The following is a 130730-nucleotide window of genomic DNA, read 5'->3' as shown; positions in this document are numbered from 1 at the left end:
TCTGCTATTTCTTCATCACTTGTGCCAGTTTCTTTGCTTTGCATTCGCTGACGAATAAAGACTGTTGTGGTTTCCGGTGCATGAAATAATTCTTCATGGGCAATACTTTTCCTGCTGCAACATTAATTTTCTTTCGCCTGATGGTTTTGTTTGCACCTACAGATTCTTCTCTAGTTGCTTTAAGAACATTTAAAAATGCTGAATTAACAGCATTTTCACAGACGTTCCTTTGAGAGATACGATCAAGGAGTGGCTGAACTCTTCAGTACTCGTGAATACTGGTTTTTTCCTCGGCTTGTTTGTATGTTTTGTTTTCAATTTATTAGCAATGGTTATGTAAGTAATTGCATACTTGACATAAGCTTTTCTCCATGATAGATCTCCATTTTTTATTGAATTTAAGCATGCCTGAAGCTGTTCCGGTGAGTAATCTGCATATCGCCTACTTCCAACCTTTCTTTTATATACTCTGCCCATAACTAAAAATATTTTTTTAAATAAATAACTCAAATATGTAATGTTTACCTTGAAAAAATAAGAAATGGGGTAACTTTGCATCTGATGCAATCTAACCCCCAATTCGTTGAAAATGAGATGACTTCAAAAAATAAATCAGTAAAAATATTTTTTGGTAAATTTAGTAAGAAATACTGGTATTATCAAATACATGACCAAATTCAACATACGAAACCACTTTACTCACCTTAGAATGATATACACTGTTGAAGATGTGATAAGAATTACCTATAGAAATTATTCATAAAAACTGCACAACCTACCCAAACCGCTGATCACTCAGTACAAAAGTACAACATTGAATGGAAAATAACCTTAGGTAAGAGTGAAAAGTGACATCCATTGAATATTTGGAGAAACAATGAGTTATAGTTAGTAGCAATGACAACAGGTGTCTCTAAAAACTTTTTTTTTTTGATGCAATGTTACCCTTGATGGTGCAATTTAACCCCGTTTTACGGTAACATAAGTATTTTAGTTGTTTGGCGTGTAAAAGGGATGTGTTTGAGAGGAAGGAAAAATATGAATGGCAGTGAAAAGTGAAGATATATTACGTTAACTTGAATACCTAGCTATTATGGTTTTTACTTCTTTAAAAGGATTATGTTTAATGAAAATCTATTTTTCCATATATAAGAAAATCCGCTTATTTGTGACGTGAAGTCATGATAGTGTACTTACAAACCTACATTTTATTTAATTCTCTAATTTTACATCGTACAGAAACTTTTTGTTTCAGGTTCCGACTATATATTCCGTTATAATTTCTCATGTTAAGGCATAACCTTTTTTGTTACATGGATGATGGTTTAGCAATTAAAATTAATATTCATAATAATAAAAGTTGAAGCATAAATATACATTTCTGAATATACCAATATTATGATATAAATTACAACATACTTTTTTTGACAATATTTTGAGTTTGTCCAAATTTTTGTAGACAAGGACTGGATTCAACTCCCTGGGGAGCTGTTTATGTTAACATATTACAACAGAGATGAAGGACATTTAAGAGAAGGTAATATAGAAGTCTAGGCATCTACAGGGCTTATGACCTGTCAATGGCTGGTTTAAGTGGCCACTTTACACACTCTGTAACATTCACCATTCCGCCCATATTTGAACATCTACATTCCTTCAATTCTTTCATCTGTTGATGTTTGTGAAGTTAAAGAGCTGAAGCCTTTATTTATGCGGGTGAGATTCATCTAATTGAATTATTTCACCTACATACTAGGCAACGCCTGAAAATATTATTTTTACTTTTTTTAAAGAGATTTATATATTTTTTTTCATAGTCTTTATTCAATAAAATAAAGACATTATAACAATATTATTACATTATAAAGAAAACAAAGTATTAAAATATATTTTGTCCCGATAAACTATTCAATAATAGTTGGTCATCGGGTGCTCAGACATTAGTTTTAATTAATAATCAAATAAAAAGAGTACAGATTTAATACTGCATACGTATAAAATAATTAACATAAAATAAATTAAAATAATGAACGGGTAAAAATAGTTTAAAGAAATATATATTTTTTTAAAGTAAGAAAATAGAGTAAAATAATACAATTAAAATTAAAGAATAGCAATTTACTGAAATATATTTTAAATATAAGAAAAAAATGAAACACACGTATAAATAGTGTGTGCTCATAAATGTAGTCAAAACAAGATAAAAAATAAAACACACTAAATCGAAAATTTCAATTCGTATGTACAGAAAAAAAAAATAAAAGTACCTATTAAAATTAAGATCTAAAAAAATTAAATAAAATAAGAAAGAAATAAAAGAAAAGGTAAACTTAAGAAAATAACAAAAATGTATTCAATGAGAGATAAAAAAATGTTTTACATAAATAATAAATCAATATAGGAACGCTCTGTCTACTAACCACTCATGTAATAAAAACTTAATTTTATTTTTACCATGACATGTTTTCATGTCAAGTGGCAACATATTAAATATTTTAGTAACAATATAATCTAACGTACGTTGTCCATATTTATTTTTTAATTTTGGTACAACTAGGCCATCAACAGATGTAAATCTTGTTAGATCGCTGTGTTTTAATTTATTTTTATAGATCGAGCTGAACATCTGTTGGATAATAATTTTGCTCCATTAAATACCCTTAACTGGTAAAACATTTCATTCATTATACTTAAATGGAGTATCATTTCTCTGATTGTATACATAATTGGGTGCAATCAATTTGACAAGTGCATTTTGAACATTTTGTACATATTTAATGTTTGTTGCCTAAGAATGTCCCCAAGTGGTGATCCCGTATCTTATTATGGATTCTCCCAGATACAAATATACGAATCTAAGTGTGGAGAGAGGAACTAAAAACTTTAATTTGTGCAGTTGACTAACTACGGATCTTAACCGTTTGCATGTTTTCATAACATGAATATTCCACTTAAAAAAGCAATCAATAGTTATACCTAAATAAACGTATTCGTCCACAATGTCTAATTTATCGCATAAGCAAACTCTATCAAAGGTAGAGTTATGAAGACATTCAAAATTACAAGTTTTTACAATAGGTAACATATTTATTTTAGCGTGTGGCGATCTAACATGCATTAATTGTCTTTTTTGGGCATTAATTAAAAGGCCCGCATCATGACACCAAATTTGTAAGATATTAAAGCCACCCTGCAACATTTCAGTATATTTATTAATATCACTATGCGAAACAACTAGAGCAGTATCGTCTGCATATACAAAGTGTTTAACATGTGAGAAAAATATTTTTAATGAATGAAATATATATTATATATAATATGGGTCCTAATATGGAACCCTGGAATCAAAATTAAAATAGACAAAACATTACGTCAAAGAAACAATTCACAGTTTTCTTTTTGTTCACCTGCTCACCATTTTCATTTATGCATTGTAACTGACAGTCAGGGTCCAACATGTTAAAAAACCAGGAGCCCAATACTGTGAATTGCCTCTGAAAAGGGAAATTCTACTTTGAGGTTTGCCTGAAGTTAACGCTCGTTGCACATCGTATTATTATATTTTTTTGGGTTCTATTATTGTATCAAAACCAGTAGTTAGTTAAAACATACTAAAAAACCTTACATAATAAATATGCTGAATCGGGTTGTGGTCCCGTGGCTAGCGATGCGGACTCACGAATCAGTGGTCCGTGGTTCGAATCCCACTCCATCCCAATTCGATTCTTATTTTATAATTGTGAGTTATTTCCAACTCGTTGAAAATGACTCCAAAATTTAAATATTTGGGTTGATTATAAGAACGCGCAAGTATATAAAACAACCATAAAAAATTAGTAAAATATAGTTTTGATTTAACAATATAAACACTAAATTATCACACTTAATAACTTTCTTTACATCGTATCACTTCAGTAACCTTCAGTAACAAAAACTCATCTAATAATTCGAAGTTATATTTTCATTTTCCACATTATTGCGCGATGGCAGGTTATACACAATTATCATTTATTCCATACCTTTGGCAATAATTTAGGGGCACAAGTGAATGTGAATTTTCCTAACAAGTTATTGTAAGGGAAAACTTTTACAAGGACCCGATGAAACGATGATAAAATATACACAAATCGTGTTTTTGTTAACCTTTGTCAAAGTTATATTGGACGCCCTTTATGATAATGCTGGAATCCTTCGGGCGAATGGAAACTTTTAAAATCAATTCAAAAACGAGAAAAATGCCAACTTTGGGTTATTTGTTTTTGTAATTGAATCACGGCTTTGCATGATTGATAAAAAAAAAAAAATTGATAAAATCAGTTTGAAAAGCAATTATCATGAATGTTTATTTTAAAGTCCAGAGCCTTTTTAATGGATTTACGGTGGCGAAATACGGATTAGTATTACAATTTACGTTATATAAGTCTAGTCCGTGGCAGTCTTTAATATTATAACTAACTATTTTAATATTATAACTTTTCATTGATATTGAAATCTTCTAATTTTATTATTTTTGGTATTTGTCGTTTTTCAATAAGCGCTTGTTTTATTTTGATTATCTAAGAAAAATATACACAAAATTGATGAAAATATTATTTTTTGCGGATGTAGCCACTCCAATAAGCACGTTCCGGAATTTCAGCTGTATTTTTTTTGTACCTAACACTCACCTTTCTTGTCTAGTCTCTTTAGCTATCCATTTATGGTCTAGCGTTTTAAAATCATCGTTATCCATTTTGCTTAAAAAGGTCTTGTCTTAGAAGTTTAGGTGTCAGAAAATTGTAGCATCTCCGTCCGTAATTCGACTTTGTTTTTAGTAGCAGAGGAACTGTTAGGTATATGTTATGCAAAAGTACTTATTATTGTAGTTAAGAATAAATAACATCACCTAAATCCATTTTTGCAATCTGCATGCTGACCAACTTAATCCCTAATTAATTATGGCATAACGTTCTATATTCCTCTGTTAACGCTTGGCTTGGGTTTCGTAATTATTTGTTATGCTCGGCAGCACTACTCTGTTTACGGACACAAGAAGTTAGCAGTGTTAGGTGACATGTAAACACTAAACTGTTTGCCGAGAAAACAGAATGCTATGAAATGCAGCCAGAAACAATTGATCGCGTGTATGAGGCGATAGAAAAGCGTACAAAGGAATTTTAATCCAGCAATAACTTTTGCAAACAAAGAAAATATACAGGTAGGAAGAAATTAAGTTTGTTGATCGAATCAGATATTTTAGAAGCGTATTTACTGAATTAAAAAAGAAAAGTGCACTTTCGTTGTGCGTTATACGTTTTTTTTTTTCATTGAAGATAGATAATCTGTTTTGACAAACAATAGCAATTAATTCAGACAAAGCCCGCTTTTAGATCAGAAAACTGAACAAGAAATTGGACAAACATATATTGATAAAGAGCACGGTCTCCGTCGTATAATGAATAAGACAGAGTTATTTGTGAGTTTTGTGCTGTAAAACCTCACTCTACGAGTAATATGAAAATAAAACCTTACTGTGGAAAATACTTTCGACAACCAGGTACATCTTAAGTTTTAAGAATGTCAGGAATCAAACCCGAGACCTCATGTATTGTAACTGAAAGCGCTTACACCACGAGGCGGACTTAAAATCACAGTTTAATAAAAACAAACGTAAATAAATAAGTATACAATTATTAAGATGGCCACAGAACCAAAAAAATCAGGATTGTCAATGCGTGCTGCATAAATCCATATAATCTATCAATGCAAACAAACAAAAGCTATTTGTTTTATAAATAACTAAGTACCTAGTACTCACACAAACCATAGAACAACACCGAATTCAATTTCACAGGTTAATTTTTCATGTTGTCTACCAGTCTTAATAATTTTGTATGTACCGTGAATAAATTAGGTAATAAATTTTTTTAATGGATATTTGGTTTGTGTAAAATCACTCAAATAAATTAAGCTATAATACAAAACTTATAGATTGATTGTATTTTAAAGAAACTTAAACAAAAAACATGGATAACTACTATATTTATACTTTCGTCCTGTAAAATTATAAGAAAAGAACCTTATGAAATGAGAAAAAAATTATATGTTGATAATTTTAACATTTTAACATTTTTTTTTTTTTTTGTACCACAACAGGCCAGGTGGCCTAGTTACAGTGGTGAATAACATCACAGAGCACCCAGGCTTGAGAAAAATCACATTTAAATTTTTGTGTTCTCACCGGGAATCGAACCCGGAACCTTCCGTGCGTGAGTCAAGCGTCTTGACCACTACACCACGGAGGCCGCCAATTTGTTAGCTAATAACATTTCTTGTTCTCTTCTAACTAATAACGGACCCTCATTCTACACTAATAATAGTAAAAATACACTTTTAATAAATAATACAGATACAGTAGATTAACTAAACAAGCTGGAATTTATTATCTAAAGTGCAAATCGTGCCCCAGCTTTCATATCGGTAAAACAAGTAAATAAATATTTACTAGAACAATTAAACACACAAGCTGTTTAAGTAATAGGATAAAAACTTTTGTGAATTCTGTAATCCCTCAATTGAAAATAATCATTTAAAAAAAATGTACATACATATTTTCCTGAAGTTAGATAATTATGAAAAATTCGAAATTCAATCAGTCCTCATCAGTCCTTTGCTGAAAAGGTTTAATCTTTGAAAATATCGTTTAATCCGATACCTGCTACCTACTCTTTAATTATTTTCTAAGACTCTGTGGACTTTGAGCATACGAGCGGATAATGTATTTTGGGTACTAGTAATTTTAAATAGATTTAACATATTTAGTGTAAGTTTATTTCTTCAAAAGGGTAAAAGCTTGTGGAAAAATAATGGAATCTAGTGAAATAATATAGCAAATTTGATAAAATAGCTTTTTTTTAATTCGTCTTAAAATAAGATTTAAAATACTCCCTGACAAAAAAAAAGTTTGATGACACACAAACTCTTGATTGCTGCTCTAACTGGCTCCTTCTCATTGGATTGTATTGGACTGTGTCCGTTAATAAATACATAAATATGGTAAATTAAAGTTTCTTGCAAAAACTATCCTGATATCCACAAGGTAAATTACCATGAACTGATAAGCGTTAAAAATTGTAAGGCTTATCAGTTCATGGTTATAGCGTTAAAATTTTTAACGCTTATCAGTTCATGGTTTACCTCTTCGTTATAATTCTCAAAGCACGCTTTTAATTCCCATCCACAATAGGGTATTTTCATAAACTGGGGATATGATTTTTAATGTATTCAGTATTTAAAGAATATTTTTACGATTGGAACCATATTACTATCAAAATCTGAAACGAATGTTTTCATTTATAATTTCCTATTTAAAGTTTGAAATAAATAAAACGGCCCGTAACTGGCCAAAAGGGTTGATGACGTCACGCGTGACTTATATATCCTACGTTCACTCAAATCCTATACTGAGATACTCCGACGCGAGCGGCTTGTGGCTTTTTATTTGTTTTTTATAGTTAAATTTCATCTTTTCCTTTGTTTTTTTTTTGTTTTCACTTATAAACATCCATAGTATTATGGCTTTTTTACAAGGAAAATCCGATAACTTGCCCAAAATATATATAATCATGATAGGTATTTTTTTCTCATCCAATACAAACTTTTTAAGTTCCGAGTATAGAAATGGAAAAGCCGTAAGGTAAGCAAATATATAATGTTTGCTTCCAGAATGTATTCATTTAAATAGTTGTATTATTTGCATGTACTATAAATATATTGTTTCGCGTACATTTAATGCAAAAGGGAAGTAACGTGACTTTGACACAACATAATCCATAATATACCATTGCTTGTAAACATCTCTGTTGCTCGAGTGCGTGTTAATGCCTTTTTTTATTAAATGTGATTTACTTATTAATATATCAACTAGGGTAAATTACGGAGACAATGCCATAGATTACATTCAAGTAAAACGGACGGGTGATATTTGAATGGTAAAAGGTCGAGTCACCCCAGCAGAACATAAAGTTAGAACCAAATCGTACTTGGTGACGTTGATTTGCGATGAAGTCTAGGAAATAATAGATTCCTGCAAGTGTGAAGACTGTCCAGCATCTCAAGGTCAGTTGCCATTTTGTAAATGCAATAAATTTCACAAATAAATAAGGTAGGTTTTCATACAGCAATTTTTTAGTAATTTTATTTTTTATTCATATAGAAAACCAACAGATCCACAAATTAAACTAAGTAACATAAGCACAGAAATATAATATAACAATAACGTTCAAAGAATAAACTATTTTAGTATTGTAGTACCTGTCAAGCTTTATAAGTGCTAATTTCAGTACCTAATGTTAGTAAATGTTTATAGTCTACAGTCTACATCATAAAATATAGTATTTTGTACTGAGCAAGACCTACGGAAAAAAGAATAGTGGTTTGTTTTCTTCATCATCTCGTTTCATAACGTTCAAATGCGTTCAACCATTTTTTCTGCATTTTTTAATTAGGTACTAGGAATGGCCAAAAAAGCTTTATTTTGCGTCTTCACCGTAGTGTTTGTGCACATCGGAACTAAACAGTACTTGTATCTTATAACTAAAGACATTTTATGCGCGTTAATTAGTTAAAACAGTGTAAAACAACCGATTACAACAAAAACAACACGTAGGCTATACAAATTCGTATGAATTTGTTTGAACGGTCAGTCAAATTCGTAACGCGTGACGTCACAAGCCCATACGGCATCCGAATGTTCGTTTTGGCGCCAATTCAAAGTATACGTTTTTAAACCGCCCTGAAAAATTAACGCGTGAACATAAAAAAATAAAAACCGCACAGTTACCATCGTAATTTTTTTCCCTATTTTTTTGCAAAATAAAAAAAAAACGTGAAAATACCCTATTCTTTAACTTTTCTAACTCATACAGTGTCCATCCATGCGGCTCGGCTGTGGAATCATATCCCACTAAATATCAAAGATGCCTCTACAGTACCTCTATGTCTTTCTTAATCTATCTTCCTTTTTATTCATTTTTCCTATTGAATACTACCATTGATTTATACACAAATATTGTTATTTCTATGTTTGTGTAAGTATCTTAAGTTATCAAAAAAAAATATTTTCTAATGAAAACGCTTTGAAACTTAAATGATACTTGTATTTTATTGGTCGGTTGGAAGAAATTGCCGTTTAGCAATAAGCTCGGCAACGTACAATTTAAATTTAAACCTTGACAAAGTAACAATCATGTTTTAAAACCGATGGGCTTATTAAATTTATTTTAGTAATTTTAGATCAATTAAATATGTAACATGGAAAATTACGAAGCTATTGCATCGAATATCAATTTTAATAAATAATCCACCTTGTAACTCATTAATTATTAACGTCTCTCGTTAAGGGATGACGCATGGTAATTCCGTGACACATTTGAATTTACGGCAGAAATATGCACTCATCCCTGTGTATACGCATCACTTTAATTATGTATGGAGTTATCACGGAAATACGCTTCAAGAGGGGCATGATTTTAGGAATAATGCGAGTAATTAAGTCCCATATTAAAATACATACTATACTGTCTGCTAGATATAATTATACCTACGTGTATTAATGTTTTGTCTTCTTGTAAGATTGTCGTCGGTAGACATATATACGATGTTATTACGAATTACCGTCTTAATCTTAAAGAGGTTTAAGTCGATTAAGAACTTAAGTATATTCTCATTACAAAGTTATCTAGTCAGGAAGTTTTCGTCTAGGCATTGAAATTTCTCAGCAGACTGTGTTATCTTTACTTCTACTTAAATTGGATGGTCAGAAACTAATTTTTTTTTTGTTTTATTAAATTTCTTAATTTCTTTGTACATATTATATTACGTTAATGCAATTATGTACGTATGTACGTAGGAAAATTCTGCGTGTTTTGGATGTTATAAAAATTTACAACTCTTAAACGGCTCATACATTTTGCGGGTCGTATTTCGCCCGGAAAATTAATATGAATCCCCAATCTACCGAGGTTGTAAAATATTTAGAAAATTCTGAGCGTGAAGCCAGCAAAATGATGAGGCTTATTACAGGTTTACCCTGATTAAAAAACGGAAAAGTAAAATACATTTTCTGAGGTCGAACAATAATAATATTTAAACAATCAAATTATATTTTAAACGAATTCCGTAATTTGCGTTTCAACAAAAATATACAAGTAAATAATGAATTGTATATGCCATACAATCGAAAATAACGATTCACTATTAGTTATAATACCAATTGCAGATATAAAAATAAGCAGTATTGTAATTTACTAATTAATTTCAAATAAATGTTTAAAACACTTTCTTATCACTGATGTTTGCAAAAAAAACTTGTAAAATGAATTCCTATGAACAGGATTTACCATAGAGGAATATATTATATAACAAAATTATGTCAATACATTTACATATCGATAAAAAACTTAATATATAATAAAAATATAAGTTATTTTGTCAAATTCAAAATGTGAAATAATAGCTGAGTGAAAATACTTTTATCGCCAAATAAAAGTACCGTCCTAGTGGACAATGAGAAAAGCATGGAGTCGAAGAAAACATGAAAATAACGCGAATCTCTTGGGCGAATCTGGTGTAAATTTAAAATTTGCAGGTAGGTACCTACACTACACAGGTGTAAATCTATGCAACAAGCAAGGCAGAGACAAAATTACGAACTGAGTGATGCGATGGATTTGTGGAGAGAATGGACGATGAAATTACAACTGAATAGATTCACAGTGGCAGTGTAAATCGTTTTTATTGATGCAAAAGTCGAGAAGATCTCAAAAGAAATTGTTCCATTAAGTCTTACAAGATCTTGAGAGTGTAAATGTGGATAGTAAACATAATAATATTATGAAAATCGTAAATACCCAGTATTTTGCGCGTATGGACCTAAAGAAAACTAATTCTGTATGTACTAACTACTACTACTAACAAGGAGATAAGGTGTTCTATACTCTTTTCTCAGGTCAGTCAGTAAGTTAAAAATAAATAACACTATGGTTGATGCTGAATTATCGATTATCGAATAAACGGATAATCTTTCTGAAAAAACATTGATGCTCCATTTCAATGTAAAATACCCACAGGGGTGAAGAATGATGAAGTTTTATTTTAATTTTTAGGTTTTTTAGGTTTTATTTTATTTTTTATTTGTTCAGACTATTAAACTAAAGCTTTTTTTTTAATATCGGTTTTTTGTATCGTATTATCAGCACTATGATTTTTCAATGTTTTATGATTTTGAAATTTCTCTGCCTGTGACGTCTGAAGTTCCCTACGGTGAGTTGTCCTGATTGGTGGGCTAACTTCCCGGTAGCCGGAAATGTATCACAACACTCTATCATTTGTTGACTTTGGAGGACTCGTCTTTCAAAGTAGTTAGTTTTTATCATGATCAATTTTATTGTTTTTTTGTACATTTTCGAGAAACTTCGCGGTACAATTAAATGCTTTAATTTTTACCGCGCGTTGGAAAACATTTTTTATAACTAATTTCCTGTTGTACTGAACTTCCTCGTTCGGTGGATAGGTGTAGGTATTTTATTTTATTTTATTTGGGAAACATTTATAGTAAACAAACAGATATAGTGTATAAACTCAGAACCAATAACAGATTTCCACAAATTGTACAAAGTTAGTAAAGAAAATATATTACATATTATATAAATACATACAAGTTTATACATATAAAAATGTTATTCTCGTATATGTAATTGAGTTGAAAATTTATACCTGGTCCTATTTAATGGACCATTTTAAAATCAAATATGTACGAAGATTCGATCAAAATAAAAATATTGCTCACACTTGGATACATCAAAACATGAAATTTCTGAAAATCATAAAAAACCAAGGTTCAATGGATCATTAGTAAATAAATATGCATACGAGTACATACATTTTATAATAACAATTACTTATTCGTGTGAAATTTACGCATTATGTTTTTGGAAGAAGTTTGTCTTTATCGCTTGATTATTACAAGAAAATAATTACAAAAACCTGTATTTTCTTTGCAAACCACCCAGAAAAAAGGAAATATTCCACGTGTTTAATTTTATTTCCTTTATTAAAATACATTTCCTTTCATTTAACACCTAAGGCAAATGTAAAAATAGGCACTGGGGTACAGATAAAACTTACAAATATAATCATTATCATCATCATTCCCTTTCCGAACCTAATGGTGCATAGAGTACTGCATTGGAACCCAAATTGCAGCGTGTCTTGGTCATTGTTGTTGCATGAAGGTAAGATTATCAGCCTTAGGCTTCAGATGCCAGTACAGAGACTATGAAATCTGTGGCTTGGATCTAAAATGGTCAATGTTGGATTTTTTTATTTCTAACATTTCGTAGTGGATCGATGTCAATTAAAATATATGCATATGTAACTATTTTATATTCACATACATATGTGGTAATGTTTTTTATTCATATTCGTTATCAAACAGTTCATTATAACGCCACGAAATCCCCTTGAAATAACTGTCCTGTAATACTGTGATTTTCGACATCGACCCTTTTAGATGCAAGCCACAGAAATATCTTGTGGAAAAAAACTTCGGCCTGGTGATGTAGTATGTTGTGCGTTTGTCTACCATGCAAAAGGTTTTGGGTTGGATGCCCGACATGGTCGACGTGAAATATTTATTTTAATAATATGCTTTTACACCAGAATAGTTCATAGTCCCTGGACTGGCACCTGAAGATTAAGACTGATCATCTTGCCTACATGAAACAAAAATTATAAAGATACGCTGCGATTAGTGTACCGTTAGGCGTGGAAAAGGAAAAATAAAGAAAAACACATTTTTAAATAAATAGTTAATATCAATCGGGTTGTGGTCCCGTGGCTAGTGTTGCGGATTCACGGGCCAGAGATCCGAGGTTCGAACCCCACTCTACCCCAACTTGATTTCCATTTTCTATTAGTGAGTTATTTACAACTCGTTGAAAATGGCCACAACAATTTTAATATTTGTGTAAATTATAAGAGCGCTAATATTTCTTTCTTAAAAAAAAACCATATCTAGAATTGAACCCGAGATCTCTTGCATGGTAGGCAATCGCCCCGAGTTTACTGTCCCACTTTTAGTGTATTTCACTCAGAATAGAGAAATGTCAGAATCCTTTAAAAATTAAAAATTATAATTATTATTTTCCGTTAATTCGATTTCATAAATTGAGATTGGTGATATGGTGAGACAGCTAAAAAATGAACTTAAGTATTTCGAACAGAGAAAATAACATATTATTTTTTTTAAAAAAACCTTATAAAAGTATGTTATTTTTATACGATTGCAAAAAACATTGGTAATTAAAAATACGTATTAAATTAAACAAGGTTTATCAACCCTTATTTGCTCCTTTATGATATTAAAAAAAAATAAATTATAATAATAATTTCTAGATTATTTATCTAAATACGTATAAATAAAATGAGTACTGTTCAGAACACGATAGGAATCTCTGTGATGAATAGGTACCTACTGTTATAATTATTTTTCCATTTTATTTAAAGCCCTTCCATTGGTTAACTTATACGATTTCTAAGATGGATAAAATATGCAAGTACATACCTAACGCATTATCAAAATAATTTATTTGGTTAGGTACTATAAGATTAAATATTTGCATTCCGTGGGGCATTTATCAACATTATCAAAATACCAATTTAAACAAAGAAATATAATATATTCACAATTTTTACATCAAAAAGTTAGTTTAAACTACCCACGAACTATTGTTCACTTTTTACTGGCACGAAAAAAGTTTTCAACGCAATAATGAAGAACAAGAGCGATATATTAATATTAAATTAAGCATGCATATTTCTTTTTTTAAATGAATGAAAAGTATTTATTTTTTACCTTTGAAAATGCCGCACGATTTTTCTTTAATCTTTGAAGCACTTGCAAGTAGGCAACACCTTTCACAATCCTTTGAAACCACACTCGCGTAAGTACAGAATATTTTCATGCAAAGAACACTCACGAAAGGTAGCGTCGTCCACAGAGTAAGAACTGGAGTGAAGTAAACCGCAGACCCCTAGCGACATTTCCCATACAAACGTTCAGGAAATTTGCGCATGTGCAACGTTTCCAACAAAGAAAAGTCTCTGAAACTTGTTCCAATTTGCCGGCCCGTGATTGGTCCGTTTAAATTTATATCGATTCCGCATACCAACCAGAGACATTATTTTTATTGCAAAACGAATTTTAGAGGGAAACTAGTGTTTTTTTATCCTGTCAAGTCAAGCACTAAAAAGTTTTCCTCGAGTTTGTGGTGGGTCGACATTTTGATTGCGTCTGTTTATTTCAAATCGCTCGGTTCTTATTAAACTCTCGAAATGATGATGTCTAATCGCGTAAATTCTGCCAACACCGTTGATGCATTGAAGAAAATGTTATTATCTCGTAACACTGCAGAGCAATTAGAAGCTGTGACATTCATAAAAAAGTCATTACTACTGTTTGAAATTCAAAGTATGAATTATACACTAGTGGTTGAGCATTTTATTGCTAATGATATTAGTAATTTCTTGTGCGAAGCTTCAGCCACATTACATGTGGAACTTTTAAGGTAAGATATTATGTTTTAAAAAGTTTTTAACTCGTGGCTGTTGGAGTAAGTTGAAAACATCCGCCATTTTTCCGTTTTGCCAATTTTAAATTTTTTTAATGTTTATGTTTTAGGAATATTCTCGTGTGTTTAAAAATACTATCCACTTCACCATATTTTTACAAAAAGTCGTACTCTCCACCGGTAGTGACATCAATTATAAGAACTATTCTATTTATTTCCAAAGAAAATGGGTCTGAAAGTATAATAAATAATGCTCTACATTTTTTATCACAAGTATTTTTTGGGTAAGCAAAACTTATTTATTTAATAACATGTATTTTTTTAATTATTACAAAACCTATCCTCTGTACTCTATACTATTGTCACATTTTACCGTCTGCAATCACGCTACTTTTTTTGTTGTTTTTTGTTCATATTATTATATTATATTTGATTTTATGGCGTCATATTTACTATAATCCTCCATCCTCATCGTAACGATTCATTACATTAATATAAATTATTGAATATCACTTTTTTCCATTTCTTTTTTTTCCAAATTATTTTATTCATTTATTTGTACACTTTATGTGTACACATATACAATTTATATACATAAAAAGGCGGGTATATTGTCTGAAGGTAGGATTACATTGTTATGTCGTGTTGTGGAGTTGTGTGTTATTAAATTATTTATTTTTTTCATTTATTTATTAGCTTTTTTCCCCACCACAACAGGCCTTGACGCTCAATTACAGTGGTGAATTACAGCACAGTACACCCAGGCTTGAGATAAGTCGCATTTAATTTTTGTGTTCTCACCGGGAATCGAACCCAGAACCTTAAGTTAGAATTACATTGCTCTAGTGTGGTTATGTCTTGGTGCCGTGATATTATATTTAATGCAATTTATTCCTACCTACCTAAATCGTTTAATTTGAAAAAATGTATTGTCGACGAAAATCCATCACCGCGTAAATCAAATTTGATCGTTTAGAGGAGAGTGACTAAAACGTATTTTTTAATAAATGTTCATTAAAGTTATGGATTTTATAAAATATGTTTAAATCTGACGTAATCGTGATGTAATATACGCAGTGATGGATTGCTGTCGACGATATTGTATTATAAAATTATTTTATTTTATTTTTACGAAGAGATATATAATGATAATAAAAAAAACCAAATGATATAATAAAATTTTTAAAATTATGGAAAAATCTTTCATTACTTTATTATGAACCGAAAAAGTGGGAAGGAAAGAAAGAGGGGAAGAAAAAAACTCAAATATTCAAATAGTGATATAAATGTGAACAACCGAGGGTAGATATAGGGTTATAGGGTAGATTATTCCATAATTGAGCGGCTACTGCTGTGAAAGAGGAGTCAAACAATTAGAGCGATGAATGGGTATTAAAAGGGTTTTCTCATTACTAGAACGAAGCGGATAGCCCATGTCGTGATGAAGGTTGGATGAGCTCTCTTCTGGATTATTCCAAATATTGTGAAAATATAAAAATAAATATCAATTTTAAAAGAATTATTTATTGTATTTGCAAAAAGTCTATTCTAAACATTGAAATTCTAAAACTGCTATTTGTTTTTTTTTTTAAATCAAGCTAAACTAAAATTGCAAATGAATTTCTCTGCATGGGGTTTCCTAATGAGATATATAATGTTCATGAAATTTTATAATGTATTCTGGTGAAGTATTAAATAAATAAATATATTTTTTAAGCAATTAAGAACATATGAAAATTGTAGTTTGAAAATTGTAAATTTTGGTTCATTTAAATTTTATAAATGAAAAAAACCTATATTTCTAGGGTGGATGAGCATAAAATGCCCTCAGTTGTATCCCAAGAGAGTATGTACAACATTCTTCAATTATTTGAAATGCTGACCACTATTTTGGATAAGACAAGTTATGAAACTGAGACAAAACTAAACACTGGGTTAGTTATACACTCGGTTGTCTTTAAACAGGACCAAGAATTCGCAGTCACATTGAAAACATTCACCAGCGCAACAACAACAATCAAGAAATGTTTAGAAGTCCTTTTACAAGTATTAATAGAGAGCCAATATAGATTCACTTCTGAAAATAAGTTGGACTGCGTGTTTGGCATGATCTGTCACATATGTATCGATTCACTTAACTTGTTAAGAAACATTAAACTTTTAAAGGTTCCCAATAAACGAAGCCTTGCATCAGATAATTTTGACGATGAATCTGCAATGAATAGAGAAGTTATAGAAGACATTGTCTTTGGAACACTTAACAACATTATAAAACAAATTAAGGTAAGACATTTAACATAATTAAAGTTTGATTTATTGGTTTTTTTTATCATTTAACAAGTAAAATGTGGATCATTAATTTTTTTTATTTTGAAATTTATTTTCGTACCTAAGCATTTCAAGGTATTGTTATATTTTTTAATCCTGCTAATGATACTCAATTTAGCAAACATAGATTCAACTAAAATAACATGTAAATGAGGTACCTAATTAATAACCAGGTAACCAGATAAGTAATAACTTTGAACTAGATTGTGCTTCCATTACAAGTGTTGCAGACTCACAGATCAGAGGTCTGGGATTCGAATCCCCCTGCACCACCAATTGATTCCCATTTTCTAACAGTGAGTTATTTACAACTCATTAAAAATGGCCCCCACATTCAAAATATTAGGGTAATTCATGAGAACGCAAATATTTCTTTATAAAAAATATATTTTTAAAAATGCGTATTTAGGGTTAAAAAGTTGTTTGGGATTTTTTGCATATTCCATGTAAAATAATTGTTTGACTTCTTAGTACGTATTAAGTACAATCAATTTTTGTTAAATTGCTTTGTTTATGTGCACGTAAGGGAAAGTTTTCAAATAAAATATTTTAAATATGCGTCCTAATACAAATAAAAATAGTATGTTTACTTGGTTTACCAACAGGCAGTTACACTTTCATACAGGCTTTTATACATTCACATCCGCTGTACATTGGTATTGTTAACTAATTTTTCATGGATTTAGCCATTCCAATCGACTACTGTTATAATATGTATATTCTGGAGAGTGCAAACTACATATATACTAACTCTTCTTTAAATTAACCCCTAAAACCATCATTACTATTATTGTAATTGAATCGTGGAGATGGTTTAAGAGGTTTCATTTTAAATTTACGGTATGTAATTGATTTGATTGACAAAAACATTTATTTCTAAAACTCAACGAATTATAGGACTTATTCCCATCTTCTAACTATGCGTTGTCAGGTCCCCCGATGTTACCGATCACTGCAGCAAAAACATCTCTGTCCAGGGCTACTTTTATATTCTGCAGCCAGGACAACTGCTTATGGATGTACTCCCCATGGTGATTCCTGGGAAAAGATGACCAGAGTGGTTTCCCATTGCCTTCTCTGGTGGATTTTTCTCTCAAAATTGCCTTCCCTTAATGGTACTGGTTTGGAGACGCCAGGAACTTGACTTTCATCCTTTCGCTATCTGCTGTGATCACACCATTATGAGTGTGGTCCCATTGCCCAGGGTTCGCGACATGGAGGCTAACATGTTGAACTAGTCAGTAGTGTTGCTGGTGGAATGCAACTGGGCATTAGAAGCATTTTATAGAATCACACCCTCTAGCAAGATGTGACTCACTACGACCCTACCGACAGTTTGAATTCCCATTGGTTATAATAAACATGTACTTGATATTGAAATTTAACAAATTTTGTAATGTTTGGTGAAAAAGTTTTTTTTGCACCACAACAAGCCACAAGGTGAATTATAGGACACCCAGGCTTGACAAAAATCACATAAAAAATTATGTGTTCTCACCGGTAATCGAATCTGGAACCTTTCATGAGTGAGTCAAGAGTCTTAGCCATTACACCACAGAAGCTGCCTTAAAATTATAAAAATGAAAATCTAAATAATGGCTAAAAATATGTAAAGTGATCGGCGTTGCCAACCTCCATCAAGCTGAAATCGATAGATTCAGAAAAATAGATCGGTAGGTTTCGGTAGATTCGTTATCAGCTAGAGCAGTTTTACAAAAATTGATTAAACTGTTACTTTTGATGAGCCACGCTGCCAAAAACTGTCATTTGAGAAACAGTTTTACGTAGTTTCATTTGGAGGGGGTGGCTACAATTTTCCGCCTCGCTCTAAAAACTAATTTTACTGTTTTGTTAGAAAACAGTTCAAAAATCGTAGTGAGCTGTTTTGTTCTAAAATAGCCAATTGTTAAAGATGTTTTAAAATCGGTAGATTTAGCAAAGCTGAAGGCAATCAGCCTTACGCTTCAGGTGCCAGTCCCTGAAAATGATGTATGCAGAGAGAAACACCTTTTCATTTAATATTTTAAGTTGACTATCCCATCAATCTAATCCGGGACCTCAAGCACAGTAGACTAACCACTACACTACAGGGCGGACTTATTTCCACTCAATTTTCTTATTCGGGATTTTTACCTGAAAATAGCCATCTAGTTGAAAGCACTCGTCTAGGAATCTGGTTCTATTTTACACACAGAACTGTTTACTTAATCCACCCGGACACAGGGAACCAATAATTATATAGTGTTATAATTACAGTAGAGCTTCGCTAATCCGGACCCCCGCTTATCCGATGATTGCGGTAATGCGGACGGGTGGGGCGGAGGCTTTCTTAGGGGAGGCATGAGACATTTTACCTGCACCAAGATCCGTACTAAGCAGTCTGTTATCAATCATTGACCTGCGTTGTATTTTTTTTGTTTCATTTCAAATGTGTAGTCTTCCTATGAGTTTACTATGCACTATTGTTAATATTGTCAAGGTGATAATAAAGTAAATTTCTAAAGTGAAATACTTATGTTTTATATCTATTGAAGTATTGCAGAATACAATCCAGACACCTTGGTTATCCGCCAAGGTCCTGTTTTTTGCCTGTCCGGATTGTCAAAGCCCTTTTGTACTTACAAATTATTTTGGTTACCAATCTGAAAAAGCGGTCCCGTCAACAATTATCAATAAAAAAAACTCACTTTTATATAAACCAATAATGCAGTTAAACTTTTTTCAATTCTAGAATTACGAGCCCTTGATACTGGAGCCAAACTATGATGTCTTTCTAGATCTTCTCAACGTGTTTCTTCAGAAACAAATGCCTCAGGATATTAAACAAAACTTTGCCCAACAGCTTGCTTCATATGGATTCCTCCCATTTCTGGGGAAATTGATTCCAACAAGGTAACATCAAAGTTTTGTAGTTACTTTGTTGCAAAATTATGCCAACGAAGATGGGAACAATATCTTAAGAGAGTCGATAGAATTATTTGGTAAGGGAACATGGAAGTCTAGTCTGGAAGTCATTGGCTAGTTTAAATTATCACTTTACACACCCTTTAACATTCATCACATTCCCAATATTAATTTATTAATCTTGCACATATTTTTTATGCGTCTACACTAAATTTTATATCCAAAATGCCCAATCATACATTTTGAACACCATCTGTTGATCTTTGTGTAAACTAGCTGTATAAGTGCAAGCAGCAAATTTTTGAATAATATTTTGAGTATGTCCAGTTGTTTGCAGATCTATTGGGTTTTACCCTCTGGATTTTTACATCAATTACTAATATTGGTATTAGTATGTATTATTCTTAGCTCTTTTCATTATTTCATCAGCACCCAGTGGTGCATAAAGCACAGCATTAGCACTCCATTTGTAGTATCTGGATGATTTTGTTTACATAGAAGATAAGGTGATCAGTCTTATGCTTTCGGTGCCAGTCTAAGAACAGTGAAATATTGCAGTGTTGAACCACCTTCAAAACATATATTTCAAAAACCAGGAATCGAACCCGGGACACGAGCATAGTAGGTAATGTGCCAACCACTACACTACAAGGTGGATTTATCCTCATTCGATTATCTTTTTCTAGATTTTTACCGGAGTGCGTAGCTATCAAGTCGAAAACATTCGCCCAGAGTTCTGGTTCTATCCCACACTCAGAACTATATTCTTCATTCGTCTGGACACAGACAAAAGCTTAGCTCTTTTACTTCATAAAAATCAACAGACTGAAGAATCAAAATGATCAGTGTGTATGTGATTAATTAAACCAACCAATGACAGGTCACAATGCCTGGACATTCACATTCTCTTCTTTAAAATATTATTTTTCTCTGGTATATATATGTCATCTTCCTTCATCTGTTTAGATATAATATGTACATGAATATAATTCTGATGAAATTTACTGTTCATTCTTTGTATACAAAAACATTGTTTAAATTGATAAATTGATATGATAAAATATACGAATTATAATTTTAGCCCAAAAACAAGAAGGCTCTGTCTTTCGAATCTGGCTGAACTTTTAAGTATTATATCAGTTAAAACATTCGATTTGTCCAACTGGGTTGACGGGGAACGTGGTTTCAGGAAGCATATATTTGTAAGTTTCCTAACTTTATTAAAACTATCATTGATTTCATTTCAGTATATTCGACGCTCATACATAAACACTTTAATAAATGTTTCAGGAAGGACTATTTGAAAGCGACAATAATTTTAATAGATGGCCTCTTAGACTAAATGATATTTATGCATCGGATGCTACTATCAATGCGCTTATTGTTTACATATATTTTAATTTTTTAAATTCACCAAAGTAAGTACCAACAATATTTGTGATAAAGTGAAAATATCCAAAGGATTCTAATAAATTTCACAAGAAAAAAAAATTATGCTCAAAATAAAATGCAATGATCCATAAATACTGAAACATTAAAAACAGTGTTACATATTTTTTTTATTTATTAGTTTGAAGAAATTTCAATTTAAAAATGAGCCTGCCTATGTAAAATAGTTAAATAAATAAATAAGACATGTTTTTTATAAAAAAATATTGAAAATTCCAGCCCACAAAATATTGCGGCCTCATTGCTTCCTTATTTAGTTGAATACATATTGAATTTGCACTCTAATATTCAAATTTCGGATCCAATAATCAAATGTCTATGGCTAACTTTTGCAGTAAGTATACTTCTTATTGTATTGATAGTAATCAATACATATTAAATTCGCATAACAAATATTATGTATGCAACTATGTATATTAAGTTCAATGAATTTTTTTAGATGGCTCATTTATACAACACAGGATATTCAAGAATTGAGGGAGGTGTATTGAACCTTCAGAAAGCAGTTAGTATAATGGCGAAGTTAGTTCTATTTCGAGTTAGAGAAGTATACACGCACCACCCGGCTATAGTTCTGTGGGTTTTCTCTTCACATCGCATTCACAACACTATTCAACAACAAGTTGTGAGTAAAATTTTCAACAATTTGGACAATTTGTAAATCTAGACAAATTTTTATTTCATCTGTATTATTAAAACTATTTTATTTAGTGAAAGCATTATGTATTCATAGCTTTCGCTTTGGCTTCGAGTAGAAACTACTGTACCCGAAGATTTAGCACCTGTTCCCGAGCTATGGTACTCGCTACTTGAGATAATTACCCAAAGTAAGACAGAGAAGCTAATAAGAGTATCAACCCAAATCATGAGACACTGTGTGGAGAATTACAGCCAACAAGAAGACAGCATCAAACTTATTTTGTGGGAGACTCTACCAGTAGCTATGGTTTCTCTTGCTGAAGGAAGTCAATTTACGTCTCGTGAGTGATTGCATATAATTTATATTAATCAACAAAATACTCAAAGTTTTTTCATCCACAAGAGAATATGATTCTTCCTCGTTTTCTTAATTTTATCTGATCATTAAACTCTTCAGCCACTTACCTTTTAAATAACCCATTGAAATGTTATCCATTCTTATTGGTGATAATTTTTTGGGACCTTAAATATTCATTAAAAAAAAACACTTTTGTAAATTTATCTTCTGATTTTAAGTACATTTTAAGTCAAATATATTTTGTACATTGTATTATTTTTGCACCACAATAGAACAGGAGGCCCAATTGTAGTCGTAAATTATCCCCGGGCTTGAGAAAAATTACATTTTGGGGTTTTGATTTCACTGGGAATCAAACCTGGAACCCTGCGTGCGTGAACCATCTGGGCCGGTACACCATAGGGGCCGTAATGTACATTAAAAAAATAGAATTTATTCAGTAAAAAAGGACCTTATACAATAACATATAAAGTAACCGACTAAGATTCGGTTTCGGCCAATAAAACGAGTTTCGGCCGCGGTTTTGGTTTTAACCGAAAATTGGCCGAAACTTCGGCTGAGACAAAACTCGCGGTTGGAATGTGTCAGATAATGTTTGACTGTACCCAAGTGCATCTAATAGCTTGTTACTCGGCCGCGTTACCTTTCATCTTTGTATTTTTGTAATTCCTTTATAGTCAATGAGTTAAAGTTCCCATAGCGCATATTGAAGAACTGTAACATATAAATTATATTATGCATAACATAACAACAAACCAAAAAGCGCGAAAAATAATCCAATTTGTTCATTAAATTTATGCCTTTTTATTTCATTATGAATTTCACTCAATACTTATTTTAATGAACTCGTAAGGTTTAACAAAAAAAAGGTCTAATTTTGGGCCTTTTTATTGTGTTAAGTGACTTTAAACTTATTTAAATAATGTTTTGAGTTTGTCCAATTTTTTTTAGACAAGGACTGGATTTAACCTCCTAGGAAGCTGTTAATATTAACAGAGATGAAGAACTTTTTAGAGAAGGGAATAAAGAAGTCTAGGCAAGAATAGAAGGAATATAGATGTTCAAATATAGGTAGAATGGTGAATGTTACACAGTGTGTAAAGTGGCCACTTAAACTAGCCAACGACAGGTCATAAACCCTGTGGATGCCTAGACTTCTATATTCCCTTCTCTAAAACGTTCTTCATCTCTGTTGTAAAATGTTAATTATTTAAATAAGTTTTGGTTTTGGTATCGACCTAAACTAGAACAGAAGCCGAAATTCAGTTTTGGATTTTGCTGAAAATCTTGTTCCGGTCGGTCACTAAAGCTCATTTAATTATTTTAATATATTTGAACATTTCCTATTATGTAAAGGGAAAAAACATTCTTGTGTAATATAATGGGGAGTGATGTCTTATAACGTCCTTATTTATAAATGTTGTATAATTCTATTGATATCTTTCCGTCTCATTGTATATGAACGTAAGAAGAGTCAATAAACCGTCTCGCAAGTAACTAATATCTTGAGCATTGAACTTATCATGATTGGTTTATTCTACGTTTAATGAGCTGAAGGGTAAATCGTTTTAGTTTAAATTTTCTTTTCAACTGAGATAGGCTTACTTTTTTACTTTTAGGTGAATCTGTTTTATGTCTAATTGAGTTATGCAGCACCTGTGTTCCTGCTTCCCCATCGCTCTCCTCAATACAAAGAGCCGCATCACAATTACCATCCATGCTTAATATTTTTAAAAATAACACAACCAGTTTACAATATCAATTCATAACAATAGCATACTGTCTGCTCGTCGCTGCCTTGAAACAAGAAGATAAACAAGGTTTATTTAACTCTTTTCAATTTTTTAAAAATATATTTATTATTCAATTTTACACATATGGACAAATTTTTATGATGATAACAAATGCAATGGACATCTCTGATAACATTTAAAGTACATGAATTTTGATAATTGTTTATCAACATACTTTTATTGTGTGAAAACTTTGTAGTTACTATCACATAAAAATGTAAGCGAAAAATATGGCTATTATAATATGTCTATGCCATCTATGCCTGCGCTCATGAAAATTTGAGCAGACAATACAAAAACAAAAGAATTTATATTCTCTCAGACAGTCAGGCTGCTCTAAAAGCACTGAACTCTGTTGAGATCAATTCTAAATTATCCTTGGAGTGCCTAAGGGTGCTTACTTGTGTTGGTGAGTGTAACAGTGAGACATTAGTTTGGGTACCTGGATACTCAAACATCGACGGTAACGAAGCAGCTGATGACCTGGAAGGCTGGGAGCTGAGAAAGCCCCAATAGGCCTTGAACCCTACTGTGGGTTGCCTAAATGTGCTCCTCAGGAAGCAGAGTGTAATGCCCTGGCAAAAAGTACCCGGTCAGCACCATACGAAGGAACTGATAAAAGGGTACTCGCAATATTTTGTCTTTGATCTAATAAAGCTCAGCTGAAGTCAAGTGAGGCTTATCACTGCGAATTGAATAAACACCTTGCTAGAATGAACCTTTCCGAAACATCTAGATGTAGGTTTTGCAGTGCAGATGAGGAAACACCTATACACATTCTATGTGAATGTGATGCTTTAAATCATAAAAGGAGTCTTATCCTCGGGGGACCACTGGTTAAACCTGAGAATGTTAAAGAGCTCACTCCCTACCTAATAGCCCGATACTTAACGGATCTGGGCTTGGAGGGGAAGATTTAGCAAAATGCAAACTCTCGCCTTCCACACAGCAGCCAGGCTCTTTAAACGCCTGGGCTTGGAGGGCGAGAACTATTCACGGAGGCCCGTCACAATAGATCTTCACAGGTTGCAGTGACGTCAGGAGCTAGCATTGCACTGACCCCCATCAATAAGAATAAGAAGTGAAAAATATATTAAATTGAACTCTCCGAGTGTACTCAGTCGCGGGCTCCTGATAATCTGACAGAATTGGCACTGAAAAGATGTCTGATGATCAAGTTAATTTTCTGAGCTGTATAAGACACAAAACTGCCTTTATTCTGCATACTGCACAATAATATATTGTACTGTACAGTACATACAGTACTGTGAAGCAGTTTCAAATATAATAGCAGGAGTACAAACACAGACATATTAAATCCCAGTACAAAACAATAAAGTATACATTAAAAAAAATCGCTTTATTATTATACCAGTACTTTATTTATAAAACAAAAGCATGAATTATAGTAGGTTCTACAAAGTCTACTGTGAGTTTACTGTACTGGACTTGCCTAGTGTCAAATTTTTATATAATCTTTCAAATTTTAATCAAATTGATGGGCATGGTTGCTTCATGTCATGCAAAAATAGTACTAATTTATTTAAGAAAAAATTCTCCTTAGTAGGAAACTAACAATAACATTAGTGGATTATTTAGTATAATCCGCTTACTATGATCACTATGGGACGTGTATTTTTTTTTAACGAATAAGGAAAAAACAATAATATAAATTTTTGTTTTCACACAAACATATCCAAATTTATTTTTTAAATTCTTTGTTGGATGTTTTCCTTTTTTTGGAGTTAATCAGCTCTGGAACTAAGTCGTCTTTTGTAGAAAGTTTTGAACAATACTATCATGTAGAAATTTCTAAAAATTGACTCTTTTTTGACTGATTATGATAACAAAGGCCGATTGAAGACATTATCTGCAATCCTAATTTTCAGATTCCATTGTATTTTAGTTTGCCCATTACAATATCAACAAGCAATAATGCCCCAATCCTTTGTATTATCCTTTCTTCCAGTTCTATCACTATTCGTAAATAATTCCCAATTATTACAATATACATATGATGCTATAGAAAGCCAGAATCCAATACTGTCCAAAACAGCTCTTCAAATTCTGTCGCTGACAACATTTTACCGTGCCAAGTATAGTATTACTGTGAGTCATTCTATCATACAAATTAATAAATTACAACAAATCATTGCATAAAAATAAGATTAAGATTTGTGTGCACATAAACTTTTCATTAACTACTCATTAATATATTTTCTGATATTAAGTAGTCAGTGGAAAAAAAAATTGTAACTAAAGTACCTTGTATACTTCATTCCCTAAAGTACATTCTTGTAGAAAAAATAGCGTTGTATTATATGATTTATATTTTAATAAATCCATTGAGTTTTGGAGTGAAACATACCAAAAATATATCTTAAAAATGGTGAGTATTTTTTTATAAACTACATTTAACACTTTGTATCCGGGAGCCGTGTAAATACGTGATTATAGAACCATGCGTTGTGTCCCGGTACCGTGTTTTCACGTGGTTTACCAGCTGTCTAAAAAAGTGCATTTTATTGACATTTACTGACTTTTATTAGTACTTTTTTTCTGCTGGTAAACCACGTGAAAACACGGGACCGGGACACAACGCATGGTTATTATAATCACGTGTTTACACAGCTCCGGGATACAAAGCACAGAAAATGGAGTGAGGCCCTGTATATGTGCGAACATTGCAATGCGCAATGTGGCTCTCCATAAAGGCCAATGTTGGCAAAACTATCGAACAAAAAATACTCATTTAATTATTTCAAATAAACCTGAGAAGTTTCAATTGATTTAACCCAGAATTTTTTTAATTCTGACACTTTTCAGAAACCCTTCACAAAGCATGAAATTTCACAAAATGGGCCGGGCACAGGGTAAATTCTATGTGTATTCGGCCGGTGCTCAAAGTGTTAAAACAAATTAACCTGTAACAGTTGTGAATTTATATTTATGTATTACTTACCCATTTTTATTACCATAAAATTTTGATTGTTCACATAATGGAATGTGTGTTTTAAAAAATACTCTTTACTGTGTTATTTTTTATAGAACACAGTTTTTTTTTTGTATATATGTTATTGTAAACGGAAAAGGCCTTGTTATAACAAGGCCTTTTCCGTTTATAGGAGTATACTCCTAATTACTAAATTTATCTTCTTTGCAAGGGCTGTAGTTTTCACCAATATATTATTTTTCTAACATTAAAAACAAACTATTACATATTTGTATAGGTATTGTATTTATTTATTAAATGCATATTCTTTTTCAGAGCAAGAATTTTGTGAAATTAAATGCAAAGTCATTGGTGATTTCATTACGCGATGAAAAGGAAAACCACAAAACTTTAGCTATACTCCAATTGCTCTACACAATGTTCTCCCTAGAAGTGAAGGGTATGAAATCCTATGTGGTGCTATCTACAGTCTATCCAGCTGAAAAATACATCCAAACATGCCAAACTATTTTTTTTAGACTACAAATGGTGTGTTGTAAGGTAATAATTTTTAAATAAATCCCCCTAGGGATTTGATTATTCAATTCCTAAATTGAATAATCAAATATCATATTCACACTTACAACTCGAAAGTTGTTTGATACTTTACAGTAATACTATTGAATTAAAATCTAGGAAAATAACCTACACGCATTATTTTAACTTTAAATATAAAGAAGTCGTTCACAATGTTAGTACCATTGAATACATGTTGATTGTGTTCTAAAGAATGGGCAGTCATTGCCTTTAATAATAATAATTATGAACAATAAATATAGTGTCGTTCTTATAATACATCTTGAGAGCTCTTTATGAGATCCCACTATATGCAATCCATTTAACAATGCGTAAAATATTATTTCATAAAATTTATTGCATTTCAAAGTAATGCTCTACTTATGTATTTTTCTAAATATCAGTGGTGAAATATTTGGAAACTCTTACATTATATTTGTCAATACGAGTGTCATCTAGTATCAAACCCTGCCAGATCTATTTTGGAATAATCGTGTTTTTTTACTTGTAATAACAACATAACAACATGTATCAGGTGCGTTCCGTCCATACATACTGTGGATGAGCCGCATTCCTTGGAAATTTGATAAAAATAATATGTGTTTTTTACTTTAAAACATTATAAATATGAAATAAAATCAAGAAATATTCCTAAAATTCTCACTGAGAATGTTCAGGAGCACGTGACGCGATTCAAAGGATGTTTTCAGTAAACATACTATTTATATTTTCGGCATTTTCTATATCGCATATGTACTGAATAACGAGTTGCGTCCGCTTCCCATAGCAAATGCCCAAATTTTCTCGCACGTCAATTAGGTTCATAACGTTTTAGATTTTTCATACGAGACTCTGAGAGATAAGAGCATCCAATTTGTATAATGCGAAGAAAAAACTACTGTAATAATATTTAGTATAAAGTTTTAAGTAATAATAATAATATTTGGCTGATTTATATGGCGCCATTTTTGTAAAAAATCCCCTCAAGGGCGCTTTACAATTGTATATCTAAACTTACATTCTAACTAAACTTAAGTGATACATTATATTTCCAGATTTAAAATTGAGGGTATGTTAGTTTAAAGAAGTGGGATTTTAGTTGGGATCTGAACTAACTGGGACTGTTTATGATTCGTAAGTTTGAAGGCAATTGGTTCCAGGCAGAGGGACCGGCGGCGGCAAAAGTACGATCTCTAAATCTAGTGTTTAGGGAGCGCCGGATTTCGACAAGTTTTCCTCTTCCTGAATCAAATGCTGACCTTAGAGTAGATTTTCTTTGACATGTATTTTAACTAATACAAAGGTCCGATAGGTATTTTGGAGCCATTTCATGAAGGAGCTTATTATTGACATTTGGCCCAAATTTAACCTAGCCGGATCAAAGCAGGGGATGCAAATCCCCCAGAAAAAACATTTACTTTAATAACTTGAGTATTAGAGGAGCGAATTATTTCAAATATTTTGAATTTTTTTGGTATTTTCAATTTAATTTTAAACGAGCTGAACCCGGCAATGCTTTGCTTTTGCTAGATTTGAATTCATGCTAAATAGATTAAATGAACACAATCGAAAGTTTGATACCAATTATTGTGTTTAGTCCAAATTAGATATGTACGTACATAATTATTTTTGTGTTTCGGTTTAAATAAATTGTGAGGACAGATTATTTTCATAAATAGGTGTCCGAACATAAAGACAACTGCATGTCAGACCTTTGTAAGAATAGACAAATTGACGTTCCGCTCTACAATTTTCCTCACCTCAAAACTAAACCGATTTTGTTATTTTTTAGACAAAATATCAGAATAAAATGTTCTGTATCGGTATGTTTTGCGTTTTTCAAAAATAGTTATATAATAGTTTATGTTTTTCTAAAGTTAATAAATGTAACTTGTTTTTGGCCGATGTTATCAAGTTTTGGTAGTAAGCCCTAATAAAGAAAAAAAAAAAGTACTTGTTTAGGTTTGAATTCCAAAACATAAAATAATCTATTATTTTCGAATAAAGAATTCTTATAGCAAATGTCAAACTCTGCTCAGGGATGCACTTTAGTCAGGAATGCGATTTTCAAAAATGTATAGAATGTCAGTTGATATTATTTTAGTATAACCAAAAATCCAGTAAAAAGAAATAAATGGTTAGAAATTATATGGAATTCAATGAAATAATCTGATTGGGATCCATAAAAAAACGAATTCTGTCTGTAAACATTTGAAAACAAACTTTTTTTATACACGAAAAAATTACATCCATCAATTTTTTTTGTAGACGCATTTTCAGCTAATGCAACCCTGGTGATGGTAAAATATTAAAAAAACGATTTACACTCCTAACTTTTTTTGTATATAATAAATTTTATGAGCTGTAAACCTTCTCGCGGCAAAGATGTACATCTGAAAACCGCATGTAAATCGGTCCGGTAGAACATTGCCTTAACAGATTAATTGAATATAATAATATAAAATAAAATAGATAAATGAGACAGCTAAAATTCATGCGGCACCCGGTAAACTCCTGGAAATGTAAAAGCGATATGATGTGAATTAGACCATGGACAAGTACGTACATTTTATATTTGATGTGATTTGATTTAGAGTGTTCCGACTGTCAAATAGATTTGTTATGAATGTAAGGTCTTTGCAACATTTGCACTGATTTTTGTTTCACTTTAACATATGCAGTGTAGCTATTGGCACAGTAGCGACAGACAGGACAGACATATCGCACCGCATTTTTTATCTGTTTGGCTAATTCGGACCGGACATCTGGTCATTTGTCAATTGCACATTACCAGCCATCTACATTGATCTGATGGTAGTGCTTCTGAAACGTTTCGAAAAAGTATACCGATTATATTGATAGTATTTTTTTTGTATTGAATTTTGTCTTCATTGTTACATAATGTGGCCATTATATATTTTTTTTATTATTTGAAGTGTAGATACTGTGTATACTAGATTTTTTTTGTATAAAACGTTTGTGTTCAAAGAATGGTCGTATAATAATTTATGTTCTTTTTTTTTATTGTATGATATGTATAATACCGTATAATACCAATAATTGCTATCATATTTTCATATTTTTTTGCACAAAACGTTTGTGTTCATAGACTGATTGAAAAATAATTTATACTGTGTTTTTAATTGAAGATACGCATAAAACCATTTGTTACTGTATTTTTTTGTACAAAACGTTTGTCTTAATAAAACAGCGGTATATTAATGAATCTTACTTTTTTATCGTAATATACGTATATCATTTGTTACAGCATTTTTGTGTTTGTCTTAATAAAACGGCCATAAGTATATTAATTTAAATTATGTTTTTTTACAAAAAAAAAAAACTTTCATTGGCTCTTCTGTTGAGTTGCTACATGTTGCTTATTAACTTTTTCCTTTCCACCGTCGATATATAATAAACCAAAAAAAAGCAATGTAATATATAAGAATATGAATAACATGTGTACCAATTGTACAAAGTAATACATTTATTAGTCTGTATATATTTTTCGAAAAAATCCCTTGTTTCACGATTTATATGTGCAGTTATTTTAGTTTTAAAATTTATTCATTTTGGACCAATTACAATATATTGTTTTTTACCAAAATGTGATGTGTATTGTGAAATCTGTAATATTTTTACCAAAAAAAAAAAAATATATCTAATATTGAATATCGTAAGATATGGTGTTATTCCGGTAAAATAGACAGATTTGGAAAATATTACTGGCATCTGAAGCGTAAAACTGATCACCTTACCTTCCATTTATCAAAAAATAAACACTCACGCTGCTATTAGTGCCGAAAAATGCCCTATGCACAACTGGGTACGAATTAAGAAATTATAAATTATGATGCTAGGTATTTTTGGAAAATAACCTATGAATAATACATCCCGTGCTAACATAAAAGTAACACTAAAAAATATTTTCAAATAATCAATGCACCCATATTTGAGAAGACCCTACTGCTACTGTATGGGTGATTATTTCTTGGAATGTTCATTCAGCGACAAACGTTGCTCTGGGCAGACCACATTGGACAATGCGCTAGACAAAATGCGTAATATTTTTTATTACATGAATAGGTACATTGGGGTCTTTTGGGAACCCCTCGGATCTGACATATTTTTTGGAGTTTCAGTAAGGGAAAGGTTAAGAATGTCTTAGGTATTGTAATGTTTGTTTATTTTGCACACCTACGGGCGCCGTACATAAGTATTTTGATCGTATCAATTCATTAATTTAAAAACACCTGTAATAAAAAAACATGTTTTAATACACAAATACTTCACACATTCAAAGTTTGAATCATGTATTATTCACCATTAGATCTGTGATGTGTAAAATGCATATTTTTGGTTGTGTGGTTTAATAATTCAATTATTTTGAAAGTTTTTGCAACAAATTAATTAAGTATTTCTTTACAATTGAGTGGCATTACATAAATTAAAAATAATATATGTTCAATAGCTGACATCAGAGTTTTACTAGGACTGGCTGTTTTCTGCAAAATGCACATCTTAGGTCGTGTGGTCAGCCGGATTTAAAAGAATCATTAAGACTGGTCAAATACACAATTAAACTATTTTCTGGGCTATAAAAAAAAAAACTACGCATGCCTTTGTCAAAGTAAAAAACATTCTGGCTGTTGTGTATATTTGATTACTAACTCATTTCACAAAAGTGCTATTATCTCAGTTTCACTTTCCTATAGCTGGCTGCTTTCTGCATAACTACGTTCAAATCTGTTTATGCGAATTCTTTACTTGCGGAACCTGAATTTATTTTATTTTAGAAACTACTAATTATTTTACAGTGTAAAAAATGGATGAAGTGAATATCGGTAACAAAATGAGAACCTGGCGGGGTCTGATACTTGACGGCATGTATATTATTGTACTATACTACATTTTTATTGGTCTTTCAGGACTCAAATAAAGACTCTGAAGGAGCATGGCAATGTTTAAACATGATGTTACAATCTGCAGCGGGGAACAAATCAGATTTAATAGTTCTATTAACTTCCCAACCGTGGACCCACAAACTTATTGCTTTCTTTCTGTACCAAAAAAATCACACTAAACTTCATAGGCATTTCTTAAAATTCATCTTCAACTGGCTGACATGTTACAAAATCATTTCTGGCAAAGAGACATTATTCCCAGCTAGTTCGAAAGAAATGTTTCCCATATATTTAAAAAACGATGTTATATTTGGTACACTTTTGAATTTATTAAACACATTTGGTAATGAAGAATTTCAGAATAAATTGGATAAAGATAGAATTATTATTATAAGCAACATTTTAAACATAATTGGTGATTTTTTCGAATAAGTATTGATCATATTATGTCATTTTAAACTTCGTGTCTCTTAGTCCTAGAAGTTATAAATAATGTTAACCCTTTAATGTGATAAAATACAACTTTTTCATTATACACATATTATATAATATACCCTTGTATTATATTTCCAATAAAATCAATTTCTTTGGCGTCCAGATCTTTGTACAAAACAACCCTTGAAAGAATTCAATCTCACATCAATCTCTCCTTCTTCCAACTAAAAAAAAAAAAACATACATACAAAAATGCCCAAAAAAAATTTTTGTAGCAATTCTTGGGACAGTAAACTATTTATATCTCAATTATAATCGTAATATGGATAAAATTTCAGATATTTAATTTTATGATTTACCATATCGTCACCGTTTAGGCAAAAGTAACTAACCCAAAAAACATAATTTTGAGAAATTGCAATGTGAAAGTTTTAAGACCAAGAGAAAATCTGAGTTTCCTTCGGATGGCATATTTAACTCAAAACTATATTTTTTAGGGTGAGTGACTTTTACCTGAACGGCGACGATATTAGAGTTTAATTACCTGATCTTTGTAATATATTTCTCTATAGCAAGTAGGAGATACACATTCCCTTATACAGCGAACTCTAGCAATTCCAGCTGAGTTAGAACACGCTCGACTTTGCTCACAGGCTGTTTCAAACTCCCTAAATGTTATTTCCTATTAAACAAAAAATCTTAAAATATTTTATTGTAGTCATTAAATGAAGAAATAATTTTATGAATCCTTACATTTTTAGGTGTCTCTTTATATTGATATTCTGGAAAAGAAAATATGACAGGAGTATTTTCTTTATCGGCAAATAAGTTTTGTGCAAAGCACAGTAATAATATTGTCCAAATGCCTGCACTAAGAGTCGATTCCATAGTGGATTTAATTCTTCAAATGTCAACAAGACAATTTAGCCACAAATGACAAATAACGAACTAGACGTTTCTGTCAAAAAATCAATATTCGAATTTCGTGTTAAAACGGGAATCTGTAAAACAAGAACTGTCGGAAGATTCTCAAATTTGTCAACAGATGGGGCTAGGTGGAAAATAAATATTAAACCAAGATTAAATATTTGTATTGCCTTTATTTAGAAATATCAAAGATTTCATCATTTTGATCGTGTATGTAAAATATACAGGCGCAAATTTGGAGTAAGTGTTTATATAAAATAACAATTAAAATCACTAAAAATATTACCAAAAAAATTCAAACTCCAAAAGGAAAATAACATATTTTGTATAAGATGGTGTTGTATGACACACATTTGTTAAAACACAAACAAATACATATAGCAAACTCATATCTACATAAACTATAATGAAAACGAAAACATCAAATAACTTTGAAACAAAGTTAGTTGCAATATTATTGATATTTTGAAATGTAACAATGTGAATAAACTATACATAACAAGGTGACTATAATGTTTATTAGATTAATATTTTCACTACTTGGAAACTCTTACTTAATGAACTTCAGCTTTATTTTAGAAAGAATATACACAAAATAACAAGAAAACTGTGTAACTTACATAAACTTCCTTATGCAAAACCTAACCTTATAAATTCATAATATATTATCATTTGTAAACATGCATACAAATAGTGACCTTATTACATAAATGTTATATGTATTAAATTAATATATTCAATGAAACATTTTTACAGGTTAACCTTACTGTTGTATATTATAATATATAAAAAACAGGTGGGTGGAAAATATAATGAATACTGTGCAATAAATAATGCCCTAAACCGATTGTGGTAGGTACACTTATGTATATCAGCTGATCTAAGTTTCGAGAGAGCTTAATTACATTGTTCACCTTATAAACCTAATATATTTCACACTGGTTACTTAAACTAATTTCCTAATTACCTACACTATAAAGGCGGTATTATTTGGTAACAAGGTATTTAAACAAAACTCAGAATTTAGAGTTCATTAATTCCATTAAAATAAAGGGTAAAACACTATCCTCATAACCTTATCATTTTCAAATTGGTTCTAGATCTTTTATAATAAGTTGAATTTTAAGCAACAGCCTGATTTAATCCGCCATTGATCATTCGAACAGTTAATGATTTTTATTAACTTTATTTTATATACTCTTTTGCCGTGTATTTACATTTAGTAGAAACAGTTTAAAATTATGTTGTTGGTGTTAAAGCTTTTTGTTTAATAAGGGTAAGGGATGGTGGAGGAGTAGTTAGAGGGTGGCGTGGTGAAATGCACCTTAGCAAATCATAGCTCGAAGCGTTTCTTGCGCTCAGCAACTATCCCCAGCAAGGGAGAGATGGAGGCACGCCTCGATGACACCGAGTAACGAGACACACGGGGAAATCCACTTAGTTCTAGAAACAAACAAATAAAATCTATATTGAGCATTTTTAAAATTTTATCAAAATATCGTAAAAGGCCCAATTGTGTGGTGGGTTTGAACACCATGGAGAAAAATCACTCTTGTATTATTGTGACGATTACACCATGAGGTCGCCATTTCATATTTTCATATTAATCTCTAGTTTACTGTTTGACAACTCTAAGGTAAATTGTATGCAGTAAAACAAATTAAATGTTTGATTTTTGAAATATTCTTGGGTTTTGTGACTGGATATTTTAGCCTGCTTTATAACGTGATTACATGATTAACCATTTCTATTTTAAATCTGTAAATAAATAGTTAGTTTAGACAACAGATATTTGTATATATAAATCAAATTTAATGTAAAATTCCTTTAAAAGCATTTAATGCCAAATGATAAACTTAATGATGTGTAGTATGTTTTTATTTTATTGTTTCATTTGAAAATGAATAGCCACAAACTGTAAATTTTAGAAAATGTTTTGTTTGTCATCTTAATAAATACATACTCAAATTACAAAGTACCTTCATAGTATTGAGCAGCGTGATAAGCTTATGACATACATATATTTCTCAGCACTAAAACTAGCCAGAGGGTTCAACTCTTGGTGCTGAAATACTGCATAACAAAATCAAAATTGCGAGAATCACATTTAAATAAAAACTTTTGTTTTCTGCAGATATTTTAAAATTTTGTATCAACTTTATCGAGGAAGTTGGGAAATTTGGTTAGTATGATGTCGAGATATTTGTCCGAATAATTTGCTTAGTATATTAGTGACCATGCATTATGAAAAAGGGTGAAGGAGGAATAGAAAAATATGATGTAAACCTGTACTGGTGAGAGCCGGAGATTCCTTGTGCTTTCTGTCTTTGCGAATTGTATTTTGGTTTTGCGGACCACTGACTTGGCAGGTTCTAGAGTCAACTGATTGAGTATTGTTGCTTTCTGAAATGGTTTCGTAGGACAATGTAGCCTTTAAAAGCAGCATAAATGTTTAGCATCTAACTACTTATGTCATTCTACAAAACTATATAAATTCATAAAGAATTGTATTAAATACTTGAAGTATGTAACTGATATTCCATTACAAAACATTTATTGCCACTCGGTTACAGAACTGTTAACTGTTTTGATGGTTAAAATGTATAACAACTTAATGTTTATATTTCCCCATAATCAGTTGGCAGTTTATTTAGATTTATAAAAAAAAAAATACAGATGATGTTCAAGTAATGTTTTGTTAATGGTGGAAGGTACTATTGTTACCATCTAAAAAAGCTTTAGATTAATTATGAATAATCATTAAATTATTGATCAAATTACATGAAGGTGAGCGATAAATTTAACTAGTTTTTATTATAAATTATGATTCCATCAGGAATGGTAAACAAATAAAAATAAAAATTGAGAACCATTTATGTTTCTAGAACATGCTTTTATTCTATATTTTACACTAATGAGGAAGTTTAGTGCTATGAGAAATTGGATACAAAAAATGTTGTCTTACATGCGATAAAAACAAGAGCATTTAATATTGTACTGCGAAGTATGAAAAAAAAAAACAGTTTAAATAAAAATGAACTACTTTGAAACGTCACAAAATCTTGTAAACAATATAACTAATCAATTATAGGGATGTTGTGTTATGATAAACTTCCAGCTAACCATTTTTTCCAAGGTTAAGTATATTTTGACAACTACGGTGTTCTACTTTTAAATGTTAGCAAAACACACTGACAGCTCTAAACATCACAGGTAGGATATTTTCAAAAACACAAAACTAGAAAAAATCATAGCGATGATACTACGATACATATTTTTAATTGTGGCTTAGTTTGAAAGTCTATTAACAATTTATATTTTTTTAAACCATTGAACTTCCTCATTATAAAGCAAGAAAATTTCAACTTTAAAATAAATATGTCGAATAGTAGCTATGTATTTATGAATGATTAGTTTTAGTTTTTCTACCTATATAGAGTAAAGGAATTGAGAGTACATAGATATTTCTACAATGCATAAAAAGAGATTGCGTTCATACCTGAAATGATGGCATTTTGCCAAACAGTAGCGAGATGCCTGAGGTGGTCCCATAAAGGAGTGCTCGGTGTAGAAAGTTCTGCTGAACCTTGCCCATGCTATTAGTTCAATAATACCAAGCTCTTTTTACATCAATATGAAGTGGAAATTTCACTAAGATGATTCTCTCAGATTAACATGCTGTTATGGTGCATTTCTAATCAATGTTACTGATGATTAATTATATGAAGTAATTTAATGGCTGATAATCTGAGAGTAGCACCATATACATACTCAATTAAATAGTAAGAACAGAGATAGATTTGTTTTTAAAATTCTAGTAGAAAAGCATTAAGTGAAGGTATCAAATACTTATGTTGGCTAGACCAACGACATAGATGCCCCCTTCGTTTTCATATTTAAAAAAAAAAGTGTACAGTATTCAAGAAATTAAAGAAAATAAGGGATATGAATCACGAATAAAAATAAATTCATAATTTATTTATGTAGATGGCTACCTAATTCAAGTGACCCTCTAGCATGCACTATCACCAATCCTTCAAACCAGTTTATGCTTATTAATATGAATAGTCAACTTAAGATTATAACTATCTTCTCCGTACAATAAAAATTTACCAACGCATGATATCTACATGTGTAATTTTAGGAAAGCAAATTATAATATTCATTAATAATTTCTGCACCCAGAAGGGCTTAAAAAATTTCAACAATTTTTTTTATCAGTTGCTACTCACAACTGAACAATTTAAGGTCAGAATTTTGAATATGCATATGTATAGAGTAAAATATAAAAATTGTGTATCAAAACTTATTTTGCAGAAGGTAAATTTTTATTCTATGCTAAAGATATTTAAGGTTATGGCTAGTTTAATTGAATTGTCCATGGCCAATGAGACTAAAACTTAATTAGTACTATTTTACAAATTTAATAAACTTACAGGTGAAGTACTGTCCCTCAGGTTTCCATTCATTATTTCTGAATTACTCATCTCATTCATTTCTGACATAAGGTGAGCACGCAGTTGCTTATTCCTAGGAATAAAATAAAAACATTTTTGAGAACATCATATATTGACAGGGAAGGGAAAAAGTTCCTAAGCGACACGTAGTCGACTTTACAGAAGAGCCAAGGAAAGTTTTTTTTTTCTAATTGATAAAAAATCTCACATTTAAAATTTTTGTTTAAATTATGTATGAATCTCGCTTAAATAATAGGTAAGTATATATGATTTGTTTTTATTAATTAAAATATACAAAATACACTACTGTTAACCTGCTACATGTCGCTTAGGAACTTTTTCCTTTCCACCGTCGATATTAAGATAATATGTATTATTCTGTATAGTAAAAATCTCACAAAAAATTAAAATTAATAGTAAAAACTAAATCTGCCCAGGGGTGGTATTCTGAATGCAAAAGCGCATGCAGAAAACACATTTTTAACGCATATTTACATACTAAATGTGCGCTAACAGAGCAATCTCTTCGCGTGCAATTTCGTGCAGAATACCAGCTCTGGTAAGAATGTATAGATACAAAATTATTACTATAAACAAATTAAGAATAAAATTAATTTATATATATTTTTTTAATGTTTTAAAGTATGATGAACCAACTTTCATTGTTTTTGTAAGATAAGAAGAAACAACAAAAATGCACTTAAAAAAAATAAAAACAGTACAACAAAATGTTTTACTAGTCAATTGAATACATTAGTGGATAAAGTGTTATGTGACAATAACAAAATACAGAGATATCTGGGGTTAACGTTTTGAACGCCAGAACAATTGTTAATAGAATATGACCTTCATTCACCCTTAAAATTGTTCTTCTGCTGCTTTTTGATGGTGTGGTTGGTTTTATGTGAAAGGGCTGTATAAAAAAATCTTCATTTATGTAAAAAGGAACATTTTTATAAAATTTGCAACAACGCCTTCATCCACTCATGTCTTCAATTAAATAGCTAAATCACATGATACTTCCCGTGTCATAAAAACTTAAACCGATATTTTTAATTATTTGAAAAAAGGTGATTATGTAGTTGGTTTCTCAAATTTTAAAAAAGGTAATAAAAAAAATATTACCTCAATAATCTTCATAAAGAATTATGAAAAATGAGAAAAATACAGTACCTGGCATCAAGCTGCATAATATGTTGCTGTGCTTGCGTCAGTTGTTGTGTGACATTACAGAGTTTCTCCTCCAGAGCAGCTGATTCCACGCACTTGGAAGAGTACTTCTCAGATAGGGAAAGGATCTCCTGCTTTATCTCTTCCATCTCCTCCCTAACACACACAAAACTGCCCGCTTAAGGTTTTAATTGCACCAAGTTTAGATTATTCACAATATATGAGTAAGTATAATACCGTTGAATTTATAAATTTAAAGGTAAAACAAATACACGAAGACGTCGTACAGAAACGATATTATAACTAAATACTTAATAGGAAGGAACCATAATATTTATTGACAGTATATAAAAAAAACATTTTTGTAGCTAGTAATGAAAATGACATGTGCCACAAAAATGGCTAAAGAGGCGCCTGAATATGTTTGCAGAAATAAATACCAATTCAGAACTCGTAAGGAATGAATAGAGATCAGTACAGAAATAAGAACTACAAGTGTTTTTAACATGGCATCACCAATATACAAGTGACTTACTCTGTGATTGGTCACAATTCACAATGTTGTATTTCAGTACTGCTGTTTTGAAGCTATAAGATAATAATCTGTGCTATACGAGGAAAGCAGTAAGGATACCAGCGCAATAAATTGTTTTCTGCTATTTTTTAAGTCTAAAGAAGGTTTATTAGATTCTAACACTTAATAAGAAAAATCATAATGTAATCTTACATCACAATAACCAATTTACAATGATTTTAATATCGTCATCATCATCATTCCCTTTCTGTATTTAATGGTACATAGGGCACTGCATTGGTACACCAACCGCAGTATATCTTGATCATCGTAAGATGATCAGTCTTACGCTTCAAGTACCAGTCCAGGGACTAAAATATTCTAAAGTAAAAACACCCTTTAAAATAAATCTTTTATGTCAACAATGTCAGGAATCGAACCCGAGACCTCTTGCATGGTAGGCAAATGCGCTGACCATTACACCACGTTAATAATTACAGAGAAAATAAAGTAGATTAATAATTATAAATAAATAATGATTAATAATTCACTAAAAATAAAGTTGTTCAAATAAAAAACTGTCTAATGATGAAAAAAATATCTTACTGATGTCTTGTATGAAGCTGTATGTCAACCCCTTGCTGAGTACGGGAAGCAAACTCTCTTTTGAATTTGCTAACTTCCTTCTGCACCTCACTCTCGTGAGCTTTCCGCATAGCATCAAGAGCTGCCAATGTAGCTTGGGTCTCCTCGGCTAAAGCCTGCTCCTTTTCCACCCTGAATTATGAAATATAATATTTATTATAAAGGTAAAACCATGATCTAATTTTACTATGTATTTTTTTGTTATTTATTGTGGCTTGACACGGGCATAGCCTAAAAAGCCTTAATAAGTTCATAAATATTTAAACTAGTGTAATTTTGAATGAATAAATAAATAAATAAAATAAAAAGAATTTTAGTTCTAATTCTACGGGTAGAACATTAAAATTTTAATTGCTTGAAAAGTTTTTTCATTTAATGTTTTTAAGAAAACAAGTTGGAAAATAAGAGACCATCTTTAAACCTTGCTTACCTTCTCTTTTTATTTTCTGTCTACTCAAACCATCCTTTACTGAATAAAACATGCATACTCCATAGTCTTACTCTAAAAGCAAGGTATGAAATTGAATTTTTAAAATGCACCTTAAGAAATGAATGTGTATTTGTTCGATCAAATCATTTTAAGTTCCTATGTTTGGTCGACTCCTTGCAAGCAAAATACACAACATTAAAAATAATGTAAAATAAAGGTAAGCTCACCGAAGTTGTTCTCTTTCAGCCCGGTGTTTGTCTTCTAACTCTTGTATGATCCTTCTATGAGAACTTTCCATAGCAAGCAATCCCTTCTCACACAGTACTCTAAGCTGTTCAATCTCGGCTTGATAGCGTTGGCAAATTGAATCTCCCTGTAGGTCTGCATTGATCGTTTTGTGATAGGCCGATCTCAGTTGCTCCAGCTGTTGCGAATATTCTGAGTCCAGAGTTCCAAGACGACGTTCCAACCGTCTCGCTCGCTCTTTCAACTGTGTCTGCTCTTGCTCATGCTGAACTTTGAGATGCTGGCACTCTGATTGATGATCAGTTATCTTAAAAGTAAAATTATATAACCAATATAATAAAATATTTCTTACACAGCTAAAATGATTCCATAGCTTTGTCTACCTAATTGACTGACAAATTACTCAAATGTATTGTTTGAGTACGCAATAATGTATAAGAACTAGTAGATTAACTTTGGAGTATTAATTTGTTTACATTTTTAGACATTCAGCTGATTAGTTTTTGAAGATAATGTCAGAAATATAACTCACTTGCTGCTTGAGTTGTTTGACTTCAGCTTCACTTCGCTGTGCTCTGCGCTGAGCTGATTTATGCTGCTGCTGTAAATTGTTGACTAACTCTTCTGCAGTTCTTGCTCTGCCTCTCACCAGCTCTAAACTCCTCTTGTTCTCTACTCCTTTTTCTTGTTCTTGTTTCAACACTTCTAGTGATTCCTCATGCTCTGATTTAAGCCTAAAAATACAAATGGTTTTAATTATTCTATCATTCTAATTAAGTATTTTCAGTGATTTATTTCCCTAGTGAAAAAACTTACCTGCTTATGGCGTTTTGCAATCGTAAACAATGTTGACAGGGAATATGACTGGACAAAGCTTCTACACTATTTTTCAATGATTCACATAGATTCAAAACATCTTGAACTTGAGATTTACTTTCAGATTCTCTGTTCATATTTTCTTTATTTTCAATACCATTGCCAATTTGGAGGTGTAAATGATTTACAACCATATCTACCTGCCGTAATGCGTCGCTGATCTTAATAAGATCTTGTTTATTATCAGCATATTCATCAGTAAAAAGAGCCCTGCATTCATTGGAGAAATGTTGGAATAAATATATGAATTCGGCTTCTTGAGTGGGATCAGAATCTAGAGAAGCTACAACATTTTCTGAATCGATCAATTTGTTCCAAACATCGCTTTCATCTTGCACTCCATTAGAAAACACATTTTGGATGTTTGAGATATCTGAAGAAGAATTACTTTCATAGCCTCCGGAGCAAACAAAAATTTTAGCATCAATCAATACTTTATGAGCAATAACATCAGCAAGTTGATACAGCAATTGACGACTGTCAATTGCAGTTCTATCTTCATTAATTGGTGATCTTAATCTTACACTGGTTAAGCACTCTTGATAATGACTAGTTATATCTTCAATGGCTTTCTTCATTTCAATAGAAAGTTGTTCATGGGCTACTTGAAACCATCTTTCTAGAACGACTTGCTGGCTAGCTACTAATGTAAATCGTGCTGTTTTCTCAGACTCTATTTGCGTGGCATAATATTGTGCACATCTTGTCATAACATGAGAAATTTCAGAATTGATTAATTCATTATTTACAATATCTTGAGCTTTATTCCAAGTTTCTTGAATTCTTATGTTTTCTAAATTATTTATCTGTTGATCGAAATTGACATCACTTTCAGACTGACAATTAAGAGCTTCTATTATTAAGGCTTTGGTAAGTTCTATCATTTTTTCAGATTTATATTGATTAACTGATGCACTAATTTCTTTTTGCAGCACTTTGAGAATCTCTAATTCTCTATTTTTAATAGTGTTCGGAGAAGGGTTGATGCATTTATCGAGTGTACCATTACTGATAAAATTAATTTTACGTGATAGGATTTTTGTTAAGTAGTCCATAGATGTTTTGCATATTGTTTGGTGTTTTATATGAGTACCATTTAACTTAGATTGAAGTGATGTGACCAATTGACTAGTATCTTCAACTTCTGATTTAATTAATCCTTTGATTAAATTTTCTCCATTGATACCTGTAACTACATCATTAATTCTGCTTATTAATACTGCTTCATAAGCTAACTTTTCTGCAAGAAACTCTAAATTTCTTCTTTGATTAAATTCTCCAGTTTTTAATAGAGCACACTTCTTTTTATTGATATCTAAAAGCTTTGCTCGTAACTGTGATTCTAATTGGTTAACAATGTTACTAACAGAATCATTAATATCTCCTCCTTCACAAATACTTTCAAAAGGTAACACGCATTTGTCAGTGCAGTCTTGCAGTTTTTTGCTTACATCGGTGAGACAGCGTTCTATTGTTTTCATGCTGTATGTTTTATCCAGGATAGGTGAAGGAGAACGTCGATTCCGAGATGACCTTATAGCACTTACTTGACAGATGCATTCATTCACTTTATTTCTTGAGGATATGACAACGTTTTCAAGGCTTTGTAACCTATCTAATAAATGTCTATGTGGAGAACCAGAATGACTTTCAGAGCTATCGGCACTTGGAATATCATTCGTAATATTACTTAACGATTCGCATGATACTGCAAAATCACGTTTACCTTCAAGAGCATTGCCTACTTTTGTTTCTAACGAACTAAGTCGAATTAACATTTTCATCGGCTCTGAACTTGTGGCACTGTCTAATGATTTTCTTCTTAAACGAGCATTCAATCGTTTAAGGGCTTTACTATCACGTTCTTTCTCAGCTGATGGAGACTTTTCTTTTGTGGGTGATGGCGGTTTGGATGGTGGCTGAATAACTAGTTGTGAACTTGATAAAATATTTCCTCCTTCCAATAGGGAAATTTTATTTTCTAACTCAACCAATTTTTCCTCAACTTCTTTGCCAATGGAAAATGAATCTTTTCCTTTTAATGACAAACTTCTCCTTTTATCCCTAGATTCTGATTTTTGTAGTTTGTGTTTGAGAGCTCTTACTTGTTTATCTGATAATGACAATTTCAGTGTTAGGTCTTGTATTCTAGCAGCCATCATGGATATCTGAGATTCATTATTTTCTTCTCTGATTTGAATGTCTCTTTGTAAACTGTGATTTGTGAGTTCTAGTTCATCATATAAATTGTGAGACTCTCTCAACTCTCGTTTCATGGCTCTTATTTCTTGGATCGCTTTTTCAAACCTACATCTCAATTCATCATACTCTTCAATTATTCGATCTTTATCCATAGATTCTAATTCTTGCTCTAAATCTATGTTTGCTAATTCACTTAATGATTCTACACTTCTGCCCTTTCCTCGAATGATTGACAAACTACTACTCCTTCCTTCTATGTCCCTTATCTTCATGTACAACATTTCGTTTTCTTCAGCCCCTCTAGTGAGTCTATCATTCAATTGGGAAAGTTCAGCTTGTAATTGTTCTATTGTCTGTTGCCCATTTTCCAATTGTCGGTTTAAAAGTACACAATGATCAGTAGATTCTCTTAAAAATACTTCCGTTTCTGAGAGTTTCGCCTCCCATAAGCTTTTATCTTCGTTATACATTTTCTTCAGGGCTTCTAGGTTTTCAGCTTCTTTTGTTCTTCTGTTCAATTCGTCTTCAGTATGTTGAAGTGTAGCTAACAAATCATCAATTTTCTTTTCTCTAAGGATAGATTCGGATTTAACTTGTCGTAATCGTTTCAACTCTTTTTCTGCTGAATTCACGTCATGTTGGGCAATCTTTAATTTTTTCCTAAGATCATCAATTTCAATGGCCTGTTTGTCAATTGTAGATATGTAAGAGGTTTTTAAAGGCTTTATAATATCTTCTTTTCTTATTTTATCTATGACAATGGGAGCGTATGGATCTAATATATCTCTAAATGATCTGTCTTGAAGGTTATCAGGTTCATCAATATCTGAAGGAGTAGTGTCATCGGACTGTGGAGAAGAGGGAATCGAAGAGTTTTGAATAATATTTCTAGATCTGACTTTATCTTTAACGCGAGAAATAGGGTTGCGGTTCAAAATAGGAGAGGGCGGGAGCTGCGAAATAGAGTCACCCCAATCAACACTATCTCTGCGTCCGCCTTCTGAAGCTGTTCTATATTCTTCATCAGAAGAAAACATAATTGATCTTGGAGTCATCGGAGTGATTGGTGTTACTGGATTTGATGGAATAAGGGATTCAGAATTTTCAACACCATCTTGTCGTTCAATATTGATAGAATGTTTTTCAGGATACATTTTTTCAGAACAATCGATCGATGATGGATCAGGCAGTCCAGCAGTCCTCCGAATAGCTGACATCCAGTTGGCGCGAATACCAGCAGTTAGAGCAGATAGGGTGTATAGGCGATTATCCCATGTCTGAAACAAGTAAAATACAACCATGAATTTAGTAAAGCGACATTAGTAGGTACTATACAGATACTCGCGCATTAAAATATACTTAAATAATTAAGCTAGGTACTTTTATGTTTGTATTAATAATATCAACAACTATCTAAACACGAAACTAAAATACAAGAAGTACCGATAGCATAACTTTATGGAATAAAGAACATAATAAGTAAATAGCTAATCTTCTTGTTTTTAATTAACCGGATTGTAGTCTCTTGGTAGTGTTGTGGAATCATGGACTCGTGGTCTAAAGTCCAAATCCCACTCTATCACAACTTAATTTCCATTTTTCCAACACAAGTTATTTACGAATTTTAGGAAATGATCTGAAAATTTAAATATTTGGATGGATAATAAGAACTTAAGTATTTATTTTCTTTAAAAAAATAAATAAAAACTTATGTAGGTAACATTGCTAATACAAAATTTTAATAAGAGTGGAAAAAAATCTTTACTTTAGTACTTATAATATAGTATAACAATTATTGTTATAACTCTGTTGAAAGATGTCCTTTTTTGGCATATTGAGTTATGTACTATACATATCACCCGATTTTTAAGCACTTGTAAACCAATAAGATAGTGTAAAAAAAAGCCTATCTAAACAAATCGCTGCTTTAATTCAAAAGGGCAACAAATCAAAATTTGACTTTTTTCAGTAGAGCCAAAGTTTTTAACATGAATTTTTGCTCTTTTTAATAATCTTATGTATATTTATGTTTTTTATATCATTAGATGCGCTTTTAAAGCCGTATCTATCTAATTATGAAGTTTTGTGCTTACAATCACCCATAAAGCTCTGAAGGTAGCCACCGAACCACAAAAGGTCTGTTGTGAGATTTGGGTAATTTATATGTAGTAAAATGAAAAATTCATGGGAGTCATTTTCTGTAAGAAAAATATTACCAATGTTCATCACATTTTTGCAATAAAACGAAATTTCGGGGTTCGAGCAGCGAAATTTTCAATGCATTTACTAAGATTAGAATTAGGCTTGTAAACTAAAATTCTGATTTATGAGCACATCAAAGCTCTACTTCAAAATTTACAAAAAAAATATTTTTTTGCCATCTTTCAACAGATTTTTTCCAATGATTCTACGTAACTTTTTCCTCGATTGAGTTGATGGTGGATTCTTATTTTGTCAACTTTTTTTACTGTAATAGTGTGTGTAATTGTGATGTCCCCAATTCTGATTTCGTATATTGTTGAAGCACGAAAAGCAATTGAGACACTCAGAATGAATGAATATATTACCTTGATCGTAAAACCATAGGTCTTGGATGGTGGTTTTTCCGTTATGGCAGCCACACCATTGAGGTCTATCACTCCATCCATGATGCCACAGTCTTCAGCACTGGGATCCCTGTAGTACAGCAGAGCTGCGCCACGAAGGACGAACCAGTGGCGAGCTGGCGTAGTGCCGGTTCCCACCTGACGAAGAAGCCAACCTTTGCGCATGTTGAGAAGACCTTCGGCTGGTAGTTCCACGCGCGCAGCGGCGCCGCGCACGCACCCATCTGGGTCCCCTCGGACCTAGAAAGAGCGAAACGATCATGAACAAGAGATAAAATCATGATTCGGTATGGAAAAATAATATTGTTATGTGCAGTCTACCAAGAAAGAGTAGGAATCAGTAAAAATACTTACCATTATGATTATCATCTCATTAGCATCTTCAATTTTATTTACTACATAAAATTAAGTTTTCTGTATGAAAAATATAATATGTTTATTACAGTTACAAGATCAACTAAATATATAATTTAAGATTGTAATAGAAAAAAAACAAGTATCATTTTATCTAATTATATATATATTTCTTTCTAAACATGTTCAATAGGGAAATATCACATACTACTAATACCGATAAAACTATATAAAATGGATTCAGAGTAATTAATTGTATTTTTTAAATCAATGTGGATATTGTGGAGAAATGTTTTCATATATAAATGTGAAAAAGAAATTTAATAAAAATACGTTGCTAGAAAAACGCAACATGTTTGGCCTCGGTAGTTGTGACGTCAAGATTCGTGATAATGTTCTAAACAAATTTGAATGGGCAGGAAAAAATAAACATAAATCGTGACGTACAAGGGGCGTGGCCAATAGAATGACCGTTTTTGCGGGAATTCAAAATTACAAAATTAAAAAAAATATATGCAACTAATAATTAGCAAATTTTTTTTTTTTACTGGACAGTATTTTATAGACCAATGTTACTTTAAAAGTGTAAAAAAAAAGTGATATTTTTCTTTTACAGGTTACCTACTGACGAAAATGCCTAAAATTTTCATGGAAATATACACATTTTCGTACATTGAATATAGATTTAACTTTATACCCTCTCGATATGAACTGATGAAGACATTTTAGTTTGCGTAAACATGCGTTTTTTAATTGCGGCCCTGGGACTGCAAAATATAGCAGTGAAAAAAACTTTCAAAATAAATATTTCTTGTTGATCTTGCCAGAAACCAAACTGAGACCGCGTGTCTCATGTAGGGTCGGTAAACGCGTTTAAAAAAATGATGATCTTAATCTATTTTCAGCGGTATTTGAAGTACCATTTAAAAAAAATCTTGTATGGCTCGATAAGGATTTTAGCTCAGTAATTTTACACAAAATATTTAATATTTATGTAATTTCACGTAAATAAATCTGTATGCTAAAATTTAGACACAATGGAGAAGAATGTTACACTGTATGTAAAATTATATCTGTGTCCAGGCGGATGAAGAATACAGTTATGTGTGTAAAATAGAACCAGAACCCTGGACGAGCATTTTCAACTCGATGGCTGCTTTGTTTATTAGTTGACGCGTTCGCCTACCATTCTTAAAGTTTTGGGTTCGATTCCTGGTAGGATGGATGTGAAATATTGATTTTGAAGGTTTTTCGAACTCCAATATTTCATTGTTCGTGGACTGACACCGGAAGCGTATCACCTTGCCTTCATTTAACAGATGGTCGAACTACGCTGCATTTGTTTTACCAATTCAGTATCCTATGCACCACTGGGTGAGGAAAGGGGGATGATGAAAATTATCACACCAGCCAAAGGCGAATCACTAGCCCCATGTCTTTACTAGACTTTTAATTTCGTAATTGAAAAAAACCTCTGTTGAAATTAATAAATCCTATATACTTAATTATGAATTCGACATATATGTGGAATGGATAAATATTAGAACTGCAGGGTTGCTCACATATTTATCCGGCATGCTGCCTTCGTCCGGCGCAGGAGGGTCCACTGGGGCGGCTTCTCTGGTGGGCGGGTCCGTAGCTGGTGGTGATGGCGCTCCTCTCTCCCGAGGGCGGGTGAGAGACAGAGCGATATCCTTCAACTTCTCCTCGCGTTTGGAGTTGGCCTCATACTCTTCCAGCAGAATTCGGTGCTGGGCAGACTCGGAAGCTTCTGGATGAAAGATAGTCACAAATAATTATCTAAGGTCATGGTGTCACAATCAACAACCTTTTGATATTTATGATAGTACATTAGTGATGCAGAAAAGAGCCGGGGGTATTCAATCCCAAGGAAAATGTTCTACAAGATAGATTGACTTAGTGACAGAAGCGACTCGCGTGTCCCTTCAGGAACCTCCGAAAAATGCTAGTATGCTGATTGAAGAGGATCGTCTGATAACGTTCTTCCCTATAATTGCTAAGCTCTTCTAAGAGAAACGACTATGGAGAAGATATTTCATCATACCTCATTTACTATAAAGTAAAAATGCATTGAACACAATTTAAACATCACTATTTTTCTTTGTTATGAAAGCATGTACCATTTCAAACGAAATAACCCTAATTATTAAAGTTGGTGGTTCCACAAAGTCACGGACCCTTTTGTAATTTGGTTGCCAAATTGCGGCCGGTGCATTACTTACCCGTTGGTCTTTGTCTTTTTGCTTTCCCAAAAACAAACGAGCGACTATGGGCAGACCACGGAATCATTCCCCAATAACAGGTCTCGGTATGGGAGCCAAGGCACGTAAGGACAATTAGCGTCGTATTTCATCCTTTAACCCGTTTTCAAATTTCACGTCGAGTTTGCCAAAATTTGAATGCAACATTTTATACTCTTGATTATTAAGCGAACGCGAGACCCCGAGATGGTTTATATTATACCTATCCTCATATACCGGACTTCGTTTATTTGTATTTCGTGTTTAAGGGGTTTTCAAGAGCTTCATCCACCGCTAGTACGTATTAAAACTCCACGATTTTTCAAAGTGTGAGTGATAGGTTTTGCCGAGAGTGAGAAGATACTTTCTTTAGTTATCCGAGATGAAAGTGAAACCCTTTGATAGACGAAGGATTTAACTTTGTATCGGCTACTTATTGGAAGTTACTTACATACATCAAACCTGAAACTCGTCAAAGAGCTGACAGAAGGATACAATAATTACAAGGCCATGGTACTCTGTCAGCGATAGCGGCTAGAGAATCACGTGTGATTTATTTCTCCTCAGAAATTAGAATACTCGTTGCATCCAGGTTTGTTCGCAATCACTATCTCGGCGTTTCTATCTACGCCCATGAGAAATTGCAGCCGATTAAGCCGACACTCATCAGCATTAGAGAATGACTTTTACTTTAAGATAAGACTAAAATAATCGCGATTTGTGATGAGGTACATTTTGATTTGTACAGTTATATGATTTTTCATAATGTGGTAAATGAGCAAAAACACAACGCATAATTTGAGCTTTGGCATAGAAAAGAAACGAGAACCGAATTGAATTATAAATATAATTCCTATTGAGTGTCGTTGATCGACCCAATCGATATAGTCAGTAACCAACTATACGTAGATGTGAAGGGTGTTAGGCATTCTGGCAACTACATTAGTACATAAGTAGGAACATCATAATATGGCGTATTGTTCGTAGAAGAAACACATATCGAAAATTCAACTAACATGATATGTGGACAAGAAACGACGCCGACGTCTCATAATTCACGGGCACACGAGTAACCGTGAAATTAATCATAAAGACGAGAGCAATTATCAGACACGTGCAGTCGAAGGCACAAAAAAGATAAATCTGCTTAGCCCCAATTCATAGATATTTGTAAAAAAATATCAATTTAATCGGAAGAAAATTCTATGCAAAATTGCACAAACACTGAGATTGAATCGTTTAAACCAACGCAGGGACAACTTAATTGAAAAAAAAATTGTTTGTTTATTACAAACAATTTTTTTTTCAATTAAGTTGTCCCTGCGTTGGTTTAAACGATTCAATCTCAGTGTTTGTGCAATTTTGCATAGAATTTTCTTCCGATTAAATTGATATTTTTTTACATTCTTATTGAATGAAGAGTTATCTGATTTAAGTAAATAGCTAATAGAAAATATTTCAATATCATTTTAACTAATGAATTAAAGCGTAATACAATTATGTTAAATGTCAGTTATTAATTTTTAAAATACCACAAAAAGAATAAAAGTACTTCAAGGAAATCATTCATGATCCAGCCGGAGAGTTTGTGTTAATTTTAATATTGATATAGATTTTTAAGAAATTCGAAATCAATATTCAACTGTATTTTTTTTGCAAATAATTCAACAAAATTTCAAAAGCTTTTAAAACAATGTAAAAAATATTGCAAAAATAATCAGATGATTACGATAATCCAAATCCAATCCTACAAATACATTGAATTCATTACTTTAATCCGGAGATGAATAAAATTTGCATTTTCGAGAAATCAAAAAACAGTGCAAAAAATATTTTTCTTATATCGTAGCCTGATAATTATAATGGTTACTACTTTGTATAAAGGGCATCGCGATGTTTATCCGCGTTTCGAATAATTGCATTCTTACAAAGGCGCAATATGGAACGGGAAAAGATTTTATCAAACAAGGCTCGCGATTACCTTTTTGATTTATGGTACAATGATGTACAGGAATTCTAATACATTCGTACATTAGCGGTGCGCCTAACCTAATAGCGAAAGTTCAAACAGACTAATGGAAAAACAACAGTAAATTATAGGAACAGGTTTGCGGATCAATAATTCTGCCGATTGATTAACTTTAGTATTTAAGACATTTAAACCGATAAGGAAAACCGTTTGAACCCGCAGAACTTTTGACTTCCTCCCACAGCAAAAATTGCAATAATGATTTTACTACTCATTAAATAAATTTCAGCAATTTTCTACGTCAAAAGGGGTATGAATTATGATCTGGCTACATAAAAGTCACATTTAATTTTCCTAGGAAATCGAACCTGGAGACCCCACGTGAAAAGTCCGTGTTATTCACTCGGGGGAAGCCGAGCGTTCTGAAATATTCTAAGCAAACGTAGCTAGTAAAATTATTTTAGTCATATTTAATAATTAACATTACAAAGGCGTATCATTAATTATAATTTAAAGAAACAACAATTAGTTATGTGTCATAAATGTAAACGCCTGGACGATATTATGAAATAACCAGTCAGTGAGATAATAATTAATAATTGAGGTTAAAATTGATGAAGAAATCTTGGCGCTTTTACATTCTCACGTTCTGCACAGACATTTAACTATTTACAGCTTGAACTTAGACTGATTTTTCTGTTCTAAAGTATAAACATAAGAGTAGCGATCGGAAGTTAGACAACTTATCAGAATCTGCTACTAAATTCGAGCAATTATAGCGAGATCTACATAACAACAGTGAGTACCAACGCAGCGTATTTAAAAAATAAGAACAATAAAAAATATGCAAATTATTGCAAATTATTGCAAATGAGAAAATAAAATAAATGCAATAATTTTGAACTATGAAAACCAACATGACTTAAAATTAAATACGTGGCGTCTTCAGCTCATTTTATTTACTTCCCTTGTCTCGGTGGTCAAACAAGGCCAGCTGGTCCTGCCTATACTCCTTATATGGATGTATCTGTGAAGGTCCCGAGTTGTTACTTTCGCCCTAATTCTCTGCGAATCGATATACATTATTCTTACGTTTGGGGTCAGTGCTATGCAAGCTTCTGACGTCACTGCGACCTGTTAAGATCTATTGTGACGCTATATACGCCTACTATACACACATAGTGTTAAAAGAGCCAATACTTATATTAAATTGCTTTTATCAGGATACACAATTACATAATAAAGACTGCTGATTTATAAAAAAAGTTAATTCTTTAGTTCCTCCAGTACCTAATTATTATTTGCCATTAATTATTTATCTTTATTTATTTATTTTTATTTTGCACCCCAACAGGCCAGGAGGCCCAATTACAGTGGTGAATGACATCATTGAACACCCAGGCTTGAGAAAAATCACATTATATTTTTTTGTGTTCTCACCGGGAATCGAACCCGGAACCTTTCATGTGTGAGTCAAGCGTCTTGACCACTACACCACGGAGGCCGCCATTATCTTATTAATTTTATTCCAACCCTGATATTTTACGTCTCTTTATCGAGCTTTTACAAGCATTTTATCGTAATGCGTGGTTCGATTTCAACGAACAGGGACCATGCAATAAAACAAGGCCATGAAAATGAAAAGTATAACTTATATCAATTAAATAGTACCCCTATTTAAATAAAATTAAGTATCGTTAGAGTAAAACATAATAGCACACAAACTGATTTTAGGTGTATACGCTATTATACGCAACTAGTATTTTCCAAAAATGTTACAACTGTAAAAATAAACGATTATAAATAATTTTATTCATAACTAAATACAATTTATTATTTAGCTAAAGTAAGACAAATTTAGTGATAATTTGGCTATTTTTTAAAAAAATAAAACGAAAATGACTCGAGATATGAATTTAATTTACAAAACCCATTAAGTGTTCGAAATGCCCGCTTACAAACCCTGCAGCTAATAGGGATCGAACTGCATACATAAATGTAAGCAAGTATAAATGAACCAACGAAACAACCAACCGCGTACAACAATTTGTATGTAAAGTTAATTTTGTTAACTTTCATAAATAACGCATGCTGAAGTGGGAAGAAAGGGCACTCGTAATACCTTCCAGCCCGCCCTAAAGATAATCAAGTACGGAGATTTAATAGCGTTAATTATTTTAAAAGACCCTTGTACGATGTTTACAGATAATGGATAAACTTATAATAGAATCACGCGTCTCCCTCCTAACCTTGCGCATAGCGCAGAAGAATGCAATATGCAGATACATGTGTAATTAATATGATGCATCCCACAGACCTTATTAATAGCAAATATGCCGGCCAGAATCCGCACCCTGAGACCGGTCGCGTCTTCTCCCACAAATGGATAATGAAAGATTCGATAAGGTCAATAAATATACGAAATGATGCAAAATGTCTCACCTCCGACCGACCTCAGAGGCCAATGTCCGCACAGGTAATCCTTAAAAGATTTTGTTTTAATAGGATTCGATTCGCCTATTCGAAAGATACACGTGTCGATATTATTTATGTTCTAAGGATAATAATCCGCTAATGAAAAAAATATTTCTACTTCGTACGATTCTTTTCGAAACATCCGTATTAATAATACGGTTAACGTGATAAGCGCACAAATGTCGTGTAATCTGATCGGAAGGTGTAATCAAGAAACGCGCGCATTAAAAATACGGTCTTTGCTCATGGGAGATCGTTTATTATAGGAGTAAACTGAGTTCACACGACAGGGGCAAATTATTGGCAGCTTTATTGATGCATTCAATAATTGACAAAATGGAAATACGAGGCACTGCGGCGAGACATTCCTGATTCATTGATAATCTGGAGACTAGGATGAGAAACTGCAGAATCATTTTACTAAAATAACTTACCAATACTTATGGTAAATTAGATTGTTGAAATCTACTCTTTATAAAAACAACATTTTCAATTGAAACTTTTGTCGATATTAGCATTCGTGTTATTTATTTGCGTAGGAAATTTTACATCTGAGGAGCTTAAATGAATCAATATCTTTGTAACGGATAACAGCCACAAATAACACTAATATCAGCGAACAAATGATATCAGCCTATCGAATACTGACTCGATGGGGGTAAATAGTAATCAAACCATGTACTAATGTTTACTCTAACGCGTAACTTCATATGCTACAACAAACAGATAAATTACATACAGTCGATGACAGAAGAATTACTTTAGGTTAATATTGTAAAACGATATTTTTTCCAAAAATCAATTCTCTTCGAACATAATATATAAGAGAGTTCTTCTGCTGCGTTTATTTATGGGTATGTCTGAAAACAACTTTAGTGTGCGATAAAAAGTAAAGGAGACGGTGATTTGTCGAATGACTATAATTCGTTATCCTGACATGCAGATAGATTATTGCAATAATTGTTCCATTATAATTGCTGCCCGTACAGAGTACGTACATCCCTTAGCCTTCAGCTAAAGATAATTTCGTCCTGCCCGCGAGCCGCAGGGCACACGGGGGGAGGGGTGGGACAAGATGGAGCGGAAGATGAAAGGGAAACAAACTGGTTCAGTAATACCAAGTGGTGAGAGCTGTTAATCAACTCGGACGGTATGGCTATATCGCCTTTGCAACGACAATTCCACCTATTGATCTCTCATCGGCGACTAAGTAATGCGCGGTGACCGAGTGCCCGAGGGAGAGTGTTCCTCTTTATTTCTCTGTTAATTTACGGAGAGAAGTGAACGCGAGCGCTTATCAGATTCTGGATTCAAGGATGAATCTCAGTTTTACGATCTGATATCGTGGCTGATTGAAAACATTCACATTCGCACTCGACTTCTAGACATACATATAAACAGAGAGCGTTACCCAGCAAATACATTGACATTACACGAAGCGAAGGTACACGGTACACGGTACACCGTGTGATCGACACTACGCTTATGCAGATCTGTTCTCGCCGCGATACAAACAATGAGATCATCGCAATTACCGACGTATTTATCTATCGGTCGTCTCGCAGCCATCACGCTAAGTGCTCCAAGGGTCGACAGCTGATGTCTGATGCCGACCACGCGGAGAAGTGGGTCATGCGTCACGCGGATTCCTGCGCGTCTCAGCCGCACGCTACGAAAGATGACGACCAACGCAATGATTGTTGTGGGAGAATGCCGCCTGCCGCTGAGTGCCAGCAATCGGTTGTGCACAGTTTTTCTTGCTTCCCAGTCATTTCCATGACAGAGAGACAGCAGTATCCCAGTCATTAAATAGGGTTCGTAACGCCATTTTAACTATCGGGATACATATTCTATCGCAAAAAATGGCGACGACAAGTACCTCATCGGCAGAAAGCTATTCAAAGACAAGTTTTTAATGATCTGCGTGTAGAGTAAACTATCAATCTATAATTTGTACGCAATATCGCATCGCATAGTCATTATCGACTTTCTATTTTTATTCCATTATTATAGCGTGTCGAACGATGTTAAACGATTATAATTACAAATCGCTTAGAGTGTTAACAAATTAATATTAAACTAATCTACTATTTTATATTTAAAAACACATATTTCGAAAGAACTAAAACGCTCGCAAAATTCTGTATGTGAAATAATTGGTATAATATATTAATAGCGCCGAGAGAAAGCGAGATAACTATGTAGGTACAGCAGGGCTAGATCGCGGGAGAATAGCAGATGCAGACGATATTCGTCAAAGGTGCGGCGGCCTATCTTAGTCCTATTAGTCAGCTCAGTGGCCGCGGCGCGTGAGATAACACCCCCACCCGCGGGCAGATCCCTTTGAGATATCAGTAACGACTCCAACAACTCATTATTGTTTACTTCACGCCGCGTTGCGCTAAGGGACGCCTCTGCTAGATACAATATACAATATGAGTTATAACAAACGCGTCGAATTAAAAGAAACAAAACAAAAAACACGTAAATAACTTCAAACTAATATTCGTATACCGTAACATCAAATTAACTCAAAAAATGTCTACGAGAGATAAATTTATCCCCCCTCCCTGCACACCACACCTATGGACTATTTAATATCTCTCGCGCACAAGGATACGCACAAGTGCCAGTTGACAAACAAGTCAGGTACCGCAGGGCGCTCTTTGCGGACTGGGAAAATAAACGAATTGAAAATAATATAAAAGAGGGATACCCCCTGAGATTACGCAGAATATTGTCAAGGAGGTGACTACTTTACCGACCGAGGTTCAATAAGCTGTTCACATTGCACGGTCAGTTTTCTGCGAAGACACAGAAGTAAACATAAATTGAATATCTTTATAGCCTGTATTGTATGTCGTTTGCGCGAATGAATATCTAGAATATCTAGAATCAGTGCTAGATACTGCAATAAGAAAACTTATAGGTATCTAGAAATTTTAAAAAAACATTCTCGATCCATAATTTAAAAATTACTCGCCGATCTTGCCCATTCACAATTTTTCACGACGCAATAATATTGCACTGTACTCATTTTGCGAAAGTAAATTATTACCAGATAGGTATAGATACTGTTCATGCAAAGACTTGACAAGACTGACAAAATATTTCCACACTTTAACACTGGGCTGATTTGCGAATTGTATATTGCGGTTACAATGCCAGGTAAAGACTTTAATACGATCGAAACGAAAACCATTAATGTCAAATGCATTGATGAAGGACTTAAACCGCACAGTAAGTTAACATTTCTATATCTTCAAAATGTCATTTCAACTTGACATTATCGTAAAACTGCTCGAAACAAAACTATTTGCATAGTTAAATATTAGATTATAGCAATACCTTCAAGTAACTATCTGTACACGGATAAACTGATTCCAAATAATAGTACTATAACGGAATCGTTCAAGGTTTATAGTAGGTTAAATGCTCGTAGATATAATGCTTTGTTTCAATAATCCGGTAGCAATAAAACAGCGAAAGCAAAGTTTTACGTCTGTCGCGGTATTAAAAAGACCTCAAATCTGTAGCAACTTTAATAACTCCGTTTTTAGAGCAGAAAGTATTCAAAGAGCACTTAGTTAATGGCTAACTCACTGCGGTCGCAGACTGGGAGAAATTTGTATCATTCTCTCATAGATAATGGGATCATTTTACTATGGAGGTCAGGAACGATTGCAGAAAAATGTATTATAGAAAGTCGTAATGGATAGAAAATACCTAATGAAGATAATGACAAGTGATCAAGAATGTACGAGTAAATCTCATTTTCATCGACGAAAATGTCCAGCGATATCTGAACAATAAAGCCATCTTGTCACAGCGTTGCTCAAACTAAAGAAATTCACTTTAATTGTGCGTAGTGTATAAACATAAGTAGGATTTAAATTTAGTTGCAGAAAAGTTTTGTTCGAGACGAATTTATTCAAATAAAAACAAAATTAAACAAAAGGAATTAACAAACAATGAGAAACATAAGAAAAAATTATATTTAAATATATATTTTTTTAAATTATATATTTCATTATTTAACACACATGAAAGATGAGCTGTGATAGTAATTTACTATTAACAAATATTTTCACCAACAATGTTTTGAGTTTGTCCAAATTTTTGTACACAAACACTGGATTCAACCCCCAAATATATATATATATATATAGGAATAGTGAATGTTACACAGTGTGTAAAGTGGCTACTTAATCCAGCCAATGATAGGTCATAAGCCTTGAAGATGCCTAGACTTAGATATTCCCTTCTTTCAAATGTTCTCCGTCTCTGTTACGATATGTTCATTTTAACAGCTCCCTAAGGGGTTGAATCCAGTTCTTGTCTACAAAAATTTTGACAAACTCAAAACATTGTTGATGAATTCACGTGGTCCAAGAAGAAGTATAATTTTTTTTTAATATTTTCAGGCGCTGCCTAGTATGCGGGTGAAATAATTCAAGCAGATGACTTTAACTTCACAAACATCAACAGATGGTAGGGTTGAAGGAATATAGATGTTCAAATAAAGGCAGAATCGTGAATGTTACACAGTGTGTAAAGTGAGCACTTAAACCAGCCAATGGCAGGTCATAAGCCCTGTAGTTGTATAGCCAATATGCATATATGCTTATCTATATTCCGTTCACTGAAATCTTCTCTATCTCTGTTGCAATATGTTAAATATTTTCACCCTTTAGAGATCTCATAATATAGTTGGTTCAAAATAAAGATATTATTTATATATACAAAAAATACGGTGTTAGGCCAATAGTTCACCAAATAGATAGAATTATAAAAAATTCAAAAAGTTTTTTTTAAAATCAAAGTTAGAATCAGGATTCAGCTTTCGAGTGAGATTTCTTTCTTACCTTCTGGTTGGTCAGCTGGGCCCCCCCAGGCCGGGGTCCTCCTGGCTCGGGCTGCGCCTCTCCTGGAACGAGCCTTGTCTTCGCTGTTGATTTTGTCTCTCGTGGGAGGTGATGCTGATGATACTGGCTGATCTGTGTACACTGAAATAAAAAATATATGTATTAGACAAAATTAGAAAATCCAGCCAGTCTGCAAGCATTTGGACATACTCAAAACATTGTTAAATTAACTACCTGGTAAATGAAGAAGTATACAAAATTTGAAAATTGTTTTCAAGCGTTGCCTAGTAGGTGAATTGGTTCAGCCGGATGAATCTCACCTACATAATAAAGACTTCGGCTATTTTACTTCACAAAAGTCAACAGATGGAAGAGTTGAGGAAATGTGGATGTTCAAACATGTGTGTAAAGTGGCCACTTAAACCAACCAATTACAGGTCATAAGCCCCGTAAATACCTAGACCATCATATTCCCTTCTCAAAAATGCTTTCCCTCTCAGTTGCAACAAATTTAAATAAAAATACTAATCATAAAAGTTTTTTTAATTTCGATTGATTTAGTTTATGTTTTTACATACAAGTAAGTGTGACCGATAATAATAAGACCAACAATAATATAGGGTGTTATAACGTCAATAATCCGAACACACTTTACGATTTTATTATTTATTTATTTAAAACTTCAAGTACAAGGAATAAGTGCTTTGGCGGACTTATTGCTAAAAGCAATATATTTCAGCCAACCAAAAAACAGATTGGTCAAAAAGAAGAGATTGGAAAAAATTTCGTAACAAAAAAAACCTAATTATATAAAAATAACAGCTGTTTTTTAATTGGGAGATAAGGCTTGCACATATTAACTTTAATAAAATAAAAAAAAGTACATCGTATTATACGATCTGTCTTTCCTCTTCAAAATTTAAACAATTTTATCGATAGTCCATATCTCTTGGAGCGTATTTCAATCAATTGTCCCGTAAAGTCAACACGACAACTTAATTTTTTAAATAATTTATTGCCCAAAAAAAATATATTCAAAACTCGTTTATTTATCGTAGCTGCTCCAAATTTAATTTACTTTGTCCCCATTTAGATATTTTTAATACAAAATTTTGTGACTTCAGATAAAAACTTTTTGAAACACTGTAAAATAAAACATTTGTCGGCGTGTAATAAGTTTATATTCTTTTAATTATGTTTATTTTATTATAATAACAAAATTTAGAATTGGTCAACTATATTATGAAAATCCCTCTAGTCCACTTCTACACTCTATTTCCTCATCCCTTAACCCTCTTACGAGCTCTTTTTTTTTCTCATGTCTTATATAATATATTATTTTTCTCTTTACTGTGTAACATGTTCTCTCATTATATTTGTGAAAAACTTTAACTGGATGCATGTACTATTTTTTTATATTTTGTATTCTTATATAACAACTGTTGCTTTTCCTCAATAAATTAAAAAAAAAAAAATATGTATCGACTGAATTCATGGTGCTATTTTTAATGAGTTATGTATAAAAGTAATGGATACTATATCACGAAGTTACGTCGTTTGAGTTGATTTCATGGATGAGAGTTGTTGTATCACACAGAATCACAGAAAAATATCAATTTATGGTATATATTACTTACATTATATAATGTACCCTCTATGTAGGTAAAAATACATGTTTTTTTTATAGCTTGCCTGTAAGTAAAATCACCATTTGCCAATGGTATTAACCCCTGCCTTCCTCAAACATTACACATCTTCGTACAAAAATATTGATTTTACTTTACACCGTCTCGATATGTACCGATGAAGATAGGTAATCGCGGCCCTGGGAAGTTCAGGGGTTTAAAAAAAAATTGTTAATAGACTTTAAAGCGGTGTTGTTTTATAAAGTTTTGTGTTTCTGAAATTACTTTCAAGGTGACAAGGTATTTTTAAAATTAGGACTACTACAAGTACTTTAAATATCCCATCGTAATATCACATTTTAGCATTTTTAGGCCACTCCCCCTTAATAGATAAAAATAAAAATGAAAAATACGTGTTAAATGATGAAGAATGTGGGATCAGATAGTGTGTCAACCAGTTTTAAGTATTGTGATATAAGTATGAAGATATAAGTGATAGGAAAGTGTATAAAAAAAAAACAATTTATATCATTTCGTCATTTGAATTTTAACAAAAAGGTTTCTAACTTTTTACTAAGCTCTTTATTGTACCATTTTTAATACAATTTACAAGTTTTAAGCAAATATTTTTTTCATACTTACGCACCCTCTCCCTCATTCATTCCCACACGCACAAGTATCCTCTCCCTCATTCATTCACGCATACACACATTCACATACACATGAATACAAACGTCACACAAATACAACTACTAAACTTCTTTTCTTATATATTATGTGTCATTATATTTACAGTGGATTTTTTAAATTGGCTTTAGTATTGTTAAGATTTTTCTAATTATTTTGTTTATGTAATAGCTGTAAGAATCCCAAATAAAATCGAATAAATAAATAAAATAAAGTAAATGTAAGTGTTTATTGAATTGGTAAATAACCTTTTGATGAATTTTCATAAAAGAACTTATCAGGTAATTTCTCGCTCATTACGGGAACAAATATAAAATATAGGAAACATGTCACTAATTATGTTCGTTGAACGAAAATCTTCTGCTGCCCGACATATTTTCTGGTTGACAGTTTTAATTACTCAATGCGTGGCGATGCAATTTGATGAATACAATTATTTGTCAGGCGAGAAAGAAGCTTTCTGCTTTTTATCAAGTCTAGCGTTGGGACTGTGATGAGATCTGAGTGGTGTGGTTTGTTTCAACATTCAAACGAAATTAGAAATACAGCTAAACAAGGTGTTGGAAATGTCAATAAGAACGCGCTGTAGCAGTAATAAAGTACTGCATAATGCTAGCCGACGAAGACGCGGCGAAACGCGTGAAATTCAGTTTTTTCAAAACCAAGTCCACACATCTCCGACATCCAAAAATGAAAAATGTAGTGTTGAATAGGAATACCGAGACAGCCAGTCTTGGTAATAAAAGAGTTGCAACAATTTACTCGTATTTAAAATAATTTAAATAACATTATAACATAAATTCATGTATCTACTAGTGGTGAAACCGATAGTGGTTTGGCCGGATACCGGATTCCGGATATCGGACTTATAAAACAATAAAAACACCCCCGTAGGTATTCAAATTTCTCCCTTAGTTAAAAACAAAAGAAATAATGTCTATAAAATAAAACGCGATTAAAATATTTTCATTTTTTTATTCTTAAAAGCGTTTTTTATGTATATTTATTCTACTTGTGTAAGAAAAGGTTTTAGGCGTATATATTTTTTGTTGTATATTTAGTTATAAAGGTGCTCAACTTGATTGTTCCTTTGTTGTTCTCAATATGTGTTATTATCTAAATGCCAATAATTACGTCCCGAATTGAGTTGTTGTAACTCCTGGGAATATAATCCAACGTATTTATACTTGTAAAATACTTTGTGGTATATGATTTATAAATAATAAAAAAAAAATTAAAAAATATTTTTAATGATCACTTATCGATCAATAAGAAAATTAAAATCTCATTATCAGTATGGTTTATAAGTTTATTAATTAATTAATCATAACGATTTTGGGTAGTTTCTACTCATGCGCTTTATTTTTTTCAGGGAAACACATTTTAAATTACAAAACAAAATTGATAAATATTTTATATTTCCTGGTTAAACTCTTTTTCTAAGGTGTAAACTGAGCACTGACGAACGTTTTTACAAAAAAAAGTAAGTTTTTCAACTAACGAGGGTTACCTCCTTTTTTTCAAACACGGACGATAACCATTATTAAATTTAGTGACGTTGATTTCGTGAAATTTTCGCAGTTAAATTAAAATTAGGTTTCTACCGATATTGAGCTACTATTCGGGATACGACCGGATAGTAAAATGAAGCCGGAAAGCCGGATACCGGATAGTTACCGGGTATCAGTTTCATCTCTAGTATCTACCCAGTTACACTTTGTAAAAAGGTTCAGACAAAAGAATAAAACTTAACAAGGTTTGCACAATACTAAAATTGTTTATATAATAAAAATAATAGTCTTGAAAAAGTTACAAAAGCGATGCAACCGATTACTGGCATTCATTTCTATAACAAAATACAATGAACTTTTACAAAGAATTTTCACTAACAAATGAATAGAATAAAGATCGTGGCTCAATAAAAATGCTCTTTTGATGTGTTGTGTATACTAATCATTATTCCAAACAAAATATGAAAGTTATGTAAATACAGTATTTTCTTATTATATATTTTTACAAAACAATAGTATTTTTTTAATTTAATTTTGTTAAACGAAGATAATGTGCGTACGCTGATAAAATGGAACGTACTAGGTGAATACGTAGGTTCAGTGCCACGGAAAATTGAATATCAAATTGTTTCTTACACGCTGTAAAAATTTGAGAATTTAATTGGACGGCGAAGTTTCCCTAAAGCGTAGGAAAAATTCAAAAATAATTTGAACAAAAATAACTACTTTCAACTACATCACAAGTTCTTCAGAATCAACCAACGATAGAGTGTTATGATAGATTTCCGGATTCAGGGAAGATAACTCACTAATTAGCAGAACTCACCGACCAGAATTTATGACGTCAGAGCGAAGTACTTTCAAAGTTACGAAACATTAAAATATAATAACGCTGATAATACGATATATAAAAAACCAAATATTGAAAAAAAAATTGGCTTAATTTGATAGTCTAAACATTTTTTAAAACCCTAATATTCCTAGTAAACGAGTATGTATTTATCCATTACGCTGGTTCTATGTAAGGGTAGACATAGACAGAATGAATAGAACGCCCTACCTACAGATAATTTAAAATACCTATCTATTCAGTGCTAGTACCTGCCTATGTCATTACGTCGTTAAAACTTTGCATACATAACATTTTATTGAATAATAAAATATCTGCCCAAGTAAACGACTAACTTTTTTTCAGTTTTAAATACAGATATTAAATAAAAAATAAATATTTTAAAATGGAACAAACATACATACAGTAGAAGTAAATAAGTCACGAAATTTTAAAAAGAGCATTATTATTTTTCTTTTGTTAGTAGGTATTTTGCTCTTGGGAAGGTACTACATGCTTCAATATATAACATTTCAAAGAATTTAAAGAAGTTTAAAGGTTTCCAACCAATCAACATTAAAATAGTGATATGTACGTGGGCTGCAGGTCCGTAGTCCGTACTGATATTAACATAAAGAAATGTAAGTCGATATAGTTTATACGGTAATAAACAAGATGGAAGGATCTAATCTGAGTTAACGTGGAGCTTAGTTTTAATTACAATCCCCGACGACGATAATGCTGGCCTGTCAAATGACATATCGTTTACTATCGAATAACTACCAGGGAATAATATTTATAAAGGGATTTCGACCAGCAACAGACAGCGTCTGGAGGGCTCCGGCATTTTATTTTATCGTTTCGATAGTATTATTTTATCGTCGGAATTTCAAAATGAGGGGAAAAACACCAACTTGAAAAAAATTGTGAAGTTTAATTGCAAATAAGTATAGAAGTTTATTTTTTGATAAATACAGAAGAAAAAGAAATTATAATATAAGATTTTCGTAGAGGACCTACTTAAAAACGACCTACAATAATAATAATGTTTGGATAATTTATATGGCGCCATTTTTGTGAAAATCACCTCAAGGGTGCTGTACAATAAATAAATATCCCAGCACGTCTTGCAGCTACAGAGCGCATGGACGGTTGGGATTCTAGTTCCTCGTCTCCAATTATGATATATATGAGGTAGATAACAGAACGTTTTGCAGCTACAGAGCGCATGGACAATAAGAAATCTAGCCCATATTTACATTTTTATTTTTAATTTTTTTATTTGACAATGAAGTTTAGAGTTTAAGTGATATTTTAAAAACGAAATGATAAGCAAATTTATAAAATTAGAAGTTAGATAACAACAAGTCTTGCAGCTACTGAGCGCATGGACGGTTGAAATTCTAGACCCCATTTACTAAATTTAGATATTTGATAGTTGATAACATTTACATAATATGATAAAAATAATATGATAGCTAACATCACAAAAAGTCATGCAGCTTCAAAACGCATCGACAAATGGACAAATCGTAGATAATAAAAAATAAAACGCAAATATTCGTTTTCTAAGCATAAAAATTATTCTACCCAAGTAACCAAAGCGACTAAGGGCTGATTGCATCCAAAAAAGGTTAAGTAAACAATTATCACATTTTCGTCAAAATGGGAAAATGTGTGCAACCCGTTTTTGCCTGTTAATTATTTTAATTGTGTGTAAATTATTTTAATTGTGTGTAAATTATTTTAATATAATTAAACTAAAATTTGACTGGCCCTTATAAAGCTAGTTACATATATAGAGGCAAACATTTTTGGTAGCAATATAAATTACACGATAATAACATTCATTTACCCGCGTACCACAGATACAAACGCGTTATACATAACTTTTCCACATACAAATTCGTCAAAAAACGCTACGATTAACCGTATTATGGATACGTATAACAGGAAATTTAACGACATAGATATATTTACCAAAAATATTAAATTTATCAAAACTGCCATAGATAATTAATTGTCTTTGTCCGCATCCTCCTCTCCGTTGCTCTCTATCCCTGAACAAATATAAGTTTTATAGGGAGAAGATCTTTTAATATAATTATGTATCCCCGTACTGCGGGCCAACTGTTTGTGACACCTGATTTTTATAATTCGAATCATTTCTATCAAACTTATATGTTATTCTTATTTATATATTATGTAGGTGCATATAATATGCATTTGTGTGTTCGTTTTGAATCAACGTTCGCGTATTGTCAAACCTTATTTTATTGTTGTCATTATTTCGTATTTACTGCATTTTGTGGTTACCTACCGTACTCGTATTGTATGGGACTCGTCGCACATTATTCATTCGATGTGTATCAGTTAAATTTTAATATAAAATGCTTTTTATTTTTCAGAATACGGTTTTGATTTTTAAGATACTTAAAAAAAACAAACCATTTATATCATTTGTTGATTTGAATTTTTACAAAAAGGTTTCTAACTTTTTACTAAGCTCTTTATTGAACCATTTTTAATACAATTACAAGTTTTAAACAATTATTTTTTTATACTTACGCACCCACACACACGCACCCTCTCCCTCATTCATTCCCACACGCACATGTATCCTCTCCCTCATTCATTCACGCATACACACATTCACATACACATGAATACAAACGTCACACAAATACAATTATTAAACTTCTTTTCTTATATATTATGTGTCATTATATTTACAGTGGATTTTTTTAATTGGCTTTAGCATTATTAAGATTTTTCTACTTATTTTGTTTATGTAATAGCTGTAAAAATCCCAAATAAAATAAAATAAAATAAATAAATAACTAAAATTATGGTACCCTCTAATTTGATTAATTACAAAAATGGCTGCAAAAGTAAACAATTCAGTATTTGCATTATTTATAGATGAATTTTTGTATTTGAATATGGTTTAAAGTAGAATTATTAATAAATAAATTTGCAGATAAAAATTAAGTTTTTACTTACGTAGAAAAAGGAATTTATTGTTACTTCGTTCCACTTTTTCATGAAAGGTCGCACGATGCGCATTAATGTCGATTTTTATAAATTATTAATAAGCCTGAGAGAATAATTATTTATCTAAACGATAAAATCAACAAGTTGTTTACTAGGACAGATGTTTTTACTATTGAATTACATTATGTAGGCAACGTTTTTACATAGATGAAGCAATGATAAGAGATGTATTAAAACTTAATGTTCAAATTAACCTCAATAGCCAAATCGATTCATTATGACCCAACTTTCAAATCGACACAAATTTGAATCTTAAATTCTTAAGGTGCAAAAAGCGAGAGGAGTCAAAATAATATAAATATCGCATGTCTAACAAGAGATAGAATATAAACACATACGTCACAATTGAAGATAATGAAAAAGTTTAAACAAAATCGATTAAACTCAAGGATTAATTTGAGTCTTGCGAGCAAGTCAAATTGATAATTATTTAAGCGTCGCGTTGTACTTATGGTATAATTATTGCAACACCCACGATGTATATTTTGTATTTAGCCAGTACAAAAGTAACGTACCTACTGGTCTCTTAATTTCGGTTTATTGTTAGCCAGTCAGATGAACGCTACTTGATAGATAATCAGGTCAATATGTACTACCTTCTGTTGGCAAAGAGGGATGTTGCTTCTTGCCAAAGAAAGCCCAGACAGAAATTAGCCGAGAGATATTGTGAAAATACGCTCGAACTGAGCTAAGTCTGTTATTAATTACAACGATGTGTTGTTACCACGTCAAGAGATATTAGAAAAGTATTCACTATGGCGGAGAGTTACGAATCTAAATTTGAACCGATGAATAGCTTATTGTCTTAACACTTTGATTATTAATTGGGCGTATATTATTCGTACGTGTCGAATATCTATCCACCTACTTAATTACAAAGAAATGAACTCAAGTAAAGTTCGTGTACGTGAAGTGATTAATAAAAGATCGTGTCGGTATGTAGATATATTGATTAAATACTAAATTATAAGCGATGAATGCAAACGAGAGTGTTAAATTGTAAGCACTCATACGCCACAATAGAAATCATGTCTCTAACGTAACAATAACCTCGATATTTTAATAAGCTTTTCATAAATTTCATAAACGACCCTAGGTTACAACGAGAGATTGATTGCATTCAAATTGTAACATTGGATACTTCTCTCGGCTCGTGATTAGGTAGTAGAAAAATGGGTTACATTCATTTTTAAACCACAAATAAACTCGCTGCATTTAACTTAAATTAGTTGGAAGTTTATACTTTATGAAGATATAAAAAATAACGACTCAATTATTACGAGAAAAAAGCAGCGTCATTAGAACTGACACAGCGGATGATGGATGAAGCGAGGCGGAGAGGCAGTTGCATTGGAAGCCCGGAGCAATAAAAGTATGGCGTTGTCACATCGAATGTCATGGCCGTGATAGATGGCCTTCTTAAACAGCGAGTTATTGCAGCGAAGAAACAGATTGCCTCCTAATTTCGTCCACTAAATAATATTGCCTAGCGCATAATGGCGGCCCATACTAGTTTACTTTATGACAGTGGACTAATCCAGCGATGAAAGGAACTTCTCCTCAGTGTTTTGCCAGGTGTCGCTAATAGGTTAGGTGAACTCCCCCGCTCTACCAGAACACGTAATCACAATTATACGCTTTCAATATTTTATGAATGAGAATATTACTGGAATAAATCACATTCTTCTCCCACAGCGTTTAATACGTACATTCAAATACTGTATATTCAAAGCGGCATATTGCTAAACGCATAATGTAAACTAATTACGATATTATTTATTTTATAACGTATTCGTTAGTCGAGCAACGTAAACACCCGGTAGAATATCAAACTCAATTCATAAACATATAACTATCACAAAAGGATTTTGTAAGCAAACCTTTGGGATAGAAGTTGAAAAAGTGTCGCATCGCGAGTACGAGTCACGTATACACTGCACAAGAGGAAAGTGTATTATACTCGAACATAATATCGCTAGTTAGAATAATATTCCGGGTGACTATAGTGACACAAGTGCAGGGAGTGGTGTAAGGTAACGCGCTGTATGCGCAGTGCACAAGAGAAGCCGAGGCTAGGAATAGAACTGAGAACACAGAGCAGACAGAAGGAATGCAACAGTGCAGAATGCATTCCTGACTTCACAGGCGAGTAACATATTACGTTCTTCCAGCCGCGTCTCTCGCTTTCTTTTCCCTTTGTCGCTCCACATCGGAGCGTAATAATTAGTACCGAACACCTCGGAAGAGAGACGGACTTAGAAGACAAATAAAATTATCATAAGCAAAGCATAAATAATTATCTCCGGCATTCGAGACCCGCGGAGAAACGTGGCCGGAGCGAGTGCCGCAAAGAAAATAAAAATCCCTCTAGAAAGTTCTTGTCAAGAGAAAAATTGATGATGCTTTCATCGCGTCTTCACAACGGGCATGAGTTGACTGTCGTTTGTTTCAAAAAAGATATAAGAAAGACGCCGTATAATAGAAAACGCCACGTAATCCCAGTCGATGTGAGGGAAATGTGACAGTCTGAGAAACTATTATCCGAGAGTTCGGGGATTACAAATTGCTTTGTTCTGAAATTAAACATTCAGACTGAATAAGAGGGAACATTATCGATGATTGTAATAATATTTTACATTTGGTATTTTCGTATATACAACAACTATTCAGTGAACGGTAAACACGATGTTATCGAAATCATTTACATGATTTGTTTTGCGGGAAATGTACCTACATACTATTCCATCTGATGATTCGGTAACATAAGTAAATATATGTGTGTACGAGTATATATTTTATATGCAGTGATACAATTGAAACAAAGAATATCTCTGCGGATTACCGAAATTTAGCGGAGCGGAAATAGGACGGAGGAATAATTAGCAACATCCACGCACCGAAACAGCTGATCTTCAAACAATCGTATATTCTGCCGTATTCACACTATACCACGGTATACAGCGGGCATGGCAGACTGTGAGGTCTGGCGAACTGAAAGTGAAACCATTCCTATAGCAGAACTGCGCCGCGATGGAAACAGTTCGATAGCAAAAGTAATCTACAATCTGTGGCCGATGTGCCTGTTGATTTATGGGGAAAGTCGGATGCAATCATAAATCTTATAAATATATACCACCATCGAACTGACCAATATCAACTGGCAACTGGCAACACCAGCCGAGGAATTGACAACTGATTCAACTAACACGATCCGTTGTATATACCTCCAATCATAATTTCATAAATTGAAAATATACCAAAGCACTACAGGAGATACGAGTATCGATAGAAATTCCTAGACATTATTATCAGTTTTAATGTCGATTTCTAACTAAAATGAGATGTTATATTTATTATGTAGAATCGATTATTTTGGTAACTGACCTTTCTTCGGAGAATCTTCAAATAAATCCACCTTATCGTATTTTAATAATAAACCCCTTTCTTCCGAGTTCATAATTTAGAAAAATACAAATATGCTTACTAAACCACGTAACCAACAAAACAGCAAATATTTTTTCCCCCTGTTTAGTAAATTCCATTTTTTTTTATTGAGTGCTGGTGACATATTGTATTGCATTGCATCTTTTTTTTTACGCATACTATACTTTATTTTCATTTATTTAATGCACAAAATACACAATGTTATCATGGAGCACAATTATATTTTTTTTATGTCCCGACTTGTTAGAAAAATCCATGTTAAGTCGAGACTAATATACAATACTAATTCAATTCAACCTTATGTAAAAAAAATATTTAAAAAATATGAAGAATGCTCATGTACCAACCTTTTTGAGTCGTTGACCCATCCTACATGACCGAATCAAATTTTCCTTATAGATTCGCGGAATCAATCGGCAAATTTGACCTAATCGGTTATAACAAGGTAACCGAACGAAAAAATGTAATGAATCAATATGTTTATTAACGTACGTAATAATTAAAACATCCCAAAACGAATCTAAAATAACTTAATATTATTGAGGAGGGCTAAATAATAAATAAAACATTATTTTTCTATAGGAACCGCATTAATTGTAGACATATAAATAATTTTACTTTACAAGGATTTACTGGTAACATGCCAAAATATTCATCTTGAAATTTTATCTGTAGTTAGAGCAAAGATTGAAGACTACTTGCAAACCCGGCAAAATCCATATTTCTTTATTATGAGCAAATCAAAAAAAAATTATACAATACTTAACTTCAACTTTCTAACACTGACTTTTTAAAATTATTTTTTTTATCATAATCAGTTAATATTTTATACGTAAGCAGTGATGACATAAGCAAAATTATGTCAAAAACATAAGTGAAATAATAAATTTAATTTTATACATTACCAACTTTGCAATACTTACGTAGAGGTTGCCATGTTTGCAACAAAGCCGATAATTTAAAAGTCAAGTCGTACAAATTAAGCCGTATTTTTAACTGACAATGTTAAACTTATTGTAAAAAATTGTATTCTGAGTAAGTTTCAATTAATATCTCACTTTTTATTATTTTGGATTTTGCCGGGTTTGCAAGTAGTACCCCCCAATTGTATATATTTTTTTTATAGAGCCGTTATTTTAATATTATGAAACTGTATTTAAAACTTCATCCTTTTGCTAATGTCATGTTTTTTCTTAGCCATTTAATAGATATATAAATTGACAGATTTTTAGACTACAAAAAACAGAAACAAACATCAAATAAGACAATAAAATACAGAAAGACATACGACCAAGAATTATTTTTGTTGAAATTTTAATAGTATTTTTTAAAGCACATAGGTATTAGCTATTTTAATTTTTAAGGACCATGTTAAATGTTATGCTATTTGAAGGACACATAATATAAAAAATATACATGTGCTGAATCGCTTCCTGGAAGGTTTCTAGATTTTATAAAAGTGTTCATTGGATATAAAAAAAATCCAGTTATGATAAAGATGCATTAAGAATATACTTAAAATGCTGATTACGTCATCTCATGTGAAACATTTTATACAAAACATATACTTGAGAATTGGGTGAGTGAGACTTAGTGGAAACAAACTTTTGAACCTTAAAATATATTATTTGGAAACAAACCCACAAAGCTCAATTAAAAAATGTGCATAAGACATAGGTAACAATTATAGTTATCTACATTACCTACGCCTTGTATAATTATTTTTATTTTTTCATTTATTTATAAATCATATAACAAAAAGTATTTTTAAAGTATAATACACTGAATTACATTCCAAGGCGTTACAGCAACTCAATTCGGGACATAAATAATATTAACATTAAAAAAATAACACATATTGAGAACAACAAAGAAACAAAGCAAGTTTAGCACCTTTATTTTCAACAAAGATTTTTTTTGACTAATTTTAAAACCTGCGTGAGAAATGATTTTCATAGAAAAATCTAACTATGGACGAACACATATTGTTTATTACTACTTGATTTAAGAAAACTAAAACGGAGTCAATTTTTTTACAAATTTTTAAAGAAGTTAAAGTTATGAGTACAGGGAACAATAATTAAATATAAAATTGATGAAATAAATACTATTTTAAAAGAGATGCATCGTAACCTTCAAATATAAAAATAGTATTGTTGTAAATTTGTTGCAACAGAGAGGGAAAACATTTTTGAGAAGAGAATATGGAAGTCCAATAAGACCTGTCATTGGCTAGTTTAAGTGGCCACTTTACACACTGTGTAACATTCACCATTTGGCCCATGTTTAAAAATCCACATTTCCTCAACTCTTCCGTCTGTTGTCTTTTGTGAAGTAAAGGAGCTGAAACCTGTATCATGTGGGTGAGATCCGGCTGAACCAATTCACCTACTAGACAACGCCTGAAAACCATTTTCCAATTTTTATCGAGCCCGTGTGCAAATATTTGGACTTACTCAAAACATTGTGGAGTAATGGAGAAAAATTAAATTGTGCCCACGTTTCTACTACCCTTCTAGGCATATAATATGATACAAAGTTTAAAAAGGGTTATTTAAACGTAAAATGGTATATGCAAGAACGAGGTTACATTAACAATAGTTGAAATAAGAAGTGTTTCATATGAAAAAAACAATGAAATTTGCTTAGAGACTAATCAACCTTTGCCTAAAGTTTTTGTAATTACAAAAAAAAAAAAACAAAATCACGTATTCAATTATTTAACTATACAAAATACATGGCGTAAAAACTAAAAAGTTGATAAGACCAATATTATTGTCGTGGGGTTAGAGTTGAAATGTATGAGATGAACTCAACCGTGGATTTTAAGATGCAATTACGATAACATACAAATGGAAGATTGTCCTAAACTTAGGGCAGAAGCACATTAATTATTATACAAACATGTTTACATTATTACTGTCGTGAGAAAAAAAAATAGGTACCGACGCACCGTGTGGGTACATAACGAATTTCCCACCGACAGAACAATATTTAAGAATTCAGTCACCGAAACTCAGGCATAAAAAGACTAATTTCGAATAAAAAAAATAATTATATTTTGCATTAAAACGATTTATAATAATAACATGACAATTATCAAACCATTTTCATCTTGTCTGAGTCCAGGTGGATAAAAAATACAGTTTTGTATGTGAAATAGAACCAGAAACCTGGATGAGTGTTTTTGACACGACTATCTAGCAGAACTTTAATAATCTTCCTAATGAACTAAAAACTATTAAAAATAATGTATCAATAAATAAATTAGTTAATCTAAAGAAAATAAATTCTAACTCGTGTAAAAACAACATTAAATTTTAATTAGTATGAATGTATTATTGTTTTATGTTTTTTCTTTATACATCCTATGTTTATATTTTTCTTTTCATATACTCGTATTTAAAATTATATAAACTCTTATAAATAAACAACTAAAAAAAATAAGTCACTCTCCACGCACAAAAGTTAGTCTCTTTTTTTGGAGAGTTACAGTGATAACATTTGCTAGATGTGTAAAAGTAGATAGATTTTGAATATTACAAAAACATGTACTCTTTATGAAATTTATGAATAAAAAATAAAAATAAACTTTTGATTGAAACAATTAAATAATAAAAAAAGTCAGAACTAGCAATATGTGTATTTAAATGAATAATTAATATCGACACTTAGTCGTCAAAAAGGAATAAAAAAAGAGGAGAAATTAAGGAAGAAAAAGGAGATGTTTCTTCAAGCGTGATTTAAAAAGAGATAAGTGCTGAGGAAACATCAATGATCTACGTGATAAAAAAAAAAAAAAAACAAGTATTTAAAAATGAATAAAATCTAGTAATACTGTTGCAACAGAGAGATGAAACACTTTTGAGAGGGGAATATGGGAGTCTAGGCATTTACAGGGCTTATGTCCTGTCATTGGTTTTCCTCTCAAACCTTTTTTTTTTTTCCTTTAAACAAATTTAAATCGAAATAACTCTCGGAAATCCAGCCTGTCTATAAACATTTGGTCATCCTCAAAACATTGTTGAAACCTAGAAATTTTAACTTCAACACATAAGAATTCTAGTCAACCTAATGTTTTCTTCATTAAAACACGAGTTCTCAACAACACTATAATTTTAAGTGAATAATTGCACGCGCATTTTTCAATGTCAAAATAAAAACAGAAACTTAATATGAACAAGCATATTATTGTAGTCAATTTGTAAACTTAATAATAGTGACAAGACACAGTTTGTTTCGCAGAAAATTGTAGGAGACTTAAAACATCATGGACAATCTGAATTTAATTTTAGCTGTTAACCCGCACGGAGTAAAAATACAGGTAAATGAATTATTTTGCCTACATTGTAAGGTCCTGCAATCATATTTAATATGAGAACGTAGATTATTCGCTCATCAAGCAAGTGGAAAAGGACTAAAAAAATGCATATGGTATAATCTAAAAACAAGTTAGAAACACTAAGTGCGTGAGTGAGCGACTTGGTCATCTATGCCCATTAAATATATATTTTTCTTATGCGAGGATCGCGACGTCAAAAAGCTCTCTTGATGGTTAGATTATTATTGTGATTACAGTGGTATTAATTCTCCATTAGGGGGGTGTGTGGAGTGACCTCAGGCCAGACTCAAAGAGCCCTAGGCGTCCCTAGGTCCGGATGCGGAGTTGTGCTGTCGAAGGCAGGCCAGCACGCACAGGAGCAAGCGCCGCGTAAATTAACTTCATCATTTTTAAACACTTATCTTTACCCAAACATAATATATCATGATGATTTTTACCCAAAAATTAAATATGGTTCTTAGTTATTACTCGAAAATGATCAATATCAGTACCCCGAATCCAATTAACTAATTAATAAGGAAGTTAAAAAAATTATCCTCAATAATTGTCTGTATGTGAAGTGAAATAGTTTTTTAAAATTTTCTTATGAAAAAAATAATATTCTTAAATCCATTCATACTAATGTTGTGTGTTTATCTGTTTGTATTGCAAACTGCAACTGATTGAAGTGAGTTTATAAATAGGGATAGTCAGAGAGATCAGAAGCGAAATAGGCTATTCTTCATGCCGAAAACAATATCACTCCCTCGAGGAAATTCATAGTGGAAAAATTAATTCATATTAAAACAGAATAACTATGCTACGTCGACGTAGAATGAACAACCTTTGTATTATTTACATAGCGATAGTTGGAGAGCCAGCAATCGATCAGGCTACTTTTTAATTTAATAAAATATATCATTCTATCGGGAATTTTTTAATTGCTAAACGACAAAACTAATTTCTCCGCAATACCGCGGACGCGAAGCCGTGGGTGCAAGCTGGTATTATATGCATGAAAAAAAAAATAATGTTAGATTACAGGGTACAGACGAAAGTATTTTTAATTTTTATACACATCTTCGTTCTGAAAAATCGATTTTCCCTTGTAGACTATTAAAGATAATTCAATTATCTTTCCATTGTTATCGGGGCCAAGGGATTTAATTAGTACATTTAAAAAAAAAAGATTTTGCTCTTTTTCTTATTTAAAAATATATATATACCTAAAACGAAATACAAATGTTCACTTAGATTTTAAACATATATTTATATTATGGTTTGCCGTAACGTAAAATAAAAAAAACAATTTTTGTGCACATAAAAGGAAGTGGCGTTTTATATTAACGTGTTTTTATTATTTATGATCAGTAAATATTTTAATATAAAATAGTTCAAATTAAATTATACGAAAATGAGCTTTCAATCAATCATAAATCTAAAAAAATAGGATGTTAAATAAATACCTTGTAATAACTATGGCATTATTATGCCAAAAAGAAAGTCAATAAAACGAGGCATGGAAAACCTTTTTCTGGTCTGGGCCAGATTGCCAATTTTCCTCTGAGTTGCGGTCCGGAATATCAAAATAACCATACATGCATATGAAACGTGTATAGGTGTATTCAGCGAACACCGTATAAAAATAAATCAAAGCAATGAAATTAAAATGACATGTGATGCACTCTGGATTGAAATCATTTTCTTGATAAAGGACTCTAGTCTAAGTCCAGCAAAATCCTATTTAACATTACACATACCTACTGACGTACTGACGTGCCCAGGAAATTATTCGACCATTTCGAGTGCATGTATTAATTTCCTCTAAAATCAGATTTAACGCTCCACATGCTAATAAATCTAAAGTTAAGATTTTAAGTACAAATCTCGTTTTATACGATGCTAGTAATTTAAAATGTATTGATTGATTGATTTGGTGTTTATTTTGTAGAACTCCATATTTAAACTTATAATTAGAAATCAAACACTGATTTGAGTCTACTGAATACTTTATTTTATTTTTACAAATATAAACATATAAAAATAAAACTTCGTGACAATTGTTTCGCCTTATTAGGGCATTTTCAAACGAATGTCACATTCGTTAATCATTTAATTTCATTGCTTTGATTTTCAAACGAATGTCACATTCGTTTGAAAATGCCCTAATAAGGCGAAACAATTGTCACGAAGTTTTATTTTTATATGTTTATATTTGTAAAAATAAAATAAAGTATTCAGTAGACTCAAATCAGTGTTAGATTTCTAATTATAAATTTAAAATGTCTTTGTCGTTACATCTAATCAATAGTCGGGTTGTTGTCCCTGTTACGCGTGTGTTCGCATTTCACAGTACATTATACGAGTATTATTAAAATGATTTTTTTCGTAGGACTTTTTCAGTGTACAATACAAATTTTAAAATTATAGATTACACAAACATCGCTCTGTCAGATTTAAAATTTGGACTAAAAATGCATTATGTAACTTAGTAGACATTATAATAATAAATAAGTACATCTCCCTTCCCCTCTTTATCCTCTCTTCAAGCATTATTGTTCTAATCCCGCCCAATTTACAGTAACTTAATGTTCTTAAAATAAATATTTAAAAATCTTCGATTATTGAAACATATTTACGAGTACATGAAAATAACATTTTTATATGCATAAATTTGTATGTATAAATATGTATTTATTTGATATGTAATATATTTTCTTTACTAACTTTGTATGCTTTGTGGAAATCTGTTATTAGTTCTGATTTTATACACTATATCTGTTTGTTTTCTATAAATATGTATAAAGAACTGTTGATTTCCCAAATAAAAAAAATAAAAAATAAATTATCTGAAATTCCGCAGATTTAGGGTAAATACGAGATACCACGTTAATTATGCGATGTAAGATCTCGTTTTATTGTTTTAAAAAATACAGTACACGACCAAAGTGATGACTGTAAAATAAGAGAGAGCTGGCCACCGTGGTAGTGTTGTAGACTTTGAATGAGAGGTTCCAGGTTCACTCCCCGTTTTTTTCACAGTCAATTTTCTAGTTGAATATGGCCTTTAATTTTTAACTTATGTTTGGGTAAATCAAAAATTTCATAGGATCATAAAGGTAGTTTTCATTACCAAACTATAGTTAAACTCCAACGGCCAGTAGACTAATACAATTCTTACAGACTAGTCTTTAGGTTGCTGTTGAATGTTACTATATGAAGCAAATGGGCAGTTGAAATACAGGAAAGGCCGAGTTACACGGATCAGAAAACTGTACATAAATTTGGTCAGAAAACTAATTAAAATTCTGATTTAGAAGTATTGTAACTGATTTTAATCATTTTTATTTTTTTACTCAACACCAGTTCTCCTGACCCCCGCCCAATAAACATTTAAAAATTAAATAAAAATATTTAGTTGAATAGTATTAAGTTGTAAACATGTAATATATTGTGTTCTGAATATTAAATACTAATACACTAGTGTTACGTTCACTTATTATGTTTATTCAATTTTGGAATATGGTATTATTTTGTGAGGGAACTCTACTTATGTTCAGGATGTTTTCAAAACTCAAAAAAGGTGTGTTTGGAAAATGGAAAATGCTGATTACAGTGCATTTATAGTGCCGTGTATTTGTATAATGAAACTTAGTCTTATTATTAAATCAAGACCTGATTTTAGTACACAGAAAAAAAACCACTTTCATAACACCAGGAATCAAAGTAAATTAAACATTCCATTGGTGAAATAATCATTTATACACAGAGGGCCTGTACGGATGGCAGAAGAAAAATATACAAAAAAAGCTTCCCAAAAAATTTTGCAGGAGTGTTAAAAGTGTTTCTAATACATAAATATATGTTTCTATACTATAAATAATTATTTGGAAGATGCAATACAATAAATTAAAATGTGTACAATTAAATTAATGTAAGCAATAGACACCATAATGTTTTAACTGTTAGTGTTTTCTAAACTTTAAAATAAATATATATACTTTTTTTCTTTTTTTTAAATATTTTTTATTATTGTATTTATTATTTAGTTTTGATTTGACTGTAAGAAACTGCTAGTGGAAATAAGTCCGCCATTTGACTGTGTATACCTTTGTTATTCCTTTTGAATATATGACATTGTATGTTATGGTTAGTGAAGATTTATTATTATTATTACAAACATATTACAAACACGTGTGTAAATTAATATTTAAATAAATAAAAAACCTATAACTCAACTTTGGCTAGAACACTCCAGTTGGAAAGTGTGAAAGCCAAAAAAACGAAGATGAATGACTCAAAATCTGTATGTACGCGAAATAAATACGCGTTATGCGAACAATACTGGGCGTCCGAGTGCGCAGAATCTGATAAAAAAAAGGAATAAAATATTGAATCAGAAATTGGATTCATTCTTACTGGATTTCATCGATGTAAAATGTATCGGTGGCTGCCCTAAAACGTGAGTGAGAAATGAGTTAAAACTTAGGCCGTGTTCTAAAATTAGTAATTAGTATAAGATTATAACCAATTTGTATATTACACGTCAAAATTTGACAAAATATGAAAAGTTTTCTGACCAGCCGCGCAGCCCAGCGCAGCGTTCCGCTCCGTATAATAAAGCTGTAATGGCGCGGCGGTTTGTTATGAAATAGCCGTTATTTATAGAACTCTATTACGGGATAACAATGAAATTGCTTCCATCACTTCTGTAGATATCATTACACAGTGATGGATCCTCACAATGCAATGCGATGCAATCTGGAATTATAGCAGACGAGATATGACAAAGAAATGAGACATCTGTGTTTTTGATACGAGCTAAATCCAATTGTCATCCGACAATCTGCGCTCAATACCAAAATAATGACGATGTACATATTTTATAAGTTATTTAAATGCAATTTATTCTAGGCGAATCCGCGACCGTTCTCTGACCTTAGAATACACAAAAAGATGGGCTAAATTTGATAAAATGTCAAACTCGGTTTTGATATAATACCTAAATCTGCTTTTGTAAATCAGATGTTTTATTCAATTGGAGAAGTTATAGGTACTACGTACTCTCGCAAAGAAATGAAAACTATTTTAAAATTTGTTAAAATAATACGAGTCTGGTTTAATGTAAAGCCCATGTTTACAGAAGTAGTAATCATCATTCTATTTCTACATCTAATGGTGCGTAGGGCACTTCATTGGTACACCAATCGCAGTGTATCTTGATCATTCTGATCAGTCTTACGTTTCAGGTACTATAAAATATTCTAGTGTAAAAACACCTTTTACAATAAATATTTTTATGTCAACCATGTCGGTAATCGAACCCAAGACCTCTTGCATGGTAGGCAAACGCACTAAACACTACTTCACAAGGCTGACACAAGGCGAAGTAGTAAAAGACTTTACAAAAACATTTTTATGTTAAGTGGGGCTTAGTAGGAAATATGAGACTGATAATAAATTTCATCAAATTGTGTTTGTATCACACCATAGCAACGCAATTCAAACCAAAAATCTTATCTAATTTGACGCTAAAAGGAAATATAATGTTGGTATTTTATAAGTAAAATAATTAAAAGGTAAATTTGAATAAAAAGTTCAACCAACACATAGGTATGAAATCATAAAAAAAGACTTCTAACGAAGAAAAACACAGTCTCTCAAAACTAGTCATTTTAATTCTCATCTTAATATTGAGATTCGAAATTCTATTAGCGATCTGAATTCCTAATTATCGGTTCGAACTTTTTTAGCATAATGACAATACTCCTACATAGGACGAAAAATGTATAATACAGTGTTAAAATTGTGGAAATGTTGTAAGTCACAAGCTGAAGTAACTGACTGCTTTCCTTAGTGGAATTGGTCGCGAAGAGTCTGAGAGGTTAATGGTAGCCACCAAATGTTCTTGTTTGTTTTTTTTGTTGAAATAATTTTTAAGATCTTTCTTATTTTTAATGTGTTAATATTATGTAACCACATTTTTAAAAATTATTTTGTGAATTTGTTTTTTATACGCTTGTTATTGTTTTTGAATTTTAACTGCCTTAAAACGAGATTATTTACCCTAGTTAGACAGTCTAGGCAACTTATTTATGCATAATTTCATGTGCATGATAATATATAATACATATTTAATTAAAGTGAAAAATTAATTACATTAAAGTAATTGTAATTCACTTAAAGTATTGTTTAACTTAATAGATCTAGGATTATAAAATAATGTTTTAATAAAATGTCTATAACAGGCGCACGGAGAACGACAAAAAACGCATTTTCGTGAGTTTTTACCTAAATTCCAGCATTTATTTCTAATGAGATTTTTAAAAAATCTATTTGAGATTTCAATCACTGTATACCGTATGAATTTACCTGAATATCCGAATAAAATTAACAGTTAAATCATAAACAATAAAGATTCAATGAGGAATTTCAGTGTTAATAGACAACTGACTTTTAGGTATCGTATTATCAGCGCTACGATTTTTTGAAGTTTTGTTTTACTGAAATTAATCCGAGTGTGACGTCTCAAGTTATCTTTCGCTATTTCTCGGTCAGTTCTGCGGATTGGTCCGACAATAAGTAAACCGGAAATCTTACACAACTCTTTTATCATTGGTTGATTCACATGAACAAGTGACGACGTTCAAAGTAGTTCGTTTTTATTAAAATATTTTTTTCGTCCATTTTCAAGAAATCTTGCAGTATAATTTAATGCTCTAATTTTTACTGCGCGCCCTGATTATGGCAATACGTTGTATCTAAAGATACAGCATTTTGGCTTAACAACGCTCAATTGATTCTATCGTTGACTTATATCATATTAACTAACTCATATTTTTTTGTTTTCTTTACTTCTCAGGGAATTGTCAAAAAACATATTTTTTAAATGCTCCGCCAGAACATTTTTTTGTAAATTTTATAGGAAATACAATTTTTTATTTCTTTATTTTTTTAAATATGTTTTTAATGATAGGTCAATCTAACTGCTTACCAAATTTTCAATTATATCTAATTTTACTTTGCGAGGAACATAACTTTAAATTGAATTAAAACTTTAAAATTATTTATCTCAAAAATAGCTTTTTTAAGACACATCACAGCATATTGCCATAAGACGGGAGCGCGCGTAAGAAGACAGTTTTTGTATCCAATTTACCGTAGAGCTGAAGTTCCTCATTGAAATGATGCAAAATAATGTTTCATATATCAGACCTTTAAATATTAAAAAAAAAAAAAAAAAGTTTGTTCTTGATAAATTTTCATTTCAAATGTTTTTATAATTTATTTTAAAAACTAAATTGATAAATCCTTAATAATAATAATAATAATAATATATATTTTTTTTAATTTAGTGAAGGTAAATTCTGGCCTCAAGACAGGCAAAAAAATAAATGTAAGCTTACACATAAACCAATATTACCGATTACAATAATTTCTCGCTATGGACAATAAAATAACTACATACCAAAGCGTTGCCACAATAATTATTACAAAATGGAGATAATCGGCATTGTAATGACCTAAGACAATCGTACAGTGAAACAAAAAATGTTTTGTATACCGAAGTGATTATGAAAGAAATATTCAATAAATATTACCTAACGTTGAATGCAAATAAAATAATAACATACATACATACAAACGCAGTCGTGACTTCGCTGATGTATGTTTTGGGTCAGGGGTTAAAAGAGAATAATAATATTTGTTCATTTCAAAAAATCATTATTTCATACCAATTAATATCGTCGGTAGACCATTGCTTAAATCTGAGGATGTAAGAGCACTCGCCCCCTAACTAACAGTCCGTTACTTTAAGTTTGGAAGAGGAGATTCCGCAATATGAGAATATGTACTTGCGCTCTTTAAAGACCCGGGCTTGGAGGGCGAGAACTAATTAGCAAGGACCCATCACAATAGATCGACTTAGGTCGCAAAGGCGTCAGCAGCTTGTTTGTCACTGAACCCTTATTAATTTACATTAACAACTACTACTAATATCACGCCATTTCTCCCTGGGGATAAGCAGACGATGGACCGCTACACTCGTCTATCTTGACAAATTCGTAGTTTCTCAGTGTGTCCTTTCGATTGTGTCTGCTTTAGATAAAATCCCTATTTACAATAATAATAAGAATGGACCAATTAATATATAATTAATATCGAATGGTTAAATATTAACAAATTCATTTTCAGGATTAAAAACATACACTCATTTGCCACACGAGAAAAGTATATAAGGCAGTATGAAATTCCGCTGGAAATTTCAAAAACATAACTAGACGGTTATTGATAAAATTAATATTTTAACTTATTTCACAGTTTTATAATGTAGAGAGGTTCCTTTTTTTAAGTTCCAAGTTTTCAAAGTTTCAGGCGGGACCTTCTTTAAAACGTGTGTTTTTTTCTTTAAAAAATGTTTAAACAATTCAAATCAATAATAATAATATTTAAAAAATTAAAAACAAATATAAATTAGAAAACATACCAATCATAATAAAAATTGAAGCATTAATACAAATGAGGAAATATGTCATTAATAATAAAAAATATAAATACCAACGAGTATAAAAAAGATTAATTAATTAATTAAAACAATCATAAACAACAAAAAAGAATGAGGAGATATCTGAAAATTAAAAGAGACACAGTTTTAGTTGTAAAAATAATTTACAGGATTTAGAAAGATCTTATCCACCTGCTCACGATATTCTTATGTACATTGCAACTCACAGATGCCTTTATGTCAAGGTTCTACACGTTAAAAACTCTGGGGCCCAATACTGTAAAATGCCTCTCGAAAAAGGCAGTTCTGCTTTTAGATACCCTAAAGCTTGTGCTCTTTCTACATTTGTTTTAATATTTTTTTGGGTTCTATTTTTTTACTGAAGACCAGCAATTTGTTAGAACCTCCTTAACATAGAGTTTGTCTGAAAGTAAGTCAATTTACTGTTTTAAATAGAGTGAGTATGAAAGGGTTAGGTGGGTGGCAGTTTTAGCATTTTGGCTTTGAAATTGACTCAAATTATTCCATTTGACGAAACCCATTGGAACATTTTATTTAAAGCACTAACTGTTTGATTTCCCATGTGGTTTTTTTTTTTATATCTGCATTTCATTATATGGCTTCAAATAATATTTTTTTTCTAAATTATTGAATATTATAAGGTACAACCTCATACTGAGAAAATAGCACCTTTATTGACAAGTAAAAGTTTTATAGCTGTTTTTTGCTGTTGGCATGTTTACCTAATAAGTATTTGAATATTTTTTTCAAAAAAATAATAAAATGTTTTATCACAACTTGATTATAATTCACGAATAAAATATAATTTAATTCGTTTTTAATTTATATTTGTTTAATGTAAAATTAAACGCCTTATTTCTTAAAATGAAGAGAATATCCAATGTTGAATTAATGAAGAATCTAAGAATTCGCTTTACAATTTAAACATCAATATAAAAATAACAATTCAGATCTACCTTTCACGCGATCTCTTGGATATAAAAATATAATAAGAAAAATAAACTTATCAGAATATCTACAATTAGGTACCTTTTTGTGTCGTGGTCGATCATGCATGCGAGAAAGAGAAAGGTTTCGATTTGCTGGCCTACATCGTTTTATTTCCAGATTTATTTGTTTATAATAGTAATAACTCAATTCACCTCAATTTAAACTTTATTTTGATTGTTTTAACAAAAAATAATAATAATCAGGGTTAAACGAACACGCCTTTTTAAACCCATAACAATACAAGGTTTTTTAAAAAAACTACACGAGATATTTGAATTTCAAATTTAAAGACGTATAGCAAAACTCCGTTTATTCGAAGTCCAGTCGTCCGGATTATCAAATATCCGAATTGTTATCAGGAAATAAAAAGTAAAGATGTTATAATGACATATAACAAAGGTACAATTAACGTTTGCTGTACACTGTTTAAGTTTTTATTGTGATTCCAATTCGCTGCTTTATTTATAAAATCAATAAATAAGTGATCTTAGAGTAAACTTTGCGTTTCGAATGGTTCATTCAATTATCCGGATTTCTGCAAATTCTAATAACTTCTGACACTATTTACCGTGTATTACCGTGATTGTAAGAGCTTATATTTTTTTCAAGATTGGTAAAGTCGTCGCCATGTAAAGATACCAACGCAAACAAATCTTTTACACTGCGGTCATTATCATTATATGAGTGTAAGCATTCTATCTGGCGACGACTAAATAAATAATTTATCAATCATTTAACTGTTTCACGAGGAACTAAAATATATATATTTTTTTAAATATGAATGTAGGTAAATACATATTATTCATCTGTTCATCATTTTCCGCACCTAATGGTGCATACGGCACTACACTGGTTCATCAACGGAAGCGTATGTGGAATATTTTTGTTACGTGAAAACGATAAAACGATCGGTATTACGCTTCAGGTATCAATCCTGGGACAATGACAATGACAGACAAATGGACATACGGAATCAAACAGACAAAGTAGTGTGGTACAGAAAAATATTTGTGTGGATCTATAGGTTCATATGTGGGCAATGCCTGTTCTGAAGAACTGATATTTTGCGGTAGATAATAAAATTGAATTTGTGTTTATTTCACAACTTTTAATTGGAAAATAATACGCACACCGGGAGGTTAAACTTTTTTGTAATTTACGAACTTGGAAACGTTCCTATCCAATTATTTTATCGCGTTCGGAAATGACACATTACTCCGAACAAAAAAAGAAAACCGTCGTTTTGATTGAAACTAAACGTAGTAGCGATAATTGGAGCATTTAACGCGTAAAGCAGATTACGAAGCGTATTATTTATTATACACCACTAAAAGATATTACAACGACAATATACGATGAGATCAATCATTTAAATGACATGTTTTTCGTATTAGGTTATTAGTAATAAAAGCTTCATGTTCAAAACCCGACGTTTAAAATACCTTGAAATTGACTATCAATATGAATGCCTAAATTACAAAAAGGTTACTGCCGTTCGTAATAAAAAAACTTGTCGGCAGTTCTTGCAAAGAAAGCGTCTATCGCGGGGTTAACACATTTAGCAATGTTGTTATCATGTTAGCCACCTATTTTATTTTTATTTTATTTTATTTGACTTGTTTGGATAACCAACAGCTATAATTATCTTTTATATATATTACCAAACAAATAACAAATAAGCCAATTACAGGTTTTCACAAGTAGCATCACAGTGAGTTAAAAAAGATTCTCGAACATAAAATGAATAGTAATTAAATGTAAATTCAAAAGAAAAGAAAAAATACTACGAATTATTTCGAAAGCGAACGCCGTACGTCATTAAGATTATTTGCAAATAAATCTATGTTAAATGAATTATTTATTACATTAAAATTATTAAAAGTTGGCCATAAATATGAATAAATGTGATCTTGATTCGCTACAATACTAAGCATCTTAAAGCTGTGTACATTGTTTTTAGTCCAGTTGCATAGTTTTTAATTAACACATAGATGTATTATAGATAATCCGCAAATTTACACTCATCAAACTATTTTTTCAAAGTAAGAATGTAACTTTTCGTTAAGAATGATCATGATTCTGAGTCTTACTATTTTTAAATTTATTTTGCGACTGAGACTAACTTTATTTTGTGACTTGACATGTTTTTGCATAACATCATCTAATTAGTCTAGTAGTGTGTTTTGTCGGCCTCGTGGTGTAACGGTCAGCGCGAATGCCTACCATGCGAGAGGTCTCGGGTTCGATTCCCGACATGGTTGACATGAAATATTTATTTAAATGTGTGTTTTCACACTAGAATATTTCATAGTCCCTGGACTGGCGGCACCTGAAGCGTAAGACTGATCATCTTACCTTCATGTAACGAAAATGATCAAGATACGCTGCGATTGTTGTGCCAATGTAGTGCCCTATGCACCATTAGGTGCGGAAAGGGAATACTAATAAAATAAAGTGTGTTTTTACTTTGCACGTATCGTTTAATTTTGTATAACTGTGTTGATTTCAATAAATGAACAATTTCGTTATTGAATAAATAACCAAATAACCATATTTAAATGGACTATCTTAGTTAATGATTAAATAATTATTAAATATAAAAGTTGTTTAACCCAATAATAATAAGATAAACGACTGATTTGGCTGATTAAGTAAACTGTGAAATCTTTATATTTCTTTACGGCTAAATGTGCATAAAGCTACATTCATTTCAGCACACCTTGACCATCGGTTACATAAATGCTAGGACATCAGTTTTAAACGCAAGTCAGAGTATTTAGCGTGTAAATACTTATTAAACAATAATTTCATGGTAATTTATTGGGGATTAAAGCAGGCATAGTGGCGAAACCTAACCTAATTTGATCAATACTCTACAAAGGGACTGCACTTTAATTTCATGTAAATCCAGATCAGTAACGTGAACCGAACTTATTGTGAAGTGCTTTGAAAAGCATTAAATTATATGCATAAAACATAAATATCCAGTTTTTTGTATATTCTGTCTCGGCTGCGTATTTCCTTGTACGTATCTAGTTCTTTAAATTATACGGAAGAACGAATTCTATAGGATTGCTAGAAAAAATGCAAGTAAATTGCCCATTTTCGCTTTAGGCATGAAAATGATCACGAAATAAATAGTAAGAGAAATACGCGAATGAATAAAGTTATTTTAGAACCGGGGAAACTATTTTCAATCATTGTGTAGTAGAGTGTCATTTGAATAACATGTACACGTTGCGATAACTATTTCCTGGAAAAATAAAACAAATGTCATTCCATTTCAATAGAATTGGTCACCATTTTGTGATTGCAGACTTTACCGTGATGTTGTTAGTCGGCATTAAATAATACTTAAACAAATGCTCAAGAGAAGAATGCGGTAATGCCAGAAATGATTTTTATTTGGTACGAAATAAGAGAGAAAGACAATAAAAGCATTTAAAAATTAGCACTTTCGATTGATACGAAATATAGATTTCATTACAATGAGAAGGCAGATTAACCGATTGCTTGTATTCGGTATAATCAACTCTATCCAAAAAAGTTTTTTTTTCGGTGACAAACTAAGTACTATGACTTTAGGAAGGCAACTAATGCAAAAATTTTAATTCGACTTGACTATGCTGACAAACATTAGTAAATATGGTACTATTTTTACAAATAATTTATTTAAAATTAAGTCAAATCCATTAGGGTTATATTATAAACATATTATAACAAGAGAGGGCCTAAAATTGGGTCTAATCTTTTATTATCTCACATGGAAAAGATTCTTATTCCCGCGCGGGAGAAGGGTTTTTCGTACATATTTCTAAAAGATACTCGGATAGTCTAGACAAATCTTTATCACAAGATGTTTCGACGAAAAAAGTAGCATAGATGTCAATCAACGAGATAAATCAAGTAAGTGAGAGATTTTTTTACTATTCAGACGAAGAAACAAAAGTACATAAGTAAAACAGCATTTTACGAAAACGTTTACTTTTTGTCTTTACAAACTGTCATCGGGGGGTGCTCAGACAGCATTATTGATAACATTTAATGAAATAGAGAGTAAAGACATAGAGATAACGAAAAAGAAAATATTATAAAAGATGAGAGGAAAAATATTTTGCTAATATATATTTTTTTAAATCTCTAATATATATCGACAAAATCAAGAAATGAGCTCTGCGCTGGTTTGGACATGAAGAAAGAATGGACAGCGAAAGAACGGCTAAGAATATTTACAATGCGAATGTTGATGGATGCAGAAAGAGAGGAAGACAGAGAAAGACATGGCATGACCAAATCAAACAAATACAATTGGTTGGTTGGAAGAAATTGCCATTTGGCAATAAGCCCGCCATTTACACATAACATTATGTACAAAAAGTTAAATAAATAAAAATAAATACTTAAAGATGGACATTTTAGAAGTCGGAATAATCGGCGCGCGTGCATGAGAAGATGTATGAATGTAGAGGAAGCGAAATCTGTATGCAAATATAGAGTGATGTGGCGTTCTATCCGCTCTGCCTACCCTTACGGGGAAACGGCGTGATGCTTTGTTGTTGTTATTGTTGTTATTTTTTTAAATTAAAAATTATGAATCAATACAAAAATATTTTCTCTTCAGACTTATCGGTTCCAAATGCTTACAGAGCAGCGCAAAAATGTCCTAAGTGAAGAAGCTCCGTGAAAATAAGGCAAACTATGACTGAGTTCGGCGTGAGGCATGAAGCGTGATCACCATCTTCTGATGTGGCAAGTGAATTTGTGAGAAATAATGTAATTAATATGTCATATTACCAACTCGCAAATCACCAAGAGAACACTTTTCATGTACAAACACTCGAGTGTCATTGTAACAGAGTATCAAGCATTAGTAATCGTCATCACAACTATCCCAACACAATGGTTGGAAGACTAGTTAAATATGACACTGAAATTGGCTTGCGGATTAGCGCGTGGGAGGCATAAGAGTATCATGTAGGAATTAGGAATTGCTGCAACGTGGGCTTGAATGACTTTAAATTAGATACCGAATCATTCATATAGGATTCCGCATGATAATAAATAGGTACTTGTTCTTCTACACGTAGAAAACAATAAGCCATTAATACTGATTAAAAATTTAATGAAGAAAAATCGTGTAATAAATACCATGTCCCTTAGAGGGCTAAGAAAAAGGATGAAATTAACGATGATTATTATATTGAGTTTTTCTACTGACATTTCTTGGTGGAAACTGCATTTTAATTATAATAATAAAAATACTTTTATAGTTTTATTCCACTTTTTTTTTTTTTTACCAGTGACCGGGTTTTGTCGTGACCGACATCGTCAGACTGGTGGGAGACTAAACAAAATACAACATAGAAATTTGTTTAGTCTCCCACCAGTCTGACGATGTCGGTCACGACGAAACCCGGTCACTGGTAAAAAATTTACAAAATAATTATAAATAAAAGTGGAATAAAATTATAAAGTATTTTTATTATTATAACGATGATTATGATAAAATTATAAATGAAATTATTAATGAAACTTCTTGGTTTAGCATTACTTTTTATTGTTTTGACCAACGAGCGCTTTCGCCTAAGTAAGCATCTTCAAGACTGGTGAATTGTTTGCAACATTTACAGTTTTTATACTAATCATTAACTATGGAGTTTTATCAAGAAAATATCAACAAAAAATATCAATATTATCGATGAAATTAACATTTTTTTGCTATAAGCGATAGTTTTTTAATCGATTCATTAGTAATATTCTAATGCAAAAGATATTTACAGATATATAAAAAGTGTATTATTTAAAGTATCCAAAGAACAAGCAGCACTACATATCAGATACAATAATTCATTAATTTTGCTCTACCTAAAGTAATAAAAAAAGGAGATTTTTAGAAGATGTTGCCACAAGATCAAATTAAAAATTTAATACTTAAATAAATCAGTTTAGAACATAAAATGAAGTCAGCAGGTTCTTAAAATGTCATGATTCATCACTTATTTCTGCACACGCTAAAATACTGACTTAATAAGGTTCATTTTTTACATTGCAGTTTATCTATGTACAATTCCTACATTAACTGCAATAGTTTTCTTCTAGCTCCTGTAACTATAATTATGTGAGGATCTGGTGAAATAGTCTGTTGAGATTTTTTTTTGCATTTGGTACCACAAAAAAACCATAGATTATATACAATGTTCACATTTTAATTAATTTTATTTTACGCGATAGATTAGATAAAACTACTATTACATCTGACGTGTAATAATAGCTGTATATAACACGCGCGAATAATTATATTATTATAATTTTAATTACGATGACTATTTACATAAACATACAAAAAATGAAAAATAACCTCTAAAGATACAAAGGTTGGTATGTACGAAATACTTTCAACGATTACATCGTGAAAATTTGAATGTTATAACAAAGGCGCAATTTATGCACGTAATTAAAACAACAATACATTCCACACATTCTCGAATGTCCCTAGAAAACTTAATTAATTTTTCAACGCTTGTAGAATAATCAAAAAGTATGAAGTCAACAAACCTCGAGGTTTTGTTGCAGTATTTTGTGATGTCTTTAACATAAACAACAAATAATAAATAAACCAAATACTGGATAAAAACAAATAAGAGTCAAGCGCGATAAAAGCTACAAAAATAACACTAGACATCCTTTATTTTAAAAAACTTATTATAATTATTGTGAATAAAACTTCTGTTATTTGCTAAGCGGAGAACGACTAGCATTAAGTTTTTCTCTTTAAAAAATATACACGTAGGTACTTTTATTTTAATTGGAAGATTTTATTATAAGAATCCCGAACTAGAGTTATCTTATAACTATATATTATATGGTGTTGTAATCTTATAAATATTGATTTAAAAAATAAAAAAACGGTTTCGTAAATTGATATCACAATAAATCAAGTGATTAAAAAACGCGTTTCTGCTACTTCATCAATTCTTGCTTTCGAATGTACAAACTATGTTTTATATATTCGACTTGCAAAAAAGTTGATAAGCAAATTGACAGACATAATTCAGAACGCGAATTTACATGTGAAGAAAAAAAGATATTAATGAATTCTGTCACCTTGATGGAGCATCGTTGTTAGACTTTATAATTAAATTAGTTTTTTCAGAGCAAGTTTGAAATAATCCTTATCGTAAGCTTTAAAAACAATAGGCACGAATAACTGAAGCCTGCGCATTCGACTGACGTGACTAAGTAGGAATTTGATTTCAAATCCAAAAAATAAACTAATACAAAATAAAGCTGTCGAATTAAATGATTAAAGCTATTAAATCTGACGTGTAAAATAGTATCAAAATTATTCATAAGTTCGAGTAATTCCTTCGGACAGCCATTTTGTCCAAATTATGAACACGTATTAATTCCGATAATCAATTTGTGACTACACAGGCGTAAATGTGTTAACGGAGGTCAACGGCTACAGATTACGGAATTATGTTTTACCCTTTAAAACTTTAGTATTTCTTTATGATTCCCGGATTAAACTCGTATTTGTTTACAAAAGAAATAAAAATATATAATTTTTATAACACATTCAACATAAGGTTTTAGAAGGTACAGTCTAAAAAAAAATGTAGACAAGAACTGGATACAGCCCCCTTGGAAGCTGTTAATATTAACATGTTACAACAGAGGTGAAGAAAATTGTAGACAAGAACTGGATACAGCCCCCTTGGAAGCTGTTAATATTAACATGTTACAACAGAGGTGAAGAAAATTGTAGACAAGAACTGGATACAGCCCCCTTGGAAGCTGTTAATATTAACATGTTACAACAGAGGTGAGGAAAATTTTAGAGAAGGGAATATAGCAGTCTAGGCATCCACGGGGCTTATGACGTATCATTGGCTGGTTTACGTGGCCACTTTACACACCATGTAACATGTTACACAAAATCTCATCCTCTTAAACTCAGGCCCTAAAAGTATCAGGCGTACATGTCATTGCAGAGAACGGAGGCTTTCGCATCCTTAGATTCAATTAGCGCTCTCCCGAAGAGACTTCTTTTGTTATACAAAGCATCAAACTTACGTAAAATGTGTATTTATGTGACCAATTTACACACTGTGTAACATGTTACACATTTCATGTAATTCTGATGCTTTGTATAACAATAAAAGCCTCTTCTGGAGAGAACTAACTAAACCTGAGGATGCGAAAGCGCCCGTTCTCTTAAATGCCATGTTAGCCTGATACTTTAAGGACCTGCGGTGCTATTCTAAACCGCTTTCGCGGCCGTAGACACACTTACATACAAAATACACGAGATAAGTGTTTTCTATGGCCGTGAGAGCATTTGGAATATCACCCCTGGGTTAAAGAAGATACGATTTTGTGGTAGATAAGAGCACTCGCCATGCACTCAGTAACCCAGCTTTTCAAGACCCAATCTTAGAGGGCAAGGATCAAGTGACAGAAACCCGTCACTCGGTGAAACCTCCGTGAAGAATGTCAACGCTTATCAGTTCATGGTTTACCTCATCGTTCTTATTTTCAAAGCACCCTCTTAATTCCATTCATAATTCATCCTTCTTCTGTAACTCGTATAGTATCCACGCGGCTCGACAAAATAATCATCTGCCATCCACTAGCAAATACGTGTCTGTTGAAATCACGCCTGAAGAAACATCTACTTTCTCTTCCTTAAACTTTTATCATTTCTTCTCTCTTTATTCCATTTTTTCTTGAAGACTTGTATAGATATTAATTCATTTATATAGACACTAGCTTTTACCCGCGACTTCCCTCACGTGGAGTTGGGGAAAAATTCGTTAGGTAATTAATTAGTTTTGTCGATTAGCAATAAGAATTTTTCCGGTGGAATGATATATTTTTTCGAGCAGAAAGTAGCTCGTATCGATTGCCGGTCCTCCAACTATCACTATGAAAAATGCGACGATTCGTTAGTCTATGGCGACGTATACTACTTATTCTGTTCACAAATCCAAAATACTTCTACAAAACCAAAATGAAAAGCAAACCAAACTAACTATAGATAAAGCAAGTCAAATTTAGAAATTGAAAGGATTTATTTAAAATTGATTCTTTTTGACATTCCACCTTCCCGCCTACTCTTTTTTTAAATAATGTTGCCTATTGTTAATATGCTCGCGGTACACCCCAGTGAACATTATTCTGTATAAAAAAATGAATAAATATATTTTTTTCATTGATTTTTTTTATTTGGGCTGAAAAATAAGTGTCTTATTTAACTTCTCCCCTGTCCGGGTATCCCTGTTCAAAAAAATATGTCAATCGGTAGCTCCGTTGAGACGTAAAAAAAACACAAAAAACAAACAAACACACTTTTACATTTATAATTTTAGTATGGAGATTACTAGATTAATTTTTGTATCTGTTTTGTTATATTGTACGATCTATTCTCACTTACGTTTTGAAAACGATATAAATAACAAATTTATTGGTTAGATGAAATAAATAATTGTCATTTGATAATAAGTCCGCTAATGTACAAACAAGTACGACTATGCATAAGAATTTATTTTTTATTTTTTGAAATAGAACTATAGATCTATGCAGGTCGCAGTAAAGTTAGAAGCTAATTTAGCACTGACCACAATCATTAAGAATAAGAAAAATTAAACTATTCTAAATAATAAAAGTCTTTACCTTTGGGTTCCGGGGTAGGCTGGGGCGGTGAGGGCAGCGGCGGCAGAGCCGCGGGGGCGGGGGTGGGAAGTTCCAGCAGAGGCGGGCGAGGGGGCGCCGCCCAGCCGCCTGCGTGACAGCTGTTGTGCCTGGGGCGAGACAGATTGCTACTACCGTCTGGAAGGAGATAAAAAGTTTGAAAAAAACGAAAAGCGTCAGAAAGTTTAGATTCAAAATAGTTCAATATTGAAATACAGATTGTATTATAGTAATGTGCAGGAGATAAGGTTTCATTTGCATAAAATTTTGTATATTTTTTCCTATGTCCTGGCAGAAAAAATATAAGGTATTTTAGAGGATTAACCACGGGAGTCGCACTAAATAAAATATTCAAGAAACGAGATTCTGTGATTGTGCGTTTTCCAAAACATAATAACTTTCGAACCAAATGTAGTAGTTAATATCTTAAAGAACTTTCAATGTAAACAAATGTTTTTTTTTAATATTTAAAGTACATATTTAAATCGAATCCGGATTTCATTAAAACAAAGTGGAATTCAGATTTTGATTTCAACTTAACATTTTTATGAGGAAAGTGTACTTGAAAAATAGCTTAATTAAATAGCGATAATTTCTTTAATATGAACTTCAAAATGGCAAAAGGTGGAATGCTGTGTTTTATCCTCTGATGTAAAGCTTCAAAAAAGTAAAAGGATGATGAAATGGAAGACTTACTTCTGATGGTGACACCGTTCTGCAACAAACTACCAGCTTGTCCTCCAGGGAACGTGGCGTTCCGCTTGTGACGACCCTGAAAGAGGAACGAAATACAAACTTAGTACATAATACCACTTTACCTTACTTTCATAAGGTTCTTTTAAAAAATCAACAATATTATAAGTAGGCTTAAATATTTGTAGACAAAGATTCCTATGGGAGTTATTAAAGTTTACCCAATATAACAAAAGAGATGGAAAACATATTTGAGAAGGATATGATTGTTTAACATAAATATAATAATGAATGCATTTGTGTGTTCGTTTTGAATCAACGTTCGCGTATTGTCAAACCTTATTTTATTGTTGTCATTATTTCGTATTTACTACATTTTGTGGTTACCTATCGTATTGTCTGGGACTCGTCGCACATTATTCATTCGATGTGTATCAGTTAAATTTTAAAATAAAATGCTCTTTTTTCAGAATACGGTTTTGAAATTTAACATACTTTAAAAAAAAAAAAAAATTATAACATTTCTTGATTTGAATTTTAACAAAAAGGTTTCTAAGTTTTTACCAATCTCTTTATTGTACCATTTTTAATACAATTACAAGTTTTACACAATTATTTTTTTATACTTACGCACCCTCTCCCTCATTCATTCCCACACGCACATGTATCCTCTCCCTCATTCATTCACGCATACACACATTCACATACACATGAATACAAACGTCACTCAAATACAATTACGAAACTTCTTTTCTTATATATTATGTGTCATTATATTTACAGTGGATTTTTTTAATTGGCTTTAGCATTGTTAATATTTTTCTTCTTATTTTGTTAATGTAATATCTGTAAAAATTCAAAATAAAATAAAATAAATAAATGTTACAAAGTGTGTAAAACAAACAATTAAACCAGACAATGATGGGTCATAAGCCCTGTAAATGCCTAGTTTTCCGTATGTATTTCTCAAAGATGTTCTCCATCTCTGTTAAAATATTTTGTAAAACAAATCCGCTAAAAACTTTTTGTCAATGAGTCGCGAATTTCTTAAATATCGAGATATGTATATTTGTGAGCTTTCTAATTATCAATATGATTTGGAAATTTTTGACATACTTCCAGCATTTAGAACAAACTAAATCAAGCGGTCTGATACAAGCAGGTCTGTATAGAAATTAAAAGGTATAAGGGAGCCTGCTTTACAATCACAACAAACAAGTCAAATTTGTGATTATTCTGGAAACTTAATATTTGGTCTTATATCATAACACTGCATGTTAAATAAACACCCTGGTAGAATCAGTCTCTCTGAAACTTCAAGATGTAGATTCTGCGGTGCAGATAATGAAACATATTTACACGTGAAATGTGAATTCGATACTTAATATCGCAAAAAAGCCACATTTACAAAAGGCTAATGATTAAACCTGAGGTAATGAAAATATTCGCCCCGTATTTAATGGCCCAAAAATAATGGGATATGGGTTTGGAGGACGAGACGAGATATTTACATATACGCCCTCCATTTGATAGCCCGGCTCCTTAAAGACCTAGGCTTCAAAGACCTAGGCTAGAAAGGCAAAAATCAATTTACGGGACCCTTTCTTGGTACCTTCTAGACCCTTTTTAATAGATCTACACAGGGCGCAGTGACGTCAGAAGCTTATTTAGCACTGATCCTTGTCTACAAAAATATATTAGAATAGAATAGATGGGTTTTTATGACAATAAAAACACAGAAAAAAAAGTTTTTTAACGACGCGTTGTGTTGTTGCGACTTTAATATAAAGCTGAAAGTCGTAAAACATGAATAAAAGAATTGTGTAATTTTAATAAATAAATGCCTTCATAAAGGCTTACAGGGAGTCACATAAAATGTTATTAAAAAACCAATACATAATCAATATACATTTGAGTTTTTTTTTATTTTACAAACCATCCGTAAAATGATAATTTATGAAAAATAAGAATAGTTAATAAAATAAATAAATAATCTGAAAATTAGCAGGGTATCATTTGTAGATTTTCAGCTCAAATTTTCTTAAAGTAATATGCTAATCTACATTCATGATCTACAATGATTTAGGCTTATATATAGTAAATAATACAAACTCGTATATACCCTTTTCATAGTAAGGTAATTACACGTTTTACGTCTAGGATAGTCAGAGTGAACTAACAATATAACATGTCACGTATCGCATTACATAATGTCTATATTAATTTCAATTTATTAAAAAATGAGTCGGTTTTTCACACGCTTATAAAAAAAATATTATTTCTCGAAATAATCATAAGCATGGCAATGAAATTTAATCGGCAGTGAGATGCATTAAAAAGTCGTAAAAATAATACCTGGCAATACTTAATTCAATAATGCTAATATCGTCCGGGGGACCAAAAAGTAACGTTTTTTTCGTTAAGTTTGATGATGACAACCGTATCATATGCACGTTGTAAATAACTTTACTTATTACAAAATAAAACAAATGTAAAAGTGCAATTATTTCTTAGCTAATGTGTTGTGTTTTCAATGGGAACTCTGATCTAGTCAATGTCACATAAACTTTCCAATATTCATATCCTGGATATTACACTACACAGCCAGTTTACATCCGCTGGATCAAAAATGACAGTTATTAAATTAATATCGTGTGTTACTATTGAAAAATATTCACCGTAAAACTATCAAAAACTTTTTGAATTTTTATTATTCGATACAGATTTTGATAGCACGTTCTAATTTTATATTTACGATATGGTATGATTCCATAAAAAATATAAGTACATCGTAAAAGGTGTCTAAAAGTTTTTTATTCAGTGCAGATTTTTTAGGTTCACTCCCAAAATATTTTTATTTTATTTATTAGGGATATCAACAGTAATACATGTAAAAAAACTATTACAAATAAAATATAAAGGGAATCAAACCAATAACAGATATCCACAGAAATACATTAAATACTCGTACAATACATACATGTTAGAGTGTTTGTGTGAGTGTAAGTGTGTGAGAGGGTGGGTGAGTGGGTGTTATAATGGAATGAGGGTGGACATGTGTGTAAATATCATTGCACAAGTGTCAAAAATATAAAAATATATAAAATATAAAGAATTAGAGTTAAAATAAGATTATATTATAGAAACTAAGTATGAGATATTAATAATATGTTAAGTGTTAAGTAATTTTTTTTTGTTAAAATAACAGTAAAACTCAAATTATCGGATTAATGCCAGACGTTATCCGGATATACAGAAATCCGGATAGTTGGATTAAATATTAAATTAAAGCAACGTTTGAAAGAAAACGCAAACATTAGTGAAATATCACTTTTTTATTTATTTATTTGTACATACATTTTATATTTTACAAATGGCACAAAAAACACTGGCAAATTCTGCTTTTACTAGTAGTAGGGTCGGCAAGCCAGAAATATTAGTATGCCTAATGTTGCAATCGGTTCCTATATGGGCAAATGCCTGTTTTAAGAAACCGATTTGTTGCGGCAAATATGGTTATCGAATATGTTTCCTGTAATAAAAAAAAAATATTGTAGAAAAAGAAGAACATTTACAGCCCAAAAGAAAAGAAAAAAAAAGAACAGTTTACGTTAGTATAATAATAAGATTAAAAATATATATGCACATACAAAAAATACAAGCTTTTGAAATAATACAGCGAATTGGAATCACATTAAAAACTTACTTATTCATATCCGACAAGTTTTAGAAGACATTTTATTTTTTATTATTACTTAAATTTCCTATTTTTTTCTGATAACGATCTGGACATTTGACAATCCGGATAGTTGGAGTTTGAATAAACGAATTTCTACTGCATTTCATTATTACCCTATGTTTAGAGACTTGATATCTCTGTATATAATAATTTTAGAAAATATAGACAGTTTGTTTTTTAAACAGCAAACAGTTTTAAAGTTACTTGTTAAATATTATCATCTTATAAGATTGGTATTTTTTTAACGTTATGTACTTATTTTTAGAGATAAACAATAAAAAAGCACATTTACAGATATTTTAAACATTTTTCCTCATTTTTAAATGATCATAATAAATATATCCTTCTGTGTTTTCTTAAATATTATCTATAAAAAATATGCTAAAACGAGAACGTTCTGTCATATCAATAAAATTAATTAGGTATCTTGTTTTTACAATTATTTTTTACACATAATGTTTGTACATCCTCGTCATTACGGCGGCCTCCGTGGTGTAGTGGTCAAGACGCTTGACTCACGCATGGAAGGTTCAGGGTTCGATTCCCGGTGAGAACACAGAAAAAATAAATGTGATTTTTCCCAAGCCTGGGTGTTCTATGATGTAATTCACCACTGTAATTGGGCCTCCTGGCCTGTTGTGCAAAATAAAAAAGAATTAAAAAAAATACTGTTTCCACTATCCACATTTTACCTTACTTGACCAAATCACGGGTTAAATTAAATATTCATAAAAAATACTGATTTTTTGACACAATGAAAACCTACGAGTCTATGACAAAAAATTGTATGATGACTTATAATACCTACACTGTACTCTGTACCGAACCCTGACGGTTATTGTAAGGTGATCTCAGAAGGTCGAATATATTGTAACTCAACTTGCTTCTAACCTTATGCAAATCGCGCGTTCAAATAATAAAGGATTGAGATGGCTTTAGATTGGAATCTATTGCTGGATTGCTAATGCGTTGCAATGATATTGAAGCCGCCCATTTGCAGAGAGTGGCGAAATCAATTTTGTATCTCGTTGAGATACTTAGGGGAATGCAAACTACGGCCCGCGAGCCAAGATTAACCCACAAGCTCTTTTATTTTCGGATATCTCTTGCTCGGCAAAGGGTACATTATTTTCAAAGAAAATACTTCAAATTGTAAAATTATTTCTTATTTTTATTTATTTAAATTTACATACATCCAGGGGCATTTACAAAAAAGAAAAAAATAAATGCATAACTTCATAAACATCAGCAGATGAAATAATTAAAGGAATATAGATGTTCAAATATGGGCAGAATGGTGAACGTTACGGTGTGTAATGTGGCCATTTACACCAGCCAATGACAGGTCGTAAGCCCAGTAATGATATATTCTATATATAATTCTATATTCTATATTCTACAATGTTCTTCATTTCGGTTGTAATTAATAATTAATAAAAATGAACTACATTGAACGACGTCACTAGTTTTCCGAAATCGACCAATGATAGTGTTGTGATACATTTCCGGTTACCGAAAAGCTAATACACCAATCAGGGTAACTCAACGTAGAGTACTCGAGACGTCGTAGGCGGAGTAATTTCAAAAAAAAAAACTTTAAAAAATTATATCGCTGAAAATACGATGCACATTTTTTTTTTTAATTGGCTTGTTTAAAAGTCAGAATATGTCTTATAATTATGACTTTAAAGGGGATAATATTGATATTCAGGAACAAATATAGGATATAACTTATATTTACATAAAGTTATAATTTAAAAATACTAGGTACACTTCCACTTATTTGTTTGACATATTAGCGATTTCACCCTCTAATGGGCATCTTCAGACTGGTCTGAATATCTTAAGACTGGTCAAACAAATAAGTGGAAGTGTACCAAGTATTTTTAATTAATAACTTAAAGGTAAATATAAGTTATTACACCACTACAATTGAATTTTATCAAGAATTGTCAATAAATAATATAAATCGAATAAATATGTATGTATTGTTTAATATACACAAATTCTGAGCATTTTATTTATCAACCAGTGCACGTTTCATGTTCTGAAAGAATAATAAATATTAGTACGGAACTGAGTCGTTAACAAGTTGTGTCGTTATTTCGCAAGTTCGTTTGTATTCTATTAAAGTGCCATTAAAAATATAATGTTTCCGTCTTATTTCGGCTAACTAAATTTTGCGGAACAGTCCAAGTAAAAAATAGTTCAAAAATATTGGACGCACCTGAGCTAGATTGAATATGCATAGCTTGATTATTAGTTGCAAAAAATGAGCAATGCATTGTATTTTTTCATCTAATGATTGTTTCAAATCACGCAAACTACACGGCTTACAACTCACAGATCTGTAATGCGCGGTACATTGTTTCAAGAATATAGAATGAGTGTGCTAGTTATGTAATTAAGATAAATTACATCTTACAAAACACAGAAAAGTCTCGAACGATATTAATTTCGGTTTTACTTTTCATCTCTTATAAATTTGACAGTGATGAAGTCAAAAAAGGTAACATTCAATAATAATATTTATGCTGAAATTAATATTCGCTATTGTTGGGTACATGTATAATGGATTTTTCAATCGCCGTGGACGCAGCTGATCTACGCGTAAGACGTCTGTTAGCTAATTAATTTAGAACGCATAGTTCTTTTAGATATTCCGGAGAACAGTTGAATAGTAACTTATATTTATGTACTTTAGAGGCAGACGGATGCAGGTCCAAACGTCAAATGTTCAATAAGAGCCTAAAAAATATATTTTCTCTAAGTGATCATTTATGGCAATAATTTGTATTTTCAGTATCTTAATATATTGGTTATTTTATTTTAAGACTTAAATTTCTTCTAAATCAATGGACATGATTATAAACTGGATACGAAAATCGAAATGTCATTTCATCAAATTCTGGATTTGCATCCGTCTGCTTCTGAGGTACAGATATAATCCACCACCGTTTGTATTTCACCCCCTGCGGAAAACGTAGACAGTGTAATTCCCGTAAAGTAATGATAACTTAACTTATTTTAAAAATAAGTCTCGCTGCGGTGTTTAATGATTGTAGATCCTATTATAATAATCGACTGTATTTACTACAAACGCATTTATTGATTTGTGTGCAGTAATCGGCAAATTTTTGCTTATGCATTTGATTTGTCTCGGCTAATAGAATCATGAACTAATAGTCCTACACTACACATACACACAACTCCTGCTAATAATACATTCAAAATGTAATTTCATAAAAGTAAATTTTAATTATTTTTTCTATTAAATAATCAAAATGCAGACATTAGCAATTTAAATTATTAAAACACAGGAATTGAGGAAACAATTAGAATGAATTTCGTGCAATCAAAACATTATTTCTTAAGCTGAGATGAACGCTCTATTCCCTGAAAAAACAGTTAATATGTCAAAATATACAAACATTATTTTAGGGATATGTTTGTATATCATATATCTATACAAACAATAATAAGTCGTTAAAAACGAATTACATTATTTTCATCAAACTGTTAGAAATTAGAAAAATGCATTGTACGTGTTCTCTAAAGCAATTAAATAACTGGGTAAATAGAAAATTAACTACAACTAATGCAGCATAAGTCATTAAACTTAATCGTATAGCAATGTTGTTAATATTACAATTGTTGCTAAATTTGTAGTAACATTAATCATAAATCCTGTCAAAATGGATATGAATTCTCCTGCTTATCATTGAATTGAACAAAATTTTCGCAAATTAGTAAATAAAAACAACGAACATAAATTATGTCACTTTTAAAAATTTCCACATGTTAAAATGATAGAAATGCATGCATTTAATATAATAACGTATTACATAAGTATTTTTGAATATTTTGTTTATTAAAGGAATGACCCGCTAAACGTTTACTTTAGGGGCATTTCAGCAGGTGAGAAAGAGGGGAAATGAAAAGTAGTTATGAAAAATACACCACAACACCCAGAACAATCGAGAAAAAAATCTTTCTTTGATTTTTATTATTTCAACTGGCGGGAATCAAACCAGCGACGCTAATTTCACAGCTGTCTAACCAACTGCGCTACGGCGTCCATCTAAAAATTTACATATATTTCTCATCAACCCGTGCCTCATGTCCGAGGATGGTGATCACCCCGACTCTAGACGTGGCTCATCTGTGGACTATCTACCTCCATCTGGAACGGTATTGTGCTCTTTTGTGGGCTTCAGTGATAATTCTGATAATTTAGTGACTAAGCCGCCATCTTGTCGGTTGACGTCCACGCGACCTTGTCCCTTCGACACTTCCCAGGAGGATAGTTTTCTATATCTATGTATAGAAATACAAATTAAATTACCTCACCAAAAATTAAAGCTCTTGATGAGGAATTATCCGTAAAAAAATAATAAACATAAAGGAGTTGTTTATTGGGGGTCTACAATGAATCCAATTTGAACAAATTTTACGTGAATTTATTAAAAATAAATATACATCGATGAATAAAAATTTAGCGTGGGCATAATGGCTATCGATTTATTTAACAACTACACAGTCCAATTTTACACAAAAATATTCCCGGTTTGATTTAAATTCACAAGTCTAATTAATTCATGTAAACCGATGTGTCTAGAAGCCATAGGACTGAAAAGAGGCGTTTAAGCTAAGGCATTGTGGAGTATTTTGAAAAATTGAAAGAACATCAAAGAAACGGTGTTATTTTTTAAAAATACAAAGTGATGTACCATATTTAGTTAAATTAACACAGAGACAGAATGTGTTGCAGGCATTTGCGTTGCCATTAATATCTAACGGATTAAATTACAATAATTATTGTGCATTTCTCAATGAACAGGTATTCCGATTAAACTTATAACTATGATCAATTATGCGTAAATGAAATTGCATTATTCATGCCCTTATTGAGATATAATTATCATAATAATCGTAAATTTAGCTAGGTAACATGATTGTATTATGATACTAAATGAAATATCATAAGAAATTTTAAACGTTCACAAGTGACAAATTCAGTAGATTTTCAAAGCCGTTTTTTTTATAATAGCATTTTTTAGTGATAAGCGAAAAGATAGCAATGCATTTATCATATTTTTTTTTTGTATTTTTATGGGTATTTTAAAACAGATCCAATTTTTCCCGTGTCCAGAAGCAATAAAAAATCCAGTGCTGTCTGCAAAATGGATTTTAAATCCTGGACAAGTACGATTCGAAAAAGGAAATCAAATAGAGGTTAGTCCGCCTCGCGGTGCACTAGTTAGTATTTTATACCATGCTTAAGGTCCCAAACTGGATTCCCGGCAAGGTCGAAGTGAAACATTGATTAAATATCAGATTTTTCACTGCAGTATTTCATAATATTGTCGAGATCTAATTATTATCTTATAGAGAATGAAAAAAAAATGCATGAGTATTGATTGCCTAATTTTTATATTTAATCAAAATAAGCAACTGAGAGGAAATTTAAATAAACTTGAAAAGCTAAATTTTCAAAGCGAGTTTTTCTGAATGGATCTAGGTGTTATGGTGTATTTTTTATAACTTCCTTCCATATCCTTTTTTCCACTAATGTTATTCCTAAAAAAATACACATGTTTACCTTGTTTCTTGGATAGACGGTCAGTACATCGCTCCACCATCTCGCTTCTTCTCGACATGCTCCCTTGACAAAGGTCACCCTGTCTGGGGACGTGATGGCCAGGCTGAAGGGGTGGCTTGTGACCTCGTCAGCATCGCGAACCTCCAATACTAGGGTCATATCCACACACGCTTGGGGAACTGTGTCCGGCTGTAACAAAAAAAAAAACAATGTTAATGTTAAAAACGGCACCAAGAAAGTACGAGTACACGAGTAGGTACCAAGGTAGCAGCATTTTTATTTGTTCAAGACCATTGCCCGATTACAATGGAAAATTAACAGAAATATCTTCAATTGTCTATAAAGTAAAATCCAATTTCCCATATTAAAATGTTTAAAAAAAAATTAAAACATGTTCAAACATGTTACCAACAAAAAAACCTTAACACAAATATTTGGACTTTCGTTTAAAAAATAGATTTTTAGTCATATGTAGACAAAGATAATTAAATGTAACTTTGTTAACTTCCCATTATATTCTGCCCAGTTGCACCAAATAAAGTAACGTTCAAAATTGTTACCAACATTTTGTCAAAATGAACAAAACAAGTTGAATAAAAAAAAGAGAGGAGAAGTATTTCATTTGGATGAAAACTTCGGAAATGATTTATTTTTATTGATTGTTTACGCCCAGAGGGGTTACATGACAGGTACCAAATTAAAATTTACACATTTCATGGTAAAAAACAAGTCAATGGGAGGTACTTATCTAATAACCCAATTTAAAAAATATAAAAAAATAAAATACTTCTTAAACCATATTTATTCCACTTTCTTTAATTATTTTACTGTTTTTATATTATTTAAATAGTGCGTTTGTATTAAAAAATAAATGAGTACAAGTTTAAAAACTTTTTAATGCTGCAACTGCCTCTCAAACTCTTTCTTAAAAACCTTGAATTTTCTTCTTATCTTCTCGTTTTCCTTTCTTCTTGATGAAGACAAATAAAGTGCAATTTTTTTATATGTTGCAACAGAAACGAAAAATATTTTTAAGAAGGGAATACGGAAGTCTAGGCATTTATAGGGCTTATGACTTGTCATTGGGTGGTTTAAGTGACCACTTTACGCACTGTGTAAAATTCACTATTCTGCCCATGTTTAAACATCCATATTTCGTCAACTCTTCCATCCATTGACTTTTGTGAAGTAAAAGAGCTGAAACCTTTATCATGCGGGCTGAAACTTTTATCACCAATTCACCTTCTAGGTAACGCCTGAAAACCATTTTACTTTTTTTTTATTTAAGTTAGTTATTTCAACAATGTTTTCAGTACGCCCAACTGTCTGCAGATTGGCTGGATTTCCTCCCTAGGGAGGAATATTTTTATGCAATGCCTCTCAGTTATCATTTTTTATGTTTGACTTATCGTTTTAATCCAACAGACCAAAACACAAGTCTGCAGAAATAAAGCTGTAAAGTTTTTTTTACGAAATACGCATAAATAATGACCACAACTTACGACAACGTTTGTTAAAAATCCCCACAAACAATAAAAATTTAAAAAAATGAATTTTTCAAATGAAGGTTTTTCTCTGAACTCCCGTACACTTAACTCAATTTCATTAAAATGGTCCGTTCGACAAAAAAAAAAAAGCAATGTTTGAACATTTGTTTTGATTTATTTGTTTTTTGGCTTAGTTTAATAGTTTATTAACAAACTCTACAAATAAAAAAAACCACTGAACTTCCTCATGAAATCAGTTACAATATTTCGCGCGACGAAAATCTTCCCAAACTATTTTGGATGGAACGGCGGAGAACATGAAGCATTAAAATGACACTGCCGAGTATACCTAAATGTAATTTTTAAAAGACATATTAAATACGAGCACACCATATTATGATCAGTTAAAACGCCGTCGAGGACCAAGATGAACGCAGAAGAAAATGCAGCTGATGCAAAACAATCTCGCTTTTGCGTCACATAAAATTTCTGGTAAGGACATTACGAAGCATGAATCTGGTAAGCGACTGTAATTCGCAACGCTTCGTAAAGCTTTAGGAAAATACTTAAGTATTATAAAAAAATAATTGTGAGAACAGGAAACGGGGATTGACAACATAGGAAGATGACAATAGCGGGCAACAGGTTCTCCCGGTGATACTGAGCCGCTATTGCAAAGCTATCTTGATTTTCAACAATGTTTTGAGTTTGTCCTAATGTTTGTACACAAAGACTGGATTTAACCCCCAAAGGAGCTGTTAATATTAACATAATATAAGACAGATGATAAACATTTTAGAGAAGGAAATATAGAAGTCTAGGCGTCCACAGGGCTTATGACTTGTCATTGGCTGGTTTAAGTGACCACTTTGCCTGCTGTTTAATATTCTGCCTATTCAAACATCTATATTTTTTCGATTCTTCCATCCGTTGACGATGTACCCTTATCTGTTCTATGAATTATATGAAGCAACTGTTGTTTTTTGCTTAATTAATAAAGAGCTGAAACCTTTATTGTTGCAGGTGAGATGCCTGTTTTTTTTTAAAGAGGAATACTACAGTTTTTACTATTAACTCAAATATTTAAATTTTCAGACCATTTTCTAAAAGTCGTAAATAACTTGTACTGGAAAAACGGTAATCGAGTTGTGGTAGAGTGGAATTTGAATCTGGTACCTTTGGTCCGTGAGTCCATAATACTACTTCGGGAACACGACCCGATTAAATTATTTAGTCCTTGTCTACAAAAAAATGAACAAACTCATAACATTGTTGATAAATCCACATGGTTCAAGAAGAAGTATGTAAATTGACAAAATATTTTCAAGCGTTGCCTAGTATGTGAAATAATTTAATCATATGAATCTCACCGGCAACCATAAAGGTTTCAGCTCTTTTACTTCACAAACGTCAACGGATGGAGGAATCGAAGGAACATAGATTTTAAAATATAAGCAGATGTAACACAGCGTATAAGTGGCCACTTAAACCAGCCAGTGACAGGTCATAAGCCCTGCGGATGCCTCGACTTCTATATTTCCTTCTCTTAAATGTTCTTCATCTCTGTTTAGTTATGTTAGTATCTTGATTATCCTGAGATACGAAATCTCGCGGAAGTCCGAAGTACGACTGCCTAGGAGTAATTAAAATTTAGCATTAGCATCGTGAATTAAAATTTATTTTTAAATACTTCTTGCTAAATTAATGTATTTGCTGCTTTTGATAAATGCGAAACACTACGAGACGTATTATAAACCAAATGAAAATGAAATAGTTATAAAATATCTACTTCATCTTTTTTTAAATAATTACATTTTAATATACCGACTTCGATTCCTATTATTTTTTAATCTAAAAATTAAACGGATAATTCTTACAATTCTTGTGTACAATATATTTTATTCAGCAAATGAAATACATAATAAATAAGTACAATTTTATTTATTCATAATTTTTTTCCCATTATAAACAAAGATTAATAATAAAAAATATGTGACCTCACAGGGGTTATCCGTGCCGAGGACACTTAACAATATACTTTTTTTTTAAATAATTTTATATGTGAGAATAAACGAAGAAAACTGAATATGCAGAGATTTTTTATATGGAGTCTTTGTTCAATAAAACATCTACATTATTACAATATCAATATTATAAAGAAAACAAAAAATTGAAATATATTTTGTCCCGATAAACTATTCAATAATAGTTTGTCATCGGGTGCTCAGACATTAATTTTAATTAATAATCAAATAAAAGAGTACAGACATAATACTTTATACGTATAAAATAAAGAACATATATTATTTTTACATATAAGTTAATAATTAAAAAATACTTGGCTAACTTCCACTTATTTATTTGACCAATTAGCGCTTTCACCCTCTGATCCGGGTGATAATAAATAAATAAGTGTACCAAGTATTTTTAAATTAATAACTTATATGTAAATATAAGTTATTACAACATTACAATAGAATCCTATCAAGAATTGTTAATAAATAATTTTAATAAAATATATTATTTTGTTTTTGATGCTTTGAAAAATTTTTGCTTAAGAAGAAAAAAACTCAACAAAACCAGATAAAAATGGTTTAAAGAAATATTTTTTTCAAAAAAATGTTTAGACAGTTTGAAACACTAGTTTATTTTTAATTTATGAACATGTGTATTATTTATATTATAAAGCGTAGAATATTAATTGGTTGTTTTATTTAAATACTCAAACAAGATGCGTAGTTACTAAGAATACTAATATTGTTGGTGTACGTAAGGTACAAAATGTGAGAGTAGGCTTTAAGCACTTTTCCATTTATATAATTATATAAATAATAATATAACAAAACTTAAAGCAATTATGAGAAACAAAGCAGTATTACGAAAATAATTCATACTTTTAAATAATATCAATAGCATTAGTATTTCGCATGCTTAATTAAGATGATTCACACAATAATTCATTTAAAATAGCATTAATTTCCATCACCGTTGCTTAGCACCTAACAACTAAGGACCACTACGCCTGTCATATGTCAGTCAGAATAATCTTATACAATAGTTAAACGTGTTAACTGATAAAAAGCCCTGATAGAGTATTCGAGAATGTTAAGCTCACGAGCAATTAAAGTCTACAAACTAGTATTATTACGAGAAATAAGGAAATTCACAATACACGTACTTAAATGAAACTGCTAAGATAAAATTTAAATGAAATTTACGCCCCTTTTTTGTAACATACCTACATAGTTTTCAACATATAATTTAATACAATGCCGAAATAAAATGCTTGTGTTCGTGCTACTCAGTGTCCCGCCACTAGCAAAATAAAAAATAAAATATATACATGAAATCAAAAATAATCATAATCAACAATGTTTTGAGTATGTTCAAATGTTTGTAGACAGGCTGTATTTCCTTCTTTGGGAGTTATTAGATAGTAATATGGAAGTCTAGGCATTGACAGGGCTTATGACCTGTCATCGGCATAGGCAGAATGGTGAATGTTACACAGTGTGAAGAGTGGCCACTTAAACCAGCTAATGACTGGTCATAAGCCATGTAAATGCCTAGACTTCAATATTACTCTTTCAAAAATGTTTCCCCTCTATGTTGTAACAAATTAAAATCTAAATAACTTTTAAATTTTTACAGTATTTTCAACAAAAAAAAATTACCGCCAACGGATTTATACGGAGCAACCAAAAATAAGTTTTTATTAAACCGAAAGAAATACGTATGATATTAAAATATATGAAATTTAATATTATAAAGTTGAATGTTATTAACAAACACCGAATTTGAAAATTAGATTAAATTATTATTTATCATTAAGTCTCTATAATTGTACTCGTATCTTACAGTAAATAATGTTAATGAATGCTACTTTGGTTTAGTTTCTTTGACTGTTTACTTTTTGTACCGATGTATTTTTAAAATTGCCAAACCTATTAATTTGTTCGATGTATTCAATTTTTATTCAATTTAAAAAAAAAAACATTATTTCCTTGCTAGAATTTCATCTGTCCATGTATTTTGTAGCTGCAAGACCTTTGGTAATATTGGCTTTGATATTACGTAAATTAACTGAACAAATATCATAAACTTCACACTAACATTCTTCTAACCAGAGGCGGTTCCTTAGTATGTGCATAAGTGCAGTGCACTGCCAAGTAAAAATTTGTGTAAATAAATTATTAATTTTATTGATAGTAAAACTATGTTATAGGTACAAAGAAACCGGGATTCGTTGCAATATTATACTCGTAAACATCATAATTTTTAATACTAGCGCCAAAAGATCTAGCGAAATCGACTCTAGCGGACGATTTTCTCATCTTGTGTACGCATGCGCAATCGTCCCAGTGCATATTCTGTTTTGCACAATGCTTTACCCTGAATTTATATGAAATATACCATATCTCCCAAAATCGTCATTTAAGCGAGACAGGCAACGCTTCATACCGATGAATTGTGCGTTAAAGGGAGAAGATAATATACATATTCCGGGCATTGCCAACGCACGCGCAGTTTTGAATTTTGAAGTTTGTTTGTAATGTCACTTTGAACATGCGTAATGACATGATATTGGTACAATTTAGTTACCTATGACGTGCGTATTATGTTGGGCGCATTTAGCGTTTCTGGTTCCGATGCGCGGGCATTGCTCGTTTATCGCGTCAGACCTTTCATATTATTATAATATTATAAAACTTATTATATATGTTGAAAAAATGTAAAGAAATGCACTGCCAATGTTTTCGGTTAGGAGCCGCCAGTGCTTCTAACATAAAGTTTAACTAAGTATTAAAAATAGGGTGGGTACAGGTTTCTAACTGTCCGTGCGCTCTTTAGCTGCAGGATATGCCGTAATCTAGAATGTATCTGTTATTTTGTTAAAAATAAACCAATGACGTTTTCGATATAAATTTATGTATAAAATATTAAAATATAAAGTAGATACTAACCTCCAAAATAAAATACAAATAAATGCGGGATTGAGTGTTCTTCCAAAATATTGAACACTCTCGGTGCGATAAATGAGAGATGTCTCTGAGCAAAAGTCGTACGGGTTTTGGGTATGATATAATTCATGGTCTGGGAAAACCTCGTACGGACATTCTGCTGAGACCTCTCCTTATTGTTTGACCAGAAGTGTGTAAGTGCTTCTTTTAGGTACAGTTGTCTCATATCCAGCATATAAAATATATATATTAAAAATTATGTGTGGAATCTTAATATAAAATTCTGTAATTCTATGATTGAAGATATATATGCATGTAAAATTGTATCGACGAATGCTTTCAAATTGTTTGTTTTCTAGTATGTATCTTTGTTGAATTACCAAATAAAATAAAATAAAATGTGTAAAATATAAATGGGGGCTAGATTTCTAACCGTCAATGCGCTCTGTAGCTGCAATACTTGTTGCAATCTAACTTCTGTATGTAACTAAAATAGTATATAATTGGAAATGGGGAACTGAATCCCAACCGCCTATGCGCTTTGTAGCTGCAAGACGTGTTGGAATGTTTGTTGTACAGCGCCTTTGAGGTGATTTTCACGAAAATGGCGCTATGGAAGTTATCCAGAATAAATAAATACAATAATAAGAATTTATAACGAGTCATCAAATAATGTTAGAAAATTTGTAGGAAATAGAAAATATAAAATTTACACTTAAGAACCTTCAAAACTTTAAAATATAATAATTTACATCTAATTATCCTTGATCTCCATACCGGTTTTTTGCACGTATGAATTTTTATTTCAATGGTGATCGCATGATTATTACGAATATAATACACACAAAAAATATTTCATTGCATAACAGTATACCGGTAACTCAAATCTGATTATTCAAAAAGTCGTCAGAGTAAAAAAGTGTGCCTATTGTTAGAACAACATAACACATAATATGGTTCAAGTTGCGTTCACACAGTCAATATTAAGTGCGAGGTCACAGGTTCAATTATCCGTGTGCCGAGAACATAATAATTGAAAGAGAAAGTAAAACTTAATAGGAATAATGATATGCATACATTATTACAGAATTTCCTAAATGTAATATCGGTCTGCCCTGAATTGTAGGTACTGTAGTCTACTTACAAAATGACCGTATTATGTTCACAAATACATAAATGGTTTAAAAACGGAATATAATTGAGAGCGTCACATTGTCATATTATGTATAATGTTGTTACATCACTAAAACGTCTGTAATGAATGTAAATGTCATTATACGAACTGCCTTTACGAGAAAATAAACGAGAGCTGCAATCATCGGAGAAGTCATTATTTGAATCAAGACAATTTAATTACCCGAGACATGCGAAAGGATAATTTGTATATCGTGTCAGTCTTAATTGATAAATTAACACGTGTATTGAAATTTCAATAATTATATGCTACGTTATAATTTAACAACTGTGATGCAAGTTCGCACTTTTAATAAGGTAGATCTATATTTGGTCTTGGGAAATATGACCACGATTTTTATTATCCTAAACAACCAAAATGGTTTAAAATTTGACAACGGAGAGACTATCATTCACTCTCACTTCTGTTTACTGTCAATAGGAATCTGTTTGTTTTTTTTTTTCAAAGCATCCTCTTAATTCCTCTTCACAATGAGAAATTTAGTGGTATGTATAATATGCTACCATTAAATATAAAAAATATAAAAAAACTAATCTGGCTAAAGAGAAAGACGTCTGATGAGAATCTGGCTTTTAGAACGTGTTTTTTTTTATTAAAGTTTTTTTGTGTTTTTCTTTTTATTTGGACAATTTTGTATTTCCGATGCACATATTTTTATTTTTTTCCATAGTAATAAGAGTTTTTATATGTTTATAGAATTTAAGAGATAATATTATGTATATAAATTAGAACTTAACTCTAAGCACCTACTAACGAACTGCATTTTATGCAGTTCAGTAGGACTTGATAATTTAAATGTTAATTTTTGTATGCTTTTGATAAATAAATAAAAAAAATATATAAAAAAAAACTAGACTAGATTAGCCATTCTGAAGAAAGTTATCAAAATGTTTTCCTTTTACGTTCCGTTGTCCACGGTAACTTTTTACATCCCATTTTTTAATAATTATAATATAAATTGAGTGAGACATCTTGGTCAATTTTTTTTTTATGCCAAAAGTTCTAAGGACCAAGGAAACTTAACCGCAATTCTATTACTAAAACAAGGGTGAGCATTATATATATGTACTTGTATGCACTTAAAGAATCATAGGATTATAATACGCTTTTATAGATTCGGAGGATCTAAAGTTTAAAATAATTCAATTTCATTCATGGCCACTAAGATGTACAATTTTTATTTTTAAATTATCTTGCCATGTGTCACCAAATTAATGATATACATACTGTATTGTTGTAGTGCGGGTAAAGCAATGAAAAAGTTTTGAATTCAAATCAACATCAGTCATAGATAGTACCGCCCAAACGTGATTGTAGAATGGTTACACTACACGAGGGTTACATAAGGGCCACCGACAAGGAAGATGTTCTCATCGCAAAATCACGAAGGGTAGGGTGACCACGAGATAAAAATATGAATAACGTTACTTTCATTTCTTGGCGGCACAAATTATAAGGCCCAAAGCGATTAAAAGAATTTTTAATTTTATTTATTTATTTTCAGTTCACAAACAGCAAAAGATATCACAACATAAATACAAGTTATAAAATAAAAAATAATAACACTCAACATCTTTCACCATTTATATGTGAACACCAATAGTCATAAAACAAAAATTAAAAATTGTAAGTAGACCAAAATTTAATTTTCATTAAATGTTCTTATGGCAGTTTATTAAAATTTAGCTATATAAGATTAATTTTAATAAAATTTAATTTTAAATGAATGTAACTTTTACAATCGAATAGAATTTCACTAGAATATTGATAAACTTAAACAGTCTCGTAATAATATTTTTTTTTTTTATGTATAACAATAATTTTAGTAAAATACAGTCGAACTCGGTTATAACGATCACGGAAATAGCAAGATCTCGGATGTAACGAGGAAACATTAGTTGATACTTTAGTTCATGGTTTTCTCCATACAATTATTTACTGTTATAACGAGCTACTTCTCGGAAAATATTGTCTAAGTAATGAAATCTAAACGGTCGGCTAACGTAAAAGATAAATACCGCCAGGCGTTGGGATAGGATTATGTTTATGATAGCTATGTCTAAGTACCTAATTGGATTTTTCGCCGACAATATTGAAAAATGAACACACATGGATTTTGAAAAATCCAAGCTTTCTGAACTTAGTAAGTGCCGGTTCGGCACACTGTTACAATTTACAGCTGCTTTTGTAGTTTATGAATAATATGCTTGTTTTGGAAGTTTTTACGGGGTTTTTTTTATTTTATTAATGTTCTAAGATTATTTCAATACACAATAAACATTGCAAGTGGGTGATATTAAATGAGTTCTAGACCAGATTAGTTAAAACCTAACTCCTGTTAAAAATCTGTATGAATTATATGTACACATTTGTATTTACTTGTTTACTTAGTGGCAATGTGCAATGGCGATTGTATAAAAAAAACCTTTCTCTGTTATAACGAGTAACGCATATAACGAGCGAATTCAAGTGGTCCCATCTTCCTCGTAATAACCAAGTTCGACTGAAGTCACAACAAAAAAAAGATTTTTAAAAAAAGATGCGCGTACGCGGTTTCTGGACTATTGTAATTCTACGTGTTTTACTCTCTAATATGTAAAAAATGACTTTGTGGTATAATAGTAACACAAATTGTGGTAAGTCAGACATGATTGAAGGCAGACTGGTGACCCTACGGAGCGGTTCGCCAGCTCTTCAGTTCGCCTACACCTCGGCCACTAATTATTATTACTGCGGCCGGCAGCCATCATCCGCGCCCGCTCAGCGCACCGCGCACCGTGAGAGAGAGGCCACATTTCGCCAAGTGCTTTTACTTTCTAAAGCAGATTCACCACCATTCACTACCACCACACCACGAACATACAGGACACAACACAACACACGGTCGTAAACACTAAATACCCATCGGGCCGGGAGACGAATGACCAAGGACCAAGAACCAAAATTATTTTTGGAATTGTCGAATGAACATTAAAATAATATTTTTTTTTTGTAATTGTCATATTATGAACTCCAACTAAATAAAATAAATCCAAAATAGCGTCTTCAAATTTCTATGGTCAAACCCAATCATATTTAAAAAATAAATTAATTCAATCAGACATTTTTTAATATGCTTAAAATACATCCTCATTGTCTGACAGCTTATTCATAAATATTTCCAAAGTTAATTTGAAAAATCAGTTGTTTCAAATATTTAAAGATGCTGAATGGTTTAACTACTGTTTTTATTGAGTGTTTTATATGAAACAAAAATAATTTTATTTTATTGTTATCAAAAACATTTTTCACTTTGTGGTATGATATTTTACACTTATTTGTTTATAAATTTGTATAAACCACTTTAATTTTTTTTATTACACTTTGACCGGTTTCGAGGTTACTACCTCATCGTCAGGAATTTAAATTCCATCACCTATTTATATGTTTGCATCGAAACCATTTCGAAAAAGATTTTTATCAAATAAATATCGATGTAGAATCTATTGATCTGGCTTATACATAGTATTACAATATATAATATATATATCGTAAAACTTTTAAAGGTTTTTTTCAAAATAACATTCTCACTAAAACGCTTTCTGTTAGTAAGCATAATATTTATTTTGCTACCATATTACGTTTTGGCACGAATTTTCGCATGCTTTGTAAAAACAAATCATTTCAATAATACGTCAAAACTTTTATTCCAAAACCGACTGTTTCTCTAAGTCATTTTTCAATAAAATACACACATTATTATAATATTAATACATTTTAAAAAGAAAACTATTACATTTAAGTTAAAAAGTTTAAGTTTAAAATAAAACTATTACATTCAAAAAGTAATACATTTTAAGAAGAAAAAAAAAAGGAGAAAATAATTAAAACGTACTTTGTCCCGATACACTATGAAATAATAGTTTGTCATCGGGTGCTCAGACATTAGTTTTTAATTAATAATCAAATAAAAGAGTATAGTCAAAATACCGTATACATATAAAAAAATTAACAAATATTATTTTGTTTTTGATGCTTTGAAAATATCAGTAAGAAGATGTAAAAAAAAACTCAACAAAACCAGATAAAATGGTTTAAAAAATATTTTTAAAAGCAGGAAAATAGAGAAAAAGAATACAATTGAACTTAAAGAATAGCCATTTACTTAAATATATTTTTAACCTAGGAATACGTTAATACGACTATTAAACCGTAAGAATAAAATTCAAGGAAATATGAATATTCTATGATTTGTAATAATCATCTTAAACGCATTAAGAGAAAGTGTAAAAAAAAAATTGAAAACAATTTTTTCTGCAAATTGATGTTTGATTTTAAACGTAGGAGATAAAAAAAAGTATTATTATATTTGCAAGATGACCTTTATCGTCCTACTAATAAATGACGCGGAAATGAAATGATGGGGTACGGAAGTGTTTGCTGGGAAATGAAACTTTGCAAGGTGGAGTATGCGATGCCAAAGGTGAACAGGTTAAATGGAACGAATTGTAAGTAAATCAATGCGGGCGTTGCTCAATGCACACCGCTTTAGTATGGACATAAGATTGATTTCTTTATAAATTTATATTAATTTAAATAATGGTGATAATAATAAAAAACGTTTGAGATGTTAAAAGTTTTTTTGTTTTTTTTTTTTAATTTTGTATGCGACATACATTTTACATACATGCATATGCGTGTAAAACTTAAGGTATATTTTATAATTGCAAACATATTATTATTTTTTTTATTTGAATTTATTGTCTCAACCCTTACGGATTATAAAATTCATTTTGTAAAAATAAAACATATTTTTTTATTCATACTCTGTTGTTGAAAATAATATTTTGTACGCATTTTGAGAAATTTTTCGGAGTCTTTTGTTTAGTTTTGTCTGGTAGTTTGTTACATAATTTCAGTCCCTGGATGTATTAGTCTCGATTGTCCTTGTCTCGTTTTCGAATGTTGAATGTGATATTGTTCTGATATTCTTATATTATGTCCATGTTTATTACAATTTTTCGTTCAAGTTTTAGTTCTTTCTACAATGAGTGGCTAACTTATGAATAAATTGTAATATTCTAGTTGAAAATGTTCATTTACATTGAATTATTTAGTTTTTTTTAAAGTTCTTTAGTTGGTGTTAGATAAGGGAGGTCATATGTCATATACTAGCTTTTATATTATTTTGCTATCGTTGTAGTATGTTTATGTCATTTTGGTTTCCAGTTCCCCTTAGTTGTTGCATATAACATATTTTAGATTTGACATAGGCTTCATACATTTTTTTTTCCGTTTTTGGAACTAGGCCTTTGATTAAAACTTAAAATAAACACGTTTTATGAAATTAGTGGGTGTAATATAATTCTTTCAACTATTTATTACAGTATTTTAAATTAAAAACTGAATAATGCGTTCGATAATATACTTTAAAACCGTTATAATATATAGATAAGTTATGCCGAATCAGCACCCATATCCGCAGTTACAGCTCAGTCTACTGACTTCAAGTGCCGTTGTTTTAGTAAAGATTATATCGGAGTCATTATGCCCGCAATTTTAACAATAATTAACCAACTTTCATATGAGATGCCAGTGGAATAATGGTCCGCTAACTCCGTGTAAACAATACGCATCAATTATTCTAATAAACCTAATCAAGTTAAGCGGGCTACCGCTTTTCTGCCTATGATTTCACCGAGATTGACTATTATTAAAATAATAACTATCAAACGTTAAATAATTCATATATAAGAGAATTAAACTGTCCATATTTTTGACCAGTTGCTGTTTAAAAGTATAATATTACCCGAGTATAATATTTACATAAACTTACTAGCAATGTAACGCTGTGAAAGTTTCTAAACTCACAACTTGATAAAATATTCGCTTTAGGGTTCTTAATCCGCCTTCCACCTACGTGAATTAAAAAAAATTTTCGAACATCGCATTTGCCAATCGAAAAATTCCACACGAAATAAATAATAATCGTACCCCATGCTTCACGAAACATGTTAGCAAACGAAAATTACAAAAAACTCTTAATTTATTTTTTACCATAATTTATTAGCGCACCAATAAACGTCACTTAGATTAAAAGAAGCCACACCACACTAAGAAGCTATAAACATTCATTAAATTCATTACGAAATCGTAAAATAGGTTCCCAAATAACGGCCATAAAAAAGATTACGAACACATCAAATAAACATTTAAGAGATACGAAACGATAATACACGCATGATTCAAGCAAAATATTAGCTCACTAAAAACATCCACCTACGCTCGCCCGTATAAGCTTGAAATATTATCCAAAAAGACTTAAGATACGTAAACGGGAAGTCTTTCGAAGAGTTGAGTCATTCATACATTTACTGCAAGTATTTCCAATTGAAAAATCGTGATATAAACTAAACATATGACATCAATATTGATGCGAGAAATCCATCCAGGGTATGATTTATGTATGGGATTTTATGGTGAAAACTGAAGCATGAATTTGCCCGTTGGCAACATAAATTGGATCTTGATAATGGCATCCATTGTCAAGACACAATCGTAGGAGACAAAGCCAGACAAATGCTGTAATTGAAAGTAATCCTTTAGTTGGGTTAGTTACACATTGATTAAATGGGATCGGCTCTGCGACAGATGCTGGCCGGGAAACAATGTCGGGAATTATAAATTATAATTTGTACGTGATCAGAAACTCAGAAATATTTCCCAGTGTTAAAGAGCGTTGCACATTTTTCGAAATCCGTTTAAAATTCAACAGGTTTCTTTTGTGCAGCGCCAGCGTGTAAATAGAGAAAATAATTAGCTGTAATGAACACTGGGAACCTGTGGCCTGTGGGTAGTAAAATTAAATGTTAACGTACATTTGAAGATACTTAATAAATTTATACAATAGAAAAGTTTTTTACGGCGCAGCGCTATAGTAGCGACATTTAAGCGTTTTGTACACTAACTAGTTGTAGCAAATAACTTACGAAATGAAATCAAAAGCTTTCAAAAAATGAACATTTACACAGTTATAAAGGTAAAGGTAAAGGTAAATACAAAGTGTGACATTTGTGTCACATTGTGTTAGAATACCTCGAAGTATTCCTAATTGTCAAAAAATAATATACATTGTTAAAGTAACAATAACTGTGTTGATTAAGTGCAGAATATGTACTAAATACCACGTATAAAGATTATTATATTTTTAAAATATATATCAAAAACGCGTCTCTGTTAGTTTTACGAAGAGTAAATCTGAAATAAGCTTTCTAGCAACCAAAATCATTATGTTATCATCCGTTTATGAGCAAATGTACTTTAATTGCACTTAATGGTATGTACCTGTGGAGTAACATTGATTTAAAATGAACTTTGGTGTTTATTTTGGATTTTGTAAGCACTGAAATAGTTTGTAAAAAACTGTTACATGATGCTATAAGGTTTAAAATATGTTTGACGAAGTCCCCTATATAAGTTAAATTGTCTATTTTAAGAGTTTCGCGCTACAGTACTTTGAATTTTTTGGACTGGCATGAAAAGCATAGTATAGTGTTATTTTTTTTATATATATATTTTTTTATTTTGTTAATCTCTGTTTTTAATTTTTGTATAAAATTGTAAGATTCAATATGTCCATGTATTTATAATTTTCTTAAACTGAACGGCTTAGGTAGGTAGGAAGAAATTGCCTTAAGGCAATATGGCCGCCCTTATTTATTGTATATGTATATAAAGTGTCAAATATATCATAATAAATAAATAAAAGCACAAAACTAATAAATAAAAGTTCAATCATGATAATATATGTTTTAACTGCAATAAATAATTATGTTTAAATAAGGGTTACAAATGAAGTTATAACAAACATATATCAACGGTTTTAAAATGGAAGTATTTGAATAAAAAATAACAACCTTAGTAAGTATTTCTTTTTACTACAAAGAAATACATATTTACATATAATACGTATATATAAATACATCGATACCTATATTTTTAAATTTTAACGATGGTAAAAGTGACGTATTAAAGCGTTTAGTAATGTTTAAAATAAATAAAAAACACGATAAAGCAAACGACTGGAAAAACGCTATTGATTAGTCGCAAGTCGTTAGCAAAATAAAAGCAGCTGAAATAAAAGATTTATGATCTTTTAAAATCGAACCTTTTCGAATTAATTTATGGCTTCAAAAATATATGGCTGGTAATTCATAGGGGAAAAGCCCGAAGAATTAGACCCTAAAACTCGGGAAGTTTATATTTATTGTCACACTAATAAGTAAAAATCGCTGCAAAATTGCCGCGTATTAATCATCCTTACAATAAACCTCCAGGATGCCACCGACGAAGAAATCCGGTTTCGGCGCCACCTGTTATTCCAAAACCGCAGCATTGTAATGTCAAAGTCATGGAGAGAAGTGGACAGCATACAATTTATTTAAGGCATCGGTGAAAATCTTCATACATAAAAGAGTCTTTAATACCATAGTATCCGAACAATTACATATATTTGTTACGTATTTGCTTTATATTGTAAACAGCGTATGTAAATAAACACCGGCCCAGATGATGAACACTAGAAACTGTTTTGCAGAAGTGCTACATCCAATAAAAACGTTATCAGCGTCTTTGAAATTTACTCTTGATGGTGAAAACGTAAGGGCAACTGTTGTAAACAAATACAAGTTTTAATTCCCAAGGGAATGATTGAGACGAAGCGCTTCTGATAATGAAATGATTTTCCTTTTATGAGATATGAATATTAGAAGAGGTCGGGAGACTTGTGACAAACGTGTAACATATCCGTGAATAATAGTAGAAAATAAAATAGGACGGAGAAGGGAATAATAAAGAAATGTTTTCAAAATAGCGACCGAATAATTATACATACGTACGTAAATAGGAATGTGTCGCCTCCAAATAGTTAAATCAGCCACTTAACTGAGCGGGTAGGCTGTTCCTAAAATACCGGCATTCACAACGTTAAACGTGTTGGCTGGTTGTAAGCTAGTCTTTTGGATACGGCGAACCAAAAGCCGCTGAGTAAAATTAGGGTAGGTTGGATTAAGTTGAATAATAAAATTACTTTAACTTAACTTTTTACTATACTTTTTTTTTCCTTAACTTAGTAAGTTAGATATGTATTCATTATGAAGGTAAATTAAGGATTAAGTTATGTAAGAAATGTTTTTTTATAACAAAACTTAACTTTACCTAAGATACTAATAAGACTAAAAAAATAAAACAATTTTTATTGTCTTATTAAAATAAAAGAATCTAAGCGACGTTCAACCCTTTCGTTAAACGGTCATTCAACGAACGGCTTCGTCATTCAGTTGAATGCCGGCACTTAATGAACAGCCTAGCCGCTCGGCCCAGCATTAAAAAAAATAAGAAAATCTTGTTCTTAGAAGGAGACATTACACTTCAAGTTTTATAAGAATAAATAATAGTAGGTATACAATATTTTAAAAAACAATTTATTTTGTTAAATTCATATTTAAAACAGTGTTTTGAATGTCCAGATGTTTGTAGACAGGCTACATTTTCTCCCGAAGGATTAATTTAGATCTAAATGTGTTACAACAGAGAGGGATTTTTTTTTTAAGAACAGAATATGGAAGTCTAGGCACTTGCAAGGCTTATTTATGACCTGTCAATGGCTGGTTAAAATGCCTAGACTTCCATATTCCGTTTTCGAAAAACGTTTTCCCTCTCTGTTGCGACAAATTTAGATCATATTTAGAGTTTATAATTATATTCGAGAACGAAAAATGATTATTGAATTTCTTTTTTAGTTGGTTTATGTCTTGTATTTTTTAAAGTTTTAGTAAAAAGTAATTTAAGTATTTTACTCCGAAGTCAACATAGTTGTTAATTAATAATTGGGTCAAGCTTTGTTAGACAGTATTTAAATCCCTTCATGAAATGGCTCCAAAATACCTATCGGATCTTTGTATTAGGGAAAATACATGTCAAAGAAAATCTACAAAAAACTTGTCGAAATCCGGTGCTCCACAACACTAGATTTGGAGATCGTGCTTTTGCCGTTGCCGGCCCCTCTGCCTGGAACCAATTGCCTTCAAACTTACGAATCATCGATAGTTCCAGGCAGATCAGATCCCAGCTAAAATCCCACTTCTTTAGTTTATCATCCCTCAATTTTAAATCTAAAAATATAATATGTCACTTTAGATTAGAATGTAAGTTTAGATATATCATCACCTCAAGGGCGCTTTACAATTATCCAATTAACAAATTACAACAGGGATGGAGAATAGCTTAAATAAGGGAATATGGAAGTCTAGGCATTTACAGGGCTTATGACCTATCATTGGCTGGTTTAAGTGGCCACTTTACACACTGTGCAACTAAAATCAACACTTAAATCAACAAATGTAAGAATTTAAGAAATATGGATGTTCAAACATGGGCAAAATGGTGAATGTTGCACAGTGTGTAAAGTGGCCACTTAAACCAGCCAATGACAGGTCATAAGCCCTGTAAATGCCTAGACTTCTATATTCCCTTATTTAAGGTATTCTCCATCCCTTTTGTAATTTGTTAATCTTAATGACTCCCGAGTGGGTGAAATCCAGTCTTTTGTCTACAAACATTTGGACAAACTCAAAAATTGTAATTATACAATTGTTATTTTTAACAAAAATAGCGCTACATAAATCAGCCAAATATTATTATTATTTTTATAATATTTGGATGAATGTTTCGAAAAAACTTAGTAATTAAAAAATCAATATATGATATGCTATTTACGTAATAAATCGTATGTTTAAAGACTGTGTGACGATGAAACTAAAGACTTCAGAAGTTTCCAGCACAATAAAAATACATAATGGCTTAAACCGAAGGCACATTCAAAATACCAACATGAATCAAAGAACCAAACCCAAGCGGGGGCGTCGAACCCTGGCTCTGCCCTCTCGGTCGCGCATCCGCGATATTACTATCGATCCTTCGCCTGATAATATATTCATGTAATATTCACAATCAAAAATTATACGGAGAACGCCATCGACAATTAAGATGAAAAAAAATAGACCCGAAAAAGAAAGGAACATTAGCTAAAAAGTATTTAAATTAATTATTTGTTATTCTTGCATTCGTACACGAATGAATTTTGTTTTATATAATTGAAGTGAATTAAAGATACATTGCGTAATCATTTATCGAAATAATGGAAAGTGAAATGATCCAAAAAATACGCAATAATCTCGAAGCGTGCAAATTGCGGAAGACCAATCGAATAGAAATCAAATAATTTAATGTTGAATATTTTATTAAAAATTATTCGCATGATAAATCGCAACGATCGCGATCGGTGGTTTTAAAACTATAATGATAACAACTATGATTCAGATTCATGGCATATTTCATCGTAAATCATATGAAATTTTCATTCATATTTCATATCTCGATGTATTTTAGAAAACAGATTTTATTTTATCAATCATTAAAATGTTATTAAATATTTGTAAATAATAACTTAGCGACTCTTCCATGTCTACCGGTTTCGAGAGGTATCCGTCTCTTCGTCAGGACACCAATTAAACCAACATGCAAAAACCCACTATACCTACACCTTCACCATAGTTGTTGCACACACATATAAAACCAACACGACATGAATTTTAATAAGCAACCCTTATATGCACTAATTAGTTAATGAAAATATTTTAAGTTGTGTGAGAAATAGTTGAAAAAAAAAGGGAAGGGACGAAGGGAGGGGCTTGCGTTTAATATAGTGGCCATTTCAATGGAACATCGTAAAATGGGCTATATTAAAAGGTTGTTTGATTTATTAATCAAAGTAACATCATTTTTTAAAGATTTCCTGATATAAAATATTTCCTTATTATTTACTTTTATTTTTATGATTAACCATATTATATTTTTGTGCAACAACTATGGTGAAGGTGTATAATGGGTATAGCATGTTGGTTAAATTGGTGTACTGACGATTATACGAGTACGCCTCGAAACTGGTAGACATAGAAAAGTCGGTAAGTGGTTGTATACAAAAATTTAATAACATAAAAATGTTTGACAACAAAGTTAATGCTTTAAATATTAATAATAATTATTTAACATTATTTCTTTTGGTAAATGAGATAAAGTCATGATTAATTCTAAAAACCTCTTGTTTTGTCGTTTGTTGAATTACAAACAAATAAGTTGTTTTATATTCAACTTTGGTGAGTTAAACATTTTTTTACCATCCGAAGATGTTGGTACTATCACATTAATTTAACGGAAACCATTTTCAGGAGAAGTGTACAAGTTTGTCTAAAAGAAGAGACCATTGCAGGAGACTGCTGCGAGAAATTTCATAGATTTACATTTCATAGTATTATTAAGCGTGTTGTCCAGATGTTTATTAAAATTAATGTAATAATTTTCATTTGTAGTATTCTTTAATAATATGGATGCTTCCATTTTCTATTATGTTGTATCTCAACTCAACACAGGGCTCTTGGCCTCATAAAGTTAAGGACACGGTTTTTTTTTGTCATATTTATCTAATGAATATGAATAAATAATTGAACACTTTTTTTTACGTTTTATGTTACTTTTTTACTGTTGCTTTTAACAAAGTACAATTTTTTTCTTCTTTTAATTTCATTTGACTATTTAGTTTTAGTTATTCTTTAAATCAATCACCAGCATCATCATCGTTCTATTTTCACAACTAATGGTGCATAGGGAACTGCATTTGCACACCAATTTCAGCGTATCTTGATCATTTGTGTTACACGAAGCTAAGATCTTACGCTTTAGGTACCAGTCTAAAGGCCATAAAATATTCCAGTGTAAAAACACCCTTTTAAATAAATATTTCATATCAACCATGTCCAACAATACAAAATTTATATTGTGTTTTAACATCATCTTACATTGTAATTAGTTTACTACTGTGATTATATTTTTTGTGATAAAAAATTGTAAAAGATTCTTTAAACTGATATTAAATAAATACACAATACATCTTTTACTTTTATTTGCTTTTTATTTATCTTGATATTTTTATTTATTTTCATTGTTAATTTTTGTTTTATTTAGTTTGGTACTTACTGTTATTTGGCAAATTATTTGTTACTCTCATTTCTCACTAAACTTATTGATTATACTTATAGATTTCTCAATTATCATTTCAATTTGTATGTTTTTCCATTGATTTCAATGTTACTCTTATTTTGTACATTTAATTATATATGAATCTTATTGATATAATTTAAATTTTCATGTTTACATCTAATTATTTCTTTGACATGGGTTGTAAAAAAAATATATCTTATTATTATTTATACCTTGTTTTCTGGATTGTTATTCTATTGAATCACATGTTTGAATTGATTTTATGATGTATTTTTTATTATTAATTATTATGGCTTAACACGGGCACACGTTTAAACGCACTTTTTAGTTAATTAATATTTAAAATAGTGTTATTTTAAATGAATAAATAAATCTAATGAAAAACGTATGTTCAACCAAAGCCAGAATGGTGAATGTAAACGTGTGTTAAATGGCCACTTAAACCAGCCATTGAAAAGTCATAGGCCCTGTAAATGCCTAGGGTACCATACTTCTTTCTCAAACCTCTGTTTTGCGATACGATAAGTTTATGATAAACGAAAAGTAGTGAAAAGTAGCAGCTATTTTCATCTTTAGTTCCGACGTACTCATACGCGAGTTGTGTTTTGTATGGGCACATAATGCACTACGTAACTTTAGATGGAAGTCGATCATGACGCTCCAGTTTTGGAGGCGATTGCGTCATGTGAATACTGGTGCATTCAATGACTCGAAATACGTACACTGTTCAGTGACTGACATTAATTCAAGTTGTGCAATGCGTTGTAAATTGTAACGGTTTACTCGCGTACATGAATTTAAGCGGATCGTTTAGTATTCGGGAATCAGATGTGCTATTCGGAACCGCTCTCGCGGCCGTAGAAAACACTTTTATCCCGTGTATTAAAAAAAAATATGACACTTAACTCATGCCCTTGTGGAGACAAGACAAGTGCTTTTTGCCCTGTAAATAAATGCCTACACTTCAATATTCCCTGATAATAAACTATCGATGTTTTCTACGTGTATTTGTAGTTTTTGAGAAAGGAATATGGAATTATAGGCATTTACAGTGCTTCTAACCTATCATTGGCTGGTTTACGGGTAAACACATGAACCAGTACACCGTGAGGTCGACTAATCTTCACTCGATTTCTTTTGGCGAGTTTTTCAAATGAGTGGAAACTAAAGTTATAAAACGAAAAAATAAAATAATATAACCCAACCAACCTTATTTTACCGGGCCTGGTAGATTGGCACGATACATGTGTAATGGGCCTAAGGCTGTGTATTCAGAACTTAACATTCAGTTAGTGATGTAGTTTATTGATTACTATCTTAAGTTAATATTTTTAATATGAATCTAAATAAATTGTCATATTAAATAAGATTCACATACATTTTGAAAGCAACTTATTTGAGAGAGAAACGGGTATTCAATTTACAAATGACACAATAATAAACAATTAAAAGCTCTTAATTGTTTCTAGAATGGTTATATAAAAGGTACTTCTTCTAAATCGAACATATTAAGAATAAATTGAAAAAACAAATATTTTTTTTTAAACTATAAGAAATATAATTAGCCTAAAAGAACTCGTAAAAGTATATTATGCAATAAGTCAATCAGTTTTGGAAAATGTAATTATTGGATGGGGATGTGCAAATGACACACTAATCAAACAAATAATAATTGCACAAAAAGCTTTCATAAAAATGATCATGAGAGTCCCAATCAGAACTAGCTCCCTCGGTATTTTCGAAAATCTGAACGTAAAATCTATAAAAAAGACTTTATGTAAAAGCTCTGTTACTATACGCACACAAAAAATATTCTCTACCTTCCATAACTCCTTTCACAAATACAAGAGTAACTAGATATTCCTCCCTGATGCTGCAAAAAAAATATTACAACCTTCGGTCAAAGAGTATTGGCCTACTACTCGGTTAAAGTGTACAATCTACTTCCATTATCCTTAAAGACAAATAGTTTGTACTAACAATATAAAATTGCTATCAAGAAATGGATAGTGGAGGTGGGTTGCGTATGGATCGATGACTGGATCAAGCCAAATAGGTAAAATGCGTGTACTGTTTATGAAATTTGGTCAATATAAATGTTTTTTATGATTATTTTAGTTTTTATTGTTTATTATGTTTATGATAATTAGGTTAACTAGATTAATTACGTTTTTTAAAAGTATTATTATGTTAACTTTGTTAAACAACTAATTTAAGGCATGTTTCACATTTTGTAAAATGTTTCCCTCGGCACGGGCCACATTTTGTAAAATGTTTCCCTCGGCACGGGCCACCCCAGTATGTATAAAAAAAGAAAACAAACAATGTAAAAGTATAAATAAATAAATACGCATAAAAAACATGTATAATATTAATATCATCACCATTCCCTTGCCGCACCTACTGGTGCATATGGCACTGCATTGGTACACCGATTGCAGCGTATCTTGATCATTTTTATTGACGCTGGATTGATGTGAGAGGAGTCAAAATTGCTGGCTGGCGATAGGGTCTCCCGGAGGGAACTGGTGATGTCCTCATGCTCCACTTAAGAGCGGACGTGGAAAAGAAGAAAGGAGAAGAAATATTTATACCCATATGCAGAGACAAAACTTAAGGTGAGGAAAGTACATTCTATTGTTTTCAACTTCGGGTTATTCTCCGCATTTGAGATTAGAATGTACTTTCCTCACCTTAAGTTTTGTCTCTGCATACGGGTATTAGTAATATTGACTAAAGCTTGTGTTAGACAACCTTAGAATTCAGGGTACAGATAAAACATTCGGTTATTAACGCATCTGATTTTCAAATACCAGATTATTTTTATCATCGATGATTCGCATCACTACGGAGGTGCACCCCAGAAGCGGATATCGTCACACGCTTTGGCACAATCGTGATTACTGATTATTTATTTCAAAATCGGGTGGCCATTCAGAATTTGGAGGCGAAACCACGTGTCACTGAACTTCGTAGATGTATAAGAAAAAATCTCATCTCGAACACAAAAGACCCGTCTGAAGAGCACAATGGAATTGATAAATAGTACCAAAAGGATAGGTAGGTGTATCTCAAAGTATTCTACAATCCTTTGACAACAAACAAATAACAATGGATTGATCGCTTGTTATAACTGTAAATTAAAAATATAAATACAATAAATAAGAAGAAGAGATGGCAAGATATGCATATTATTATAAATGAATTACGTAAATTTGAAAATCATATCTCTACAGCAACATTTGTTTAACATTAGTATTTTTTCGTTACGACAGCAATGGCGATGCGGTCTCACACCTTTTAGTTACGTAATAACAAAATCATTGGTAAATAATTGTGTGTTTGCACTCGATCAAATAAAACTTTGATTAAGCAATTAAATTAAATAAATTTATATTTTGTTTTTAATGTTGAAGTAAACGGTTTTAATGCGGGGGAACAAAATGAAAAGAAAGGCACATGAGAAATTTAAAAACCGTATTTTAATTCAGGCATTTTTATATTTTTACCAATGGGGATTTTAAAAAAAAATGTACAAGTGTATCAACTAAAAATTGACAAGTTAATGGTACTTAGGTGGAATTAATTAATGGTAATGTAAGACGAGAACGACTAAGATAAAAGTGGCACGATGAAACAAAATCTCAAGTCTGGTGATATCAAAAGCAACAACCGAAAGGCATGTATAAGATCTATGAATGTGGAAGAAGCTAGGAATTATTATTTATTATTTTACAGTCTTTATTCAATAAAATACATACGTTATTACAATATTAATACATCATAAGAAAAACACATAAAGTCATGCATACATAGAGATATTTATCCCGACAAATTATTGAATAATAGTTTGTCATCGGGTGCTCAGAAATCGGTGTTAATGCAAGATTCAAGTAAAAGAGTGAATATATATTTATTTTGTCTTTGATGCTTTGAAAATAAAAAATAGTTTCAAGGAAAATACGGGAAAGTAGCGTGATGATAGAAGTAGAGGTCTCGGCTTCGATTCCCGACATGGTCGATATGAAATGTTTATTTAAAAGGGGGTTTTCACACCACAATATTTCAAAGTGGTGATGTACCTGAAGCGTAAGACCGATAATCTTACCTTTACGTAACAAAAAATGATCAAGATATGCTGCGATTGGTGTGCCGATGCAATGCCCTTATGCACCATTAGATGCGGAAAGAGAATTATGATGATGATAGTAGTAATCAAACATTTTATCTGAATAAATGGGCAGGTACATTGCCTTAAAGTAATTTCTTCCAACCTAACCGTTTGATTTTATTGAATACGCAGTAAATAATATTAGAACAAAATTTATTAGTATCATTTCAGTTTTGTTTTAAAAACTAGGTTAAAATCTACACTCTACGTAAAAGTGGGAAGTAATGAAGGAGAGGAAAGCAAAAACTGAAATATTCAGATGTAGTGAAATTTCAACCGTGATTTGAATGTGTATTAAGAAGATAATCTCAGAGAGTAGATTATTTCACGATCGGGCAGCTACTACCGTGAAAGAGGAGGCAAAAAAAATAAGCGGTAAATGGGTATCGAAAAAGTTATATCATATTTATTAACTGCGATACCCGAATCTTTCACAACTACACACATGCCAGCCACTGCACTGCTGAAACAAATTAATGTATTCATAAACGCTTAATATGTGTATCAATCAAACACCTGTTACTAATAATGTATTCAAAAAATGTAAATGAAATAGGTATCTTTGTGTCGCCGACGAACACAAGTACTGTCTCCACTCTACACATTGTATGTATTCAGTAGGGTTGTCCAAAATTAGAATGATAAACTTATCATTAGCATGCAACATTAAATTCACACAATTTTGTCGCTAACGAATTATCTTCTTAATTCTCAAGTTTCAGATGATAGATTTGGAGCTTCGATAAGTTACCATTTTCATTTATTTGTCATAATTTCAGTATCCGAACTCATTAAAGTGGTGCATTAGGCACTGAATTAAAAAATAATAATTTATTCCAGTAAAATGGCTACAATTCAGAGCCAATTCTACCATTTAAACATAAACATAAATATAAACATAACCATATACATGAATATAAACATAAATAAATTTTATATTTGCAGCACTTATGGTGGTCTTAGCATATCCGCCATCGCTCGAAAACGGTGAATGGATCCACCCTACAGTGGCTTGGAGAAGTGCGTTATTAGAGATTTTTAGGCGTTCCCATAGGCTCTAGATTGATACTACAATGAAGTTCAGTGCTACGGAAAATTGTATATAAAAAAAAAAAATCTTACACGTGGTAAAAAATAAATCATTTAATTGCACGGCGATGCGATGTTTCACGAAAACACACGAACGAAATAAAATACGTCACAAGTTCTTAAGAAATAACCAATGATAGTGTGTTGTTGTTGACTTTCCGCTTCCGAAAGCCAACTGACCAATCAACAGAAGTCTTCGACTACAACTTATGGCGTCACAGGCGGAGTAATTTTAAAATTACAAAACTTTTAAGAATCATAGCTGATAATACAATACATAATAACAAAATAAATGGCTTAGTTGGATAATCTATTCAAATAAAAAAATATACATCAAAAGCGATGAACTTCCTCATAGCAGTTTATATTCATTAGGTTTGTTACATAGAACGTAAGGTGACCAGTATTACGCTTCAGGTGTCATTCTAAGAAATGTGAAATATGGCATCGTAGAACTACCTTAAAAACAAATAATTCACATCTACTTTGACAGAAATCGAACGTAGGACCTAAATCATGGTAGGCGAGCACGCCAACCGCGATGCTAAGAGATGGACTTATCTTGACTCGATTTCCCTTTTCACGATTTTTGACTGAGAGTAGCCTTAACGTCGAAATCACTTGCCTAGGGTTATAATTCTATGGGTAGTAGTGATTTTTTTGCAGTCTATAGATATTTAACATTATCGAGTCTCTACCATTTTGCTCTATTGATAAATAGTTCTTATGCCTATTCATCAAAATGATGTTCTTGATTAGTATATATATATATATTTTAGTAAAAAAAATATTGGCGTTCTTATGATTCACTAGAATATTTCAATTTCGTGCCATTTTCGAAGAGCTGTAAACAACAGTGGCGTCTTTGATACCAAATTTCTGGTGAAGCTCATATTTTAATGATAAGGGTAATATGCGTAAATAAGTAGGTGCCTTTAGTAAATAACATATTTGAGTATTTTTATATTAGTTACTAGTTTTATCTTCGTAATGTGTTGATATAATACGAATTAAAATAAATATTGGGTGCTGGTGAATAGCAATGATTTCTTAGTGAGGCTCAGCCTCAATTGCTTCATATGCTCCTTTCGTT

General features: G+C 31.5%; 3 protein-coding genes across 10 annotated transcripts; 1 reads left to right on the top strand and 2 right to left on the bottom strand.

Moving 5' to 3' along the window:
• Window positions 1-14328: 14328 nt before the first annotated feature.
• LOC148275619 (uncharacterized) lies at window positions 14329-24596 on the top strand. The gene is made up of 11 exons (XM_088235454.1): window positions 14329-14606; window positions 14720-14893; window positions 16415-16892; window positions 19669-19829; window positions 20923-21043; window positions 21132-21259; window positions 21510-21624; window positions 21730-21915; window positions 22024-22270; window positions 23907-24107; window positions 24403-24596. The coding sequence occupies exons 1-11, from the start codon at window positions 14374-14376 to the stop codon at window positions 24594-24596; spliced, it is 2238 nt and encodes a 745-aa protein (XP_088091580.1). The 5' UTR covers window positions 14329-14373.
• Window positions 24597-31158: 6562 nt separating this feature from the next.
• LOC148275618 (uncharacterized) lies at window positions 31159-33899 on the bottom strand. Of its 2 annotated transcripts, XM_088235464.1 has the most exons (4): window positions 33681-33899; window positions 33472-33609; window positions 33047-33151; window positions 31159-31841 (listed from the first exon to the last, which is right to left on the bottom strand). In XM_088235464.1, the coding sequence occupies exons 1-3, from the start codon at window positions 33813-33815 to the stop codon at window positions 33071-33073; spliced, it is 354 nt and encodes a 117-aa protein (XP_088091590.1). In that variant the 5' UTR covers window positions 33816-33899; the 3' UTR covers window positions 31159-31841; window positions 33047-33070. The 2 variants fall into 2 exon arrangements, with proteins under 2 accessions (XP_088091590.1, XP_088091589.1); XM_088235463.1 differs by having other exon boundaries at window positions 31753-33151; window positions 33681-33898.
• A 108-nt stretch (window positions 33900-34007) lies between these two features.
• LOC148275617 (uncharacterized) lies at window positions 34008-103824 on the bottom strand. Of its 7 annotated transcripts, none has more exons than XM_088235455.1 (15): window positions 103640-103824; window positions 94302-94377; window positions 93588-93743; window positions 58925-59065; window positions 48917-49125; window positions 46962-47240; window positions 42133-45671; window positions 41849-42050; window positions 41298-41623; window positions 40602-40772; window positions 39485-39652; window positions 38291-38384; window positions 37354-37450; window positions 36141-36257; window positions 34008-35297 (listed from the first exon to the last, which is right to left on the bottom strand). In XM_088235455.1, the coding sequence occupies exons 1-15, from the start codon at window positions 103796-103798 to the stop codon at window positions 35188-35190; spliced, it is 5844 nt and encodes a 1947-aa protein (XP_088091581.1). In that variant the 5' UTR covers window positions 103799-103824; the 3' UTR covers window positions 34008-35187. The 7 variants fall into 7 exon arrangements, with proteins under 7 accessions (XP_088091581.1, XP_088091583.1, XP_088091582.1 ...); XM_088235457.1 differs by having other exon boundaries at window positions 39485-39637; XM_088235456.1 differs by having other exon boundaries at window positions 48917-49122.
• Window positions 103825-130730: the final 26906 nt, after the last annotated feature.

Source organism: Micrasema longulum, unplaced genomic scaffold, assembly GCF_059751315.1.
Source record: "Micrasema longulum isolate JH-2025_06_02 unplaced genomic scaffold, ASM5975131v1 h1tg001374l, whole genome shotgun sequence".
In the NCBI taxonomy this organism is placed as follows: Eukaryota; Metazoa; Arthropoda; class Insecta; order Trichoptera; family Brachycentridae; genus Micrasema; species Micrasema longulum.
Note: the sequence above shows the minus strand (reverse complement) of the source record. Positions and strands in the feature narration are given on the sequence as shown.

Coding starts and splice junctions, on each gene's coding strand:
- LOC148275617 (XM_088235455.1), bottom strand. CDS start 103,798: ATGACCCTAGTATTGGAGGTTCGCGATGCTGACGAGGTCACAAGCCAC. Junction 45,672..46,961: donor CCTATGGTTTTACGATCAAG/GTAATATATTCA, acceptor TACTTGTTTCAG/ACATGGGATAATCGCCTATA. Junction 35,298..36,140: donor TCCGGCTCTCACCAGTACAG/GTTTACATCATA, acceptor GTTTGTTTCTAG/AACTAAGTGGATTTCCCCGT.
- LOC148275618 (XM_088235464.1), bottom strand. CDS start 33,815: ATGGAATCGACTCTTAGTGCAGGCATTTGGACAATATTATTACTGTGC. Junction 33,610..33,680: donor ATAAAGAGACACCTAAAAAT/GTAAGGATTCAT, acceptor TTTGTTTAATAG/GAAATAACATTTAGGGAGTT. Junction 33,152..33,471: donor AAATATATTACAAAGATCAG/GTAATTAAACTC, acceptor TTTTTTTTTTAG/TTGGAAGAAGGAGAGATTGA.
- LOC148275619 (XM_088235454.1), top strand. CDS start 14,374: ATGATGATGTCTAATCGCGTAAATTCTGCCAACACCGTTGATGCATTG. Junction 14,894..16,414: donor TTATCACAAGTATTTTTTGG/GTAAGCAAAACT, acceptor CTATATTTCTAG/GGTGGATGAGCATAAAATGC. Junction 21,260..21,509: donor AATTTTTTAAATTCACCAAA/GTAAGTACCAAC, acceptor TGAAAATTCCAG/CCCACAAAATATTGCGGCCT.